This window comes from Macrobrachium nipponense, chromosome 33 (assembly GCF_015104395.2).
Source record: "Macrobrachium nipponense isolate FS-2020 chromosome 33, ASM1510439v2, whole genome shotgun sequence".
In the NCBI taxonomy this organism is placed as follows: Eukaryota; Metazoa; Arthropoda; class Malacostraca; order Decapoda; family Palaemonidae; genus Macrobrachium; species Macrobrachium nipponense.
The window spans coordinates 47,652,602-47,796,780 of record NC_087219.1 but is presented as its reverse complement, the minus strand read 5'-3'; the positions used below and the strand labels follow the sequence as shown (position 1 = coordinate 47,796,780).

Here is a 144,179-nt window from a genome sequence, read left to right as displayed (position 1 = left end):
CCAACACCTGGTTTTGCGGGAGGATTGGGGAGACAAAGCTCTCAGGTTGAGAGCAACAGCTGTTAATAAGGATGGAGGAAAGCTTTCATGTTGAGAGCCAACCCAGCTGTTTAAACGATTGGAGGAAAAGCTCTCAGGTTGAGAGCCAACAGCTGTGTAAAGTAGAATGGAGGAAAAGCTCTCAGGTTGAGAGCCAACACCGTTTTGAGGATGAGAGGACAAGTCTCAGGTTTGAGAGCCAACAGCTGTATAAGAGGATGGATGACAAGCTCTCAGGTTGAGAGCTCAACGCTGTTAAGGAGGATGGATGACAACTCTCAGGTTGAGAGGCCAACAGCTGTTAAAGAGGATGGGGAAAAGCTCTAGGTTGAGAGCAATCAACTGTGAAGAGGATTGAGGAAAAGCTCTCAGGTTTGAGAGCCAACCAGCTGTTTTGAGGAATGGAGGACAGCTCTCCGGTTGAGAGCCAACGCTGTTAAGAGGTGGAGGAAAAGGCTCTCAGGTTGAGAGCCACAGCTGTTTGGAGGATTGAGGACAAGCTCTCGGAGGTTGAGGCCAACAGCTGTAATAGGATGGAGACAGCTCTCAGGTTGAGACCAACACTTTTGTTGAGGATTGGAGGCAAGCCTCCTCGGTTGAGGAGCCTTACAACCTGTTTTGAGGATGGGGACAACCTCTCAGGTTGTTGAAGCCAACAACTGTTTGAGGATGGGAGGACAAAACCTCCAGGTTGAGAGCCAACAACTGTTTGGAGGATGGAGACAACCTCTCAGTTTTGAGGCCAACAACTGTTTGGAGGATGGAGGACAACCTATTTTCCGTTTATAGCAAAAGCTGGTTTCGGGATGGAGGAACAACCTCTTCCTGGTTGAGCAACCCACCTGTTTTGGAGGATGGAAGGGGCCAACTCTTCAGGATTGTTGGCAAAAGGCTGTTGGATGAGGATGGACAAGCTCTCCTGGTTGTGAGCAACCAGTTTGCGGATGGGGACAACCTCTCGGTTGAGGAAGCGGCAAACGGACCTGTTTGGAGGATGGAGGACCAACCTCTCAGGTTGAGAGCCAACAAACTGTTTGGAGGATGGAGGACAACCTCTCAGGATTGGAGAGCCAACAACTGTTTGGAGGATGGAGGACAACCTCTCAGGTTGCGGCCAAAGCGTTTCGAGATGGAGGACCAAGCTTCAAGGTTGAGAGCCAACAGTTGTTGGGGATGGAGGGCAACCTCTCAGGTTTTGGAGGAGCTGTTTTCGGGAATGGAACCAAGCTCTCGGTTGAGAGCCAACAGCTGTTAAGGAGGATGAGGACCAGCTCTCAGGTTGAAGGCCAACGGCTGTTAGAGGATGGAGGACAAGCTCTCAGGTTGAGACCCAACAACGGTTTGGAGGATGGAGGCAACCTCTCAGGTTGTGAGCCAATAGCTGTTTGGAGGATGGAGGACAAGCTCTCAGGTTGAGAGCCAACAGCTGTTAAGAGGATGGAGGACAAGCTCTCAGGTTGAGAGCCAACAACTGTTTGGAGGATGGAGGACAACCTCTCAGGTTGTGAGCCAAAAGCTGTTTCGAGGATGGAGGACAAGCTCTCAGGTTGAGAGCCAACAGCTGTTAAGAGGATGGAGGACAAGCTCTCAGGTTGAGAGCCAACAGCTGTTAAGAGGATGGAGGACAATCTCTCAGGTTGAGAGCCAACAACTGTTTGGAGGATGGAGGACAACCTCTCAGGTGGTGAGCCAACAGCTGTTTCGAGGAAGGAGGACAAGCTCTCAGGTTGAGAGCCAACAGCTGTTAAGAGGATGGAGGACAAGCTCTCAGGTTGAGAGCCAACACCTGTTGGGAGGATGGAGGAAAAGCTCTCAGGTTGAGAGCCAACAGCTGTTTCGAGGATGGAGGAAAAGCTCTCAGGTTGAGAGCCAACAGCTGTTAAGAGGATGGAGGAAAAGCTCTCAGGTTGAGAGCAAACAGCTGTTAAGAGGATGGAGGAAAAGCTCTCAGGTTGAGAGCCAACAGCTGTTAAGAGGATGGAGGAAAAGCTCTCAGGTTGAGAGCCAACAGCTGTTAAGAGGATGGAGGAAAAGCTCTCAGGTTGAGAGCCAACAGCTGTTAAGAGGATGGAGGACAAGCTCTCAGGTTGAGAGCCAACAGCTGTTTTGAGGATGGAGGACAAGCTCTCAGGTTGAGAGCCAACAGCTGTTAAGAGGATGGAGGAAAAGCTCTCAGGTTGAGAGCCAACACCTGTTGGGAGGATGGAGGACAAGCTCTCAGGTTGAGAGCCAACAGCTGTTAAGAGGATGGAGGAAAAGCTCTCAGGTTGAGAGCCAACAGCTGTTAAGACGATGGAGGAAAAGCTCTCAGGTTGAGAGCCAACAGCTGTTAAGAGGATGGAGGAAAAGCTCTCAGGTTGAGAGCCAACAGCTGTTTTGTTAGATGGAGGACAAGCTCTCAGGTGAGAGCCAACAGCTGTTAAGAGGATGGGAGGACAAGCTCTCAGGTTGAGAGCCAACAGCTGTTAAGAGGATGGAGGACAAGCTCTCAGGTTGAGAGCCAACGCTGTTAAGATAGGAATGGAGGAAAAGCTCTTAGGTTGAGAGCCAACAACTGTTAAGAGGATGGAGGAAAAGCTCTCAGGTTGAGAGCCAACAGCTGTTTTGAGGATGGAGGACAAGCTCTCAGGTTTTTTGAGAGCCAACAGCTGTTAATGAGGATGGAGGGAAAAGCTCTCACGGTTGAGAGCCAAACAGCTGTTTGGAGGATGGAGGACAAGCTCTCAGGTTGAGAGCCAACAGCTGGTTGAAGAGGATGGAGGAAAAGCTCTCAGGTGTTGGAGCCAACAGCTGTTTGGAGGATGGAGGACAAGCTCTCAGGTTGAGTGCCAAAAGCTGTTTTGAGGATGGAGGAAAAGCTCTCAGGTTGAGAGCCAACAGCTGTTTTGAGGATGGAGGAAAAGCTCTCAGGTTGAGAGCCAACAGCTGTTTGGAGGATGGAGGACAAGCTCTCAGGTTGTGAGCCAACAGCTGTTGGGAGGAATGAGGACAAACTCTCAGGTTGAGAGCCAACAGCTGTTTTGAGGATGGAGGAAAAGTTCTCAGGTTGAGAACCAACAGCTGTTTTGGGGATGAAGTACAAGCTCTCAGGTTTGAGGAGCAACAGCTGTTTGGAGGATGGAGGACAAGCTCTCAGGTTGAGAGCCAACAGCTGTTTTGAGGATGGAGGACAAGCTCTCAGGTTGAGAGCCAACAGCTGTTTTGAGGATGGAGGACAAGCTCTCAGGTTGAGAGCCAACAGCTGTTTGGAGGATGGAGGAAAAGCTCTCAGGTTGAGAGCCAACAGCTGTTTTGAACAATGGAGGACAAGCTCCTAGGTTGAGAGCCAACATCTGTTTTTGAGGATGGAGGACAAGCTCTCAAGGTTGAGAGCCAACAGCTGTTTTGTTTTGAGGATGGAGGAAAAGCTCTCAGGTTGAGAGCCAACAGTTGTTTTGGGGATGGAGGACAAGCTCTCAGGTTGAGAGCCAACAGCTGTTTGGAGGATGGAGGACAAGCTCTCAGGTTGAGAGCCAACATCTGTTTTGAGGATGGAGGACAAAGCTCTCAGGTTGAGAGCCAACAGCTGTTTTGAGGATGATGGAGGACAAGCTCTCAGGTTTAGAGCCAACAGCTGTTTTGGAGGATGGAGGACAAGCCCTCAGGTTGAGAGCCACATCTGTTTGAGGATGGAGGACAAGCTCTCAGGTTGAGAGCCAACCGCTGTTTGGAGGATGGAGGACAAGCTCTCATGTTTGAGAGCAACATCTGTTTGGAGGCAGGAGGGACAAGCTCTCAGGTTGAGAGCCAACAACTTTTTTGAGGATGGAGGACAAGCTCTCAGGTTGAGAGCCAACCATCTGTTTTGGAGGATGGAGACAAGCTCTCAGGTTGAGAGCCAAAACATCTGTTTTGAGGCGGATGGAGGAAAGGCTCTCAGGTTGAGAGCCAACAGCTGTTAAGAGGATGGAGGAAAAGCTCTCAGGTTGAGAGCCAACAGCTGTTTTGAGGATGGAGGACAAGCTCTCAGGTTGAGAGCCAACAGCTAATTAGGATGGAGGAGGGGAAAGCTCTCAGGTTGAGAGCTAACAGCTGTTTTGAGGATGGAGGACAAACTCTCAGGTTGAGAGCAACAGCAACAGCTGTTAAAAGGATGGAGGAAAAGCTCTCAGGTTGAGAGCCAACAGCTGTTAAGAGGATGGAGGACAAGCTCTCAGGTTGAGAGCCAACAGCTGTTAAGAGGATGGAGGAGTAAAAGCTCTCAGGTTGAGGAGCCACAGCTTGTTTTGTTTTGGATGGAGGACAAGCTCTCAGGTTGAGAGCCAACAGCTGTTAAGAGGTATGCGGAGGACAAGCTCTCAGGTTGAGAGCCAACAGCTGTTTGGAGGATGGAGGGACAAGCTCTCCAGGTGAGAGCCAACAGCTGTTTTGAGGATGGAGGAAAAGCTCTCAGGTTGAGAGCCAACAGCTGTTTTGAGGATGGAGGACAAGCTCTCAGGTTGAGAGCCAACAGCTGTTTGGAGGATGGAGGACAAGCTCTCAGGTTTGTGAGCCAACAGCTGTTGGGAGGAATGAGGACAAGCTCTCAGGCTGAGAGCCAACAGCTGTTTTGAGGATGGAGGACAAGCTCTCAGGTTGAGAGCCAACATCTGTTTTGAGGATGGAGGAAAGGCTCTCAGGTTGAGAGCCAACAGCTGTTAAGAGGATGGAGGAAAAGCTCTCAGGTTGAGAGCCAACAGCTGTTTTGAGGATGGAGGAAAAGCTCTCAGGTTGAGAGCCAACAGCTGTTAAGAGGATGGAGGACAAGCTCTCAGGTTGAGAGCTAACAGTTGTTTTGAGGATGGAGGACAAGCTCTCAGGTTGAGAGCCAACAGCTGTTAAAAGGATGGAGGAAAAGCTCTCAGGTTGAGAGCCAACAGCTGTTAAGAGGATGGAGGACAAGCTCTCAGGTTGTTGAGAGCCAACAGGCTGTTAAGAGGAGGATGGAGGAAAGCTCTCAGGTTGAGAGCCAACAGCTGTTTTGAGGATGGAGGAAAAGCTCTCAGGTTGAGAGCCAACAGCTGTTAAGAGGATGGAGGACAAGCTCTCAGGTTGAGAGCCAACAGCTGTTTGAGGATGGAGGACAACGCTCTCAGGTTGAGAGCCAACACGCTGTTAACGAGGATGGAGGAAAAAAGCTCTCAGGTTGAGAGCCAACACCTGTTGGGAGGATGGAGGACAAGCTCTCAGGTTGAGAGCCAACAGCTGTTAAGAGGATGGAGGAAAAGCTCTCAGGTTGAGAGCCAACAGCTGTTAAGACGATGGAGGAAAAGCTCTCAGGTTGAGAGCCAACAGCTGTTAAGAGGATGGAGGAAAAGCTCTCAGGTTGAGAGCCAACAGCTGTTTTGAGGATGGAGGACAAGCTCTCAGGTTGAGAGCCAACAGCTGTTAAGAGGATGGAGGACAAGCTCTCAGGTTGAGAGCCAACAGCTGTTAAGAGGATGGAGGACAAGCTCTCAGGTTGAGAGCCAACAGCTGTTAAGAGGATGGAGGAAAAGCTCTTAGGTTGAGAGCCAACAACTGTTAAGAGGATGGAGGAAAAGCTCTCAGGTTGAGAGCCAACAGCTGTTTTGAGGATGGAGGACAAGCTCTCAGGTTGAGAGCCAACAGCTGTTAAGAGGATGGAGGAAAAGCTCTCAGGTTGAGAGCCAACAGCTGTTTGGAGGATGGAGGACAAGCTCTCAGGTTGAGAGCCAACAGCTGTTAAGAGGATGGAGGAAAAGCTCTCAGGTTGAGAGCCAACAGCTGTTTGGAGGATGGAGGACAAGCTCTCAGGTTGAGTGCCAAAAGCTGTTTTGAGGATGGAGGAAAAGCTCTCAGGTTGAGAGCCAACAGCTGTTTTGAGGATGGAGGAAAAGCTCTCAGGTTGAGAGCCAACAGCTGTTTGGAGGATGGAGGACAAGCTCTCAGGTTGTGAGCCAACAGCTGTTGGGAGGAATGAGGACAAACTCTCAGGTTGAGAGCCAACAGCTGTTTTGAGGATGGAGGAAAAGTTCTCAGGTTGAGAACCAACAGCTGTTTTGGGGATGAAGTACAAGCTCTCAGGTTGAGAGCCAACAGCTGTTTGGAGGATGGAGGACAAGCTCTCAGGTTGAGAGCCAACAGCTGTTTTGAGGATGGAGGACAAGCTCTCAGGTTGAGAGCCAACAGCTGTTTTGAGGATGGAGGACAAGCTCTCAGGTTGAGAGCCAACAGCTGTTTGGAGGATGGAGGAAAAGCTCTCAGGTTGAGAGCCAACAGCTGTTTTGAAGATGGAGGACAAGCTCTCAGGTTGAGAGCCAACATCTGTTTTGAGGATGGAGGACAAGCTCTCAGGTTGAGAGCCAACAGCTGTTTTGAGGATGGAGGAAAAGCTCTCAGGTTGAGAGCCAACAGTTGTTTTGGGGATGGAGGACAAGCTCTCAGGTTGAGAGCCAACAGCTGTTTGGAGGATGGAGGACAAGCTCTCAGGTTGAGAGCCAACATCTGTTTTGAGGATGGAGGACAAGCTCTCAGGTTGAGAGCCAACAGCTGTTTTGAGGATGGAGGACAAGCTCTCAGGTTTAGAGCCAACAGCTGTTTGGAGGATGGAGGACAAGCCCTCAGGTTGAGAGCCAACATCTGTTTTGAGGATGGAGGACAAGCTCTCAGGTTGAGAGCCAACCGCTGTTTGGAGGATGGAGGACAAGCTCTCATGTTGAGAGCCAACATCTGTTTGGAGGCAGGAGGACAAGCTCTCAGGTTGAGAGCCAACAACTTTTTTGAGGATGGAGGACAAGCTCTCAGGTTGAGAGCCAACATCTGTTTTGAGGATGGAGGACAAGCTCTCAGGTTGAGAGCCAACATCTGTTTTGAGGATGGAGGAAAGGCTCTCAGGTTGAGAGCCAACAGCTGTTAAGAGGATGGAGGAAAAGCTCTCAGGTTGAGAGCCAACAGCTGTTTTGAGGATGGAGGACAAGCTCTCAGGTTGAGAGCCAACAGCTGTTAAGAGGATGGAGGACAAGCTCTCAGGTTGAGAGCTAACAGCTGTTTTGAGGATGGAGGACAAACTCTCAGGTTGAGAGCAACAGCAACAGCTGTTAAAAGGATGGAGGAAAAGCTCTCAGGTTGAGAGCCAACAGCTGTTAAAAGGATGGAGGACAAGCTCTCAGGTTGAGAGCCAACAGCTGTTAAGAGGATGGAGGAAAAGCTCTCAGGTTGAGAGTCAACAGCTGTTTTGAGGATGGAGGACAAGCTCTCAGGTTGAGAGCCAACAGCTGTTAAGAGGATGGAGGACAAGCTCTCAGGTTGAGAGCCAACAGCTGTTTGGAGGATGGAGGACAAGCTCTCAGGTTGAGAGCCAACAGCTGTTTTGAGGATGGAGGAAAAGCTCTCAGGTTGAGAGCCAACAGCTGTTTTGAGGATGGAGGACAAGCTCTCAGGTTGAGAGCCAACAGCTGTTTGGAGGATGGAGGACAAGCTCTCAGGTTGTGAGCCAACAGCTGTTGGGAGGAATGAGGACAAGCTCTCAGGCTGAGAGCCAACAGCTGTTTTGAGGATGGAGGACAAGCTCTCAGGTTGAGAGCCAACATCTGTTTTGAGGATGGAGGAAAGGCTCTCAGGTTGAGAGCCAACAGCTGTTAAGAGGATGGAGGAAAAGCTCTCAGGTTGAGAGCCAACAGCTGTTTTGAGGATGGAGGACAAGCTCTCAGGTTGAGAGCCAACAGCTGTTAAGAGGATGGAGGACAAGCTCTCAGGTTGAGAGCTAACAGTTGTTTTGAGGATGGAGGACAAGCTCTCAGGTTGAGAGCCAACAGCTGTTAAAAGGATGGAGGAAAAGCTCTCAGGTTGAGAGCCAACAGCTGTTAAGAGGATGGAGGACAAGCTCTCAGGTTGAGAGCCAACAGCTGTTAAGAGGATGGAGGAAAAGCTCTCAGGTTGAGAGCCAACAGCTGTTTTGAGGATGGAGGAAAAGCTCTCAGGTTGAGAGCCAACAGCTGTTAAGAGGATGGAGGAAAAGCTCTCAGGTTGAGAGCCAACAGCTGTTTGGAGGATGGAGGACAAGCTCTCAGGTTGAGAGCCAACAGCTGTTTTGAGGATGGAGGAAAAGCTCTCAGGTTGAGAGCCAACAGCTGTTTTGAGGATAGAGGAAAAGCTCTCAGGTTGAGAGCCAACAGCTGTTTGGAGGATGGAGGACAAGCTCTCAGGTTGTGAGCCAACAGCTGTTGGGAGGAATGAGGACAAGCTCTCAGGTTGAGAGCCAACAGCTGTTTTGAGGATGGAGGAAAAGCTCTCAGGTTGAGAGCCAACAGCTGTTTTGGGGATGGAGGACAAGCTCTCAGGTTGAGAGCCAACAGCTGTTTGGAGGACGGAGGACAAGCTCTCAGGTTGAGAGCCAACAGCTGTTTTGAGGATGGAGGACAAGCTCTCAGGTTGAGAGCCAACATCTGTTTTGAGGATGGAGGACAAGCTCTCAGGTTGAGAGCCAACAGCTGTTTGGAGGATGGAGGAAAAGCTCTCAGGTTGAGAGCCAACAACTGTTTTGAGGATGCAGGACAAGCTCTCAGGTTGAGAGCCAACATCTGTTTTGAGGATGGAGGACAAGCTCTCAGGTTGAGGGCCAACATCTGTTTGAGATGGAGGAAAAGCTCTCAGGTTGAGAGCCACAGCTGTTTTTGAGGATGGAGGACAAGCTCTCAGGTTGAGAGCCAACAGCTGTTTTGAGGATGGAGGACAAGCTCTCAGGTGAGAGCCAACCAGGCTGTTTTGAGGATGGAGGACAAGCTCTCAGGTTGAGAGCCAACAGCTGTTAAAAGGATGGAGGAAAAGCTCTCAGGTTGAGAGCCAACAGCTGTTAAGAGGATGGAGGAAAAGCTCTCAGGTTGAGAGCCAACAGCTGTTTTGAGGATGGAGGACAAGCTCTCAGGTTGAGAGCCAACAGCTGTTAAGAGGATGGAGGACAAGCTCTCAGGTTGAGAGCCAACAGCTGTTAAGAGGATGGAGGACAAGCTCTCAGGTTGAGAGCCAACAGCTGTTAAGAGGATGGAGGAAAAGCTCTTAGGTTGAGAGCCAACAACTGTTAAGAGGATGGAGGAAAAGCTCTCAGGTTGAGAGCCAACAGCTGTTTTGAGGATGGAGGACAAGCTCTCAGGTTGAGAGCTAACAGCTGTTTTGAGGATGGAGGAAAAGCTCTCAGGTTGAGAGCCAACAACTGTTTGGAGGATGGAGGACAAGCTCTCAGATTGTGAGCCAACAGCTGTTGGGAGGAAGGAGGACAAGCTCTCAGGTTGAGAGCCAACAGCTGTTTTGGGGATGGAGGACAAGCTCTCAGGTTGAGAGCCAACAGCTGTTTGGAGGATGGAGGACAAGCTCTCAGGTTGAGAGCCAACAGCTGTTTTGAGGATGGAGGACAAGCTCTCAGGTTGAGAGCCAACAACTGTTTTGAGGATGGAGGACAAGCTCTCAGGTTGAGAGCCAACAGCTGTTTGGAGGATGGAGGAAAAGCACTCAGGTTGAGAGCCAACAGCAGTTTTGAGGATGCAGGACAAGCTCTCAGGTTGAGAGCCAACATCTGTTTTGAGGATGGAGGACAAGCTCTCAGGTTGAGAGCCAACAGCTGTTTTGAGGATGGAGGAAAAGCTCTCAGGTTGAGAGCCAACAGCTGTTTTGGGGATGAAGGACAAGCTCTCAGGTTGAGAGCCAACAGCTGTTTGGAGGATGGAGGACAAGCTTTCAGGTTGAGAGCCAACATCTGTTTTGAGGATGGAGGACAAGCTCTCAGGTTGAGAGCCAACAGCTGTTTTGAGGATGGAGGACAAGCTCTCAGGTTGAGAGCCAACAGCTGTTTGGAGGATGGAGGACAAGCCCTCATGTTGAGAGCCAACATCGGTTTTGAGGATGGAGGACAAGCTCTCAGGTTGAGAGCCAACAGCTGTTTGGAGGATGGAGGACAAGCTCTCATGTTGAGAGCCAACATCTGTTTGGAGGCAGGAGGACAAGCTCTCAGGTTGAGAGCCAACAACTGTTTTGAGGATGGAGGACAAGCTCTCAGGTTGAGAGCCAACATCTGTTTTGAGGATGGAGGACAAGCTCTCAGGTTGAGAGCCAACATCCGTTTTGAGGATGGAGGACAAGCTCTCAGGTTGAGAGCCAACAGCTGTTTGGAGGATGGAGGACAAGCTCTCAGGTTGAGAGCCAACATCTGTTTTGAGGATGGAGGACAAGCTCTCAGGTTGAGAGCCAACAGCTGTTTGGAGGATAGAGGACAAGCTCTCAGGTTGAGAGCCAACATCTGTTTTGAGGATCGAGGACAAGCTTTCAGGTTGAGAGCCAACAACTGTTTTGAGGATAGAGGACAAGCTCTCAGGTTGAGAGCCAACAACTGTTTGGAGGATGGAGGACAAGCTCTCAGGTTGAGAGCCAACATCTGTTTTGAGGATGGAGGACAAGCTCTCAGGTTGAGAGCCAACAGCTGTTTGGAGGATGGAGGACAAGCTCTCAGGTTGAGAGCCAACATCTGTTTGGAGGATGGAGGACAAGCTCTCAGGTTGAGAGCCAACAGCTGTTTTGAGGATGGAGGACAAGCTCTCAGGTTGAGAGCCAACAGCTGTTTGGAGGATGGAGGACAAGCTCTCAGGTTGAGAGCCAACAGCTGTTTTGAGGATGGAGGACAAGCTCTCAGGTGTAGAGCCAACAGCTGTTTAGAGGAATGAGGACAAGCTCTCAGGTTGAGAGCCAACAGCTGTTTGGAGGATGGAGGAAAAGCTCTCAGGTTGAGAGCCAACAGCTGTTTTGAGGATGGAGGACAAGCTCTCAGGTGTAGAGCCAACAGCTGTTTAGAGGAATGAGGACAAGCTCTCAGGTTGAGAGCCAACAGCTGTTTGGAGGATGAAAAGCAAGCCCTCTGGTTGAGAGCCAACAGCTGTTTGGAGAATGGAGGACAAGCTCGCAGTTTGAAAGCCAAAAGCTATTTGGAGGATGAAGGAAAAGCTCTCAGCTTAAAGGTCAAAAGCTGTTTGCAGGATGGAGGAAAAGCTCTCAGTTTGAAAGCCAACCGCTGTTTGGAGGATGGAGGACAAGCTATCAGGTTAAAATCCAAAAGCTGTTTTGAGGATGGAAGACAAGCTCTCAGGTTGAAAGCCAACAGCTGTTTTGAAGATGGAAGACAGGCTATCAGGTAAAAAGCCAAAAGCTGTTTTGAGGGTGGTTGATGGTGGAAGACAAGCTCTGAGGTTGAGAGCCAACAGCTGTTTGGAGGATGGAAGACAAGCTATCAGGTTAAAAGCCAAAAGATGTTTTAAGGATGGAAGACAAGCTCTCAGGTTAAAATCCAAAAGCTGTTTTGAGGACTGAAGACAAGCTCTGAGGTTGAAAGCCAAAAGCTGTTTTGAGGATGGAAGACAAGCTATCAGGTTAAAATCCAAAAGCTGTTTTGAGGATTGAAGACAAGCTTTGAGGTTGAAAGCCAACAGCTGTTTTGAGGATGGAAGACAAGCTATCAGGTTAAAATCCAAAAGCTGTTTTGAGGATTGAAGACAAGCTCTGAGGTTGAAAGCCAACAGCTGTTTTAAGGATGGAAGACAAGCTTTCAGGTTAAAATCCAAAAGCTGTTTTGAGGACTGAAGACAAGCTCTGAGGTTGAAAGCCAACAGCTGTTTTGAGGATGGAAGACAAGCTTTCAGGTTAAAATCCAAAAGCTGTTTTGAGGACTGAAGACAAGCTCTGAGGTTGAAAGCCAACAGCTGTTTTGAGGATGGAAGACAAGCTATCAGGTTGAAAGCTAAAAGCTGTTTTGAGGATGGAGGACAAGCTCTGAGGTTGAAAGCCAACAGCTGTTTTGAGGATGGAGGACAAGCTATCAGGTTGAGTGCCAACAGCTTCTTCGAGGATGGAAGACAAGGTCTCAGGTTGAAAGCCGACAGCTGTTTTGAGGAAGGAAGAAAAGCTCTCGGGTTGAAAGCCAAAAGCTGTTTTGAGGATGAAAGGCAAGCCCTCTGGTTGAAAGCAAACAGCTGTTTGGAGTATGGAGGACAAGCTCTCAGGTTGAAAGCCAAAAGCTGTTTGGAGGATGGAGGAAAAACTCTCAGGTTGAGAGCCAACAGCTGTTTGGAGGATGGAAAACAAGCTCTCAGGTTCAAAGCCAACAGCTGTTTGGAGGATGAAAGGCAAGCTCTCAGGCTGAGAGCCAAAAGCTGTTTTGAGGATGGAGGAAAAGCTCTCAGGTTGAAAGCACACAGCTGTTTTGAGGATGGAGGCCAAGCTCTCGGGTTGAAAGCCAACAGCTGTTTGGAGGCTGGAGGACAAGCTCTCAGGTTGAGAGCCAACAACTGTTTGGAGGCTGGAGGACAAGCTCTCATGTTGAGAGTCTACAGTTGTTTGGATGCTGGAGGACAAGCTCTCAGGTTGAGAGCCAACAGCTGTTTGAAGGATGGAGGACAAGCTCTCAAGTTGAGAGCGAATGGAGTACAAGCGCACAGGTTGAGAGCCAACAACTATTCAGAGGGAAGAGGAAAAGCTCTTGGGTTGAGAACCAACAGTTATTTGGAGGATGGAGGACAAACTCTAGGGTTAAGAGTCAACACCTGTTCAGAGGCAAGAGGAAAAGCTCTCAGGTTGAGAGCCAATGGCTGTTTTGAGGCTAGAGGACAAACTCTCATGTTAAGAGTCTACAGTTGTTTGGATGCTGGAGGACAAGATCTTAGGTTGAGAGCAACAGCTGTTCAGAGGCTGGAGGACAAGCTCGTAGGCTGAGGGCCGGCAGATGTTCAGAGGCTGAAGGACAAGCTCTCAGGTTGAGAGCCAACAGCTGTTCAGAGGGAAGAACAGCTTTTCAGAGGCTGGAGGACAAGCTTTTAGTTTGAAAGCAAACAGCTGTTTGGAGGATGAATGGCAAGCTCTCAGGTGGAGAGCCAAAGGCTGTTCGGAGGCTGGAGGATAAGCTCTCAGGTTGAAAGCCAACACCTGTTTGGAGGCTGGGGGATAAGCTCTCATATTGAGAATCTACAGTTGTTTGGATGCTGGAGGACAAGCTCTCAGGTTGAGAGTCAACACCTGTTCGGAGGCAAAAGGATAAGCTGTCAGGTTGAGAGCCAACAGCTGTTCAGAGGCTGGAGGACAAACACCCAGGTTGAGAGCCAACTGGTGTTCAGAGGCTGAAAGACAAACTCTCAGCTTGAGAGTCAACACCTGTTCAGAGGCAAGAGGAAAAGCTCTCAGGTGGAGAGCCAACAGCTGTTCGGAAGCTGGAGGACAAGCTCTCAGGTTCAAAGCATGCTCCTGTTTGGAAGCTGGAGGACAAGCTCTCATGTTGAGAGCCAACAGCTGTTCGGAGAATGGAGGACAAGCTCTCAGGTTGAGAGCCACATCTGTTCAGAGGCCAGAGGACAACGTCTCAGGTTGAGAGCCAACAGCTGTTCAGCGGCTGGAGGACAAGCTCTCAAGTTTAAAGCCAAAAACTGTTCGGAGGATAGAGGACAAGCTCTCAGGTTGAAAGCCAACAGCTGTTGGGAAGATGGAAGACAAGCTATGTGGTTAAAAGCCAAAAGCTTTTTTGAGGATGGAAGACAAGCGCTTAGGTTGATAGCCAACAGCTGTGTGGAGGATGGAGGACAAGCTGTCAGCTTGAGAACCAACGGCTGTTTGGAGGATGGAGGACAAGCTATCAGGTTAAAAGCCAAAAGCTGTTTTGAGGATGGATGACAAGCTCTAAGGTTGAGAGCCAACACCTGTTCAGAGGCTGGAGGACAAGCTCTCAGGTTACAAGCCAAAACCTATTTTGAGGATGGAAGAAAAGCTCTCAGGTTGAAAGCCAACAGCTATTTTGAGGATGGAAGACAAGCTCTCAGGGTAAAAGCCAAAAGATGTTTTGAGGATGGAAGACAAGCTCTCAGGGTGAAAGCCAACAGCTCTTTGGTGGATATCAGGTATTAACGAAATTGTCATTAATTTTATTTTAGTCTCAGCCTTGTGATTTTCATAAATTGTTGATTTATTTAAGGTTAAGTTTGGTTTTGCTTGTGACAAGGCTGTGTTGCTAAAGACATTTTTGTGGCCTCCTCCCCGGCATTGGCATGTGTAACAAGTTTACTCCTAACTCCCTCTATTGTTTCTTTTTGGTGTTGGTGAGAGCTGCCATGGACTCTGGAATGTTGACTGGCAGTTTCATCTCCTGTTTTTACTGTGATTGTCCTTGGAGACAAAAGTTTTCTTCGGAGGATAAGATTCCTCCTCTAATTAGTACGGGCCTGACTTGCATGCCTCCCACACATTTAAGCTGCTTATTGGATCTGGATTACCTTTTGTGCTGTGGGCTCAGTTCCTGTGCCACCCACGGCGTTCTGAGCTATTGTAGCCTACCCTAGGCTAGTGTTTGTGCGAGGTGTGGACTTCCTGCGGGCTCAGGACGACGCAGAGGAATTATTCCCGGCCGAGTGGACGCAGGAAGGGCGCTCCTGCATCCTCCAGGACGTTTTCTTCGCCAGTGCGGCAGTTGTGGGGGCATTAAGGCCCGAGGAGGAACGTAGGGAGTCTATGAACAGGTAATATCCTTTTGGTATTTATTTCAGGGTGGCACTATTAGTAGTATACCCCTGTTGCTACCTGTGCTCCAGTTATTTTTGAAGTTGTCTCATATAGAGAACATTTTATTTGCCCCTATCCTAGGGTGTTAATGTTAAAGTTTAGTTTTATAATATTAGGTAGGAATTTAAGTGTTTTCTTTCTGTATGTCTACTCCTTCCTTCCTAACCTTATTTAGTTATAGGTATGTTATTTGGGCCCTTTATTTACTCCTTATGTGTTATTTTTCTACTGTCTTAGGGATGCAGTTTTAGAGGTTAGGTAATCCTACTGGATTTATTTTAAGGACTGCATATTTGTCCTGTAGTCACAAGGCTGACTGTTGTTTATTTTATTGCTTTGTGTAATAAATATTGTTAAGTTCTCTGTCGTCTCGTGTTTTCGTCTCCATTGACCTTTATTTTTTGGACACTGTATTACTGCCCTCTCTTTCCTGGTGCTTTAAGAACTTGCACCACGGCCCCACAAGGGTCGTAATAGAGGATGAAAGGCAAACCCTATGGTTGAAAGCCAACAGCTGTTTGGAATATGGAGGACAAGCTCTCAGGTTGAAAGCCAAAAGCTGTTTGGAGGATGGAGGAAAAGCTCTAAAGGTTGAAAGCCAACAGCTGTTTGGAGGATGGAGGACAAGCTCTCAGGTTGAGAGCCAACAGCTGTTTGGAGGATGGAAGACAAGCTCTCAGGTTGAAAGCCAACAGCTTTTTGGAGGTTGAAAGGCAAGCCCTCTGGTTGAAAGCCAACATCTGTTTGGAGGATGAAAGGCAAGCTATTAGGTTGAAAGCCAACATCTGTTTGGAGGATGGAGGAAAAGGTATCAGGTTGAGTGCCAACAGTTGTTTGGATGCTGGAGGAAAAGCTCTTATGTGGAGAGCCAACAGCTGTTTGGAGGTTGGAGGACAAGCTCTCATGTTGAGAGTCTACAGTTGTTTGGATGCTCGAGGAAAAACTCTCAGGTTGAGAGTCAACAGCTGTTTGGAGGATGGAGGAAAAGCTCTCAGGTTGCGAGCCAACTGGTGGTCAGAGGCTGGAGGACAAGCTCTCAGGTTGAGAGTTAACAGCTGTATGGAGGATGGAGGACAAGCTCCCAGGTTGAGAGCCAACAGCTGCTTGGAGGATGGAGGACAAGCTCCCAGGTTGGGAGCCAACAGCTGCTTGGAGGATGGAGGACAAACTCCCAGGTGGATAGACAACAGTTATTTGGAGGATGGAGACCAAGCTCTCAGGTGTAGAGCCAACAGCTGTTTTGAGGATGGAGGACAAGCTATCTGGTCGAGAGCCAACAGCTGCTTGGAGGATGGAGGACAAGCTCCCAGATGGATAGACAACAGTTATTTGGAGGATGGAGACCAAGCTCTCAGAAGTTGAAAGGCAAGCTCTCAGGTTGAAAGCTAACAGCTGTTTGGAGGATGGAGGAAAAGCTCTCAGGTTGAGAGTCAACACCTGTTCAGAGACTGGAGGAGAAGCTCTCAGGTTGAGAGTCAACACCTGTTCAGAGACTGGAGGAGAAGCTCTCAGGTTGAGAGTCACCAGCTGTTTGGAGGCAGGAGGACAAGCTCTCAGGTTGAAAGTCAACAGCTGTTCAGAGACTGGAGGAGAAGCTCTCAGGTTGAGAGTCACCAGCTGTTTGGAGGCAGGAGGACAAGCTCTCAGGTTGAGAGTCAACACCTGTTCATAGTCTAGAGGACAATCTCTCAGGTTGAGAGTCAACAGCTGTTTGGAGGCTGGAGGACAAGCTCTTGGGTTGAGAGTCCCCAGCTGTTTGGAGGCTGGAGTACAATCTCTCAGGTTGAGAGTCAACACCTGTTCAGAGGCTGGAGGACAAGCTCTTGGGATGAGAGTCACCAGCTGTTTGGAGGCTGGAGGACATGCTCTCAGGCTGAGATTCAACAGCTGTTCAGAGGCTTGGGGATAAGCTCTCAGGTTGAAAGCCAACACCTGTTCAGAGGCTGGAGGACATGCTCTCAGGTTGAGAGCCAACAGCTGTTTGGAGGCCACAGGACAAGATCTTAGGTTGAGAGCCAACAACTGTTTAGAGGCTGGAGAACAAGCTCTCAGGCAGCTATTCAGAGGCTAGAGGACAATCTCTCAGGTTGAGAGTGAATGGAGTACAAGCGCACAGGTTGAGAGGTAACAGCTGTTTGGATGATGGAGGGCAAGCTCTCAGGTTGAGAGCCAACAGCTGTTTGAGGCTGTAGGACAAGCTCTCAGGTTTAAAGCTAACAGCTGTTCGGAGGCTATAGGAAAAGCTCTCTGGTTGAGAGCAAATGGAGCACTAGCTTACAGGTTGAGAGCCAACATCTATTCGAAAGCTGGAGGACAAGCTCACGGGTTGAGAGACAACAGCTGTTCAGATGCTGGAGGACAAGCTTACGGGTTGAGAGACAACAGCTGTTCAGATGCTGGAGGACAAGCTCACAGGTTGAGAGACAACAGCTGTTCAGATGCTGGAGGACAAGCTCACGGGTTGAGAGACAACAGCTGTTTGGAGGCTGGAGGGCAAACTTTCAGGTTGAGAGCGAACAGAGTACAAATTTCTCAGGTTGTGAAATCTCTCTCTCTCTCTCTCTCTCTCTCTCTCTCTCTCTCTCTCTCTCTCTCTCTCTCTCCTAATGTGTGCATGTATGATTATGTGGTTAGTATTTCTTCTCAACCACTGCAAATATAACTGATTAGTCTTCATTTCTATGAGAGAGAATTTACGAGGGTAAAAGTGTTGCAAAAATGTAACAAAAGTTGTATTCCATTTTCGAAAACTTTTGCGAGAGAGAGAGAGAGAGAGAGAGAGAGAGAGAGAGAGAGAGAGAGAGAGAGAGAGAGAGAGAGAGAGAGAGAGAGAGAGAGAGGACCATCCTTAAAGAGCTGATTGATTTGCGACATTCACTGAAGTCACCAGATTAATATAACCTACGGATATTTTGGTTTATTTCCACTGCCTCTCTGATCACGAAATCTTCGACGTAATCTTATCTATGACGTAATTCTTGATCTAAGACATATGTTTTAATGAGCTTTCATCGTGTCTTGGCAAATGCAGTTTGGGTGTGTATATTCGCTACAAGAGTGGGATGACTCAGTCGTGTTTTGAAAACAGGAACACAAACAACGATAAACACAAATTAATAATAATAATAATAATAATAATAATAAAATAATAATAATAATAATAAAATAATAATAAAATAATAATAATAATAAAATAATAAAATAATAATAATAATAAATAATAATAATAAAATAATAATAATAATAATAAAATAATAATAATAATAATAATAATAATAATAATAATAATAATAAATAATAAAATAATAATAAAATAATAATAAAATAATAATAATAAATAATAAATAATAATAAAATAATAAAATAATAAAATAAAATAATAAAATAATAAAATAATAAAATAATAAAATAATAAAATAATAATAATAAAATAATAAAATAATAAAATAATAATAAAATAAAATAATATAAATAATAATAATAATAATAATAATAATAATAATAACAATAATAAAATAATAATAAAATAATAATAATAATAATAATAATAAAATAATAATAATAATAATAAATAATAATAAATAATAATAATAATAATAATAATAATAATAATAACTAATAATAATAATAATAATAATAATAATAATAATAATTAATAATTAATAATTAATAATTAATAATTAATAATAATAATTAATAATAATAATAATAATTAATAATTAATAATTAATAATTAATAATTAATAATAATAATTGTTAATAATTAATTAATTAATAATAATAATTAATAATTAATAATTAATAATTAATAATTAATAATTAATAATTAATTAATAATTAATAATAATAATAATAATAATTAATAATATAAATAATAATAATAATAATTAATAATAATAATAATAATAATAATAATAATAAATAATAATAAAATAATAAAATACTAATAATAATAATAATAATAATAATAATAATAATAATAATAATAATAATAATAATAATAATAATAATAATAATAATAATAATAATAATAATAATAATAATAATAATAATAATCAATAATAATAATAAATAATAATAATAAATAATAATAATAATAATAATAATAATAATAATAATAATAATAATAATAATTAATAATAATAATAATAATAATTAATAATAATAATAGACTATAAGAAAGCCTTCGACATGATACCACACACATGGCTAATAGAATGCCTGAAAATATATGGGGCTGAAGAAAACACCATCAGCTTCCTCAAAAATACAATGTGCAACTGGAATACAATACTTACAAGTTCTGGAATAAGACTTGCAGAGGTTAATATCAGGAGAGGGATCTTCCAGGGCGACTCACTGTCCCCACTACTCTTCGTAGTAGCCATGATTCCCATAACAAAAATACTGCAGAAGATGGATGCTGGGTACCAACTCAAGAAAAGAGGCAACAGAATTAACCAACTGATGTTCATGGACCACATCAAGCTGTATAGTAAGAGCATCCAGACTGTAAGGATTGTATATGGGGACATCAGGAAAATATGCCTTAGTCAACATACAAAAGGGCAAAGTAACAAGGACTGAAGGGATAAAGCTACCAGATGGGAACAACATCAAACACATAGATGAGACAGGATGCAAATACCTGGGAATAATGGAGGGAGGGATATAAATCACCAAGAGATGAAGGCCACGATCAGGAAAGAGTATATGCAGAGACTCAAGGCGATACTCAGGTCAAAACTCAACGCCAGAAATATGATAAAAGCAATAAACACATGGACAGTGCCAGTAATCAGATACAGAGCAGGAATAGTGGAATGAACGAAGGCAGAACTCCGCAGCATAGACCAGAAAACGAGGAAACATATAACATTACACAAAGCAATACACCCAAGAGCAAATACGGACAGACTATACATAACACGAAAGAAAGGAGGGAGGGGACTGCTAAGTATAGAGGACTGCGTCAACATCGACGAGTGGCTCAAGACTGCAAGGGAAGAAGGACTGATAAAAGTAGACGAAGACCCAGAAATATACAGAGACAGGAGAATGACAAGCAGAACAGAGGAATGGCACAACAAACCAATGCACGGACAATACATGAGACAGACTAAAGAACTAGCCAGCGATGACACATTGCAATGGCTACAGAAGGGAGAGCTCAAGAAGGAAACTGAAGGAATGATAAAAGCGGCACCAGATCAGGCCCTAAGAACCAGATATGTTCAAAGAACGATAGATGGAAATAACATCTCTCCCATTATGTAGGAACTGCAATACAAAAAATGAAACCATAAACCACATAGCAAGCGAATGTCCGGCACTTGCGCAGCACCACTACGAAAAGAGGCATGATTCAGTGGCAAAAGCCCTCCACTGGAGTCTGTGCAAGAAACACCAGCTACCTTGCAATAACAAGTGGTACGAAAACCAATCTGAAAGCGTGATAGAAAGCGACCAGGCAGAAATCCTCTGGGACTATGGTATCAGAACAGATATGGTGATACGTGCAAGTAGATCAGACGTGACGTTGATTGACAAATCAAGAAGAAAGTATCACTCATCGATGTCGCAATACCATATGGAACACCAGAGTTGAAGAGAAAGAAAGGGAAAAATGGATAAGTATCAAGACCTGAAAATAAAAATGAAACGATATGGGATATGCCAGTGGAAATTGTACCCATAATCATAGGAACACTAGGCACAATCCCAAGATCCCCGAAAAGGAATCTGGAAAAATTAGAGGCTGAAGTAGCTCCAGGACTCATGCAGAAGAGTGTGATCCTAGAAACGGCGCACATAATAAGAAAAGTGATGGACTCCTAAGGAGGCAGGATGCAACCCGGAACCCCACACTATAAATACCACCCAGTCGAATTGGAGGACTGTGATAAACAAAAATAAATAAATAAATAAATAAAAATAATAATAATAATAATATGGCTAATAGAATGCCTGAAAATATATGGGCTGAAGAAAACACCATCAGCTTCCTCAAAAATTCAATGCGCAACTGGAATACAATACTTGAAAGCTCTGGAATAAGACTAGCAGAGGTTAATATCAGGAGAGGGATCTTCCAGGGCGACTCACTGTCCCCACTACTCTTCGTAGTAGCCATGATTCCCATGACAAAAGTACTACAGAAGATGGATGCCGGGTACCAACTCAAGAAAAGAGGCAACAAAATCAACCATCTGATGTTCATGGATGACATCAAGCTGTATGGTAAGAGCATCAAGGAAATAGATACCCTAATCCAGACTGTAAGGATTGTATCTGGGGACATCAGGATGGAGTTTGGAATAGAAAAATGTGCCTTGGTCAACATACAAAAGGAAACTGAAGGAATGATAACAGCGACACAAGATCAGGCCCTAAGAACCAGATATATGGAAATAACATCTCTCCCATATGTAGGAAGTGCAAAAAGAGGCATGATTCAGTGGCAAAAGCCCTCCACTGGAGCCTGTGCAAGAAACACCAACTTCCTTGCAGTAACAAGTGGTGCGAGCACCAACCTGACGGCGTGATAGAAAACGATCAGGCAAAAATCATCTGGGACTATGGTATCAAAACAGATAAGGTGATACGTGCAAGTAGACCAGACGTGACGTTGATTGACAAAATCAAGAAGAAAGTATCACTCATTGGTGTCGCAATACCAAATGGGACACCAGAGTTGAAGAGAAAGAAAAGGAAAAAATGGATAAGTATCAAGACCTGAAAATAGAAATAAGAAGGATATTGGATATACCAGTGAAAATTGTACTGAACCAATACAAAAAGAGGCATGATTCAGTGGCAAAAGCCCTCCACTGGAGCCTGTGCAAGAAACACCAACTTCCTTGCAGTAACAAGTGGTGCGAGCACCAACCTGACGGCGTGATAGAAAACGATCAGGCAGAAATCATCTGGGACTATGGTATCAAAACAGATAGGGTGATACGTGCAAGTAGACCAGACGTGACGTTGATTGGCAAATCAAGAAGAAAGTATCACTCATTGATGTCGTAATACCATATGGAACACCAGAGTTGAAGAGAAAGAGAGGGAAAAAATGGATAAGTCTCAAGACCTAAAAATAAAAATAAGAAGGATATGGGATATGCCAGTGGAAATTGTACCCATAATCATAGGAACACTAGACGATCCCAAGATCCCCGAAAAGGAATCTGGAAAAATTAGAGGCTGAAGTAGCTCCAGGACTCATGCAGAAGAGCGTGATCCTAGAAACGGCGCACATAGTAAGAAAAGTGATGGACTCCTAAGGAGGCAGGATTCATTCCGGAACCCCACACTATAAATACCACCCAGTCGAATTGGAGGACTGTGATAAACGAAAAAAAAGCAAAATAATAATAATAATAACTATTATTATTATTATTATTATCATTACATACACACACACACACACACACACACACACACACACAGAGAGAGAGAGAGAGAGAGAGAGAGAGAGAGAGAGAGAGAGAGAGAGAGAGAGAGAGCCTGCTGGTAACTTCGCACGAAAAAAAAACTCCACAGTCGAGTTTTAGGATAATTAATTATACGATTTTAATTACTAATGAAAGGTGAGTGGTTTACTCCCACACCTAATACTACTAAGCTAGGAACCCTATTGAACAATAATTGCATACTAATTCATCATTAAACTCCCATACTAACTTCAAGTCCTCTTTTAGAGTGACGGGTAATGCACTTATGCAGGGCTGAAACGGAACTATCCAATTATACGCAAGATCACGGTCCAGATATACGCATGAAACGTGTTGCGCTACATGACCTCAAAAACCTATAGCCTTCTCTCTCCTCTCTCTCTCTCTCTCTCTCTCTCTCTCTCTCTCTCTCTCTCTTATTTAGCACAATCACGACGATCATTTTCATCAGCGCAATTATAGATATAAGCAATTGGGTGTTAAAATCAATTGACAGAGAGAGAGAGAGAGAGAACTTCTCACGCTAACCCAAATGGCATTTGGGCCGTAAATGTCAGTTTCACCTTTGAAGACGCAAATCAATTATGTAGTATCGTTAATGAAACGGAATTCTTGAGAGGCTTCTAATGAAATGGATAAAGACGCAATCCAAGAAGGTTATACAGGAGACTAAAAAGTATCAAGTGCTTGTGACGTAACCACAAGAAGGTATAGAAAATTTCGAAATTACATCAATTCCCGTTTTCTATAAGCATGCTTATCTAACCTATGGACTTGTTTTTGGATAAGACCAATTTCGACCCCATATGTCTCGAGACTTATTTGTGGGCATGAAGTCTTATTCCTAACTTCCTAAAGTTTATATTTGGCGGATGAAAGGCTTAATTTTTTTATATTTGGCACATGAAAGGCATAATTTAGACCTCGAAGACTATTTCAAACAGTGAAAGAGCCAGTTCAGACCCATTAAGACTGATTTTCAACTAAAAAATTTTAATTGATCATCCCTTCACTTACTTTAAGAGAGAGAGAGAGAGAGAGAGAGAGAGAGAGAGAGAGAGAGAAAGAGAATCTCATTAAAAGAGGGGAAACAACAATGAATAAGAATTTATCTGCATTCAGTGATCGTCCCTTGAATTACATTACGAGAGAGAGAGAGAGAGAGAGACTATTCGTGTAATCGCCCTTATTTCAATATTGCTGAACAAATAGTACATATAAATTTTTCACTTCTGCACCCGTATTTTATCACCCATCGTAGATGGGTAAGTTTGCTAGTATACGTAAAGATTATGATACCTAAAAGCGAGAGCCACTATCAAGCTTCAACCTTTCATTGAGATTAGGTTGATTTGAGAAGTTTGGGGACCACAGGATTTTCGGTAATGAGCGAGGAAAGGTTTTGATAAGTGGCAAGGCTAATACGAGAGACAGGTAGGTATGCAGAAAAAGGGGTAGAGAGAGAGAGAGAGAGAGAGAGAGAGAGTGTGTTACAAGGATTAGGATGTCTCAAAGACTTGTTAGTCCATCCGAGGAGACATCGTGTACTCATTTATCTATAGGGGCAGGCTTTACCGTTCGTTCACAGTGTCCTAATGATTTTGTCTAGCTTTCTTGTAAACTCTTCCACACTGTTGCTGTTTACAACTTTGGTGGCAGTTTATTCCATGTGTCACATATCTGGTTTGTAAAGAAGTTCCCACAATGGAATGTATTGTATTTCTAGAGACCTTACAGACCTTACGTCTTGTTCAGGTTGCCCCAGGTCCCTCAGTGTGAGGCACCTCTAATGTCTACCAGAGAGTTGCTAGTACATCTTCCGTTATATTTTGCATCTTCCAATCTTGGATGGTCTGGGATGCAGCTTAGATATTTGTTGAGCTTATTTTTAAACACATCTACGCTCACTCCTGATATATTCCTCAGAGGAGCTGGCAACGCATTGAATAGACGCTGCATTATCGATGCTGGTGCGTAGTGGATTAATGTCCTGTGTGCTTTCCTTATTTTTCCTGGTATAGTTTTGGGCACTATTAATCTACCTCTGCTTGCTCTTTCTGATATTTTTAGCTCCATGATGTTTTCGGCAATTCCTTCTATCTGTTTCCATGCCTGAATTATCATATAGCGTTCTCTTCTCCTTTCTAGACTATATAATTTTAAGGATTGTAGTCTTTCCCAGTAGTCAAGATCCTTAACTACTTCTATTCTAGCTGTAAAGGACTTTTGTACACTCTCTAATTGTGCAATATCCTTTTGATAGTGTGGGTACCATATCATATTGCAATATTCGAGTGGACTACGAACATATGTTTTATAAAGCATAATCATGTGTTCAGCTTTTCTTGTTTTGAAGTGCCGTACCAACATTCCCATTTTTGCTTTACATTTTGCCAATAGAATTGCTATTTGATCATTGCATAACATGTTCCTGTTCAACATCACACCAAGGTCTTTAACTGCTTCCTTATTTGTGATTGTCTCATTATTAGGTCCCCTATATGCATATAGGTTTCCTCCTCTGTCTCCATAATTTATTGATTCAAATTTATCAGAGTTAAATACCATCCTATTTACCTCTGCCCAATCATATACTTTGTTAAGGTCTCTTTGTAGCGCGTTCCTATCTTCATCACAAGTAATTTCTCTACTTATTCTTGTGTCATCAGCGAAACTACTCACTACCGAGTCCTTAACATTACTGTCTATGTCTGCAATCATAATAACAAACAGTAATGCAGCTAACACTGTACCTTGTGACACACCGGATATTACCTTAGCTTCATCCGATTTCTCATCGTTTGCAATAACTATCTGTTTTCTGTTGTGTAAAAATTCTTTTAACCATCTTCCTACTTTATCCACTATATTTTGTTTTCGAATTTATTTGCTAATATATTATGATCTACCTTATCAAAAGCTTTTGCAAAGCCTAGATAAACCACATCTGTTTCATTTCCGCTTTTCATATTTTTTTATATGTTCTCACGGTGGACTAACAGTTGGGTTTGTGTACTTTTTCTGGGTACGAAACCATGTTGTCCTATATTAAACAAATTATTTTTTATTAAATGTTTCATAATATTTTCTTCATTACCCTTTCATACACTTTCATAATATGTGATGTTAGACTCACAGGCCTATAATTACTTGCCTCTTGTCTTGATCCACTTTTGAAAGTAGGGGTAATATATGCTAATTTGTGCTCATCATAAATCTTGCCTGTATCTACACTTTGTCTTAATAATATTGCAATTGGCTCTACGATGGAATGAACTACTCTCTTTAACAAAATAGCAGGGACACCATCAGGCCCTGCTGCAGCTCCATTTTTAATTTCATTAATAGCCTGCACAATATCAGCTTCATTAATAACTATGTCTGCTAAATATTCACTACTTTCATCCCTTACTTCTATATCATTATCTTCATTATCAATTCTAGGGGTGAATTCTCTCTTATACCGTTCTGCCAATATGTTGCATATTTCCTTTTTTTCATTCGTTAATCTCCCTTCAATTCTTAGAGGGCCTATTTCTATTCTTCTTTTATTCATCTTTTTTGCATACGAGTACAATAGTTTGGGGTTTTGCTTGATATTTACTAAGGTTTTTTTTCCCAAGTCCTGTTTTTCATTTTCTTTTAATTGTATAATCTTTTGTTCTGCATTATCTATCTTACTTTTTAGTTCAATCACTTTCCATGCATTTTTTTCTTTTGCAAGACCTTTTTTTCCACTTTCTGATTTTCTGGAACAAGATCCTTCTGTCTCTTGGTATGCATGACTTTTCTTCTTTGGTAAATATTTATCCACTATTTTCTCAAATATTTTATAAAATATCTCCGTATTTACCTTTATATCATCACTTACGAAAATGCTATCCCAATCTTTGTTTAATTCTTCATTTATTTCTGACCATTTTATATTTTTACTGTAGAAGTTGTATTTTCCATATCCTTCCCATTTTTTCATTTCTTGCTTATCTCTGTTTTCACTTGCTTTGGAATGGACTGTTAATTCTGTGACATTATGGTCTGAAATACTCTTGTTATAAACTACGTATTATTTATTTAACATAATTCACCTCGTTCACAAATACTAGGTCTAAAGTATTTTCCTTTCTTGTTGGCAGGTGATTTATTTGTTGAATGTTGTATTCTAGCAGCATATCTAATAGCTTTTCGAATTGCCTCTTATCTTCTGCACTACTATTACTCTTTTTTTTTATATGTATAAATACAACCACAATCTCCTATTCATTCTTTCCAGTCTACGAAAGGAAAGTTAAAGTCTCCAGATAGGAGAATAGTCCAGTTCTTGTGATTTCTACATATATCATCCAATTTTTCTATTATTGTGTTAAACTCTTTAGTATTAGGGGGTCTATATATTACTATGTTCATTAATTTTTCAGATTCAAATTCTACCGCTATTAGTTCACATTCTGAGTTACTATATTTCTCATATATTTTTCCTTGTTTTTGTCTTTCCCATATATCGTGGTTCCCCCTTGATTCCTATTTTTTCTATCTGAATCTGCAATTTTCTCCGTATCTGCAATATCCTCTAGCATCGTACATACAGTATTTATCTCTTGAGCTGTATCTTGGGCTGTATCTTGGAGCTGATGCTTGGAAATTCTTTGCTGACACTCCATATCGAGGTGATGGCTTGCTTTTTTTCCTTCACCTCATATTCTTTGTTCCTCTCTTTATTTGTTTCTTTCTTATTTTGGATTTTATTATTTGATTGATTATTTAATTGATTTTGATTCATGGCTACAGGGTGCATATATTTACATTTTTTGTCGAACTTACATCCGTTTTTCTTCTTTTAGGTTTTTGCATATTTTTGGATGTAGATCTCTGCACTCATCCTCATAGCCATCTAGGTATGCACATTTACCATAGATTTCATACTTGTGACATACCTTGGGATGTTTGTAATAACATCTTTCTCTGAATCTGCAATTCCCTCTTTTCAAAAGGGTGCAGACTTTGTCTTTCTTGTCTATTTTTTCCTCTTTCCTATTAGTGTGCAGATCTGGGTAGAGCCCTTCGGGATTTTATTTTGTGTTGTCATGTCGTAATTTATTTCTTCGTATGTATGCTGCTTGATTGCCTCATATGTAGTATCGATGAGTATCTCTGCATCCATACTCTTGTCTTGTTCTTTGTTTTCCTTATTTTTTTCTGTCATTTCTTCTCTTCTGTTTTCCTCTTCTTCTTCTTCCTCTTCTTCTTCATCCTCAACTATTTGTACATTAAGTGTTGATTTAATAACATTGTCTATCCATGATAGATATGTTGAGCAAAATATTCTGGTATCCTTACTCATATCTTGCATTACTTCAGCACATTGAGGATGCGTTGGAATGTTGCATGCAGAACATTTTCTGATCAGGTTTTGTGGATTAACTATGCTATACCACACCTTACACAGTTTGCATGCTTTTGGCATTCTTTTTCATATTGCATCAATTAGGATATTCACAATGTTCACATTATTCATTTTCTTTGTCGGAATATGTTGATTGGTGTAAATTTTCTTTATGAGTCTCTTGACCACTTGGATTTTATTTGGAACTTCTTCAATTATTTTCAAGATGTTTTCTGTTGAATTGTTCCAGTTTGAAGGATCATATCCTTCTAATATGTCTATGAATGCTTTTGTATCTTTTTGATTAGGGCTGTTGTTGATCTCATAGATGAGAAATGCCAGCTCCCTTCCTGCTACCTCATCATATTGCGAATCTGCTAGACACGCTAAATTTCGCCATTTTTTTTCCACAGTTGGAACTTACTGCCATCTTGACCTGATTTACAGTATTTCACTTGATAAACTAACTTAGTAGATGCTTTATCCTACTATTTTCACACTAATCTTATCACCAACAGTTCACGAACACTTCTAGATATTTTTCTATTTCATTTTCCAGACGTATGTTAAACGTGTGATATCTGTCGATTAATCAGACTGCGCGGGAACGTCTCACCAAGAGAGAGAGAGAGAGAGAGTAGTACTCAGTTATGAACACAGTCACACACAGTTAGAGAGAGTGAGAGAGAGAGGATGGTATACACACACACATATATATATCACTTGGTCAAATATTTCATGCCTCAACTTCCGGTATAACTTGCCAATCTTCGGATGCCACTGCTAAGTTGACGATTTTGCAGCATCAGCAAGTACGAAATTCAAAGCACGATGAGACGATGACAGGTTCTAGTGAGGTGTTCATGGGGGATTTGAAGCTTGATGTACACCGCTGAACTCTACCAAACTCAGCAGAGACATGCTGGGCCTTATTGGATTCCTCCGTTAATAAGTGTGCCATACATTTGCTATACCTTGTACCTACTCGCAAAGAAAAACGTTGGAACCGAGAGGCTTTGTTCATAAGTGGTGAAAAATAACGAACGACTTTGGCGTAAATAAGAATATTGTAATATATCCTCAAAGTTTAAATAGCAATTGCAGTAATCAGAGGAGGTCGGTTCAAAGTAAACAGATAATTACGTTAAATAGTTGTTGCTCTGAAAGGATTTTAGCGATTTGAAAACAAAGCTTTAAACATTAAGAGTCAGATGGAGGATAAGATTAAATATGATACCGCAACAGAAATTGCGGAGTTTCTCGTCTATATGAGATAATGACATAAAGATGATGATGTTCGGCTATGTCCAGTGCATATTCCATGAGTATAATAAAGCCAGCAGAGCTGTAGTGGGCACCGAAATAGGTGGAAGACCTAGACTTACTCGGACTAGAACTAGGAGAATGGCAGTCACATATGAGTAGAGATTTTGTATAAAAAAAAAAAGCAGAACAATGACATATGTGGCGGCATTTCTTGGCTTTGGAGACGATGATGAAAATGGTAATTAGTTTCTACCCCTACTGCTATATAAATTTACGGCATCACTTTGAAAAACACGTGAAAATTGGCCCTTCAAAGAGCGAGCAGTTGGTAAATTAGTTCTTTGGTAATGTCAGATATATTTTGGCACTCAGGAAAGGTTAGTTTTGTGAAATATTCATTTGGTATTAAATACGAAATCAATATTGCAAGATACTGGCAACCACAAGGCTGAAAATGACAAATATCGTTAATCTAATAATTGACATCAGCAATAATTGGTCGTTTCTGATCTAGGCTGCCTGGTCATCGTATGGACTCACCAAGAAATAAAGTGACTATGTCGAAGTCTAAATCCTGATGTTTTAGGGTTCTTTAACGGTCAGGTATTTGCCAAATTGTTCTGAAAGGACTTTATTTAAACATGCATATTTGTAACAAATGCATATGAATAGGCATTAGAAAATGATGGGTTTATTAATTGGTGGGGGTTGTGCCGTGGGGTTCTGCAGTGAGTTAGATCACTTTAGCCCACTTATCTTTGCTATTTGGTGAATCCAGGAGTCCACACTAGACCACTTTTATCATTAAACACTTACCATCAAGAGCTCCAAATTAGACTTGTTATAAATACTTAAATAAAACTTTATTACACCTACTGTTGGTCACCCGAATGCAGGTTAATAAAAAATTATAAAAAAAAAAAAACACCAAGTCCACTGACTATAACAGTGGTGCTTAAATAAGTGACAGGAAAGTTGTCGAGTGACTATTAAGTAGAGACTGTAGTGTCAAACAAAACCCTATGCATTAGGCATGTGCATGTTTAGAAGAAGAAGAAACCAATCCAAAAATAACTGCACCGATTTAGGGCCCTTGACGAAGTACAAGCCAAATATAACTTCCTTACTACAAACGACAATTATCGTTTATATAACTCGAAATTGAACAGGGTAAATTGTAAACAGATGCCAGAAGGCTTGTGAGATAAGAATAGTGTGGACTCTCTCAAGGATGCAATGATAAATTTGGAAGCAAATAGAAATGTCACTAAGCAAAATGCATGGACACATAAGGAATAAAGAAGAATTGTTAGAGTGATGAAATGTGAGATTTTAAAGAACCTTAATGAGGACAGCAGATTATTAAAATAAATAATGTTACTAGGAATATAGTGAGACCATAAGAGCATCTTGTATAACGTCTGTTTTTCGAGGGGGGGTCGGGGGAAGGGTTGTTATGGATTTTTTTTTTATTCCTTTCTGTGTACCTCTTTATTTCAGTACTGTCTAGGTTAGAGAGGTTCATGATATTGCATTTTCACTTGGACATCAAACTCCGTAAAATCTTCGCAGTTCACACTTCTCAAAAGTGGCAGCGATAAAGTATTTTGGCAACAGGGAGGCGTTTTATCTGTTTATTTCTGTAGTCGAAATACCTTTGATTGTATCAATAGGACTAATGGCTAATACTAGTCATTCTAATGCAACAAAGATGTAAATTGTAATAATTCCTATTATAAGGTACGATTATAAGTGATCCACGTAAATTACAATATTATTCAAAGGGACAAAACCTCTTAAACAGAAACTGCTATTCTGTCAAGTGTTTTTCATTTCTGTCCAGTTGTGTGGCGTTGCAGTTTTCTTGAAAGTTATTATATCGTTGAAGTGTAGGTGAGTTTGAACCTCTGAATTATTTAGATTTTTTATTTAGAACATAAGTGGTATGTTATTTCTCCATATCTTGACAATTTGACGTCAAGTGACAAGGCTGTAATTGTCTAGGCTAGTAGTCCAGCAGAAGCCGAGCTAAGGATTAGCATAGGCCACGTCTAATTTGCATTCGTTGTAGGCCTGAGCTACAATAAGAAAATTACCTATCGGATGCAGAGTAGGGTGACGGGGTAGACGTTGGTAATTTGTCCCCCTAGCGAAAACGTCCAAAGAATAAAAGTTAATCTGCGGGCTCTAAAACATTTGAAAATTAACTTAATTGCGTAATTTCCGTCAATTTGCAGATTGAGAATTGTTTCCATGAAAATTTGACAAGAACAGTGTCAGGCAACATTGCTCTCCTGTTAGGTAGCTAACTCGTGTTGACCCAACCGCCGCGAATTCAGGTTGAAGATACCTAGGTACTAGGCTACTTCATTTAAACCTTGTCAATCATGTTCCCAGTTGACCTACCTTGGTCACGCCTGGGCTACTGATTTTTTTTTAATTAAACCAGCCGGAACAAATCAGAAGGGTATGCTTCATAATGTAGGTACCAACACACTTATCCAGATGCAGCCGTTCTTTCCCATCCCATCTTCCAAAGTGGAAGCACATGATGTGAAAGTTTGTAACAGTATGTTAGCCTACAACACATTTTGAATGTGGTTTTAAATGTGACATCATAGAAACTCTGTGTTGTTCAGAACTGGTATATAAAAGATGGTTCATGTAAAATTTGCTGTGGCTTGACATGATCAAATATTTTCACCTAGCTACTCTAGAGTAATCAAACGCTGCATCCCAAATGCATTTTATGGTCCTAACTGAGCACAGTATGACCCAGGTCTAGTAGTTCTATGATCAAACCCAAAAACACTAATTTGGCCAAAAACAATTGGGAATATTGATAAGCAGTTTATTTGTTGTTTCTTAGTGATTATTTCCAGGGTGCCCTGTACCCAATGGCCGAGGTTATTTCCAGGGCGCCCTGTACTGAATATGAGAAATCTGAATTGCGTACAGGGCCCCCTGTACCGTATTCGAGAAATGCTTCTTGCATTCAGGGCGCCCTGTACGGTATCCCTGTACGGTATCCTAGAAATGTTTCTGGCATTCAGGGCGCCCTGTACGGTATCCCTGTATGATATCCTAGAAATGCTTCTGGCATTCAGGGTGCCTTATACTGACGAAGGAAAATGAACTTGCGTCCAGGGTGCCCTCGCTTGACACACTGGAAGCTTTTTTTTTTAATATATATTTGTTGTACATGTGTTTTTTATTAATAATGCCATACTCTACATGGGATCAATGAACATATTCAAATTTATAACTGATATTCATAGGGTACAATCTGATTTTGCTTTCAGGGCATTTTTGTTCCTGTAGATAGTGTTGCATTCAGTTGGCTCTTAGTGCCCTAGCTGTCAGCAATGCAGGAATTACACACACATACATAATGTATGTATATATGTATGTATGTCTGTATATGTATATAATATTACATATATTTGTATATATTATATATATATATATCTATATATATATATATATATTATATCTTTATATATAAATATATATATATATATATATATATATATATATATATATATATGTATGATGTCTGTCACAGGCTATTTTCATCAAAACTCAATGATGCAACTTTTTTTTTAAGGAATCTTTTGTACGACATCACAATGGCATTCATGCTGAATATTTTCATCAAAACTCAATAATTCACCTTTTTGGATGAATTGCTATTAACATCTTTAAATATATATCAGAATAAAATGGTTAGAAACTTCTTGCAAATGTACAAAATACAGGTACCATGTGCTCCAGAAGGTGTCAACATTTAGTAACAGTGTTTTCTGCCAGTTGAACAGTATGTTAACAATTAAACTTTTGATGAGAATATGCAATTCTGAAACAATGTACAAGGTGACAGAGGTGACAAAATGAGGTGGTTATGATCATATATCAATCAATCAAATAGGCATCATATATATATATATAATATATATATACATATATACATACATACATACATACATACATACAGCCAGTCCTCGGGTTACGGCGGTCTCGGCTTACGACGTTACGAGGTTACAACGCTTCTCAATTATATTCCTCAGAAATTATTTCCAGGGTTACGACGCATGTTCCAGGGTTACGACGCATGCTCCAGAGTTACGACGCCTACAAACGCTGATGTGGCAGATGAAATATGACACCAAAAATGCAAAATAATCAATATTTAAAGTTTTTTTGATGAAAAATGTAATAAGAATGTAGTTTCATACATTCAACTTCCCTGTCAGATATATACTTAGCTATAGACTCCGTCGTCCCCGACAGAAATTCAAATTTCGCGGCACACACTACAGGTAGGTCAGGTGATCCCGCCGCCTGCCGCTGGGTGGCAGGAATAGGAACTATTACCGTTTTAAGCCAGATTTTTCTCTGTCGCGGTACTAGTAACATCGTTGCTAGTTCCTCCTGACTTGAATTTCGAATTTCATTACGCCGTTGATCTTTTGGACTGCTATTTGGTGACGTATTGGATCTTTGGTTTGGCATACGCTATTGTGGACTGTTTTTTGGATTTGGCTTTGGAATTTCTCATAATGTCTGACGTGTCGATTTCGTTCAGTGTGTGTGTGAATGAGAATTGTTTTGTGAGACTGCCGAAAGCTTCGGTGGATCCTCACATCACTTGTAAAAATTGTAGAGGGAATGTATGCTCTCAATTGAATACATGTGATGAGTGCAAGAATTTGAATGAGGAGGAATGGAAGTTGCTTAATTCCTACCTAAGAAAGTTGGAGAGAGATAGGGCTAGAAAAGCCTCTTCCAAGAGTGTAAGTAGGTCGGTCTCTAACGAGCCAGTTAGCGGACTATTGCCTATTGATAACCCTATTGTTTCCTCCCATACAGCTATACCTTTCCGATTATCGGACTTGGCAAGCTCAACATCTGAAATTGCGAGTCTGAAAGCTTCGCTTAAACACATGGAACAAAAAATTAAAGAACTGGAAGGTAAGTGCAGTGAAAGTGTTCCCAGTGAAGTGGAGGGTGCGTCTGATCGGCTCTGTCTCGCTCCCAGGCCTAGACCTCTTTCAAGCTCCCAAGACCAGTGGAGAAGAAATGTCGAAAGCCGCAGGGAGGTTTCAGAGAATCCCCACCGGTCAGGCGTCCCCTCGGCAGATCCTGTAGTTACGTCCCGGGCTGCCAAGGATAGTCGTTGGAAAGACGTCCTGAAACAGTGTTTTTCTTCGTCTGATTCCTCATCTAAAAAAGGATGGAGTTCAGATAGATTGTCGAGACCTTCGAAGAGAACTTGGAAGTCTCCTTCATTCGACTCAAGCCCTGAAGAATTTCCGGAAGAATATCCTCCGGAAAAGAGGAAGAAGAATGTATATTCAGAAGCTTCTTCTCCTGCATCGGAGGTTGGAAAGAGAGACGTAGCTACAAAGATATTAGAGGATATGCAGAAACAGATATCTTCCCTAGTAGGAGTTCTTAAATCTGATCAGCCTAGAAGGAAGGATAAATTTCTCCCTATCAAAAGATCCCGTCCTTTAGAACTATCTGAGAGCTCGGACGAGACGCCTGCCAGAAGCCTGGCGCCAGCCAGACGTCAGGCTACTGTCAAGCGCAAAACGCCGTCAAGGCGACAAGATGTGTATAGGGAACTTCCTACTAGAAAGAAAGCACATGAGATGTCCGTTTCGAGGAGTAAAATTGGAACTCCCGAAATCGGACGGACTCCTGAAAGGAAGCGCAAAGAGCCTGAAGCGCCTGAAGCGCCTGAAGGGAGGCGCAAAGTAACTGAAGATCCTGGAACTCTTTTGGCGAGGCGAAAAGAGTCTGGAGCGCCTGAAATGAGGCGTAAAGCTCTTCAAGTAAAAGAAACGAGGCGCAAAGCGCCTGAAAAGCCTGAGGTGGCTAAAAGGAAATATTTAACTCCTGGAGAGCCTAGAGCACCTGATATGAAACATAGAGCGCCTGGAGAGCCTAGAACGCCTCAAAGGAAAAGCAAAGAGCCTAGGGAGCCTGAGGCGCCTGAAAGAAGAAGCAAAGCGCCTAAGGAGCCTGAGGCGCCTGAAACGAGGTGCAAAGCGCCTGAAGAGCCTGAAGCGTCCATATGGAGGCGCAAGGCGCCTGCAAAGCCTGAAGCGGCTGAAACAAGACGTAAAGCGTCTAGAGCGCCTGAAAGCAGGCGCAAGGATTTGTACAATCCAGAATACAATTTGGATGAGTTATCGGAGTTTGAAGCGGACTTGGAGGCTCCTCTTTGGGATTTTTCTCAAGATCAATTTTCCCCTGACAGGGCCTCTAGGTGTCGCACAGGTGATCGTAGCCCCTGTCGGGAAGGAATTGATCATGAAAAAAGGGAACGACATTTAAGGACTTCTCCTGGTAAGGACGAAAGTTGTCGCACAGGCGACCGTCGTCCTTGTCAGGAGGGCCTTAGGGTAAAAGAACAACATCGGCCTTCTCCTGGCAGGGACTCAAGATGTCGCACAAGCGACCGTAGCCCTTGTCAGGTTGCAGGCCGTATTGCTGCAAGCCCTGTGCATTCCCGAGAGAGGAGTCCTCGGTCGCACACTCTTCTCCGAATAAAAACTCAACCGGCCAATTAGAGGATGTTTCGGACTCTGAAGAAACAAGGGGCAGGTCTTTCTGATTATAAGATACTAGCAGCCCTCTTGTTAAAAGAATTTGGAGTGTCTCTGAGTCCTGCTGCCCCTCCTTCTCCTCGGTCTTTATTTTCGAGTACGAAGGCTGCGAAGTCTTCCTCTTTCTTGAAGATGCAACCGACCATTTCAATGAAGAGGGCTTTGCAGTCGGTCAGGAATTGGCTTAAAACCAAGGAGGAGGCGGGGAAGACTGTGTTTACCTGTCCTCCTTCCAGGCTATCAGGGAAGAGAGGGATTTGGTATAGCACAGGAGAATCTATGGGACTTTCTCTTCCCTCATCTGCTGAAGCGGACTTCTCGACCTTGGTGGATTCGGCAAGGAGGCATGCACTTCCATCGGCCAAAACAAGCTGGACAATGTCTGAAATGGACCATCTCCTCAAGGGAATATTCCATGTCTTGGAAGTTTTTAACTTCCTAGATTGGTCCCTTGGGGCTTTGGCCAACAAGACTCAAGACCCTCAGTTTTTGGAACCAGAAGTCTTGCATAGTGTTTTGGCATGCATGGACAAGGCAGTGCAGACGGTCTCGAGCTGAAGTGGCATCCTTGTTCGGGACAGGAGTGTTAAAGAAGAGGGCTGTCTTTGGTTCTTTTCTTACCAAAGCAGTCTCTCCAGTACAGAGGGCTTCTCTTTTATACGCCCCTCTGTCTAAACAGCTGTTTCCTTCTCAATTGGTAAAGGACATTTCCCATACGCTTACTGAGAAGGCAACACAGGATTTGCTGGTACATTCTGCTAAGAAGCCTAGGCCAGCTGCTTCTGTCTCGAAGAGGGAGCCAACACCTGCCCAACAGCCCTTTCGAGGTAGAGCTTTTAGCCGAGCCTCAAGGAAGAGAGGAGGAGAGAAAAGAGGAAGATCTTCCATTAGAGTTCCAAAGAAGAACGCAAAATGAGATTCCAGTCCTCCAATCACCAGTAGGGGCCAGACTTCTGGGATTCTCGGAAGCATGGGCTTCAATGAAAGCAGATTCTTGGTCCCTGCAAGTGCTGAGGAAAGGATACCTCATCCCCTTCAAGAACAGACCTCCATTGACGATGACTCCGAGGGAGCTGTCAGCGAGATACAAAGACCCTGTAAAGAGAGAGATCCTTCTTGGACTGATGCAGCAAATGTTGGAGAAGGAGGCCATCGAGGTAGTACAGGATCCGCACTCCCGAGGTTTTTACAATCGCCTATTTTTGGTGCCGAAAGCCTCGGGGGGGTGGAGGCCTGTCCTGGAGTGAGTGCATTGAATCGCTTCGTGGAGAAGACAAAGTTCTCCATGGAGACATCCAACTCGGTTCTCTCTGCTCTCCGTCCAGGAGATTGGATGGTCTCCCTCGACCTGCAAGATGCATACTTTCACGTCCCCCTGCATCATTCGTCGAAGAAATATCTTCGATTCATGGTGCAGGGAAGTATTTATCAGTTGTTCCGACACGGCATACAAACCTTCGGTCCTTTTACAATAGGAAGGTACTAGCGGCAGCTGGATAGGTCGTAAGCTTTCGAACAAGGGGTTCGGTAGTTAACTGCTTGTCCGACAGGCGCGCTCGCGGCGCGACTGGGAGGTAAACAAACCACTTTTGCTTTCGGCCTGCTGGCGTGTGGACGTGTATCCATCGCTCTGCTGCCCGCCTTCATCGTCGTTGCTTTCGCATGGTTGTGTTTTTCTTTTCTATTTATCTAGTGAAACTGAATTGTAAGTACAATCATTTCATATTTATTTCCATTGAATTCAATTGTGAATTAAAGGATCTTGGTTTCACCACGCCCTCCGATTACCCGAGGTGCCGGACTGAAAGGGCGTAAGTGCGGGAATTCATTTTCCCAGAAATGATCCTCGTATTGTGTATGCTCGGTGCCGAGGGCGGGAGAGCGCTCGCTCCGAGCGTATATTTTGGTTGGAAATGTGTAGATGAAAATCGTAAGTAAGTGCTCTTTTCATTTATATTTTTTTTGACCTGTATGCTCGTTGCCGAGCGAATGCGCTCGGCACGAAAACTTATTCTGTATGGAAGTGGAATCGCAAGTACAGTATTCTTTTTCATTTTCATATATATTATTTTGATTGTAGCAATACTCATTTTGGATCAGTTTCCGAGCTTACCCGGAAATTGATCCTTTCCCCTTTTTATTTGAATGAAGTGAAATCGCAAGTGCAGTTCTTTTTCATTTTCATATTTTATTGAGATTGCATTGTTTACTTGGATCAATGTTTCCGCTATTTCCTGGGAATTGATCCTTCCCCTTTTTATTTGTATGAAGTGAAATTGCAAGCGCAGTATTCTTTTTCATTTTCATATATATTTTGATTGCATCAATTCATTATGGATCAAGGTTTCCATTCATAATCGGGAATGGATCCTTTTACCCTTGCGCTCGGTACCGAGGGCGCAAATGCGCTCGATCCGAGCCCTTATTCATTGTGAAGTGAATCGTAATGCAAGATTCTTTTTCATTTTATTCCTTTTATTATTGATTGCATCAATTTTTATTTGGTTCAAGTTCCGCTCAGTCAGGGAATTGATCCTTATGCCCTTGCATTCGGGCCGAGGGCACGATTGCTCTCGGGCTCTTATTATTATTGTTGGGTACATGGGTGCTGTGCGGGGGTGGGTAACGAGACCCCCCCCCGCTCAGCTCCGTCGAGCGCGGGGGAGGGCGCTTGGTGCCCGATGTACAATTGTATTCGGGGTCTTCCACTTGTTCGGAGAGGGCTCACCCCCCCGCGCGAGGGGACTTCCCCCCCACTAATCGCTACTACTGTTATTTCCGCAGGTGCTACTGCCACGAGGGTGGACCTTGGTGAGGTATGGGCGTCCTTCCATTTGCATGGCGTGCTAGTGTCCAGGGGCTGCGGTTCTATGTCTGGGCCTACTGCGGTCACCCATGGAGTGGTGACCACGCTCCAGGTGACGACGTCCCTCCTCACCTGGTGTATTCGCCTCACGTGGTAACAGTCTTGCCTACAGCCGCTGTGAAGTGCCGTTCGCCGTACCGAGAGGGGGGCGTGCCGCCGCCGCTCGTGGTTGCCGCGCTGCCGCGACCACACTTCCGCTGCCCTAGAGCTCGCCCCTGGACCTGCCGCCGGTACCAGGATGTTGCTGGCTGCTGCTCCACTTCCTGTGTTTCCGGTGCTGCCTGCCGTACCTGCCGATTCTGGGCTGACTGTCCATGCAGTTGCTGCGCTGGCTGTCCCTGCCGTTGCTGCGCTGGCTGTCCCTGCCGTTGCTGCGCTGGCTCGTCCCTACCAGATGCTGTGCTGGCTGTGCCTGCTGTTCCTGAGATGCCCATACCTGCTGACGTCGTCCCTGTTCGTGGTGGTACTACCCCAGACTTTGGTCTGTCTGTACAGGTGCGTCCGGGCCCTGTGGCTTCGGCTACAGCAGGCCACCCCGGCTCCGCCCTGGATAGCAGATCTTACGTCTGTCCTGAGGAAGCTGACGAAGAAGAGAGGAAGGTGTCGTCGTCGTCGTCTTCATCTTCTTCATCGTCGTCGGCTGCCGCCTCTTCCCCTTCGACTTCTAAGGCTTCACAGCCGAGGAAGAAGAAGGTTGCCTCCTCCCTCCTAAGAAGTCTCCCTCGGGAGCTTCTCGGGACCCGTCTCACCTCGGGTGGGACGGAGGGTTTCCTTCCGCTGGTCCTCCTGCTCCTTCGGGAGCGGGGCCCGTCTCTTCTTCCACAAGGAAGAAGACTACGGGGACCAGAGGGGTACCGGCTAACACCGGTACTTCCTCGCCTGGTGTCAGTGGTTCTGCCACTGCATCAGGGTCCGTCTCGGCCTCCTCGTTCGCGGGAGGTACCGAGTGTACGGTCGCCTACCAGCGACCGTGCAGCCAGGAACCAGACCTCTGAGTCCGCTCAGCGTCAGGTTCACGGCACGGGGCGGAAGACTGGTGACCAGCCGCTCACGCGACTCTCACCCAGACCAGCTCTCGCTCTCGCGGCGACCAGCTGGCTACCCGGGGTCGACGGTGACGGATCCGACCGGCCACGGGCTGAGGCTGGGAAGAGGTCCCCCCGTTCGCCGGTGCCAGCCACGGCTGGAACCAGCGACGTGACGTGCCGTGAGGACAAGCACCGGTCTCACTGTGACAGTGGAGCCTGCAGGTCGCCTGACCGTCGCTCTCACAGAGAGCGATCGGGTACGGCAACCAGCAACAGCTCTTCTGACACAGCCGTTCTCCACAGCGAGACGGTTCGACCAGGCCTGCAGCTCGATCGCCACCGCGGGTTGACGATCGCCTGCAGCCCTCCAAGCCTGCTGGTTCTGCCAGCGAGCGAGGAGGGAGCGTCAGGTCTGCCTCTCCCGTACCTTCAACCTCCTCGGGTTACACCGGGAGGAGCGAGGTATTGAGGACTGTGATCGTGAGGGGTGCGCCCCTCATGATCCCACCACGACGCCCTACGTGCCAGGCACGGTTTCTTGGACCGGCCAGGACGTATGCGCAAGTGGATGGAGAAGACCGAGAGGGCTGTCGCTGTTCCCCTTCTTAGGAGGAAGGTTCTCGGAATATGCTCTTGTTCGAAGGGCTTAACGGTCCCACTCTGCAAGATGCTGTGACTTCCGAGATCCAGAGGAACTTTGCCGAGGTGATGGCGCTGATTCGTCAGCACAACGACCTCGGGGAAGGATCGCCGCTCCCACCAGCAGAGCCACGTCTCGCTCGAGTCGTTTTGGGCCCGCCGAGAGGGAACCCAAATCGACGGTGGGTCTGCCGCGATCGGAGCTTGCCGACTGTGTTGAACCAGGTAGTCTCTCGTCTCCGGACTAGAAGGCTCTCTCAGTTCTGGCCGGTCGAACAAGCTACTTCACCTCCTCTACTGCGACAGAGGCGTTTCTACGTGTCTTCGGACACCGTATGGCTGCTCCTTTTCTTCTCCAACTGCTAGTTCCGCTGGGAAGGCGAGCCAGTATCCAATTCCTCCCCCATTCCCTCTCTCCTTACGGCTACGAGGGAAAGGGGAGGGATCCTACAGAGATTTCTCTGTAAGATCCCACGTTAGGGGTGCGCTACCTACCGGGGACCTTCGGGTCCTACCTGACGTAAGCCCCGTCGTTGAGGAGGGATCCTGCCCCTTTCTCGATTTCTACGGGAATCGGGAGGATCACCAGCCGATATCGTTTGACGAATTCGGTGGGGGGTTTCGCAGAGTGCTTAGAATTCTACGGAATTTCTAGCGCACTCAGAGTGTTCGAGTTTTTTACGATCTCCAAACACTTAGGCGAGACCACGGTCCAAAGTGAGCGAGAATCCCCGATAATTGTTACACGATAATCGGGAACCTCGCTTATGCTCGAATTCCTGTAATTTCTAGCTTTATTTGGAAGAAGACTGCTGCTGAAAGAAGAGTACCTCACAGTAGGCGATTAACCTTGGAATAGAGAAGAACGGACGGGAACTTCCAGTTTGGCTTGAACTATCGTCTTCGGTATTCTGTTCACCATTGAAGCTTTCCTTTGGGAAAGACTTCTCCTTCACTCTCTTGACTAGAGAACGAAGGCGGTCGATCTCCAATCCTTATTCTCATTCCTCGAGATGAAAAGAATTTAGGATGGAGGTCGTGGTATCGAGAACCTTACAAATTAATCTTACGTATATTACCCTCGCGACATGATTCTTTTAACAGTTGAATTGTCCGGGGGTAGGCGCATACCGTAGTTAACTCTACGGTTTGTGACCGAGACGAATTGTATCTTAATTGAACTGCAACTCGGGGTTGCCTGCAACCTCCCAGCAGTTATCAGTTTCGATTTTAGATACTTGGTATTGTCATGACAACACCAAATCAGCTTTTGTATTTACCGAAATCCGTTTCGGTTAAATATAATTGCTCGAGCGTATTCTTTATGCTCGATGGTTCTAGCCGAACGCATTCCTTCGTGGAATATTGGATTACTGGCAACTCAGGATGACGAGTCACCGAGAGCTACTGCGTATTGAACTGCCTGATAGCGGCTCAGTATCAGCTAGGTCTCGGAGATGCACGGTCTGTTACGTCTCTCTCTCCCCTGGTTTGATTGACTACCGAACCGTATCTCTGCCCAACAATCATGGACTTAGGTCTCTGATTAACGGGGATTCTCGCAATAATGAAGGACCATCTACTGCTGTGACGCTCGATTTCATCGCCTTCGACATTGCGAGAATTTTCAACAGAGATATCTCTTGGACTCTTTCATCTTTTCTGTTTACCGCACGGTAAACAGAAGTCTGTACTAGTTCACCCGCTGCATCGCACCGCGATAATGCGAATGATTTTTGCAGACATCTGAGTTTGTCTTCAAAATATCTCGTATTCGTAGGTGTGCAATTATTCATTGCTCGCCCCGAATTAACAGATATGTCAGAAGACATCGCCTACTCTCCGACCTGACAGCTCTACTTCCAAATGTTCAGCCCATGAGAAGCAGTTCTTCAGGCAGTATTTCCCTGTCTTCATTACTGAAAAGCGCTCCGCTTTTATTGCAACTACGATCCTCACCGGACAGCAATGAATAGCGGTTAGCGTTCTCAGTCTTTGTAGCACAGGTTCAGAATCTGAGAATCCTTCTCTCGGTTCAGCTGTGAAGACGTAGGTTGCATTTTCTGTACACCTTCGTCTTCAACGACACAGTGTTGTTTCTCCTTAGCCGAGAATCAACTATACTATGAGATATCTTGCCATCAGGGACCTCGGTCTCTAGAAGGCAATTGACTTTCGCCTGTTGGGCACATGCCTTAAGAGAGTCATCACCTTGCCTTCTGGCATCGGTGACGAACAAATTATTTGTTTAGTCTCTTGGCATAACCCTTTTAAGGCGAAGGTCACGTGACTTGCTCGGGTGCTTGGACAACTTGCCTCCTACCGAACGCAGTCAGTCGGCAGCTGTCAGAGCGCCCAAGTCTGTTACGAACTTCGCTGTGGACTTAGTTCGGTTGTTCCATAACAGTCTTTTCTTCGTCCTAACGGCTTGTCACAGTACCCATACCATCGACACCCACCATTGAGTGTCGGTGTCCTATCCACTACCGAGAAGAACAACTTCGCTGCAGACGGATAGACCAGTATGGGTACAGGACATCACCGAAGTCGAGAAGAGGGATAGGTCATACGACCATTCCCTTCTTTTCCTCTGAGGTAATTGCATGACTTTTCCTGCGAAGTCAAGCATCCAGGGGATGGGGATTCGTGACGCTCGATTCGTACCGAATTCGTAGCGAAGACTCTGAACCCTTCGGTTCCTGACGATCGGTTAGAGTCCTTCACAATCCCCTCCCTAATGGACTTCACCGCCTTCGATGCGAAGGAGATGCTGCTTTGTCCTGTGAAAGCGCGACCGCGCTTTCTGAAGAAACTCGACATCCCAGGCTGAGTGTTGAAGACTCTTCGTCAGCACCAAGATGACCTAGAAGTACACTCCCTCGAGTTACACAAGAACTTCTCCGTGGCGCAGGTACTGAGGCAGGGGTCCTGGTACAACCAGACCACTGGCACCTCCTTCTACCTTTTGGATATTGCCCACAGGTCCTTGGATCGTTTCCTTGGGACCCGTGGTGGCTGCTCAACACGTTGTGTAGCTAACCCGCCCCAGACCCTAGCAGGCTTAACAGCATCGAGTCCTGGTGTGACTAAGAATAGATAAGTGAATGAGAGAGTGACTGGCTTCTCTTCCTATCTTTTTCTCCCCCTCTACCTGTGGGTAGAGGGATACGGTCATCACCTTGCTGGATAAGGACGAGATGCCGTGAGACTACTCGACAGAGCCCCATCCTATCCCTTTCACTAGGGATGGGAGCGAATATCCACCACTTCCCCTCTACAAGGGGGGGGAAGTGGATGCCAACAAGAGACAAACCATAACTTTATGTTGCCTCTTGCAAATAGGAACTTGTTCTTGTTTGCTGGTACGAAGAGATACGCTTGCCTCTCTCTTAGTACTTGGTCCAGAGGTCTGACCATTGATCCTGCGGTGCACACCCCGATCAGTCGGACAGAGGCTTGGATCCCTCCCTCCGCTCTTACGACCAGGGAGGCCATTCCAAGGTTGGGCGAACACCAGTCTGTTCACAAAAGACTCAGATTCCTCCCACCAAGAAGTGAGTCTTCCTATTGTAAAAGGACCGAAGGTTTGTATGCCGTGTCGGAACAAATGACAATTTGTCCAAAATTGCATTTTTCCTAACTATACAAACCTGAGGTCCTTTTACACATAGTCCCACCTCATGCCACCCCTCACTCTGCAGTTTTTGCTTGGGCCAAAAGCAAAAGTGATTTGTTTACCTCCCAGTCGCGCGCGCGCGCCTGTCGGACAAGCAGTTAACTACCGAACCCCTTGTTCGAAAGCTTACGACCTATCCAGCTGCCGCTAGTACCTTCCTATTGTAAAAGGACCTCAGGTTTGTATAGTTAGGAAAAATGCAATTTTGGACAAATTGTCATTTCAGAGCTTTGTGTTTCGGCCTCTCGACGGCTCCTCAGGTGTTTACAGTGTTGATGAGAAACGTAGCAAGATGGCTACATCTGAGGGGGGGTGAGGATATCTCTTTACCTAGACGATTGGCTTATAAGAGCGCAGACAAGACAAAAGTGCTTGGAGGACTTGGAGATAGCTCTTCAATGACCAGATCTCTCGGATTGCTCGTAACCTCGAGAAGTCTCACACAATCCCCAGTCAGACTATCGTCTCTCTGGGGAGTCGATGGATTCTCGGGTTTCGAGCGTATCCATCCCAGGAAAGAATCTCGAAAGGGTTGGAGAAAATCTTGGTCTTCCTAGAGAAAGAACGAAGCTCAGCGAGGGAATGGCTCAGTCTTCTGGGCACTCTTTCCTCGCTGGAGCAGTTCATCTCTCTAGGGAGACTGAATTTGAGACCCTTGCAGTTCCATCTCAGAAGGAGTTGGAACAGAAGAAAAGGAGATCTTTTGGATACCTTTCCTATAGGAGAGAGTATCAAAAACCACATACGATGGTGGTTAGGACCACTGAGAAGAAACGAAGGAGTGTCCTTGGCCCTTCAGAACCCTCACCTAGTGTTATTCTCAGACGCTTCGGACACAGGGTGGGGAGCAACACTAGGGACGAAGGAAGTGTGAGGCAGTTGGACAGAAGAACAGAAGGCCTGGCACATAAATGCAAAGGAACTCTTAGCAGTGCACTTAGCACTGCAGTTTTTCGAGAACGAAGTCAGAGGCATGGTGGTCCAAGTCAACTCGGACAACCACGGCTCTGGCTTATATAAGAAAACAAGGGGGGACACACTCTTTCTCCCTTTACCAACTAGCAAGGGATCTGTTGATATGGACAGAAGAAAGAGGGATTAGACTGCCTGACGAGGTTCGTTCAAGGAGGGAAGAATATAAGAGCAGACAGACTGAGCAGGAAAAACCAGGTCCTTCCAACAGAGTGGACCCTTCATTCACAAGTCTGCCAGCAACTATGGTCTCTTTGGGGAAGCCGCAAGTGGACCTGTTTTGCAACATTCCTATCCAGGAGGATGGAGAACTTTTGCTCGCTGGGGGACGATCCCAGAGCCCTATCCATAGATGCCATGCTCATGGATTGGGAGGGCATAGACGCGTATGTGTTTCCCCCATTCAAGATGCTGGGGGAAGTAATGAGAAAGTTCGTGTCCTCGGAGGGAATGAGGATGACATTGATCGCTCCTTATTGGCCTGCAAGAGAATGGTTCACAGAGGTACAGGAATGGATAGTGGACTTCCCCAGATCTCTTCCCGAAAGGACAGATCTGCTCAGACAACCCCACTTCGAGGAGGTATCACAAAAATATCACGCTCTCGCTCTGACTGCCTTTCGACTATCGAAAGATTGGTCAGAGCGAGAGGCTTTTTCTCGCGAAGCGGCAAAAGCAATTGCTGGAGCAAGAAGGTCCTCAACCATGCGGATATACCAATCGAAGTGGGAAGTTTTCCGTAGATGGTGTAAGGCGAAGAAGCTGTCCTCCTCCGATACCTCTGTGACCGAAATTGCTGATTTTCTTTGTTTTTACGAGAAGAATCTCATCTGGCAGTGTCAACCATTAAAGGTTATAAGAGCATGTTATCAGCTGTGTTCAGGAATAGGGGCCTGAACATAGAGAATAACAAAGATCTGCATGATTTGATTAGATCATTGAAACTAAAAAATTAAGAACTTCTCTCGCCCCTAGTTGGAATCTGGATGTGGTTCTCAAATACCTTATGTCGGAGAGATTTGAACCTCCCGATAAAGCTACTTTTCGGGACTTGACTAGAAAATGCATTTTCTTAATAGCTCTCGCCACTGCGAAAAGAGTGAGTGAGCTGCAAGCGCTTGACTCTAGAGTGGGTTTTAAGAAGGATTCGGCTGTATTGTCCTTTAAACCTTTATTTCTAGCAAAAAATGAAAACCCCTCGAGACCTTGGCCTAGGACTTTTGAAGTAAAAGGCCTTTCTCAATTAGTTGGGAATGAAATGGAAAGAACTTTATGTCCTGTGAGAACTTTGAAATTTTACCTGCAGAAGAGGAAGCAGTTGCAGGGTTGCAATCAGAGTTTATGGTGTGCAGTTAAAGACCCTAGAAGAGCTATGTCAAAGAATGCCTTAGCATTTTTTGTTAGGAACATCATAACGGAAGCCCACATGAGCTGCGATAGTGAGGCATATAAGACCTTAAGGGTAAAAGCACACGAAGTACGTGCAGTCGCTACATCATTGTCGTTCAACAAGAACATGTCAATGAAGAACATCTTAGCGGCCACGTATTGGAGATGTAACTCAGTGTTCGCCTCACATTACTTGAAAGATGTGAGAGTGACATATGAGAAATGCATCTCTCTAGGACCTTATGTATCAGCGGATACAGTGCTGGGGAAAGGAGAGAAGACTGATCCTTAATATTAATTTTTGTCCTTATATTTTATATATTGTGATTTTAAAATTATTGGTGTTGAGTTTTTAGGTTGTTTGAAAGGTGTTTGGGGATAACGCCTTTCAATCATATTTACTAATCCACGGTTAGGATCGGGTGATCGGGATCAGTATTTTACTCCTTTATATGCCAAGAGGCATAGGTATATTGTCATGTAAGTGAATAAGAATCCAGTGACAATTGCCATTAGGTTCTGTTGAGTAAGTGGATAAGACCCCATTGACAGTCTTTTTCAAGAGTTCTCAGCCATAGGGCACACCCTCGCTGAAGCTTTTGAGGCGAAGCAGACTTCTCAGCACAAGCTAAGAAATCTTCCGCCTAAACAGGTAGGAACTAGGGTATTATTAATTAACTTGTATTACCTACAACATATGTTGTTTACCTATTAGGTCAGTAATTAGCTGTCTCTTGCCCTCCGCCAAAGGTGCCAATCAGCTAAGTATATATCTGACAGGGAAGTTGAATGTATGAAAATGATATTGTTATTGTACAATAAAGATTAATAAACATTACCTTAATATAATTTATCTAGCCCTAAATCCCCAAAAACCGCACCAAAATTTACCACATTGGCAACCCTGTTACCTCCTATTCTGTCCGCCAGTTGGCAACACTGTCGTTGACAGATACGAAAACCTTCCCTCAAATCAGTTGTTAACGAGCGCCCGTGTTGTTTACATCACGGCCGCTCTTTATAAATTTCCTTAAACATTTTTGTGCCTTTAAAGCTTTCATTATTTGTTAAATGAAACTTTATATGAATTACCACTCACGCATTACATCACGAAATAGTGAATTAACTTTGATTTCTGTTGTGGTTCTTATCTTAAATTACGAACTTTTGCGCGACCTGGAACTACTGACCTGTCCAATTCTACAATGGATTACCAAGAAATTACGATGCTTCCTTCTGCCAGCAACATCAGGAACTGCCCGGTTTGTGGGACAAGGATGAGTAGCAGGGAGTATGAACCCCGACATTTGTAGTTCTTGTCGTGGACAGGTTTGTGACTTGACTTCTCGTTGTGACGTATGTAAGCCCTGGTCTGACGAGGATATGACTGCTTATATGAAACGCCAAACAATCTTGCAGCGTAAAAGATCGGTTAAGGAGAAAAAGAAATCGATTGCTAAAACTGTATCTAACGAATTCTTTGACTTGGGCGCTCATGATTCTGGCTCTTCGGTTTCGGTATCGTACGACTCCGATTCCGAATTAATTGATGCTTTGCCCCCTGTACAACCGGTAATTAGTGAAGTTAGTTCTGATGTAGATTCGAAGATTTTGGCAATGGAAACTACCTGGAAACAGAATTTTAAGAAATTACAGCTTAGTCTAGATAGAGATATTTTGCTAAGTTTAAAACAATCTGTCAGAGAATTTTCAAGAAGCCTTTACTAGAATGTCTAACACACTTTTAGATTCATTTTCAGCTCCTCGTCAGGTACCTGTCGACAGCACCATGGGTAACGGTGCGACAGATACCCGGCTTGTGAACCCCGTCGTGGCGAAGGCCTAGGGGGGATCCGGTCCGGGCAGGTGCCTAACGAATCTTTACCCAACGTGTCCCCTGTTAGTCCCGTAACAGTGCCAAAGGGCGCTTATTTAGGAGAAGGGGGGAGGGATATTAGTGTCAGACCTAAGATAGCTAGTCGTCAGGATTTTACTTCAGAGGAAGTTTCTAAGTTAGGATCTGACGATGATGATGATGATGACGCGGATTCGTGTGATATTGATGTTTCTCGAATGGATGTCATGATGTAGAATTCAAGAAACTTTTTGATTTAATTTTGAGTTTTCTTCCTCAGGCGAGGCCTAAAGAGCAGAAGCAGCCTCCGCCTCGTTGTATTACAGAAGGGATTTTTCTTGACGGTCCTTCCCGGTCACGGGAATTTTTACGTTTTCCCTTTGCCCAGAGGTTCGCGAGAGTGAGGACGGACGTTGCCGCTAAACTTTCGAAGGTGATCGGGGAAGGGAAGAGGAAGCTCTCTTCTCTTCTACGACACCGGAGAGGAGTTTACCAGGTGGCGGATGATTCTTCATTCTCTCGACCCCCCAAGCCAAATCCTGATTTTGTCCGACTTTCAAGTCAACCCTTGCCTTCTAAGGCTTCGGTCTCTGTCTCAATTGAAGATTTTATTGCTATGGAGGCTGTTATGAGCTCCTTACAAGAAGCTCAATCCTTCAATATGTGGGTCCTCGGAGGGCTTTTAATGTATATCAAGGACTCCGGGTTTGTTCCTCCTGATGCTCCTCTTTTTGAGAAATTCTGCTCATCCATTTCAATCGCTTCTGTACATCAGAACGAGCTTGCTGCTTCAATGCAGGCCTTTCTTGTTTCTCTAAGGCGTAACCTGTATTTGTCGCAGTTACCCTCCTCTGTATCGGAGATTCAGAGAACCGCCCGTCTGTTGTCCTCTTCTCCTTTTGGCGATTTCCTTTTCGATATTTCTGTGCTTTCTGAGGTTTTGAAGGAACATCAAGGTGATGCCTCTTCCCAAGCTCACTGGGCTTATCAAGAGCTTTTTCCTCTGGTCTTCCTCCCATTCCTTCAAGGAGTAAGCTTAAGTTTAGGACCAGATCTGTACCTTCTGCTCCAGCCCAACAACCTCCTTCTGGCTCTTTTTTCCAGAGTACATCTCAGGTTGCTGGTGCCTCTTCTTCATCCTCTGGTGCTCACCCTTTGAAACGCAGGAGAAGTTCTTGGCGTGGCTCCAAGGGCAGAGAAAGAGCTCAACCTCCAGGAGGACCTTCTTCTTCTTCTTCTTCTTCTTCCTTGTCTCTGCGTAAGAATTTTCGGAAGTAGGAGTCATCACCTCGCCTGGAGACCGCAGTAGGAGCTTGTCTCTCCGCCATTGGTCAGCTTGGCAGGGGAGAGCGGTGGATGCTTGGGTGGTGGAGGTCCTGAAGGAAGGTTACGAGATCCCTTTTGTTTCCAGACCTCCACTTTCCAATCGTCCTCTCGAGTTCAGCAGTTATTCCCCTCACTCAATCAGGGGTCAAGCCTTGGAGAAGGAGCTTTCGGCCCTCTTGGAGAAGGATGCTATAGAGCGAGCTCCTCCTTCTCCCGGGTTTTACTCTCGGATGTTTGTAGTTCTAAAGGCCTCGGGTGCCTGGCGCCCCATCATAGATCTTTCGGTTTTGAACAAGTTCATTCTAAAGTCCAAGTTCAGGATGGAGACGGTCCAGACTGTTCTTTCATCCGTCAGGAGGGGGGACTGGATGATTTCCATCGATCTGCAGGATGCTTATCTGCAAATCCCCATCCATCCAAGAAGCAGACCTTACCTTCGGTTTTTTCACGGACTCGGGAGTTTTCCAGTTCAAGACCCTTTGTTTCGGCCTCACCACTGCTCCACAGGTCTTTTCTCGGGTGATGGCTCCTGTTTCAGCTATTCTGCATCAGTTAAATGTAAGGATGCTTCGGTATCTGGACGATTGGCTAGTCCAGGCCGAATCTCTAGAGAAATGTCTCCGGTCGAGGGAGATAGTTCTGTCTCTTTGTGTCGAGTTGGGCATTCGTGTCAACTTCGACAAGTCCAATCTAATCCCTTGCCAGATCATGACTTATCTGGGGATTGTTTTGAATTCCCAGATTTTGAGGGCTTCTCCCGCTCAGAAACGGATAGACAAGCTTCTGAGTCTGATCGAAGAATTTTTGTCCTCCGTAATGCAGCCAGTTTCTCTTTGGAGGTCTCTCCTGGGCCATTTGTCATCCCTCATCCAACTGGTTCCCGGAGGTCGTCTCAGAATGAGGTCCCTTCAGTCGACACTTCGCCAGTCATGGGATTTCGTGTCCGAGGACACGATAGTCGCCTCTTCTCCACAATGTCGGAAGGATCTCCGTTGGTGGATGCAAGTTCACGCCTCAAGTCAGGGACATCTCTTCTTTCGGTTCCTCCGGACCTAATGTTTTGGTCAGACGCCTCGGATCAAGGTTGGGGCGCACACCTGGGCTCCGAAGCCGCTTCGGGCCTTTGGTTAGAGGAGGAGAGGAGCATGTCAATAAATTGGAGGGAACTGAGGGCAGTGTACCTAGGCCTTCTTTCATTTCAGGAACAACTGTTGGAGTCGGTTGTCGCGATCTTTGTCGACAACACCACAGCAGTCTCGTACTTGAGAAACCAAGGCGGCACACAGTCGGATCTTCTCACTCAAGAAGCCCGATCAATCCTGTGTTGGGCAGAAGACAGGGGGATTACGTTGGTCCCTCAGTTTATCCTGGGCCATCACAACGTCTTAGCAGACGCCTTGTCGAGACCGAACGAAGTTCAAGGGTCGGAGTGGACACTTTGCCAGGAAGTCTTCGACAGCCTCAGGAAGAAATGGCCTGTCACAGTCGATCTGTTTGCCACCCCACTGAATTTTCGGTGCCAGATATTCTTCGCCCCTTACCAGACTCCTCAGAGTGCCGGGACAGACTCTCTTTTGCAGGACTGGGAGGGACTTCAAGCCTATGCTTTTCCTCCGTTCTCTCTGGTGAGGTCAGTCCTCAACAAAGTGAGGGCAACCAAGCGTCTGGATCTCACCTTGATCGCCCCCTTCTGGCCACAGAAGGAGTGGTTTCCCGACCTTCTGGAAGCACTGGTGGAACCCCCCATTCGCCTGCCAGAGAGACCAGATCTTCTCAAACAACCCCATTTTCATCGGTTCCATCAGAGGCTCCACATGCTTCATCTTCATGCCTGGAGACTGTCAGGAGGTTCTCCAAGCACGAAGGGTTCTCCTCCAGAGTGGCGCGACAGTTGGCTCTTGCCAGGCGGCAATCAACCAGAGTAAATTATCAGGCTAAATGGTCGGTTTACAGACGTTGGTGTAAGTCTCAAGGACATTCAATTTCTAGACCTTCCTTACCGAAAGTAGCGGAGTTTTTAGTTCATTACATCATGACAGGGCCCTGTCACCTTCGTGCATTAAGGGTTATAGGTCTATGCTTTCCTATGTTTTTAAGGCAAGGCTTCCTGAGATCTCTTCATCTTATGTCATTAGAGATTTACTTCGATCTTTTTCCCTATCTCGACCCAGGCCGCAGTGTTCGCCTCCGACATGGGACGTTAACAAAGTCCTTCAAGCCTTAAGGTTCCCTCCGTTTGAGCCTCTGAATTCTGCCAAATTTAGGGACCTCTCTTCTAAGACACTCTTCCTTGTCTCACTGGCTACAGCCAAGAGGGTGGGTGAACTGCAAGCACACTCTTTCTGGTTGCCAGATCTGGACAAGACATGATTTTGTCATACCTTCCTGAATTTGTCGCAAAGACTGAATCGTCTGATAATCCCATTCCCAGTCTTTCGTACTGAAGTCGCTGGTCGACTTTGTTGGTAATTTAAATGAGGAATTAGTTCTTTGCCCTGTTAGGGCGCTCTCATGTTATTTACGCCGCACGAAGGACATTCAGGGTCGTCCCCGTCATCTGTTTGTTTCACCCCGAAATGTCAAGAGACCTATTTCAAAGGATGGTGTATCCTTTTTTCTCAGAGATCTGATCGTTAAAACTGGTGGTTCGGCTGCTGGGGAAGACCAGACGCCGAGAGCACACAGTATTAGAGCAGTTGCTACATCAGTAGCTTTTATGAAGAATGTCTCAGTCGCCAAGGTGCTTGAGGCGGCGACTTGGCGTTCTAATTCTGTTTTTGCCTCTTTTTACTTGAGGGATATTTCTCTAGTTCTAGGCGACCTTCGTTCTTTGGGCCCGTTGGTGATGGCAGGACAGGTCGTCAGACAGGAGAATTAGGTAGTCTTCCTGTTTTACGTTTGGTTGCTACCTGTATATTATTCATTAATTTTTTTGTTGTATATATTTTTTGTTTTTGTATTATAACCCATGGCAGTTTTTGACGTAGTTATAATGGGAATTAGGCAGTTTGTATTTAGGTGTTTTTGATGACAAGGACTGACTGCTTGGCAACTCATGCTGCTTCCATTTTCAGTGTGAAATGGTTCCAGCCACTGGTTGTCGGCACTGGCGACTACGCTTCTCCCAGAGTCGATGCTGACCTAGGACTAGCCACTGGTTCGCTTGTCCTGACGACTCCTGCTTCTTCCACTGTCCTGGACAGGGAATTAGTCGATGGATCGTCTGCTGTCATCTGGTGACTCGCTCACCATCTACTTTTTGTCTCACCTGTCTTCTCAGAGTCAGACACTCGTGGAGATCAGGCGACATTTAGTAGCCCTGAGTTTCTTGTTGACGAAGTCGGTTGCGTTGATACACCCCCGATGATCGTGTAACATGAGACCAGGTTGGACTGTCAGGCATTCGTCCTTCGGGACTGAATCGCCTTTTTGCTCCGCGCTCCTTTCTCTTGGCACCAGAAAGCTAGAGTTAGGAGTTGCTCATGAGCCGATTCGTTGCTGGCGACTTCGGGTTGCGTTGATACACCCCCAAGGTTTGCTTAGCTTTGAATCGCCCAGACAGTCCAGACACTCATCCTTTAGGGAAAGAATAGTGCTTGATAGTCTTCAGGGTGCAGCCTTGCTGTCCGCAATTCGTCTGACTGGTCACCTGGTCGGTCACCTGACTTTAGTACAGACGGACTGACTATGCACTTACTCCTTGTCCTGTGCTACCGCAGTTGGTGGCATTATGGTAGGAGACTTTGAGTTGTTAGTATCTTTGACCTTGGGTTGAGTTTTGACTGCCTATGATATATATTTCTTTGTTTGTTTTCTCCTATTCTGTCCAAAGGGGAAATTGTATTCAGATTCCCTCCTCCTTTTCAATGTGGTTAATCGGGCTAGATAAATTATATTAAGGTAATGTTTATTAATATGGAATTTTTATTCTAAAATTAATATTAATAATACTTACCTGTATAATTTATCTAGTCCCACCCATCCTACCCCACGATCTGCCTATCACAACTGATTTGAGGGAAGGTTTTCGTATCTGTCAACGACAGTGTTGCCAACTGGCGGACAGAATAGGAGGTAACAGGGTTGCCAATGTGGTAAATTTTGGTGCGGTTTTTGGGGATTTAGGGCTAGATAAATTATACAGGTATGTATTATTAATATTAATTTTAGAATAAAAATTCCATTTTCATACATACTTACCTGGCAGATATATACGATCGTATGGCCCACCCAACCTCCCCTCAGGAGACAGGTGGAAGAGAAAAATCTGGCTTAAAACGGTAATAGTTCCTATTCCTGCCACCCAGCGGCAGGCGGCGGGATCACCTGACCTACCTGTAGTGTGTGCCGCGAAATTTGAATTTCTGTCGGGGACGACGGAGTCTATAGCTAAGTATATATCTGCCAGGTAAGTATGTATGAAACTTTATTGTACAATAACAGTATCATTTTACATAGTTTTGAATGCACCCAAAGCATTAAAAGTAAGATTTTCTTAGGATTTTTTACGATGTTCCGGCTTACGATGCGTCTCAAGAACGGAACCCCTGTCGTAACCCGGGGACTGCCTGTATATATATAATTCCAGCATCGGCTAGGGCACCAAGAGCCATTTAAATGCAACTATCTACAGGGCAAAAGGTGCCACCCTAAAGACAAGTATCATCGGTACAGGGCAAAAGGTGCCCTGAATTCAAGATCTTTTTCTAGCATCGCCACACTGCCAAAAGCGCCAAATTGATTTCCAGATCAATACAGGGCAAAAAAACGCCCTTAGTGCAAGACTGATTTCTGCCTTCCAACTTTAGTAGAGGGGAAAAGGCGCCTTGAACGCAAAACTGTTCAACATTGGTATAAGCCTCCATAAGCCTATACTAGACAAAATGCCCTGAAAGCAAAAACAGACTGTCCCCTGTGAATATCAGTTCTAAATTTGAATTTGATCACTGATCCTGGTGTAGAGTGTACGACATTATTACAGTAGCGCTGTGGCGGGATCACAAGCTAAAAAAAATAAGCTGGCTAAATCCCCCCCCACATAAACCTAATCACTCCAGCTGCCCAACTCACCCCAGTCACACTTTCCTCTTTACACTACAGCATACACGCAGGACAATTGACCTATACCTACAAAAAGCAAAAAAAAAATAACACAAAACACATGTACTTACCAACCACTCCAGATACTCCGGGCTATCCTGTGCTGTGCGCTGGTCGATGTCGCTGAGACACAAAACAACCACAAGCCAAAACCAAGAACCACAACCCACAACACAACAACACCAACAACCAAGGACCACAACTCAACACAACACCCAAGCACCACAACCCCACAACTCAACAACACAACAACAACAACAAGGAACACAACCACAACTCAACAACACAACAAACCAATAAGGAACACAACAACAACCAAGGAATCCAACCACAACAAAAGACCACTGCACACCCAATCACTAACACAAAAACAACACAAAAAAAGGCAACACACACCCACTACAACACCAAGAAATCACAACAACAACAACCCTCAACTAGCTACAACAATCACATACAACCCTCAGGAACTCACACATAACCCAACAAAAACCTCATAGCACAACAAATCTAACAATAGCTACAGGTACAACAACTCTTAAGCAACAATATCAAACCAAACAAAACAAACAACAAATCAATAAGACAACTCAACTGACTTTCAATGCCTTAACTGAAATGCTGCCAACTCTACTGTCTATCACCAGCTCTCACCAAAGACTAACTCAAAAAACTAACCAAAACACAGAACTCCAACAACTAACAGGACCAGCAGACGACCTAGAACTCGCCAACAGCCAATACAGTCGTTAACCATCCAACCACCAATTACACTCTCTCTCTCTCTCTCTCTCTCTCTCTCTCTCTCTCTCTCTCTCTCTCTCTCTCTCTCACGTTGTCAAATGGAACTCCATAACTCTTCCATAGTGCCTCAGGTTACGAAATTAATCCGTTCCGAAGCGGCCTTCATAACCTGATTTTTTTGTATTTAACTACTTTTTACATGTAAATTACCTAATTCGTCCCAAGCCCTACAAAAACACCACAGTAAATTTTATCATAAAGCTAAATTGACCAATAAACAATGAAATACAACAGTTTGGACCATTCAATAACTAACCTAACCATGACTGTACCTGTAAATAAAGTGAATTAGTGTACAGGGTACAAGAAATACTGTACGCATATGTACATACATATGTAGTAAAATGTGGAACCTTACCTTTCGAGTGAGGCGACGTCCGAAAGTGGCTACAGAGGAGGAGGACAAATGGCAGAAAACATGAACACTTAACTTTACGAAACAATAAAAAATTACAGAAAACATTAGCACTAAACTTTACGAAACACATTAACAAATGGCAGAAAACATTAACACTTCTTGATTATCTCCATCTTTGTCTTCATAGAAAGCATCCACTTCTTTCTGTGAACTTCAGCATCGTTTTTGGGACCCATGGCTAATAACGAAAGTAATTAAGTTCACACACAATACGATAAAGTAACTTGCAGCACAACGAAAGCAAAATCACTAGCACGAATTTAGTTTAACAAACGAAATCTGTGTGAACGAACAAATTCCACGAGTTTACGATAACGCTGCCGCAAAAAATGGTTACGGAACGCCTTTACATAGAGGCATGAACGGTACAGGGGGCCCTGTACGCAATTCAGATTTCTCATACTCACTACAGGGCGCCCTGGAAATAACCTCGGCCTTTAAGTACAGGGCACCCTGTATGTAATTCGGATTTTTAATATTCGGTACAGGGTGCCCTGGAAATAACCTCGGCCTTGTTGTTTTAGATAAGTGAGTGAGACAAAACTGAAGGATTTGAACCTACTGCCACAAAGGGGTAGCCTAGGCTAGTGTTGCTTGGAGATGTCCAGGGAGAGCCAAGCTCCCAATTAACCCCCGTTTGTAGTGGGGTAGTGCCATCAGTGCACCTCATTTGGTGCAACGTAGGCACTACATAAGGTTCTCTGCAGCATCTCTATGGCACCTAGCTGCAACTACTTTCATTCCTTTTATGGTACCTCCATTCATAGTCTTTCTTCCATCTTACTGTCCACCCTCTCCTAACAATTGTTTCATAGTGCAACTGTGAGGTTTTCCTCCTGTAACACCTTTCAAACCTTTTACCATCAATTACCATTTCAGCGCTGAATGGCCTTAGTTGCCCCAGTGCTTGGCATAATGCCAAAATCCAAATGAAAAAATATAAAAAAGCTCCGTACTAGGTCTGGGCATGGTGTCCAAAGTCAGGCCATGCAGGTAAGGTTTGGTTAGGTCAGGACATGTCATTCTAAAAAAGGTTAGGTTTGGCCTGTTATGATGGTCAGATTTCTCACACCTAGCCTGTCACCCTGCTCTGCATCTGCTCCTAAAGTTATATAACAATTATGGGGGGACCCAGCAGGATCCATGATTCTGAGTGTAGCTAAAAAGCTATTGAAATGCACAAACAAGAAGGAATGATCTAAAATGTACAAACTATAATCTTAGTGTTACCATCTTTATTCTAACCTGGTCTTTACCTGGCTGGGGCACCCTTCATTAACCTGACTGAGGGTGCTGGGTACTTATCTGGCAGGGGAAACTTTAACCCCCCCTTCTCCCCATCCTAACCTGACCTAGAACAGTATAACTTATAAAAGTGGAATATGTAAATTCATCAAGCTACCCTTGCATGCCTGGTCTTAACTGGAAGTGGAGGAGCCTCTGACATTGACTGGACACATTTGTTCCACTATTACAGTCTCAGCCCTGATACTACTTCGATTCAGTTATAGGAGGCATTTAGGCCTAGCAAAGAAGGAGAGCCATTTATTCTTGGAAGGAACCATGTCACTTCCAGATGAATAAAGAGTTGTTTCGTGGTTGACATTGCTTATGAAATTAATGAAGACACTACCCTTATTATTGCCAAATTTTACACAAACAGCCATTGTTGAACTGGATATATTGGAGCCTGAAAACATTTGGGAACTTAACCATGTGTTTTAAACTTATTTGATAAAAATTACTTCACTATTACATGGTGGTAATAAGTACAAAATAATTACATAAGCATGTTTGTGCCTAGCACATGTGCCACTACAAGCAACTAACACCCCAAACAATGTCCAGAAAATATTGAAATAGTTTCAAAAGAACAACAGTGGATGGAAAATTCAGTATGCAAGTACGTACGTATTTATGTTTTTATCAGTACATACATCACTTACTGTTCGCTTGCCCCTCAATTCCTGTTGGAAAAAATTGCTAAAATGACTATCATTCAACCATGTCTTAGTACTGAATTTTTGTGTTGGCAAGATATAATGTTTTTGTAGTGTTATCCAAAGATGTCAGAAGCCTAGGTATAGGGATGCATCATAACCATACCTTCCCTAGCTGAACCTAGGATGCTGGGTCCTACCTGCTACGGTGCTTCAACCCCCTGGACCCCTCCCAACTTGACCTAGAGCAAAGGAGTAAGTTACCTTTCCTAACTTTAGATGCTGGCTGCTCCTTACCTGGCAGATGACTGGACCTATCATGGTAACCTGACATAAAAGGACATGAAATTGAAGTACAGTGGGGACCCCCATATTCACGCTCTCCCGATTTGCGGACTCATGGATTCGTGGATTTCTCTCTGGATCATATCTACCCATTATTCACGGGAAATTCGCCTATTTGCAGTATTTTTCTATGAGAAATATCCACAAATTCCTGTTTTTTCATCATATTCATCATAGAATGCACTTTTTGTGATAAAACTATTAAAAAACTAGGCATAAAAATTTTTAGTGAGTTTTTCTTGAATTTTACCTACCAAAATAGGCTGTTTTCAGTGTTTTTATAGGGGTTCCAACTATTCGCGGAATCTAAACGTTCGCGGGGGCGGGGGGGGTCTGGTACGCATCTCCAGTGAATATGGGGGACCGCTGTACAGAAATTTATTCCAAACCAACTATACACACTGGGTACTAATTGAAATGGGACATCTCTTGTCTCCCCCTTATGGCACATATTATATTCCTAAAGTCTAGGAGGTGTATAACTAGAAGGCACACATTTTCTCTTTTCCTAATTTTGGAGTGTGACTCTCAGTTAACCAAAATTTGTTTTGTTCATGAAACTTACCTGTCAGATATATATATAGCTGTATTCTCTGAAGTCCGACAGAATTTCTAAAAACTTACGACACACGTAGTGGGAGTAGGGTGGTTAGTACCCATTCCCGCCGCTGGGAGGCGGGTATCAGGAACCATTCCCATTTTCTATCAGATTTCTTCTGTCGCCGGTGTTGTAAACAACTGTTTACAGCACCTCCGCCTCAGGATTTTGGAAAACTTTTCATTGGCTTGAGTATCCTCTTGACTTTTTGGTTTTTTGTTATTGGATCGATAGCTTGGCATACGAGACTTTGGATTGTTTTGATTTTGGCTTGGTTTTTTCCTTAAATATGTCTGGATCTAGTTCGGCTAGCGCCAGGGTGTGTGTGTGAAAGATGAATGCAAGGTGAGGCTACCAAAGGCCTTGGTTGATCCTCACACACTGTGTAAAGGTTGTAGGGGACAAGTTTGTAGGTATGATTTTCGCTGCAATGAGTGCGAAAGTTTGAGTGATGTGCAATGGAAGACGTATGAATCCTATGTTAATAAATTAGAGCGTGACAGGATCAGGAGGTCTTCCTCCAGGAGTAAATCGGGTAACCCCTTCTAACCCTCCTTTAGATTTTGTGTCTCCTAACCCCGTAGTGTTGCCTTCGGGCCCTCAAGTGGTGTCTGCGGAGGGTAATGCCCTTTCGCTTATTTTGGATTCATTGAAAATGCTTGAATCTAAAGTTCTTGCCCTTGAAAACAGGTATAGTGCTAAGTGCAGTGATAGTGCCCCTAGTGAAGTGGAGGGGGCGTCAGATCGGCCCTATAGCGCCTCTAGGCTGGGACCTCTGCCGGACTCCCAGGACTCAGGGAGAGGGCATGTCGAAGGCCGAAGGAGGGTTACGGGGATCCCCCACCGATCTGACGTCCCTTCAGCAGTTCCTGTGGACGCATCCCAGGCTGCTAAGGAGCGTGCTCGAACACGCATCCTGAAAGATTGTTTCTCGTCTTCCGACGCGTCCTCCCCGCGCAAGGGGTGGGAATCTCGTCCGGATTCGCGGCCTTTGAAAAGGACTTTTCAAGATCAAGACGCTTCACGTCATGCTCTGTCTGATTGGCATTCTTCTCCGGAAAGCGTAGCCTTTCCGCCCCAGAAGAAGTCTAGGACGTCATCTGATGATGACGCCTTCGAGCGCCCCAGTCGCTCTAGAGCCAAGGCTGTTCCTGGGAGAAGGAAGAAGGCGTCCCCTCGCCCCTCACCTTCTCACAGGCACAGCTCTTCTCCTCGTAAGGAGACTTCTCAGACTGAGATAATCCTTGCTATGCAACGGCAACTGGACGCTTTACTTAAGCAGAAGGAGACGGTTCCTCGTCGCAAGAAGGACGACAGACTTCCGATCAAGAGAACAAGACAGTCTTCTCCGTCTGCTCCTCTTTCATCCCCGTCTCCTGGTATTTCGCCCTCTAGACTTCGTTCTTCTCCCCAGTGTTCGTCTAGAGGTGGCGGTAGACGTCATGAAAGAGAGAGGTTTCATCACGCTTCCCTCTCTTCTCGACGAGAGGACGCTCGGCATTCCAACCTCGACGTTTCTGCTGGCGACGATGTAGTTCCTGTCGGACGAACTTCAGTACGTTCTGCTCCTCTTTGACATGCTCGTGTCGACGCTCAACGGGACGCTCATCAGGTGACAGGCCCTGTTTCTTCGCGGGACGTTCGTAGGGATGCTTCGCGGGACGTTAGGAGAGACGCTCCGCTCGACGCTTCTTTTGACGCTTCGCTGGACGCTCGGTTGGACGCTGATTTGGACGCTTCGTTGGACACTTGGAGGGACGCTAGGTTGGACGCTCCGATGGACGCTAGTAAACATAGTCGTAAGAGCACTTTGGACGCGAATGTGGAAGTTCGCTATCACTCGGACGCTGTTCCTGAGTCTTTTGCTGACGCTTCACGTCTTCCTACAACTTCACGTTCTCCTCAAGTTTTGATTTCTGACCCTGTGACTGTTAAGGATTCTGTTAAGGGTCCGCTGCCCTCTTCTTCTCGACGTCGTTCTGACATGAGACTTGGAGCGAAAGGACTTTTGCCTCTTCCTTCGGGGTTTCACTCGGGTAAGGAAGAAGGGGAACTAAGCTGTTCTTCTGAGGATGTTGACGAAGAACAACCTTCGACGTCGGCTTCTTCAGACTACCAAGTATTGGCTCGGCTGCTCCGTGATTCGTTTGGGGATACCTTCCTTCCTTCTGCCCCTCCTTCTCCTCCATCGCAGTTTTCGTCGTCGAAAGCAAGCAAGACGCCAGGGTTTGTGAAAATGAAGACGTCGTTGTCTACCAAGAGAGCTTTCCGTAAGGTTAAAACCTGGATGGAGTCTAGGAAAGCAAAGGGAAGGACCACTTTTGCCCTGCCTCCGTCTAGACTTAGCGGTAAGGCAGGGATGTGGTATGAAACCGGCGAAGAGTTAGGATTGAAGGTTCCTACTTCAGCGCAAGGAGATTTCGCCAGCGTTGTGGATGCCTCAAGGAGATCTCTTTTAGCTTCAGCAAAAGTGTCGTGGACGACTTCGGAACTTGACCATCTGTTGAAGGGCCTTTTTAGGTCCTTGGTAGTTTTCAACTTCTTAGACTGGTGTCTCGGAGTGTTAGACAACCAGTCTCGTAAGCCAGATTCGATCAGCTTGGGGGAGCTGTCCAGTGTATTGTCATGCATGGACAAGGCCGTCAGGGATGGCTCAGAGGAGTTAGCCTCTCATTTTTCAGCAGGCTTGTTGAAGAAAAGATCGCTCTATTGCAATTTTGCGGCTAAGTCTGTCTCTCCCTCACAGAGGACAGAACTTTTGTATGCGCCTTTTTCGAGTCATCTCTTCCCCCAGGCTATGGTGAAGGATCTGGCAGTAAGTCTTCAGGAAAAAGCCACTCAAGACCTTTTGGCTCAGTCATCGAGACGTCCTGCTGGCCCTTCCACGTCTTCAGGAGTCCAATCGAATAGAAAGCAGAAGCCCTTTCGTCGAGGGACTTCCGCTAGATCTTCACCCCGAGGAAGGAGTCTTCCTAGAGGTAGAGCCCCGGCTAAGTCTAGGGGCAAGAAGTGAGAGATCCTTCCTTCAGTCACCGGTAGGAGCCAGGCTGCAGTTGTTTGGAGAGGCCTGGAGAGAAAGAGAGGCGGACACCTGGTCTCTCAACATCATAGAGAAGGGGTACAAGATCCCTTTTGTAAAGCCGCCCCCGCTGACTTCCACTCCCAGGGACTTGTCCCCGTCGTATCCTCGAGAAAAGCGGAAGATACTCTTCGACCTGCTCGAGCAGATGCTCGAGAAGCGAGCAGTGGAACAGGTCTTAGACCTGGCAACGCCAGGATTTTACAACAGATTGTTTCTTGTACCGAAACAATCGGGAGGGTGGCGGCCGGTCTTGGACGTAAGTCGTCTAAACCTCTTTATAGAGAAGCAGAGGTTCAAGATGGAGACACCTCAGTCAGTTCTGGGGGCCTTAAGACCTGGAGATTGGATGGTATCACTCGACCTTCAGGACGCCTACTTTCACGTCCCGTTACATCCCCAATCTATGAAGTACCTTCGGTTCGTCCTGAAAGGAAAGGTCTTTCAGTTCAGGGCTCTTTGTTTCGGACTGAGTACGGCCCCATTTGTCTTCACCATCTTAATGAAGAATGTGGCGAGGTGGCTCCATCTTTCCAACATCAGGATCTTGCTCTATCTGGACGACTGGCTCATACGAGCCTCTTCGCAGACCCGGTGCCTGAAGGACCTGCAAACGACTCTGTCTTTAGCTGCGTCCCTGGGACTTCTGGTGAACTTCGAAAAGTCACATCTGACCCCAACACAGTCCATCGTGTATCTGGGGATTCAGATGGATTCAGTGGCTTTTCGGGCTTTTCCGTCCCAGGAACGTCAGCAACAAGGCATAGAAAAAGTGTCAGCCTTTCTAGGGAAGGATTCATGCTCAGTGAGGGAATGGATGAGTCTGCTGGGGACCATTTCCTCTCTGGAGAAGTTTGTTTCCCTGGGGAGGCTACACCTCCGACCTCTTCAGTTCTTCCTGTCGGACAGCTGGACAGACAAGGACAACTTCGACATGATGTTAACCATCTCAGAAGAGGTAAAGAGCCATCTAAGATGGTGGCTCGATCCGTGGAAGCTGTCAGAGGGCATATCCCTCAAGCTTCGGAACCCCGACCTAGTGTTGTTCTCCGACGCGTCATCCACGGGGTGGGGAGCAACACTAGGGGGGGAGGAAGTGTCAGGCACCTGGAGAGGGGAACAGGTAGCCTGGCATTTCAACTTCAAAGAGCTGGCAGCTGTTCAGTTAGCGCTCCAGTTCTTTCAGGACAAAGTCTCCCGTCGAGTAGTCCAAGTCAACTCGGACAACACCACAGCCCTGGCATACTTGAAGAAACAAGGAGGAACACACTCTCGCTCTCTGTTCGCTCTAGCGAAAGAGATTCTGCTTTGGGCGAAGGCGAGAGAGATCACGATCTTGACAAGGTTCATTGCCGGAGTCGAGAACGTCCGTGCGGATCTCCTCAGTCGACAAGGACAGTTGCTGCCGACAGAATGGACCCTCAATCAGGACGTATGCCAGGAGCTGTGGGGTCTTTGGGGATGTCCTTTGGTGGACATTTTTGCAACCTCAAGAACGGCGAGACTTCCTCTTTACTGCTCCCCGGTTCTCGATCCGGGGGCAGTAGCAGTAGACGCCCTTTTATGGGATTGGACGGGCCTAGATCTCTACGCATTTCCCCCCTTCAAGATTCTGGGGGAAGTGATGAGAAAGTTCGCAGCTTCGGAGGGGACGAGGTTGACGTTAATCACCCCCTTTTGGCCCGCAGCGAACTGGTTCACAGAGGTGATGTCCTACCTGGTGGATTTTCCGAGATCTCTTCCGTTAAGGAGAGATCTACTCAAACAGCCCCACTTCGAGAGGTACCACAAAAACCTCTCCGCTCTGAGTCTGACTGCGTTCAGACTATCCAGAAGTTGGCCAGAGCGATCGGTTTTTTGAAACCTGTGGCTAAAGGTATCGCCACCGCGAGGAGACCTTCATCAATCGCGGTTTACCAATCGAAGTGGGCAGCTTTTAGAAGCTGGTGTAGAAAGAAAGGAGTTTCCTCTACCACGACCTCTGTGAGCCAGATCGCCGACTTCCTACTTTATCTTAGACGAGATCTGAAGCTTGCAGTGTCAACCATTAAAGGCTACAGAAGTGTCTTATCTGTGGTTTTTCGCCATAGAGGTCTTGACCTCGCTAATAACAAGGATCTCCATAATCTATTGAGATCTTTCGAGACCACCAAGGTGCCGCTACCAAAGTTACCTTCGTGGAACCTAGACGTGGTCCTCAAGTTTTTAATGTCAAGTCGCTTTGAACCTCTTTACTCTACATCTTTGCGAGATTTGACGAAGAAAACTGTATTCCTAACTGCTCTGGCGACGGCGAAGAGAGTTAGCGAGATACAGGCTATTAGTAAACACGTCGGCTTCAAAGGGCATAATGCGGTCTGCTCTTTGGGTATGTCTTTTCTGGCTAAGAACGAAAACCTTTCCAATCCTTGGCCTAAAACGTTCGAGATCAAGGGTATGGCAGAGATCATTGGTCAAGAGCCAGAAAGAGTCCTGTGTCCTGTTAGGGCTCTTAGAGAATATCTTCGTAGAACAAAGGATTGTAGAGGTTCTGCGGAGAACTTATGGTGTTCGGTCAAGAGACCAAATATGCCCATGTCCAAGAATGCACTGGCATTCTTTTTAAGAAACACCATAAAGGAGGCGCACTCTTCTTGCAAAGATAGTGACTTTAGGATGTTAAAAGTTAACGCTCACGAAGTAAGGGCTATTTCGACCTCGATAGCCTTTCAGAAGAATATGGCCCTCAAAGACATTTTAAGTGCCACTTTTTGGAGGAGTAACTCAGTGTTCGCCTCGCACTACCTACGGGAGGTGAGAACGACATATGAAAATTGTTACTCTCTTGGACCATACGTCGCCGCAGACACTATTTTGGGGGCAGGAGGTAGCACTCATCCTTTCCCATAGAAAAGGGTAGGTGAGTTTTAATAATTGTAATGTTTATGGTTGTAGGGTCGGCCGCCGAATGCGGTCGTCCCTTCTTTTAGCCTTTGGTTTATGGGAGTATTTTGTTAGGCTAACTTAGGTGGTGGTTTTGCCTCGTTGCCCTCAGAAGTATGGTCATGGTCTAGTCACATTGTGGTCTCGTCCCCGTTGACAGATCATCTAGAGCGCACCAGCTACACAGGTTACTACCTTGTTGGTAACTCTAGTGAAGCAGATGCAGGCTTGGGTGACAGTAATCACGAAGTCAGCTATGCTAACAGGTAAGGAACCAAGATGTCAATCATCTACATTTATATGTTTCCTAAAATCCTTTTCTGTCTCTCCCACCGCCAAAGGTGGGATTCAGCTATATATATATCTGACAGGTAAGTTTCATGAACAAAATGATATTGTTAAGATACAATAAAGTTTGTTCATACTTACCTGGCAGATACATATATAGCTGTATTCTCTGAAGTCCGACAGAATTTCTAAAAACTTACGACACACGTAGTGGGAGTAGGGTGGTTAGTACCCATTCCTGCCGCTGGGAGGCGGGTATCAGGAACCATTCCCATTTTCTATCAGATTTCTATCTCCACTGTCTCCTGAGGGGAGGTGGGTGGGTACTTAAAATATATATATCTGCCAGGTTATCTGCCAGGTAAGTATGAACAAACTTTATTGTATCTTAACAATATCATTTTGTGAGAGAGAGATTTGTTTGTGGAGGGGGTTACTTCCAGAGTGACAAAGAATCTTTTTATGTACTATGTGCTTTTTTGCATATTAAAGATAGCACTTCCTTATTACTTCTTAATTACATGATAACCATGGTTCAAATAAATATATTGTGTAAGTGAAAATGAGAGGAGTCAGAAAACTTATGGGAACTTCACCATGAGAATTTTAATTGGCTCGTGTAACTATTACTTAAGAGAAAAACGAGCAAGATTGAATAATTGCTCATGTATAAAACAAATGTTGCTGCTATTGACTAATGCTTCCCAAACAATGCCCAAGAAGTTATGAAATACTTAGAATATAATGCAAGCCTTCATGTTTTTATCAGTTAGTATTTAATGTATTTGTAGTAATGTTGCACATTACACCAGTGATTCCTTTCACTGGGATGGATAGCCTAGGCTAGTCTACATCTTGATTTAACTTTGCTAGGGTGCAGTATCTAACAATAATAATGCTCTTCAAAGAGCTTTCCCATCTGAATTGCTCATTTGCCATTCATTTGTAGTCTAGTCTATTCTAGGGTGCTGCGTCTTACCTAACCCATCCTGGTCTTTAGAAACTAAGGCTCAGATTGTGATATGTATATCATTAGGTGACTTGCATCTATGTAGTCATAAGCATGTCCTTTGCATTGTTCATCCTTTTATGTTTATGGGCAGATGCCATGCTAAAATGCAGAATTGAAAATATAAAACCTAAACTTTTATAAGAAAGATCTTTTAAATGACAGCTATATTTGCCCTAAGCTACAACAGTCCTAAAAATGCCAAACACCTCTGGTACAGCATGCTTACCTTATAACTTGAGAGTAATGGTACCAGTATACTAGATTTAATCTGTAACAGTTTTTTTTCATTCATCATACCCTAAATTTAATGTATGTACATGTTTAAAGTCTAAAGGTATGTAGGTAAATCACCTATGCCAATGTAGTTTTGAGCTGATAAGGGCATTCTTGTATCATAACTATCATATGCATACTAATAGACTAACTTATTGATCATGTATGACTAGTACAGTATAGTGATGGATTGGAGTTGATTTAAGGCTAGTTTTATTTTATTTACACATTGTTCTTCTTTGACTAAGAAGTGTGATTTGAAACTGGTAAAAAATTTTCCTGGCCAACTGAAAGAAATTTATGACATACCAGTACTTTTCACAATGGTATATCTATCTTCACCTACGGTAATTATAAATATATTGAAGTGATTTCTATGGAAATTGTGGTTTTATAGTGTGAAATGTATTTCAGTTTTATAAAGTAAGATCTTAAAACTCTCTTCTTCGTTTCAGGGATGTTAAACTGACTGCATGACACTGGAACTGCAATGATCACCATGTCAGCACCAGTGATTATGAATTTTGATGACTCCCTAGAGATGTTCAGCAGTAAAAAATCAGACGCCACCACCAATTCTCAAGGCTTCTCTTCAAGGAGAATTATCATGACTGCAAAGAACTATGACAAAGAAAAAGGTTTGGGTAGCAGTAATCAGACAGCAGTTCAAGAGACTATGCAACCAGTGTTCTTCAGTGGTAAATCATATACTAAAACAACCACTTTAAAAGTTGGAAAAATTTCTGCAAATTATGCTGGAACTGGTAAAACTGATACTTTGCCACAAATTGTGTCAACTTCTGAGAATCAGTCATTTCGGATCCAAAAACTGAATGTCTTGTCTCTGAATACCAAACGTAGTGAAGGCTTTGAAAAAAATGAAAACTCAGATAAAAGAAGTTTTGGTAACCCAAGTGAAACTGGTCATACAGAAGTGCATGAATTTGTCCGATCAATTGAAGCTCAGTTTGGTAGTGCATGTGGAAAAGGTTCCTCTGGCAAAAGATTAAAAGCCACAGATTCATGTGGAAATAAATCTCCCACTCCCTCGTGCAGTAATGAGGATAGTAACACAGTATGGTTTTCTTGTGACAAATGTCATTTAGAATTCAATTCCCGAAAGAGTCTTGCTAATCATGCCAAGACTCATCCAAAAGTAATGGTAGAGAAAAATACCTGTGTCTACTGTGGAGAGAAAACAGAGGACCCTAAAAGTCTCAGCAATCACTTTTTGAAAGAACACTTATATGATGTATCAAACTTTTCCTGTGAGTCGTGTCAGGTGGAGTGCATAAGTGCTGACTTATTTGATAAACACCAGTATTCTTGCCATCGTAAAGAAGGGACAAACAGTCTCATATGCCCCATCTGTGATAAAGTCTACTATGACAGTGACATTTTTGTATACCACAAAACCCAGCAAAAGCAGTGCCATATTTGCTGTCTAACATTTTGCATGACATCACACCAGTTTAAAGTTCATAAGGAGAAACATACTTTATATAAATATAAATGTGAGCATTGCAGTGCCTCCTTTGTTACCAAAGCATCTTTGACAAAACATTTAGATAGTGAAAATTCCTGTGCCCAAAAATATAAAAGTAACAGTCTCGAGTCTGTCTCTTATAATAGAAACTGTACTGATAGTGTGAGTGAAACAGCCTGTGATAGCATTGTGGATCCAGATTCAAGTCAGTCAGAGACTAATACCTGCAATCCAGGAAGCAATTCACATGGCCCTGAAACTGAGAAGTGTTTACTCTGCTCAGCTGAGTTTGTCCACTTGAAGAACTTATGGAGACATGTAGCAGTGGTCCATGCAACAGAGATACAGGTACTTTATTAATTTGCATGAATAAATTTCTTTATTGCAATCTTTGTAGTTTATAGTTGCAGTGACATATATTTTATTAATTTCTCATGATTAATGTACGTATCATTTCTTTGCTCTTATTAGACTAGATTTTGTAACTTATTATTATTATTATTATTATGGAACCAAATAAAAATTACTTTCAGTTTTCTTCTGAAGATAGAAAAACACAAAATTACGGAGTACTATGTATAACTTGTTTACTTGTAAGTATTTACATATTTACATAGTATTTTACTCAGCACTTGAGTACTTTCAGGCCCTATCTGTGGCTCTTTCTCAAGAGATCTTTTGAGAAAGTACTTGAGTGTTGAGTAAAATACTATGTAAATATGTAAATACTTAAAAGTAAACAAGTTATACAGTGGGCCCCCCGTATTTGCGTTTTCCGGATTCCCAGACTCATGCATTCACGAATTTCTCTCAGGAACATATTCCCCCATTATTCGCTGGAAATTCCCCTATTTGCGGTATTTTTCTATGAGAAATATTCACAAATTCCTGTTATATTGTATCAATTTCTTCATAAAATGCACTTTTTGTGATAAAAATACTAAAAAATCCGGTATAAACATTTTTGGTGGCTTTTTCTTGAGTTTTAACTAACAAAATAGGCCATTTTAAGAGTTTTTATAGGGGTTCCAACTATTTGCATTTTCTAACTATTTTTTTTTTTTGGGGGGGGGGGCCTGTTAAGCATCTTCTGCAAATATGGGGGGACCACTATACTCAGTCATTTTGTGGGTTTCTTTTTCCATTATGATTACACGTATTATTTAAATGCCCTTTCTCTTTGGAGGGGATGGCTCCAGTTTGTACCATTCTGGTTTTTCAACAAGTATTTTTGGTGAGTCTGCTGCTCCCCAAAACCCTGCAACAGTGATGTTCAAGGGATTAGATTCTGATGGCATTGTCATTTTGGAGGTCACCCATCCAAAGATTGCCAATTTGGAGGTCACCCATCCAAAGATTGCCATTTTGGAGGTCACCCATCCAAAGATTGCCAATTTGGAGGTCACCCATCCAAAGATTGCCATTTTGGAGGTCACCCATCCAAAGATTGCCATTTTGGAGGTCACCCATCCAAAGATTGCCATTTTGGAGGTCACCCATCCAAAGATTGCCATTTTGGAGGTCACCCATCCAAAGACCATTTTGGAGGTCACCCATCCAAAGATTGCCATTTTGGAGGTCACCCATCCAAAGATTGCCATTTTGGAGGTCACCCATCCAAAGATTGCCATTTTGGAGGTCACCCATCCAAAGACTGGTCTGCCTGAACCATAACCTCACTGATTGGGCAGCTAGCAGAATTCTATAGTAAACATGTTAATGTTATTCATATTATTACAAAGTCAGGTAACTGGATCACAAAGCCTTCTCTACACCCACATATAGCTGGCCTAAAAAATTTATTCTTGAATGATATTTTAAAATATGAGTGAGATAATATAGAGAAGTTGGAGAGCTACATGGGAAGAGGTGTAAGAGAAAGGAAAAGAATGAAATGGTGAATAAGGGAAGTTACACTTCAGATGGTACCTCACACAGTAGTGAGCACATATTGAGAATAAGCACCCTTTGGTTGAGTCATCCCTAACCACAAACATCCTTTAAAACATCACTAGTGGTCAGATGGCCAGTTTTGAGGCCACAGAATATTGGTAATCTATAAATGAGTATAATTACCTCCTATTTGGTGGGAAGGTAAAACTCGAAAGCTCTGTGACAGTGGGAGGAAGTTGTAGACGCTGACAACCATCAAAAGTAAAGGCAGTCCCCAGTTATTAGGGGGGGTTCCGTTCCCGAGGGGGTGCAGATAAACAAAAACCACCATTAAGTGAAACTCGGCGATTTATAGCGCCACAATGGCGCTTATGGCACCAATAACCAGGTATTGGCACCATAAGCACCATTATGGCGCTAATAACCAGTTATTGGTGCCATAAGCACCATTATGGCACCTCTGTTAAGGTATATTGTGGCACGGATAACCAGAACTCGACCTGTAAAAGTGGATCGCTGATAACCAAGTCCGCCGATAACCAGGGAATGCCTGTATATGACTTTTAGGCTTTTAGCTGAAACTAGAAGAAGAGTACTTCTTTGTAAATGTGTCTCTCTGTAGTATACAGGCAGTCCCCGGGTTACGACGGGGGTTCCGTTCTTGAGACGCATTGTAAGCCGAAAATGGTCGTAGGCTGGAACATCGTGAAAAATCCTAAGAAAACCTTACTTTTAATGCTTTGGGTCCATTGAAAACTATGTAAACTACGTTGTTATTGCATTTTTCATCAAAAAGCTTCAAATATTGATTATTTTGCATTTTTGGTGTCATATTTGTTGTGCCAGATCATCGTTGTAGGAGTCGTAACCCTGGAACATGTGTCGTAACCCTGAAAATAATTTCTGATGAATATAATTGAATAGCGCCTTAACCTCGGAACGTCGTAAGCCGAACCCGTCGTAACCAGGGGACTGCCTTACTGATATTGCTTGACTCTGTGAGAACTGTGGAGGCTTCAGAGAGGAGAAAACTCTATTTTTTTAATGTATGTACTAAAAATTATGTAACCACAGCAGTAAAGGAAGCCTATGTTGATGTGAGAGAGAGAGGGATTTGAATATTTGCTATGTAGTGGAAAACTGTTTTGATGCTAGGTAGGTATTGATGAAGCACCAAATTGAGTCTTCATAGAATAGTGATTTCTCTGAAAAGCTATGGTAGGAAATGGTTGCTTATGTTTTTCTTTTATGTAACTTGATGGAAAAATTTTATAATTCTAAAATTAAAGTACTTAAGAGGTTACATGCAAAACATTTTGTCATTTTTCATGGGATCAAGAAAAATTCCAGTGTAATAAGTTGATACTAGTATCATGCTACGTCAGTAGAAAAAATATGCTTTAGTTAACAATCTTAAAAGTAGTAAATATGCTTCCTAATAAGGAATGTCAGATGTACCACCTGCCTATAACCTTAGTGGCAATCTATGTGGAGACAAGGGCTATTAGTGTAGCACCCCTGTAGATCTTTTAATATAAAATTTGTTTTGATATGTATATGGGCTGCACTTTTCAGATAAGAAAAAATTTTATGGTAAAAACGGTCTAACTCAAAAGATAACTTGAATTAGTTTTTTATCATGCTGGATGTAGATGTGTGTTTCATTACAAAATGTTCCATACAAATATTTTAAGCCCTTCATATCATATTTACTTTCCTGAATTTCTTGGCCCATGTCTGGTAACAGTGGCTTTGTTCTTCATTGATCTAGCCATGTCAGGTGGATTTAACAAGTTTAATGTCATGAGATGGTCCATTTATCTCAGAAATAAAATTCTCAGCCAACAACAAGGACCCAGAAAATCAATAGGACCTTCTTGTGTTATGTACACAGAATTTATGATATTTCCCCAAGACAGTGTGAACTATGGAAATACATACAGTCAAACCTCGGTGTTTGTATGACTTTTTGTACGTTTCGGTTTTCGTAGCCTTTTTTTCTACAAAATTTTGTCTCGGTTATTGTATGTTTCCTCGGTTTTCATATACAGGCAGTCCCCCGGGTTACGACGGTGTCGGCTTACGACGTTCCGAGGTTACGACGCTTGTCAATAGACGTTATTTCCAGGGTTACGATGCCTACAACGCTCATCTGGGAGATAAAATATGACACCAAAAATGCAAAATAATCAATATTTGAAGGTTTTTTTGATGAAAAATGCCATAAGAATGCAGTTTGTTTACATAAGTTTTCAATGCACCCAAAGGATTCAATTCAAAGTAAGGTTTTTGTTTCTTTATGGATTTTTGACGATGTTCCAGCTTACGACGATTTTCGGCTTACAACGCGTCTCAAGAACGGAACCCCCGTCGTAACCCGGGGACCGCCTGTACTCAAAAACGCTCCATCTGGGGCCCATCGCATGACCGGCCCCCATATCAAGCACCCAAACAAAGCATCCCATCTTCTCTCGTGACCCAGTCTGGCTTTATTTCTCGCTGAACAAGCATCACTGCACTCATAGTCTGCATCACTCCGCTCATAATTGGTATCACCGCATGTGTATGTTGTGTTTTGTGCTAATTTTGCTGTAAAAACTCATTGCAAAGTAGCCATCATGGGGCCAAAGAAAGTTGCAAGTGCCAGCCCTTCGGTAAAAAAGACCAGGAATACAATTGAATTCAAGAAAGAACTTGTAGCGAAGTATAAAAGTGGTGCACGTGTAGCTGATCTCGCTAGGATGTACGGCAAGTCAGTGTCGACGATCAGCTCTATCCTAGCAAAGAAACATGAAATCAAGGCAGCTGATGTTGCAAAAGAGGTCACGTCATTATCGAAACAGAGCCCGCAATTAGTGGAAGATGTTGAGGACTGTTGTTGGTGTCGATCAATGAAAAAAAGAGGGGATAGTGTGTCTGAAAGATCATTTGTGAGAAAGCTAGGATGTTGCATGCTGATTTAAATAAGAAGAGGTCAATAACTAGTGCTGCTCATAGTGATTTTAAGGCCAGCAGAGGCTGGTTTTAAAAAATTCAGAAAGCGTACGGGCATCCATAGTGTTGTACAGCGTGGGGAGGCTGCGAGCTCAGAGAAACATGCCACCAAAGGATTTGTTGGTGAATTCATAGAGTATCTTGAGGCTGAAGGATTCCTCCCACAACAGGTCTTCAATTGTGATGAGACAGGCATGTTTTGAAAAAAATTTCTAAAACAGACTTACATCACACAGGAGGAAAGTTCATTGCCAGGCCACATTGTGAGCCTGTGAGGAATAGGCTAACACTCTTGGTCTGTGGGAACGCCAGTGGGGATTTCAAAGTGAAACCCCTACTTGTGTATCACTCTGAAACTCCCCAAGTGTTCAAGAAAACCATAAAGAATAAATTACCTGTGATGTGGGAAGCCAATAAAAAGGCATGGGTCATGAGGCAAATTTTTGTGGGGTGGGTAAATGAAGCGTTTGGCCCGAGTGTGAAAAAATACCTGCAAGAGAATCAGTTGCCCCTCAAGTGCTTCCTGGTAATGGACAATGCTCTTGCACATCCTCCTGGCTTGGAAGACTGGCTGTTAGACAAATTTAAATTCATCACTATGAAGTTCTTTCCCCCTAATACCACTCCTCTCATCCAGCCCAAGGATCAGCAAATCATCTCAAACTTCAAAAAACTGTACACGAATGCATTGTTTGTTCATGCCACTTACCTGACAGATATATATATATAGCTGTATTTTCTGACGTCCGACAGAAATTTCAAAACTCGCGGCACACGCAGTGGGCGGCCAGGTGGTAGTACCCATTCCCGCCGCTGGGAGGCGGATATCAGGAACCATTCCCATTTTCTATTCATATTTTTTTCTGTCGCCGGTCGGTAAACAACTGTTTACAGACCTCTGCTCAGGATTTTTTGGAATTTGACTCGCTTTTAAGTATCTGATTGGTTTTTTGGTATTGAATTGGATTGTTGAATTGGCATGCGCGATAGTGGACCGTTTTTTGATTTTGGATTGACTTTTCTATATAAGATATGTCTGGATCAAGTACTGTGAGTTTCAGAGTGTGTGTGAGGGCTGATTGTAAGGTGAGGCTACCGAAAGCATCGGTAGACCCCCACACAGTATGTATGAGTTGTAGGGGGCATAATTGTTTGATTGATAATCGGTGCAATGAATGTGAGAGATTGACCGATGATGATTGGAGAGTATATGAGTCCTATCGCCTTAATTTGGAGCGCGATAGGATCAGGAGGTCTTCCTCCAGGAGTGGTTCTACCAAAAGTAAGGCTAACATCTCTCCTACATTAACACCTGTAAAGTTTGCAACCCCTAAACCTGTGTTGCCTTCGGGCTCTGATTCTGTGTCGGGAGAAGCGAATGCTCTCTCTCTGATTTTGGAGTCTCTTCGCACTCTGGAGACCAAAGTGAAAGCCTTAGAGACTGGCTCGGTGCAAGTGTGTGATCGTGCTCCTAGTGTTGTGGAGGGGGCGTCAGATCGGCCCCATAATGCCTCTAGGCCTAGACCTCTATCAGACTCCCAAGACTCAGGGAGTAGGTATGTCGAAAGCCGCAAGAGGGTTACGGGGGCTTCCCACCGATCTGGCGTCCCTTCGGCAGACCTTGTAGCAAAGTCCCAGGCTGCCAAGGAGCGCGCACGAGCGCGCGTCCTGAAAGAGTGCTTTTCGTCCTCCGAAGCGTCCTCCCCGCGCAAGGGGTGGAGCGCTCGGAGAGACTCTCGTCCTCTGAAAAGGACGTTTCGTGCGGAGGACGCTTCACGTCCTCTTTCGCCACTTTCGTCGGAGGATGCGTATGACGCTTTTCCGCCTCAGAAAAGGGGTAAGATCTCCTCCGATGAGGACGCTGGGTTACGTGCACAGGCGCGTATACCTGAGAAGCAGGTAGCTGTACCTGTGAGAAGGAAGGAGGCGTCCCCTCGCCCCTCGTCTTCTCGCAGGATCAGTCCTGCTTCCTCTGTTCGTTCTTCCCCTACGAAGAACATTCTTTTGTCCCTTCAGGACCAGCTATCCTCGCTTATGGCTCAGAGGACTCGCCCAGCAGCAGTCGAGCCTAAGCGGAGGAAGGACCTTAGACTGCCTGTCAAGAGGACGAAGCAGTCTCCTTCTCCCTCACCTACTTCGTCTCGTTCGCCGATCGCTTCTCCTTATGCGATTCGCCGATCTCGTTCGTCCTCTAGAAGGACGTTACGTCAGGACGCTTTTGAGGAGGACGCTCTGCACGACGTTCGACAGGACGCTCGTCAGGACGCTCGTCAGGACGCTAGGCGGGACGCTTGGCAGGACGTTCGGCAGGACGTTCGGCAGGACGTTCGGCAGGACGCTCGTCAGGACGCTTGTCAGGACGCTCGTCAGGACGCTTGGCAGGACGCTAGGCAGGACGTTCGTCAGGACGCTCGCCAGGACGCTAGACAGGACGCTCGGCAGGACGCTCGCCAGGACGCTCGGCAGGACGCTTGGCAGGAAGCTCGCCAGGACGTTCAGGGCTCTTTTCAAGACGTTTTTGGGGATTCCGACCAAGAAGTCGTACCCCCAGACGCTAGTTTACGCGCACAGGCACGTATTCCAGCGAAAAGGTCTTCCCTTTCGTTTGAGAAACGTAAGGACGCTTCTCTGGCAAGTGAGACTGCCGCGGATGGCGCTAAGGACGCTCGTCCTCGTCAGGACGCTCTACCTTCATCGAGTAGTAAGCGTCATAGAGAAGACAGCCGAAATAAGGCTGCCTCTAGCAAGGATAGGGGTCCTTTGATCAAGCCAAGACCCGACATTAGGACGCCCTCTCCGGACAGACGGTCTCCTCTTCCGTTTAGAGAAGAAGGAGAGCTAAGTAGTTCGGCTGAATCGGTTGAAGAGGAACCTTCTGCGGCCCCTTCAATCTCGGACTATAAAGTCCTCGTGCGACTCTTGCGTTCTTCTTTTGAAGACAAGTTTCAGCCCGCAGCTCCCAAGTCTCCTCCTTCGCAGTTTTCTTCATCTAAAACTGGAAAAACCCCGGAGTTTGTAGAGATGAAAACTTCTCTCTCCACGAAACGTGCCTTTAAGAAACTCCAAGATTGGATGATACGAAGGAGAGATCAAGGCAAGACGACCTTCGCCTTGCCGCCAGCTAGACTTAGCGAAAAGGGGGCATTTGGTATAGAACCAAAGATGAAGTAGGAGTTCGTATCCCTTCTTCGGCTCAAGGAGATTTCTCCAGCCTAGTGGATTTGCAGAGGAGGTCGCTTTTACCCTCTGCTAAAGTAACCTGGACCTCTACGGAGACTGACCATCATTTGAAGGGTCTGCTCAGGACGCTGGAAGTGTTCAACTTCCTTGACTGGTGTTTGGGAGTTCTGGATCTGCAAGCGAGAAGCCCAGAATCTCTCAGTCTGGGGGAGCTGTCCAGCGTGTTAGCATGTATGGACAAAGCCGTCAGGGATGGTTCTGAGGAGATCGTATCTCATTTTGGAACGGCTTTATTAAAAAAGAGAGCTTTGCTGTGCAATGTGGCAAACTTCACAGCTCGTTCGGTAACTCCAGCTCAGAAAGCGGATTTGCTGTTTTCGCCTCTTTCGAACCATCTCTTCCCCCAGACTTTAGTAAAGGACCTGACGAACAGTTTGCAAGAGAAGGCAACTCAGGACCTTTTGGCCCAGTCTACAAGACGGTCAGCCGTACCTTCAACCTCTTCAGCTGCGGTTCGACCGCCGAAGAAAGTTAAGCCCTTTCGTGGGGCTCCCCCCTCGAGAGCAGCTCCTCGAGGGAGAGGGTTTTCACGAGGAAGAGCTTCCTTTAAGCCAAAGCCTTCCAAGTGAGAAGCATGTCCTTCAGACACCAGTCGGAGCCAGACTGAAGTTTTTTGCGGGGAGCGTGGAGAGAGAGAGACACGGACTCTTGGTCCCTCAAGATCGTGGAGCAGGGGTACAAGATCCCTTTTAGATCTTCCTCCTCTTTCTACGACTCCCAGAGACCTTTCTCCATCCTATCAGGGAGAAAAGAAGAAAGTATTATTCGATCTCCTTCAGCAGATGATCGACAAAAGAGCGGTGGAACAAGTCGCGGACCTGGGGTCCCCAGGTTTTTACAACAGGATCTTCCTAGTACCGAAGCAGTCGTCAGTTGGCGTCCAGTTCTAGATGTAAGCAGGCTCAATCTTTTCGTGGAAAAGACCAAATTCACGATGGAGACGCCTCATTCTGTTCTGGGAGCCTTGAGACCGGTCCGGGCGACTGGATGGTGTCCTTAGACTTGCAGGACGCGTACTTTCACATCCCGATCCACCCTCTTTCAAGAAAGTATCTAAGGTTTGTCTTAGACAAAAAAGTGTGGCAGTTCAGAGCTATGTGTTTCGGACTGACCACGGCTCCAATGGTGTTCACTGTAGTAATGAAGAACGTAGCGAGGTGGCTACACTCTTCGGGAATAAGAGTTTCCCTGTACCTCGACGACTGGCTGATCAGAGTGTCGTCGAGAGAGAAGTGTCTGAAGGACTTGCAGTTCACTTTAGCCCTAGCGAAGTCCCTGGGACTTCTGGTCAACCTCGAAAAGTCGCATCTGACCCCAACACAGTCCATCGTGTATCTGGGGATTCAGATGGATTCAGTGGCTTTTCGAGCGTTTCCGTCCCAGGAACGTCAGCGGCTAGGCTTAGAAAAGATCTCAGCCTTTCTAAGGAAAGAGACTTGCTCAGCGAGGGAATGGATGAGTCTGCTGGGGACCATTTCCTCGCTAGAAAGGTTTGTTTCCTTGGGAAGACTGCACATCAGGCCTCTCCAATTTTTCCTTGCGGACGAGTGGAAGGCCAAGGACGACCTCAATGCCATGTTGAGAATATCGCTTCCGATCAAGAACCATCTAAGATGGTGGTTGGACCCTCAGAAGCTTCAGGAGGGCGTGTCCCTAAGTCTTCTGAGCCCCGACCTAGTGTTGTTCTCAGACGCTTCCATCACGGGATGGGGAGCAACACTAGGAGGGAAGGAAGTGTCAGGCTCCTGGAGAGGGGAACAGGTAGCCTGGCATATAAATGTCAAAGAACTGGCAGCAGTATTTCTGTCCCTGCAGTTCTTCGAAAGGAGTTTGGAGAACAAGATTGTTCAGATAAACTCGGACAATACCACAGCACTCGCTTATTTAAAAAATCAGGGAGGAACACACTCCAGAACGTTGTTTTCCCTAGCGAGAGAGATTCTGCTGTGGGCAAAGAGAAAAAATGTGACTATCCTGACGAGATTCATTGCAGGAGTGCAAAACGTCAGGGCAGATCTTCTCAGTCGTCGGGAACAAGTCCTACCGACGGAATGGACCTTGAACGAAGACGTTTGTCGAGACCTTTGGACGTTGTGGGGACGTCCACTGGTCGACTTATTCGCGACGTCAAGGACCAAGAGACTTCCTCTTTACTGCTCCCCGGTCCTGGATCCAGAAGCAATCGCGGTAGACGCTTTGCTTTGGAATTGGACGGGTCTAGACTTGTACGCCTTCCCACCATTCAAGATTTTGGGGGAAGTCATGAGGAAGTTTGCGGCCTCAGAAGGACGAGGGTTAACCCTGATCGCTCCGATGTGGCCAGCGAGAGAATGGTTCACAGAGGTCATGTCTTTCCTTGTAGACTTTCCAAGGACATTGCCCTGGAGGAAAGATCTACTCAAACAGCCTCACTTCGAAAGGTTTCACCAAAACCTCTCCGCTCTGGGTCTGACTGCGTTCAGACTATCGAAAAGTTGGCCAGAGCGAGAGGTTTTTCGAAAGCAGCTGCGAGAGCAATCGCACATGCGAGACGTGCTTCCACAAGAGCTGTTTACCAATCGAAGTGGGCTTCCTTCAGGGCATGGTGTAAAAAGGAGGGAGTTTCCTCTTCCTCGACCTCTGTGAACCAAATAGCTGATTTTCTGCTCTTCCTCAGGAATGTGCAGAAATTAGCGGTCCCTACCATCAAGGGATATAAAAGCATGTTGTCAGCGGTTTTTAGGCACAGAGGCCTTGACCTGTCTGACAACAAGGACATTCATGACCTTTTAAAGTCTTTCGAGACCTCGAAGGTTCCTCAAATGAGACCTCCATCATGGAACCTTGACGTAGTCCTTAAATTCCTTATGTCAAGCCCTTTCGAACCGCTTCAGGCAGCGTCTCTTCGAAACCTGACAAGGAAGGCTCTTTTCCTAACTTCTCTTGCGACGGCTAAGAGAGTTAGTGAAATTCAAGCGTTTAGCAAGTTAATGGGATTCAAAGGGGACAATGCTGTCTGCGCGTTGAACCCAACTTTCTTGGCGAAGAATGAAAATCCTTCGAACCCTTGGCCGAAGACTTTCGAGATCAAGGGTATGTCAAGTCTGGTGGGCCAAGAACCAGAGAGAGTCCTGTGCCCGGTCAGGGCTCTCAAGTTCTACGTGCATAGAACGAAAGAGGTAAGAGGTCCCTCAGGTAATCTCTGGTGCTCTGTGAAGAGACCAGAGTTACCTTTATCGAAGAATGCTGTTGCTTTCTTTCTAAGGGACATCATTCGGGAGGCTCATTCATCTTTCCAGAAGACTGATTTGAGCCTCTTCCGAGTAAAAGCGCACGAAGTTCGAGCCGTCGCTACCTCTCTTGCCTTCCAAAAGAACATGTCAATCAAGGACATCCTTGATTGCACCTTTTGGAGGAGTAACTCCGTCTTCGCCTCACATTACCTAAGGGATGTGAGAACGATTTATGACGATTGTAATGCACTGGGGCCATACGTTTCTGCGGACACAGTATTGGGGTCCGGAAGTAGCTCTTTCCCTATCCCTTAGTTAGGATTAGGTTAGTTTGTTGTGTTTTTAGGTTGTGGTGAGTCTTATGTGAAGATCTCCCATCCTTTAGTTAGTTTTAAGGGGTTTTTTGTGAATAGTTGGTCAGGTGGTGGTCAGTTGCTTCGTTGCCCTCATTTGTATGGCCTCGATGGTCTTGTCACGTTGAGGTCTCGCACCCGTTGACAGATCATCCAGAGCGCACCAGCACTACAGGTCTCCACCTGGCTGGCAACTCTGTTTTAAGCAAAAGCAGCCTTACGTGACAGTAATCACATAGTCTACTTTGCAAACAGGTGAGGAACCAAGATGTATATCATCTACTTAATTTAAGTTTCCTAAAAAATCCTATTCTGTTCTCTTCCCACCATCCGAAGGTGGGATTCAGCTATATATCTGTCAGGCTAAGTGGCATGAACAAAATGTTATTGTTATTATACAATTAAGTTTGTTCATACTTACCTGGCAGATATATATAATTAAAGTGCCCGCCCTCCTCCCCTCAGGAGACAGAGGCATTAATAAAAATATGAATAGAAAATGGGAATGGTTCCTGATATCCGCCTCCCAGCGGCGGGAATGGGTACTACCACCTGGCCGCCCACTGCGTGTGCCGCGAGTTTTGAAATTTCTGTCGGACGTCAGAAAATACAGCTATATATATATCTGCCAGGTAAGTATGAACAAACTTAATTGTATAATAACAATAACATTTTCAAAGGTGCTTTGAAGTGACCTCAGACACTGAATTGACCCTAAGAGAGTTCTGGAAGGATCACATCAATATCTTTAATTGCATAAGTCTTATAGATAAGGCTTGGCAGGGATTGACTTCCAGGACAATAAACTCTGCTTGGAGAAAGTTGTGGCCAGAGTGTTACCTCCTGTGTGTTACCTCGAGAAGTGATTTCGAAGGATAAGAGGCTGACCCCGGTGACCCTACGCCTGTTGTGGAGTCTATTGTGTCTCTGGGGAAGTCCATGGGCTTGGATGTGAGTGGCAAGGATGTGGAAGAGTTAGTGGATGCCCACAGGGAAGAGCTAACCACTGAGGAGCAGCAAGACTTTTCAGCAGGAACAGCAACAGATGGCAGATGAGGAATCTGAGGAGGAGTAGGAAGAGATAGGGGATATACTGTGCCTACTTCAGTGATTTAAGTAATGTTTGCCAAGTGGAGTGATAAAAAAACTTTGTTGAGACATCATCGTAACAAAGAGGTTTGTGCCACTTTAGGCAGATATTGAAGATGTCAGAAACAAATGTCTCTGGAGAGTTTCATTATTCGGCAGGGGTCCAGTGACTCTCAGGCTGGTCTTTTGCCAGTGAAAAATGAAGTGGGGAAGTAACCTCAGACAGTGCCACTAAAAAATGTAGAGAAGTAACAGCAGATAGGTTCATGATACATGAAGTCTTCTGGAGAGGGATTCCCCTTCCAAACAGTAACCTCTCCTCCCTCCCCCCTCCAAACAGTAACCTCACCTTCCTCTCCCCTCCTCTCTGTCTTCCATACGTTAATAAGAGTCTTCCATAAAGGTAAGAGTGATGTTAAATGTTCATTATTTATTTCACTGTTCATGTATATTTATTTCTCATTGTTTTCTGTATGTAAAACCGTGTTTATTCCCTATAAAATTTATTTTCTGTTAATATTTTTGGGGTCTGGAATGCACTACGTAATATTTACATTATTCCTTATGGGAATTATTGCTTCAGTTTTTGCATGTTTGGGATATCATTGAAAGTTCCAGAATGGACTGTGTATGGAAACCAAGGTTCCACTGTACTGCAGGATCTTTGGAGTTATCCTTTACACTTGAGGTATAAGACAGTTATTGGAAGTACTATTATAGTTAGATTAATTATTTGGTCTTTGTAGTGTGTTGTAGTCAGTAATTAGTTTGCATTTGAAAAGAAAACCATATCCACCTTAGTTGCAGCGCTGTGTAATTGTTCATTTCTGTAGAGTCCAGATATCTACACCAGGACTCCATTACCTTTCACATCTTAAGGTAGGGCCTATCCTGTCAGAAGGATGTGACTCCCCTTCAAGTACGTTAATGTGTTCTAGTCCATGTGGCATCTTCTGAGGGTGAGAGAAATGTTTCTCCATCTTCCCAGCATGGATATGACTCCCCTTCAAGTACGTGAACGTACTCCAGTCTGTGTGGCGTTCTCTGAGAGTGAGAGAGGTGTTTCGCCATCTTCTCAGCACGGACGTGACTCTCTTTCAAGTACGCGAATGTGTTCTAGTCCATGTGGCATCTTCTGAGGGTGAGAGAGGTGTTTCTTCAGCTTCCCAGCAAGGACGTGACTCCCTTTAAAGTACGTGAACGTGCTTCAGTCTGTGTTGCATCCTCTGAGAGTGAGAGAGGTGTTTCTCCATCTTCTCAGCACGGACGTGACTCTCTTTCAAGTACGCAAATGTGTTCTAGTCCATGTGGCATCTTCTGAGGGTGAGAGAGATGTTTCTCCATCTTCCAGCATGGACGTGACTCCCCTTCAAGTACGTGAACGTGCTCCAGTCTGTGTGGCATCCTCTGAGAGTGAGAGAGGTGTTTCTCCATCTCAGCACGGACGTGACTCCCCTTCAAGTACACGAATGTGTTCCAGTCCGCGTTGATCTTCACTTGCATCAGAGCTCTCAGGCTGGTTCTTCATCTCCTCAGCCTGTCCAAGTTTGTCACATGATGAAAGGTGAACACTGCCGTGTATGTAAAGGCCCCCTAAAAACGTTGATGTCCATTGAACTTCTAGGCTGAATAAAAATGAAACAAAGTACAGGCTTCGATAAGAAAACCAGCTCAGGGGAAGGAGAGCAAAACAAAAGACAACTCTCCAAGGCTGTTGAAGAAAGACTGGTGTATCACGAAGTACCAAGCCTGGTCAGTGATCAACATCCACCACGTATATGCATGAGTTGCCACATGCCACACATTCCTTGCTTTACAATCTTTTGATTACTTTTAACTGGCTTCTAGCTGGCACTAGAAGATTATCCTATTATTAAGGCCGAGGGTTTGTTAGCTATGAAAAATACAAATTCATTAAAAATTTGTAATTTTTGCATGGTTCTCAACGGAGCTGAGGTGTTGTAAGTAGTTTGTTATTGATACTGAGTGGTATATACCTTATAGAAATATTTAAAACTAATACTATTTTTCTTTTGTAATAATATGTGCATTATTGTTTTCTTTGTAACAGGGTGTTGATCTTCAACATCTCCCATCCGTGAAAAGTCATTATTGCACTATATGTGACAAAAAGTTTACAAGAAACTCGAGTTTGGTGTCGCACATGGCATCCCACATCGATAAAACCTTCAAGTGAGTATTTTTAAATTCAGAGTATTGTACCATGCTATTTAAAATGAATTGTAATGAAAAAAATTCTTAGCTAGCAAAGAAAGTCTTTTTGTTGCTATGACACAATGCATTCTCAAGTTTCTTCTGTGGTCTTATGGTTGTACGTAATGACATTGATAAAGAACTTAGCAAGTAATTACATAGCTAAAAGTTTCTAGTATTGGCAACTAAAAATGTTGAAATTCGCAGTAGTAATTTTTTACGTTTTTAAGTGAAGGTAAATGGCCCTGCCCAGTTTCAGGAGAGAAACAACTAAGCAGAGAAACTGCTGGCTTTCAGCAACAGTCGTGAGTAGCAGGGATTTTCAAACTTCTTTCTTCATTGATCTTGTTGGATTATATTACAATTTGGTGAAGTATATTCTGTAGCCTTGGGCAATTAGAAATACTGTATTGGATTTTCCACTTATGTTCACCTGATAGTGATGTTTCACCTGATAGTGATGATTCATGATAAAGACTTGGCTTTTCAACTTGTTAGTTTGCAGTATGTCTGACAAGTTTGATGAGTATTTGCTACTGCTGCACAGGCTGCAATACTAGACTAAGTTCAGGGAAGTATGATTTGATTCTCACACTAAGTATACATTGTAGGGGAAAAGTATGTTCTGCTAGTTTGTCTTGTGATGAGTGTTAGGATTTGGGAATTAAAAATTGGAAAGCATTAAATTCTCATTTAGATAAACTAGAGAAGAACTGAAAGAGAAAAGCGACTGCTAAGGACAAAAGTTTTGCTAGTCAGGAATCAGCTAAATCTCCTGTTGAATTGCCAATGGTTTCTCCCAATGTTTTTTTGCTTATTAAAGTCCTGCCTCTCTTCCACCTAACCCTGGACCAGGCTCCTGCACTCCTGAACCCAATGCCATTGCCTTCTTGAAAAGAAGTTCTAAATGTTGGTGAACACAGCAGCTCAGATTGGGGCTTCTGGGAAAGCTTTTATGCAAGATACAAGTGTTATGAGTGATCGTGAAGCGAGAGTGCAGGAGCTGGCTACTCAGCCCGCTGATTCTCTTAGGTAAAGGTTCCTAGTATACAGGCAGTCCCCGGTTATCGGCAGGGTGCTGATGAGCGAAGACCACCATTAACCGAAACTTGGCTACTTGTGGCGCTTATGGAACTAATAACCGGTTAATGGCTGCCTCTGTTAGGTATGTTATGGCACCATAACTATTATTTTTTTATAACCGGAACTTGGCGCATTATGGCAATATAAATCGCCTATTTTATGGTGTTAGACAAACCCCATAAAACCGGAGTGCCATTAACTGAGTCCACCGATAACATCGGAAGGCCAAGGGAAGTTTGTGGGGTCTGCCCCAGGGTAGTTTGCCCCTCAGCTGCTTGTGCCCTATTGGCGCCGGATAGCCATTGGAAAGGCGTATTCCAAGAAGCACACTTTCGGCTAGTTCAGAGGATTCAAGTCGGGAGCAGAGGCACCAATTCTGCAACAGTGGGAAGTCAAGACTGTTGAAAATGTCAGCAGAAGTGTCATGCAACCCCCAGGTGCCTTGTTAAAAAGTGAAAGAAACTGTTCCCTCGTGCAGCTTTTGAGATAGCCCAGAGTGTTTTTCGAATGAACATTCAGACGAACGTCAAGTGCTGTAACACCAGTAGAATCAGGAAATGAGATTGCCTTGGATCTACTTTTAGTGTCTGAGTGCCAGCTGGCACCACACTGCTCTACACCAGATAAACTCCCATTTGCGCCTAAGTAGTCTTATACTCCTGAACGCCCATTTGTGCCCAAACTGTCATTTGCTTCTGAGCTCACACTTGTGGCTGCTTGCACCTGAGCACCCACTTGCGCCTGAGCGTCCACTTGTGCCCGGATGTTCTTTGGTGCCAGAGTTCCCTCATGCATCGAAACACACAGTTATGCTTAAGCTCAAGCAATCTCGTACAGCAAAACAGTGTAAGGCTTCAGAACTTTCTTCAGCTTATGGACATACATGCACATTTGGATGAGCGCTTGGAGTCACTTAAACGCTCATCTGCGCCTTCGCATGGAACTTCTCATGATGTAAGTCAGTCATTGAGAACAGAGTTTGTGGCACCAGTGCTTTTACAACAACCTTTAAGGTTGTCGGGTTCTTCTCTCGCTCCGATTAAGCAGTGTCTAGATGATATTTTAGGTTGCTTGAAGAAACCAATGACAGCTACTAAGGACTTAGCAAGGTCTCCTGTGTCTTTGGTCAAGGAAGAAGGGGACAAGGAATTGGAAGAAGACACCCCTCTTACAACTTACACATCTTTATTGTGGTTTTTGCTCCAGAGCTACCCTTATTACTTCCCTCCTGCAGTGCCTTTATCTCCAGCGTTGACATTCCAGTTGAGTAGTCTGCCTTCAGAGATTGCCAATTTATCTCAGATGATACTTTAGATTTCAGCTGGGAACGCTCTCAGAGAAGTGGAGAGCTGGCTGTTGGAGAAAAGGGAGTTAGGAAAATTCGTATAATTTCAGTTACCCACCATCTCAACTTTTGAAAAAAAAGATATTCTTACTACGTGACAGGAGAGGTTCCTTCTTTGGGTGTGGCTGCCTCCTCTCAAGGAGACTTCTCCAGTCTCATAGGCTCAGGCCGTAGGTCAGCTTTTTCTGCTGCCAAGACCATGCTCTTGTCAGCTGAGCTGGATCACATGCTTAAGAATCTTTTTAGTCTTGGAAATTATGAGTTTTCGTGACTGGAAAACAGGCTTTCTTGCACGCAGAATCCAAGAATAACCTGATTGAACAACTTCTCCTCGGATCTCCTTAACGTATGTAGTACTTTTGTGTGCAGACAAAGGAGAGGAGTTAGAGATGGCTCTAGAGAACTTGCCTCGCTCTAAGCTATGGGAGTTTTGTAGGAGAGGGAGTCATGGTGTTCATATACCACAAAAGGAGTAACAGCAGTTCAGAGATCTGCCTTTCATTTTTTGCCCATCTTGAGAGAGGGTCTTTTTTCACAGGCAGTACTAGATGGGATTTCCGGTGAAATACAGAAAGTCTACTCATAATTTACTACTGAAGTCCTACCGAGGACTCTCATGTATCAGCTTTTAAATCATTGTCTTCTTCACAGTCCTATCCCTTTCGAGGAAGGGGACAAAGACCTTCCTCTACAACTAAAGCCAACTTAAGTTCTCATCGAGGACCATCAAGAAACTTTACAAAGCCCCCCTCCAAAAAGTGAACACAGTGTCCTCCATACCGAGGTAGGTGCCAGGCTCCTTCAGTACTGGGAGAAGTGGAGCCAGAGAGGAGCAGAGCAATTGGTAGTGGAAGTGTTAAAACACAGTTATGAAATTCCATTTATGGAAACGCCTCCCTTAGACAAGAGGCCGATCGCCTTAATTGCTCACTCCGAGAATTCAGAGATTTGCAGCTCTTGAGGACGAAGTGTCCTCACTTCTCAAGAAAGGAGTGATAGAAGTAATCCCAGATCAAGATTGGAGGGGTTCTACAATTGCTTCTTTATAGTACCAAAATCATCAATGGATGGAGACCAGGTTTAGATGTAAGCTCCCTGAATGTGTTCATCCAAAAGACGAAATTCAAAATGGAAGCAACTCGTTCAATCCTAGCATCCATCCATCAAGAGGGTTGGATGGTATCAAGAGACCTTCAGGACGCTTACTTCCACAAACCAATAGTAAACCCAAATTCCCGAAAGTTCGTAAGATTTGTGTTTCAGGATCAAGTATTTCAGTTTCAGGCACTATGCTTTGGGCTGTTAACTGCCCCTCAAGTATTCACATGCATCCTGTAGCAAGTTGGTTCCACTTGATGGGGATCAACATAGCATTCTACCTGGACGACTGGTTTCTTCACGCAAAGTCGAAGCAACAATGTACGGAGGACCTTCAGAGAACACTTCTCTTTGCACAGGAATTAGGATTGGTAGTAAATTACCAGAAGTCACAGATGACTCCTGGTCAGGAGATAGTTTATTTAGGAATTGCTCTCAGCTCTCATTATTATCAGGCTTTTCCCTCCCTGAAAAGAGTGGAGTCATGTCTACAGACAGTAAATGAGTATCTGAACCTTCAGTATTGCACGGCCAACGGCTGGATGAGCCTTCTGGGGACATTAACCTCAATAGAACGGTTTGTTTCCTTAAGGAAACTGTATCTAAGAGTTCTTCAGTTCAACGTGATAGATAAATGGGACAGAAAAAGACATCCTGACTCGTTCAAGTTTCTGATCACCCCGGAGTTTAGAGCAATACATTGGGTCTGATGGCATTTTCCTCAGCAGTGTCTGGGAGGACAGTTGCAGTCCACTCGGACAACACAACAGCTGTAGCTGACATAAGCAAGCAAGGAGGAAAATGCTTTTCCTCCCTCAGCGAGGTAGCAACAGACCTCCTCGTATGGTCGAAACAAAATTGGACATCGTTGGTCACCGAGTTTGTACAAGGAAAAATGAACCTATTAGTTGACCAGCTGAGCTGTTGGAACCAAGTCATTCACACAGAATGGACTTTAGATCCACTGGTCTGTCTAGACCTGTGGAAAGTATGGGGGACACCGATGTTGGACCTATTTGCGACGTCGAAAAACTTCCGACTGCCACTATTTTGCTCCCCAGTTCTGGATCTGCTAGTATGGGCAACAGATGCCATGCTACTCGATTGGTCCGACAAGTTCCTCTCTGCATTTCCCCCATTTGCAGTGATCAGGCAAGTATTGTAGTATACCATTTTGGCCGTTAGGGGAATGGTTCCCAGAACTATTGAGCCTGCTGGTAGATTTTCCAAGGTTTCTACCTCAAAAGAAAAAGCTTTTCAAACTGCCTCATTTCAACTACTTTCGTCAAAAGTTGTCCTCTCTGGTTCTAAAAGGGTACAAACTATCGAAAGACTCCTCAGAGCAAATGGGTTTTCGAGAGTGCAGATGTAAATCATCAACTAACATATACCAAAGCAAGTGGATGATATTCCAAAATTAGTGCAAAAACAATAGAGTTCTTCTAAAACATTTATAGCAGATTCATATTGTGGATTTCATTTTATTTCTGAGGGAAATAAAAGGTTACAGAGCAATGCTTGGTTTGGTGTTCAGGCATAGAGGAATTTATTTATCTGAAAATCATGATATTTTGGATTTAATTAGATCCTTTGACACGAAGAAAAGGAACACAGAACTTGTCTCGTGGAATCTAGACATAGTACTGATGTGGCTCACTAGCTCTCAGTTTGAACCCCTAGATATAGCTTCTTTTTGCAGTTTAACAAAGAAGACTATCTTCTTAGTGGCTCTAGCAACAGCCAAGAGAGTCAGCAAAAGACAGGCCATGGACAGAGAATAGGTTTTGTGGCAGACAATGCATTATATTTATTCACGTTAGGATTTCTTGTTAAAAACGTGAACGCCACTAAACCATGGCTTGATCTTTTAGAATTAAGAGTCTGACCGGAATTCTGGGATTGGAGAATGAAGAAAGAGTGCTCTTTCCTGTAAGAGCATGTAGGTTTTACATATCTTAATAGAACAGAAGGAATTAAGAGGTCCGTCTAGTAATCTCTGGACTTCAGTCAAGGAACCATCATGTCCACTTGCAAAAAATGTGTTGTCCTTCTTCCTCAGGGATGCAGTTAAGGAAGCACATGCTGAAGTAGGAGAGGGAGATTGCCGATTATTGAAAGTAAGGGCTCATGAAGTCAGATCAGTAGTGACCTCATTAGCTTTCAAATACAATCTATCTGACATCCATTTTAGAAGTGACATACGTACCAGAAATAGAAGTCAGCTACTTATTATCTTCGGGACATGGAGATGATGTATAAAGATTGCAGTACCTCAGGACCTTAATCATTGGCCAGCATGGTATTGGGAGAGGGAGTGTAGGAAGTGTATCATCCTTCATTACATTTCTCCTTGAATTTTATGTTGTGTTCTTGGGAAGTCTCGGGGTATAGTGTACTTTGGTACCTACCAGTTTGTTCATGCCACTTACCTGACAGATATATATATATAGCTGTATTTTCTGACGTCCGACAGAAATTTCAAAACTCGCGGCACACGCAGTGGGCGGCCAGGTGGTAGTACCCATTCCCGCCGCTGGGAGGCGGATATCAGGAACCATTCCCATTTTCTATTCATATTTTTTTCTGTCGCCGGTCGGTAAACAACTGTTTACAGACCTCTGCTCAGGATTTTTTGGAATTTGACTCGCTTTTAAGTATCTGATTGGTTTTTTGGTATTGAATTGGATTGTTGAATTGGCATGCGCGATAGTGGACCGTTTTTTGATTTTGGATTGACTTTTCTATATAAGATATGTCTGGATCAAGTACTGTGAGTTTCAGAGTGTGTGTGAGGGCTGATTGTAAGGTGAGGCTACCGAAAGCATCGGTAGACCCCCACACAGTATGTATGAGTTGTAGGGGGCATAATTGTTTGATTGATAATCGGGGTGCAATGAATGTGAGAGATTGACCGATGATGATTGGAGAGTATATGAGTCCTATCGCCTTAAATTGGAGCGCGATAGGATCAGGAGGTCTTCCTCCAGGAGTGGTTCTACCAAAAGTAAGGCTAACATCTCTCCTACATTAACACCTGTACAGTTTGCAACCCCTAAACCTGTGTTGCCTTCGGGCTCTGATTCTGTGTCGGGAGAAGCGAATGCTCTCTCTCTGATTTTGGAGTCTCTTCGCACTCTGGAGACCAAAGTGAAAGCCTTAGAAACTGGCTCGGTGCAAGTGTGTGATCGTGCCCCTAGTGTTGTGGAGGGGGCGTCAGATCGGCCCCATAATGCCTCTAGGCCTAGACCTCTATCAGACTCCCAAGACTCAGGGAGTAGGTATGTCGAAAGCCGCAAGAGGGTTACGGGGGCTTCCCACCGATCTGGCGTCCCTTCGGCAGACCTTGTAGCAAAGTCCCAGGCTGCCAAGGAGCGCGCACGAGCGCGCGTCCTGAAAGAGTGCTTTTCGTCCTCCGAAGTGTCCTCCCCGCGCAAGGGGTGGAGCGCTCGGAGAGACTCTCGTCCTCTGAAAAGGACGTTTCGTGCGGAGGACGCTTCACGTCCTCTTTGCAGCCACTTTCGTCGGAGGATGCGTATGACGCTTTTCCGCCTCAGAAAAGGGGTAAGATCTCCTCCGATGAGGACGCTGGGTTACGTGCACGGCGCGTATACCTGAGAAGCAGGTAGTGTACCTGTGAGAAGGAAGGAGGCGTCCCCTCGCCCCTCGTCTTCTCGCAGGATCAGTCCTGCTTCCTCTGTTCGTTCTTCCCCTACGAAGAACATTCTTTTGTCCCTTCAGGACCAGCTATCCTCGCTTATGGCTCAGAGGACTCGCCCAGCAGCAGTCGAGCCTAAGCGGAGGAAGGACCTTAGACTGCCTGTCAAGAGGACGAAGCAGTCTCCTTCTCCCTCACCTACTTCGTCTCGTTCGCCGATCGCTTCTCCTTCAGCGATTCGCCGATCTCGTTCGTCCTCTAGAAGGACGTTACGTCAGGACGTTTTTGAGGAGGACGCTCTGCACGACGTTCGACAGGACGCTCGTCAGGACGCTAGGCAGGACGCTAGGCGGGACGCTTGGCGGACGTTCGCAGGACGTTTCGGCAGGACGCTCGTCAGGACCGCTTGTCAGACGCTCGTCAGGACGCTAGGCAGGACGTTCGTCAGGACGCTCGCCAGGACGTAGACGACAGACGCAGGACGGCACGCTCGCAGGACGCTCGGCAGGACGCTTGGCAGGAAGCTCGCCAGGACGTTCAGGGCTCTTTTCAAGACGTTTTTGGGGATTCCGACCAAGAAGTCGTACCCCCAGACGCTAGTTTACGCGCACAGGCACGTATTCCAGCGAAAAGGTCTTCCCTTTCGTTTGAGAAACGTAAGGACGCTTCTCTGGCAAGTGAGACTGCCGCGGATGGCGCTAAGGACGCTTGTCCTCGTCAGGACGCTCTACCTTCATCGAGTAGTAAGCGTCATAGAGAAGACAGCCGAAATAAGGCTGCCTCTAGCAAGGATAGGGGTCCTTTGATCAAGCCAAGACCCGACATTAGGACGCCCTCTCCGGACAGACGGTCTCCTCTTCCGTTTAGAGAAGAAGGAGAGCTAAGTAGTTCGGCTGAATCGGTTGAAGAGGAACCTTCTGCGGCCCCTTCAATCTCGGACTATAAAGTCCTCGTGCGACAAAAGAGCGGTGGAACAAGTCGCGGACCTGGGGTCCCCAGGTTTTTACAACAGGATCTTCCTAGTACCGAAGCAGTCGTCGGGTTGGCGTCCAGTTCTAGATGTAAGCAGGCTCAATCTTTTCGTGGAAAAGACCAAATTCACGATGGAGACGCCTCATTCTGTTCTGGGCGCCTTGAGACCGGGCGACTGGATGGTGTCCTTAGACTTGCAGGACGCGTACTTTCACATCCCGATCCACCCTCTTTCAAGAAAGTATCTAAGGTTTGTCTTAGACAAAAAAGTGTGGCAGTTCAGAGCTATGTGTTTCGGACTGACCACGGCTCCAATGGTGTTCACAGTAGTAATGAAGAACGTAGCGAGGTGGCTACACTCTGCGGGAATAAGAGTTTCCCTGTACCTCGACGACTGGCTGATCAGAGTGTCGTCGAGAGAGAAGTGTCTGAAGGACTTGCAGTTCACTTTAGCCCTAGCGAAGTCCCTGGGACTTCTGGTCAACCTCGAAAAGTCGCATCTGACCCCAACACAGTCCATCGTGTATCTGGGGATTCAGATGGATTCAGTGGCTTTTCGAGCGTTTCCGTCCCAGGAACGTCAGCGGCTAGGCTTAGAAAAGATCTCAGCCTTTCTAAGGAAAGAGACTTGCTCGGTGAGGGAATGGATGAGTCTGCTGGGGACCATTTCCTCGCTAGAAAGGTTTGTTTCCTTGGGAAGACTGCACATCAGGCCTCTCCAATTTTTCCTTGCGGACGAGTGGAAGGCCAAGGACGATCTCAATGCCATATTGAGAATATCGCTTCCGATCAAGAACCATCTAAGATGGTGGTTGGACCCTCAGAAGCTTCAGGAGGGCGTGTCCCTAAGTCTTCTGAGCCCCGACCTAGTGTTGTTCTCAGACGCTTCCATCACGGGATGGGGAGCAACACTAGGAGGGAAGGAAGTGTCAGGCTCCTGGAGAGGGGAACAGGTAGCCTGGCATATAAATGTCAAAGAAACTGGCAGCAGTATTTCTGTCCCTGCAGTTCTTCGAAAGGAGTTTGGAGAACAAGATTGTTCAGATAAACTCGGACAATACCACAGCACTCGCTTATTTAAAAAATCAGGGAGGAACACACTCCAGAACGTTGTTTTCCCTAGCGAGAGAGATTCTGCTGTGGGCAAAGAGAAGAAATGTGACTATCCTGACGAGATTCATTGGCAGGGCGTTGCAAAACGTCAGGGCAGATCTTCTCAGTTGTCGGGAACAAGTCCTACCGACGGAATGGACCTTGAACGAAGACGTTTGTCGAGACCTTTGGACGTTGTGGGGACGTCCACTGGTCGACTTATTCGCGACGTCAAGGACCAAGAGACTTCCTCTTTACTGCTCCCCGGTCCTGGATCCAGAAGCAATCGCGGTAGACGCTTTGCTTTGGAATTGGACGGGTCTAGACTTGTACGCCTTCCCACCATTCAAGATTTTGGGGGAAGTCATGAGGAAGTTTGCGGCCTCAGAAGGGACGAGGTTAACCCTGATCGCTCCGATGTGGCCAGCAAGAGAATGGTTCACAGAGGTCATGTCTTTCCTTGTAGACTTTCCAAGGACATTGCCCTGGAGGAAAGATCTACTCAAACAGCCCCACTTCGAAAGGTTTCACCAAAACCTCTCCGCTCTGGGTCTGACTGCGTTCAGACTATCGAAAAGTTGGCCAGAGCGAGAGGTTTTTCGAAAGCAGCTGCGAGAGCAATCGCACATGCGAGACGTGCTTCCACAAGAGCTGTTTACCAATCGAAGTGGGCTTCCTTCAGGGCATGGTGTAAAAAGGAGGGAGTTTCCTCTTCCTCGACCTCTGTGAACCAAATAGCTGATTTTCTGCTCTTCCTCAGGAATGTGCAGAAATTAGCGGTCCCTACCATCAAGGGATATAAAAGCATGTTGTCAGCGGTTTTTAGGCACAGAGGCCTTGACCTGTCTGACAACAAGGACATTCATGACCTTTTTAAAGTCTTTCGAGACCTCGAAGGTTCCTCAAATGAGACCTCCATCATGGAACCTTGACGTAGTCCTTAAATTCCTTATGTCAAGCCCTTTCGAACCGCTTCAGGCAGCGTCTCTTCGAAACCTGACAAGGAAGGCTCTTTTCCTAACTTCTCTTGCGACGGCTAAGAGAGTTAGTGAAATTCAAGCGTTTAGCAAGTTAATGGGATTCAAAGGGGACAATGCTGTCTGCTCGTTGAACCCAACTTTCTTGGCGAAGAATGAAAATCCTTCGAACCCTTGGCCGAAGACTTTCGAGATCAAGGGTATGTCAAGTCTGGTGGGCCAAGAACCAGACCTTACCTTACAGACCTTACACTTCGTTCGGGTTGCCCCAGGTCCCTCAGTGTGAGGCGCCTCTAATGTCTACCAGAGAGTTGCTAGTACATCTTCTGGTATATTTTGCATCTTCCAATCTTGGATGGTCTGGGATGCAGTTTAGATATTTGTCGAGCTTATTCTTAAACACATCTACGCTCACTCCTGATATATTCCTCAGATGAGCTGGCAACGCATTGAATAGACGCTGCATTATCGATGCTGGTGCGTAGTGGATTAATGTTCTGTGTGCTTTCCTTATTTTTCCTGGTATAGTTTTGGGCACTATTAATCTACCTCTGCTTGCTCTTTCTGATATTTTTAGTTCCATGATATTTTCTGTTATTCCTTCTATCTGTTTCCATGCCTGAATTATCATGTAGCGTTCTCTTCTCCTTTCTAGACTATATAATTTTAAGGATTGTAGTCTTTCCCAGTAGTCTAGGTCCTTAACTTCTTCTATTCTAGCTGTAAAGGACCTTTGTACACTCTCTATTTGTGCAATATCCTTTTGATAGTGTGGGTACCATATCATATTGCAATATTCAAGTGGACTACGAACATATGTTTTATAAAGCATAATCATGTGTTCAGCTTTTCTTGTTTTGAAGTGCCATAACAACATTCCCATTTTTGCTTTACATGAGAGTCCTGTGCCCGGTCAGGGCTCTCAAGTTCTACGTGCATAGAACGAAAGAGGTAAGAGGTCCCTCAGGTAATCTCTGGTGCTCTGTGAAGAGACCAGAGTTACCTTTATCGAAGAATGCTGTTGCTTTCTTTCTAAGGGACATCATTCGGGAGGCTCATTCATCTTTCCAGAAGACTGATTTGAGCCTCTTCCGAGTAAAAGCGCACGAAGTTCGAGCCGTCGCTACCTCTCTTGCCTTCCAAAAGAACATGTCAATCAAGGACATCCTTGATTGCACCTTTTGGTTTTGGAGGAGTAACTCCGTCTTCGCCTCACATTACCTAAGGGATGTGAGAACGATTTATGACGATTGTAATGCATGGGGCCATACGTTTCTGCGGACACAGTATTGGGGTCCGGAAGTAGCTCTTTCCCTATCCCTTAGTTAGGATTAGGTTAGTTTGTTGTGTTTTTAGTTGTGTGGTGAGTCTTATGTGAAGATCTCCCATCCTTTAGTTAGTTTTAAGGGGTTTTTTGTGAATAGTTTGGTCAGGTGGTGGTCAGTTGCTTCGTTGCCCTCATTTGTATGGCCTCGATGGTCTTGTCACGTTGAGGTCTCGCACCCGTTGACAGATCATCCAGAGCGCACCAGCACTACAGGTCTCCACCTGGCTGGCAACTCTGTTTTAAGCAAAAGCAGCCTTACGTGACAGTAATCACATAGTCTACTTTGCAAACAGGTGAGGAACCAAGATGTATATCATCTACTTAATTTAAGTTTCCTAAAAAATCCTATTCTGTCTCTTCCCACCATCCGAAGGTGGGATTCAGCTATATATATATCTGTCAGGTAAGTGGCATGAACAAAATGTTATTGTTATTATACAATTAAGTTTGTTCATACTTACCTGGCAGATATATATAATTAAAGTGCCCGCCCTCCTCCCCTCAGGAGACAGAGGCATTAATAAAAATATGAATAGAAAATGGGAATGGTTCCTGATATCCGCCTCCAGCGGCGGGAATGGGTACTACCACCTGGCCGCCCACTGCGTGTGCCGCGAGTTTTGAAATTCTGTCGGACGTCAGAAAATACGCTATATATTATCTGCCAGTAATATGAACAAACTTAATTGTATAATAACAATAACATTTTTTTATGGTTAGGGTGGTGGTAATTTTGATATCTGTGTGTGGGTGAAGGTCATGTTTTGTCCGGTAGTTATATTGTTGGTACTGAACCTGGGCAGGGGCAACTATTTTGTAGTCCTTTTTAGCAGCGTTCAGAAGTATCCTTTGCTATGAGGAAGTTTCCTTTGCTAGGAGGCTCCCACTTATGTAATAGGCGACTTGTGGCTTTACTGCCTCATCTGCACTGGTTAAGATGAGAGCGATACCAGAGTCAGTATCATCATGCAGCTGTTCTCTTAACAGATAAGGAATCAATAAGCACTCTGGGAGTGTTAGCAGAAATTTCTTTCTAATTTCATTTTTTTATTAACTTTGTTTGGCAGTAGAATAGCCCATGTATCCTACCTCCTGTCAATGTGGGAATTTGCGATGTAATTACTTGGTAAGTTAAATGTACAAAAAGGATATTTTTACAATAAAATTAAATTTTCTATATACGTACTACAGTGTTCTCTCCGTATTAACAGGTGGATGGGTACTCGACCCCCCTGCAAATAGTTGAAACCTTTATAGAAATGCTTAAAACTGCCAATTTCGTTTATTAAGAAAAACACACTAAAAAGTTTAAAACTGGTTTTTTAAGAATTTTTAACTCAAAAAGTGCATTTTATGATGAAATTGGTAAAAAATGCAGGAATTTGTGGATATTTCTCATAGAAAAATACAGTAGACCCTTGACTCACGAACACAATCCGTTCCTAGACCTTGGTCGTGTTCCAAATTGTTCGTGACTCGGAGCTAATTTCCCCATAAGGTTTAATGGGAATAATATTAATTGGTTCTCGACCCCTACGAACCAATATATATTATGTATATTTTGCCTTATTTTACACAGATAATGTAAAAGTCAGTGTAAAAAACCTTAATATATCTAATAATATAATTTAAAATGGTAAACTAACACTATAAAAACGTTTGTAAAGTGAACACTTACTATGACTGGCGAGACTTCTGGCTTGACGGACAAGAGAAGAGGAGGGTGGTGGGTGGGGAGGAGGTTATTGTGCGGAAGGAGACCCTCCCCCATCCAGGTCGGGGAGATCTCGTTCCGGAGATTCAACTCTTCTAGGTTTTTTGGTGAACGTTTAATCACAAACTTATCCAATGTCTGTTGCCTTTTCCTTCCTTGCATAACTTTTCTGAAATGGCTCATTAAATTTTCATTGAGCATATTCACGATCCTGTTCGTAACAATTTTGTCCGGATGATACAATTCAAGGAAGCACTGGACATCATTCCACTTTTCCAATGCGGCTTTTATCACATCACTGCTGACATCTGTAACTTCCTCCCCAGCCTCCTCTTCGTCAGTTGATTGCTCCCGAGCAAGTTGCTCCTGCTGCTCTTTGTGGAGTTGAACAAGTTCTTCCGCAGTCAAATCTTCTGAATGTTCAGCGACCAATTCTTCAACATCTTCGTCGTTGACTTGTAGACCCATACTGTTGCCCATGGACACAATTTCTTGCACAATCTCTGCATCGAAGCCCTCAAAGTCACGGACAGTTACGCACTGGGGCCAAAGTTTCCGCCACGCAGAATTTAATGTGCGGTACGTAACTTCAGTCCATGCGTTATCAATGAGGGTTATGCAGTGAAAAACATTAAAGTGCTTCTTCCAAAATTCTTTTAAGGTTAATTTTGTCTCTTCAGTTACACGGAAGCATCTTATAATTTCTTAAAATTGCTAATGACTTGTTGGTCCATGGGCTGGAGAACAGAGGTCGTGTTGGGTGGAAGGAACTTGAACTGAATGAAGTCATGTTCACTGCAGTCAGCCAAGTACGAAGGGTGTGCCGGGGCATTATCCATGATCAGAAGGCACCGCAGGGGTAGCTTGTTCTCTGTTAGGTACTGACTCACGGTCGGCGCAAACACTTCATCAATCCACTCCATAAACAAGTTCCGTGTCACCCATGCTTTTGTATTGGCCCTCCACATTACAGGCAGTCTGGCCTTATTTACGTTGTGCTGCTTAAAAGGCACGCGGGTTATTTGAATGGTAGACAAGTAGCGGCTTTAGTTTCAAGTCGCCACTTGCGTTTGAGCATAACAAAAGCGTAAGCCTATCCTTCATTGGCTTGTGGCCTGGGAGCGCCTTCTCTTCTTGGGTGATAAATGTCCTGTTGGGCATCTTCTTCCAGAAGAGGCCCGTTTCATCACAATTGAAAATCTGTTGAGCGACGTATCCTTCGGCCTCCACGAACTCGGCAAACTCAGTCACGAATGCCTCAGCAGCAGCCTTGTCTGCGCTAGCAGCCTCACCATGCCTAATTACAGAGTGAATTCCAGTTCTTTTCTTGAAGTTATCAAAACCACCCTTTACTAGCCTTAAAATCATCTGGCGTGGCACTAGTAGAAGGAGTTTCCTTCAGCAAACTCTGATACACTTGCCGAGCTTTCTCGCAGATGATCGGCTCGTTTACACTATCACCTGCCATCTGTTTCTCATGTACCCACTTCAAAATTATTTTTTCTGCCTCTTCGAGGGTTTGCGATCTCATCTTGGTTAGTACTGTCACTCCCTTCGCAACATTTGCTTCTTTAATGGCATCCTTGTTTTTCAAAATTGTCGAAATTGTCGACTTGGCCATCTTGTACTCACTTGCGATATCGGTCACGCGAACACCACGTTCAAACTTTTCTATAATTTCTTTCTTTATTTCAATGGTTATCTTCCTCTGCACCCTCTTCTCACCATCACTCTTCACTTTCTTACTTTCACCACCACTCTTCACTTTCTTAGGGCCCATTATGAAGAAAATCACAAGTTTTAGCGCAAAAAATGCTAAGCGAATTGACGAACGTCTTGTACACAATGAGATGAGACAAAGAGCGATGCGTGGGTGACGCCGTGCGTGGGCGGCTGGAGGATGGCTGTTCCCATGGCAACTCAAACGCTCTCACGTGTGCTGGGCGATTTCGCGCATTTTTCAAATGTTTGTGTCTAAAAATTAGTTTGTGAAACAAAGGGAATTGTTATTTTCCAGAAATTTCCAGCATTTTTCAAATGTTCATGTCTCAAAATTAGTTCATGACCCAAACAGAATTTTTATTTTCCGCATTTTTTTTTGTTCGTATCTCAAAGTTAGTTCGTAGGTCAAGGGTGAAATTTTACCTATAATTTTGGTCGGGGATCGAGTTTTACGTGGGTCAATGCGTTCGTGAGTCAAGGGTCTACTGTACCGCGATTAGGTGAATTTCCCGTGAATAATGGAGGTTATATGTTCTAGAGAGAAATCCGTGAATCCGTAGTCCACAAATAAGGGGGCGTTGACTGTGCATACTTACCAAGTAATTACAGAATGAGAGCCTGCCCACCTCCCCACACATGGACATATACATAAACAAATTGGTTTTCTCTGCTCAGTTGTTCCTCTCTTTCCTGAAAGTAGGTAGGGCCATTTACCTAAACTAAACAACAAAAGAATCTTTACCACGAATTCAAAATTTTTAGTTGCTGATACTAGAAGCTTTTAGCTATGTAATTATAGTTGGTGAATACATATATATAAAATCTAATTTTATTATGCTAAAGGAGACGTATTTCACGGAGCGACACGGCCGAGCCCAGAAATACCATTTTGCAAAGCAATCCTATAGCAGTACTTATTAGTTTTGAGGGCTGGAGTCTTTCCTGTCATTTCTCTTTGTCTATCTGTCCATCAGTATGTTGTTTGTAGTCCATGTGTCTGTCTCACTCTGTCTGTCATATTTACTTGCCATTGCAATACCTCCTGCATAGTTGAAGGATCTCAGTCAAATTTGTTACAAAAGTGTTTGTTACAAAAGTAGCCCACTTGTACAATTGTGCATGAATTTCCATCAGTGTGCATGTCACATTTGTTTTGCCATCACTATTCCTCCTCCATGATTATGTATAGGGATTTCAGTGAAAAGTTAATATGTAAAAAAATATAGAATTATGTGTAATATAGAAAAAGATATTAAATTTTGCATTAAAGTGCACGAAGATTGGTCATCTGTCTTGTCTGTTAAGCATGCATTTGCATGTCAATGTCTTTCATTTTTAAATTGTCATAGTAACTCTTACACCTTTGAAGGGATGGCAATCAAACTTGGCATGTGAGGACAGTATTAAAATGTGAAATTATGTTTCCAAATTCTGTAGGTTTTTACATAAAATTTAACCTTGGCAAAGAGACAGAAATGTAAACTGCAGCCTTGCTGCTCACCCCTACCTTACTTGTAATTGTAACTGAATGGTCTGTGCACTTTTGCTGTCGTGAAACAAGTTGCCTGTACATAATTTTTTTAGTTGTCACACAATGCAGCCCATCTTTTTAAAGAGTGCCCATACGTCAAAAATAATTGGTCAAGATTGGTTTGCAGCTGGTAGACATTTCTTGAATCTTTGCCAGATAGTTTTTTTGTCATACAGGCACTTGAGTAATGCCAGTCGCTAGTTTTGATAGCTTTTTCTTATTTATTAATGAGTAATTGTAACTACTACTTAAAAAATGGCTTGCTAGTCCTACTAAGAAATCAGTGGTTGTATATATACAGTATTTAATAGTATCAACGCCCATTCCGATGTTACGAGGAAGAGCTCTGCTTTCAAAATTTTATGCACATGCGTATATAGATTTGTTCACTTGTTAAATGTATTAATTACTTGTTTCAGTAGGTAAGTTGCCACTTAGTAGCCTTTATATATAGTTGACTGCAGTGATTTGGGCATGTGAGGAGTGGGGAAGAGGAGCAGGTAGTTAGAAAAGTAGTAGATATGGCAGGAATTGGGATAAGACCAGTAGGAAGGCCCATGACCAAATAGGAATTCAGGTAGGTGCACAGGGCAAAGTGAAAACCAGGCATAAAAATTTTAATGATAAGTGACTGAAAATTTATGACAGGTGGTCACAGCCATGAATTGCTAGTTCAGGCCTTCTGAATAATTTTCTAATCATGTAGTGCATAAAGTTTAAAGAAACTTTATGAATGCATTCATGCATTATGAAGTCATATCAAGATCAGTGTCCAACATTAATCACTAGGAAATAATAAACAGAAGCTTGCCACTTTATTTTTAGTGATGGTAATCACAATAACTAGGGTGCTTTTATTTTAATTACATAAAATGTTTCGTTTGCTCTTTATGACTTTACACTTGTGAAGATATAAGTAAAAATTTCAACAATTTTATATTTCTAAATTTTCATTTCTATTCTTTTTGAAACAGTGAAAAAGATGGGAAGCCACAATGCAGTGTATGTCACAAGACATTTCAAGCTAAGAGATATCTCATAGATCATATGAGGTGAGTCATTTTTAAAGCATTATTGTATATTTATCTGTGTACCAGGTAGTACAAACCATTTCTACTTTGTCATCCCACTTATTCATTTTCAAGGTTCAGTCATGTGATGATTATAGCCTCTTGCTCAGTATAATTTTATTCCCATTTTCTCTAATTAATCCTGAAGTGCTTGTTTTCTTCCTTTTCCTTTACGCATTCATATTACTTCAGGATTCTCTTTTGTCCTCATTTGTTGCTGCTTATTTGTCTTATGGTGTTGTGCTGAGAACTTGTCTGGAACTTGCTGTAAAAGTTTTGACAGAAATAACTCTGTGATACTTCTTTTTTTGCATTAATTTTTTTTAATGATTTTTTTTCATCCAACTCCATTTTTGGCCACTCCAGTTACTAATGGGGAGATGGTTCCAAGGTAATGGTGCCTAATCTTCAACCTAAACTCTTGAGTTTAGTTTTATTTGATGACATCATTGTGGTTGATGTATTCAGGATGGCGCAACTGTTTGGTGGGGCAATTTTGTGAGTAGGACCCCTCTCACAAAGTCCAATGTAGATTCTGGGCGGCCGTCTGTGGCGGGGATTGTAACGAGCCGTCATAGTTGCTTGTAGACTTGTAACGGCCTCTAGTCTCCTATTGCTGCCCCTACTTCTGAGTTCCCTAGCTCTTAGGGCACACGGGCAACATGCTGAAGGATGACCTTAGTTGGCCCTTCAGCTTTTTGTAGGTGACGGTGTCTGTTGGTCAGCAAGCCATTCTGCAATCTTTTGAAAACATTGTCATGCAAGAACTCAAGGATGAGGAGGAGATCTTCATAGACCTGAAGATGGTCTCCTCTCTGAAGAACCAGGCCTTTGTGTGTGTTGTGGATTGTAATGGGCAGTAGGCGAATGCTTGCTGCTGTGATGATGTCGTCGGATGGGCTGGTGCTGGCGGTGCCTGTCATCTTCGGAATCATCAGTATACGTACAAGGAAGTGAGTAAGAGGCAGAATCAAGGTATTCTATTTATTGACACAAAATCCCTGACAGGTCAAGAACTCTTGCAAGCAGAAAAGTAGCATTTGACATTAGGGAAAAAAAATGGTGAACAATTGAATATACAAATTAGGAAGAGATTTCAAATACATGTTGTAGGAAAGCTTGCAGCATCTGACATGTGTTAGTAATTACTACAGTTTTAATGATGACATACAGTAGCTTCTGAAAAATGAGTAAAAGATCACTTGAATCATGAATGCTGAATATGTGTTTTCTTGGGAGTGCTTGGTGTGTCATGTAGATTTCTGTTTTGAAGCAAGGATGCCCTGAGGGTTCTGGCAACTGGTCGGGACCTCACAAGAACTTTTACACCAGAGGTTTGAAATAGATGGGATGCTGTTTGCAGTAACAAAGAATTAAATGACCAGTAGTCAAGGCTATGCCATTGCACACTTTACCATCCCTTCTGTATCCTATCAGTAGTAACAAAGAGGACATTGTTATCAACTGTCCTTTAAGGGTAATTTGACATCACCTGCTTGGAGATATTTCTGGGCTATGCATCAATACAGGACAACAAAGGAAGTAAGTTACAAAGAATATGATTTTTTTCATGGGGTGAGGTAGACCAACTTAAGAGCCTGCTTTGGGTAGCCAACAGAGAAGACTGCAAATCCATGAAATAAATCTAGTGCCAGCTGGTAACTGGTTAAAAGCAATCAAGATTGTAAATGCAAGGAATCTGTGGCATCTGGCATCCTATGTGTAGCTGAGGTGGAAGCACGTCGAGAGAGTGCACTTGAATCCAGTGGCGCATCAATCTTTCTTCCAACCCAGGATGAAAAGTAAGACTGGCGGCTAGAGGTGGGCAGTCAACGTTAAGACCTCAGGTTTGTTAGATATGAAAAATACAAATTGATTAAAAATTTGTCATTTGTTCATACATGGAACGAACCTTCGGTCTTAACAATAAGATAGACTCATACTTGGAGGGAGGTATGAGAATCCTGAACCGAATGAGCATTCAGCACACCCGATCAGTCTTTTTGGAAATGAGATTGCTAAAGAAGAAGAACTAAGCCTTTGAAATGTTAACTATTTGGATATCTAACACTCAAATACAATGAAACATGACCAGATTCATTGCATTTATGGAAGTCCACAAGAAATGGGTTTGCCACCACTCCTCACTCCCCTTGCTAGAGAGAGGAGTTTAGCTACTGAGAAGCATATGTGCATGTTGTATAGAACATGAAAAGTACTGTAACAGTATGGCTGCAACGCTCATCTGCGTCAAGCCAGTGCCTATCGTTAAGACCTCAGGTTTGTTAACTATGAAAAATATAAATTGATTAAAACTTTGCCATGTTTCTTTACCTTTGTTGTTTTTAAACATAATAGTATGGCTCTCTCTCTCTCTCTCTCTCTCTCTCTCTCTCTCTCTCTCTCTCTCTCTCTCTCTCTCTCTCTCTCTCTCAACAAAGAATAAAGACACTAGAGGAGTAAAAGAGAATCCTCACAGTGGAAACCCCTCGCATGTTGTCAAAGCCATGGTACCTGGTAACTTTTAGACAAAATACAATAAGTTTAGAGATATTTGAAACTCCAAATGAGGGCAAATATATGATTGATAGCTTTGGATTGAAAAAAAGTACATACTGTGTTATATAAACTCAATTTTATTTAATTTGTTTTTGCAGGTTGCACAGTGACAACCAGACTTATGTATGTCAGTGCTGTAATCGTAAGTTTTTGCGAAAAAGCCATCTCAAACTTCACATGGAGATCCACAACAGCGTCAAAAAATTTTATGCCTGTCCATACTGTGAAAAAAGTTACATGAAAAAGAAAGGTATGTAATTTTTGTAAAATATATAGGCAGTCCCTGGTTAACGGGTGGGGGGGTTTCCATTCCCGGGTGAGCAACGATAACTGAAAATCATTGTTAAACGAAACATCACTGTAATTTATGGAAAATATTTAAAAAGTCAGTCATGATTACTCTTAATGCTCTGTTTCAGTATTTTTCTTCAATGTTTATGACAAGTTAGGTGCTACACACTACTTCTCAAACTTTTGTTTTGATTGATTTTGAATTGTATATGTATCTATGTTATGTTATAGCCTGTCAGTATTTTGCCTATTAAAACAATGTGTCAGTGTGTATGAATCGTAGCTCGGGTTAATATTTTGATTTGTAACAATGTCTAACATGACAAGTGCCTAAAAACTTTACTGAAATTTGATAAAATTCTGAGTTTTTCATATACAACTAAGGATAGAATATTTATGAGTACATATATTAATGTTATTGTTAGAGATTTTACTGAACAATTTGTTGCTTGTTTATAGTATGGTGCATATGTTTTTATCTGTTTCACATACTACTGTCCAAAGAATTTTATATTAACATATATTTTAAGTTTCACAGTTGATACACATATTAATCAGTGCAGAATTGTGTCAGGTTTTCTTTATCTAATACTATTGCTAACTACTTTGAATAAAGTGTTAAATGTAAAGAGCCATTATTACAATGGAAGCAAAAGTGATTTTGGTCAGTGTAAGAAATCCCATACATGTATACATTTCCAAAGTTGCAAAAGTTATATGTATATTTTAAGCTTTAATTATAGTTGTAAGCTTAAAAAATTAATGCCTGACACTAATCTTATTAAAAAAAAAAAAAAAACAGAAATGCATTACATACTACACTTAGCTTGGCAAAATTTGAGCTGTTGGAGGCATTTATAGATTTTTTTAATATAGGTGTTGGCAGAAAAGTGCAAGGCCAACAGCTCAATACAGAATAGGAATTTATTATTATTAACCTTACCACAAGTTTTGCTGAATTGTAAGATGCTGCTGAACTGTATTCACTAGTTAGCTAAATACAGAAATTATTTCATTTCACTTTTATAATCTTCACTGTGCTGTTTTTATTTAAGAAACTAAATTCAATGTAAAAAGTTAGCTGGTTGCTAATTAGTTTTACATATATCATAATTAGGACATCTTTTACTTGCAGACCAGATCCAACATATTCGTCAGAAGCATAACACTCCCCCTTCTCCTAGCACAGGAAAAGATTCCCTGTAAGTGTCATGTGTTGTAATTTTTTCTGTTTTTATCTTTTGATGCTACAGAAATACATTTGGCATTAATATATCATTTCTTGCTTCTTTGAAGGGATAGCAATGTATAATCTATTGTAATGAAAATACTGGGCAAATAATATAGCTGTGTGAGAGTTGATGGTTCTTTAATAAATAACAGTAGCTTTCAAACCTTGTGCTAAGTTCATCCTCAGAAAAGAACATAGAGGTACAGAAGTTAAATTGGTGCTTATACTTCACACATTTCTTATTACTGTCATACTGTAGCTAGTGTTCTCATCTTAATCTTAAATTTTGCTAGTTTTTAGTGCCTTTCAACTTATACACCTAACCACAGCCAGGTATGTTTACTTTCATTTACATTTTCTATATTTGGGTAAAGTGGTTTGTTTTATACAAAGAGTATTGTACTGGCTGGAAAATGGATGGAGGTGGCAAGCGCAACCAGATGGAAGGTCCTTATGATTGTGAAGCAAGTAAACAGATGAAGACATTGCAACTATGAACAAAGCAGAGAGTGCACAAAACAGAAGAGAATGGACAGATATCACTAGACATTTAACCATGTACTAAAGGAAAAATCTGATGTACAAACGTGATGATTTATACATACTATGGATTACGTATTTTATTTCAAAGCTCTATTACTTGAAATGTTTCTGATTTCAGTGTTGTTGAAGGATTTCCGTGCCCAACGTGCAACAAGCATTTTGTTACAGCCTTGAAGCTGAGGATGCACGAAATATCTCATACTGGTCAGTTTCAATTTATTATATTTTGTTTTATGTAGAAAATCTTGAGAATGTAAAACAGCATATGATTTTGAGAATGCTCATGCAGTAACAAAGATCCTTGCTGTAGATTACCTTCCACTTGTCCATTATTATTGTAGTCATTTAATTTTTGCAGACAGTCAAATCACATAGCAGCTAGAGCCATTCATTTAGCACAACTGTCCTATTCATATACCCTAATGTGTCAGTCATGCTATTTAGAAGATCTGTTGCAAACATATGATTTTACAATAATTCAGAAGTAACTGCATATTGAAAGCAAAAATTTCACAGTTCTGCATTTGACTGATATGTTCAAATTATAACATAAAATGTTAAGAACCTTTACTATAATGCAAACTGTAAAATGAAATAGATGCACTAAACATTTAAGGGAAAATATTTTGTATAATACAGTGTTAAGTATACCTTATATCAAAGATTCATTGATAATATACATGTATGTGTTGCCAAAAGTGGCAGTTCATTTACATCACTCATTGTTTTAGAGAACCTTTCATGATATTCATTAGTATACATTTGTTATTATAGACAACCCAAGATGATGAGCTGCTTTCTGATGCCAGTATATTTTCAGTCACATATCCCAAATGGAGTTCATTTCTTGGTAGGAATTTTCTATTGCAGCTATGTGAAAGTTGTAATTTAACAATTTAACATGACTACAGTGCAAGTGTTAGTCTAATGGACCAAGTCAGTTACATTGCATGCCAGCTGTATATTAGTATACGCATTGTAATATTCATGATTTCTTTGTTTCAGTGTCAAAGCCTCCATACACATGTTTAGAGTGTTCCCGAACTTTTCCATCACTTAACACACTGAAACGGCATTATTTGGTACACTGGGATGTGAGGCCATTTACTTGCTCTGTTTGTAGTCGAGCATTTAGGTAAGGACTATGGTGAAAGTTATTACGGTATCATTATTATTATTACTATTATAATTATTATTATTATTTTTCTTTGCTTGGTTAAAATCAAGGGCTTTTAGGATGAATTTGGCAAAATTTTTTTGGAAGAAGCTAATGCTGTAGAGTACTGAAGTGCCAATAGAGAATAAATTTCCCATTTCTAAAGCAACACTTTTTGCCCATTGACATCTGATATTTTTAGAATTATGTATATTTTCATTGTATTCCATTGAAAGTGAGGTTTGTTATAGTGCAGTGTTGTGGTAATGAATTTTTAATTTAGCTCTGGCAAGGGCTTGACTTCTAAGAACTGCAATTTTGAAATTCTTTACTCCGCTGTTATTACTTCATTTTGAAAGCTAAATTTTATTCTTAATACACTATTAAAGTATTTATTTGTTTATTACAAACCCACTAATCATACATAGCCTTATTTCATGCAAGGACTCACCAGCAGCACTAGTTTATCAACTCCAGACAAACATATATACCCCTTCGCACATTCCCAGACTGTGCTTCGTGTTCACTTGAGGATGTAATCTTCAGTTCAGCTCTATTGTGTCAGCTGTATTCTGAGCTGCCTCCCCAGGATTAGCATCTCTGCGCCTCAGTGGCGTGGTTGGTTTGGTGTTTGCTTCTCACCTCGGTGGTCGCGGGTTCGATTCTCGGCCATTCCATTGAGGAGTGAGAGATGTGTATTTCTGGTGATAGAAGTTCACTCTCGACGTGGTTCGGAAGTCACGTAAAGCCGTTGGTCCCGTTGCTGAATAACCACTGGTTCCATGCAACGTAAAAACACCATACAAACAAACAAACAAACATCTCTTTGCCTGTTGTGTAATGTCATCCATTTGCCTTTTGCATATTCCTTATTCTGATGGTGTTTTTGGTGCCTGTGAACTACTCAAGGTTTTTTGCATTGTGGCCAAAAGGCATAACTTGCTGGCCAAAGTGTTTTATTGTCAGTATTTTCTTTCATTCCTTTGCATCTTGGAGTTGCTTGAATTTTTTTCCCCAATATCAGTTTTCAGTACTACAGCAATTGTATTTTTTTTATATATTATGCTGATATTTTTCTTGTTGGCAACTGTATATTTTCTATATCTTATGCAGATATTTTTTTGTCAGTTACACAGTAATGGAGTACCCTCTGTTATTTGTGCTTTGCTCTCAGCATTTATCAAGCTAGTTCCTTTTTTTACATTTTATTGTTGCTTACAGTGTAAGATAATAATGTTTCTTTAATGTTTGTTTGGCTTATGTAATTTGTGTTAATTTCCATTATTTATTTGCCATTTTTTGGAAAATTTTTGTGGTGATTTTTGTTGTCATTATGTGTTAAGATGTAAGGCACATGATTGTTGATCCTATATGCCCTTTTCAGATAAGGACAAACCTTAAAGTGCCTTCGTGTTGAGCAGTGTTTCTCATCCTTTCATAAAAATATCACGGCATACTTGGCAAAGTTAAAAAGGGTATACAGTGGACCCCCCCGTATTCGTGTTCTTGACATTCTTGGACTCATGTATTCGTGGATTTTTCTTTGGAACTATCTACCCATTATTCACAGGAAATTTGCATATTTGTGTTATTGTTCTATGAGAAATATCCACAAATTCCTGGTTTTTTCTTATAAATTTCATCATAAAATGCAATTTTTAAATATCTAACTTCCCTGGTAGTTACATATATAAAGCTTTAACCCGCTGATTCGTCGCGCACACAGCAGAAATTCAAAATTCGTGGCTATCGCCAATAGACGGTCAGGTGATCATACCTGTGCTCCCTCTATCCAGGTACCTGGAACCATTCCCATTTGTCCTCAGAAATTCCCTGCCGTCGCTCGGTGCAGCACGTTTGGAAATTCGCTCTTCTTTGTTTGGATTTGCCACAATTGGTGAAGTACCCATTTTCTTGGTTTTTTCGTTGATGGCTTTCGCTGATTTCGGACTATTCTTTGCTTTTCTTTGTGCATGGATAGACTTTGTTGATTTCCGACTTGGATTTTTTTCACTGATTTTGGTTTTCTCAAGATGGCTGACTCTGTTGTGAGAATGTGTGTGATGGGGTGCAAGACCCGGCTTCCTAAAGCCGCTCTTGATCCCCACTCAATTTGTAAGCATTGCAGAGGACACGTTTGTACTTTTGAAGATAGATGCAATGAATGTGAGAGTCTGTCGGAGAGAGAATGGAGAGAGTGTGATAGGTATGTGAGACGTCTAGAAAAAGACAGAATTAGGAGAGCTAGATCTTCTAGTGTTCTTTCTTCTAGATCTTCTAATAATCTGCCCCCTTCTAATGTATCTAAATCTAATATTCCTAATCCTGATCCTAAGGTAGTAGTACCAGATCCTCCTACGGAGTCGGAGGTAAGTGAACCAACCATGAAGGATATTATGGCTGCTATTTCTGCCTTAGGGGTACAAGTGAAATCCCTTACTTCGGATAAGGAAGTGATGTGGGGTGCAGTGCGGGGTTTGCAACGCAAATTCGGTGATAGTGATAGTGTAGTGGAGGGTGCGTCCGTTTGTGTGTGTCATGCTCCTAGCCCTAGACCTCTTCCATGCTCCCCAACCCCTGGGAGAAGGAACGTCGACAGGCTAAGGGAGGTGAGAGACGTTGAACAACGAACGGGCGTCCCCTCGAGTGATCCTGTTGACGCATCCCAGGATGCTCTCCCTCGCCACAGGAAAGGTGAGATGAGGAAGTGTTCGTCTTCGTCTGATGACGCAAGACCTCGACGCGGTTGGCGTCAACCCCTAGAGTCAAGACCCCTCAAGAGACGCAAGTCCCCCATAGCGTTACAACAACCGTCGTGCAGTAATTGGAGCTCGCCGGAGAAGTTCTTGTCGGAGGAGGACGACGCATCCGCTGCAAAACAGAGACGCATGACGCACAGCTCTTCGGAAGAAGGAGACGTTTGCTTTACATCGGTGCATGCTTCTCCCCCTCCCCCGGACTGGGAGGTGTCACAAGGAGCGTCTCCACCTCGTCGACAGAAGATAGCTATTAGTGTCTCCGAAGTGGTAGACGTGCGGGCAGTGCCACCTTCAGTTATTCCCCAGCAGCAAGAGGCACCGCAAGCAGCGTTCTTGTCGGGACTTCAACAGTCCATTTCGTCCCTGTATGACGCCTTCAAGTCACAAGGATTAAAAGAAGAGACGCACAAGAGAGAACTGAAGGACATTAACAGACCAGTCAAGAGGATACGATTGGAATCGGCTCAGAGAGACGCTTACTGTCAGTGTGACGCGGACTCGCTGCAAGTTGCAGCGATGTTAGACTCCCTCGCAGCAAGCTGGACGCGTAACGGAAGGCGTCAAGGAGCGTGACACTCCGTCGCAGGCTGCTGGACGCAGTCAGGACGCATACAGACAGGACGACAGATGTGATTCTCCTGCTCGTTCGACTTCAGACAATGTCAATCCGCTGGAAGAGATCTCAGACGACGAGACGCAAGAAAATCTGCACGAAGCGGATCTCAAAAGGTTACTTGCGGTCTTGGCAGACTTGTATCCGTCAGACTTCCAGCAAGCAGTTCCTCGAACTCCACCCTCGCAATTTTTGAAGGGTAGACCTCAGAAGTCTTTCTCCTTCAGGAAGACGGTTTTGGCCAGATTGGCCAAGAAAGCTTTTTCTACGTTGAACAAATGGATTGTCAAGAAGAAGGAACAGGGTAGGACTACCTTTTCCTTCCCTCCTATGAGATTGGCCTCTCGATCGAGCGTGTGGTACGAGACTGGGGAAGCTCTCGGCTTGGGAGTTCCTGCCTCCTCCCAAGGGGACTTCTCCAGGCTTGTAGACGCATCGCATAGGACTGCCATGTCCAAGTCTAAAGTTATGTGGTCCGGTTCAGAAATAGACCACTTGCTGAAAGGCATTTCCAGAACCATTGAAGTCTTCAGCTTAATGGATTGGACTCTTGGAGCTCTCGCTGATGTGTCGGACGGCAAGAACGAGACACAAATCCATCTGATTGCCTGTCTCGATAAAGCGGTAAGGGACGGCACTGTCGAGCTAACGGCCCTTTTTGCAGCTGGCATTCTTAAGAAGAGGGCTATGTTTTGTTCCTTCCTTTCGTCGGGAGTGACTCTGGCACAGAAATCAGAGCTTTTATATGCTCCGTTAACGAAACAGCTATTCCCTTCAGAGCTGGTAAAGGACTTTTCGGCTGCTCTTGCGCAACAAGCGACGCAAGACTTGATCACCAGGACTGCTAGGAAGGTCCTTCCGGCTAACTTTTTAGCCAGAAAGGAGTAGGAGACTCCTCCCACGCGTCAGCCCTTTCGTGGGAAGGCTTTTGTGAGAGGAACCCAGAGGACTGCTGCAGGAGGAAAACCTAGGAAAACCCCTAAGCTGCAACCTAAACCCAGGAAATGATTTTGTCAGCCTCCAGACACGAGTGGGAGCCAGGCTTTCCCACTACTGGCGAGAGTGGAAACTAAGGGGAGCGGACGAATGGACAATCGAGGTTTTGAAGGAAGGATACAAGATCCCCTTCCTAAGGAAGCCCCCTCTTTCGTCAGAGCCGTTAGAGTTGACAGCCACTTATTCAGGAAACAAAGCAACAGCTCTGCAGGAACAAGTCGATCAGATGCTGTCAAAAGCGGCGATAGAAATAGTAGAGAACACCTCTTCGGAGGGATTTTACAACAGGCTATTTCTGGTACCAAAGAACTCGGGGGGTTGGAGACCCGTGCTGGACGTAAGTCCTCTGAACAAATTCGTAAGCAAAGTCAAGTTTGCTATGGAAACAGCAGCGTCAGTCCTAGCAGGCACCAGACAGGGAGACTGGATGGTGTCGATAGACCTGCAGGACGCTTATTTCCACGTCCCAATCCACCCAGATTACAGGAAATACCTGAGATTTGTTCATCGGTCAAAAACGTATCAGTTCAGAGCACTTTGTTTTGGACTAAACAAGGCTCCTTACATTTTCACTCGAGTAGTGTCGAACGTATCCCGTTGGTTACATCTGGAAGGGTTACGGATTTTGATGTACCTGGACGACTGGATTATCAGAGCCAAGTCGCAAGTAAAGTGTCTGGAGGACCTACAAGTAACTATATGTTAACACAACAGTTGAGGCTGTTAGTAAACCTAGACAAATCACAACTGACTCCTTCACAAGACATCATCTACCTGGGGATGAGGATTCAGTCAGTGGTTTTTCGGGCTTTTCCAGCTCCGAATCGCATTCTAGAGTGTTTAAGAAAGGTGAAGCTCTTCCTAGGGAGATGGACCTGCTCGGCGAGGGAATGGATGAGTCTGCTGGAGACCCTTTCCTCGATCGAGCAATTCGTCTCCCTGGGAAGACTGCATCTTCGTCCACTTCAGTATCATCTAGCAAGTTACTGGACGAGAGACCAAGACCTCGAGACATGGATTCCGATTCCTCGGGGAATCAAGGATCATTTGAGTTGGTGGGACGATCCCAAAAAACTTCAAGAGGGCCTCGAACTTCAACAGAAGAACCCCGACCTAGTGTTGTATTCAGACGCATCGGACGTGGGATTGGGTGCAACACTGGGGAAGGACGAGATCTCGGGTCTATGGCAAGATCATAAAAAAGAATGGCATATCAATGTGAAGGAGCTGGCGGCCATTCATCTAGCCCTTTTGCACTTCCAGGAGGAAGTCAAGAACAAAGTAGTTCAGGTCAACGCGGACAACACCACGGCGTTGGCCTACATAAAGAAACAGGGGGGCACTTGTTCGGACTCCCTTTACGAGACAGCAAAGGATCTCTTATTGTGGGCGAAAGAGAGGAACATTACGCTACTAACTCGCTTCATAGAAGGAGAGAAGAACGTCAGGGCGGATCTCCTCAGCAGAGAAAGACAGGTTCTCACGACGGAGTGGACCCTGCATCACGAGGTATGCAGCAGGCTTTGGGAACTGTGGGGAGAACCGACTTCTCCTCTTTGCGACGCAGAAGACAAAGAGGCTACCTGTTTATTGCTCGCCAATTCCAGACCAGGAAGCAGTGGCAGTGGACGCTTTTCTCATGGATTGGGAAAGACTAAACGCGTACCCCTTCCCCCCATTCAAGATCCTAGACAGAGTCCTGAAAAAGTTCAGGGAATCGATCAACGCCCGGATGATACTGATAGCTCCGTTTTGGCCCACGAGACCCTGGATCACGGAGGTGATGGAATGGCTGGTAGACACCCCCAGATCGTTGCCCTGTTGGAGCGATCTACTCAAACAGCCACACTTAGAGAGATACCATCAAAATCTCCTCGCTCTCAATCTAACTGCCTTTTTACTATAAAAAAACTGGTAAGAGCAAAGGGCTTTTGATTTTTTTTCGTAGGGAGGCGTGAGAGAGCAATCGCAAAGCCAAGAGCGAGGAGGACGTCCACGTCAAATTGTATCAATCTAAGTGGGATGTCTTTAGAGAATGGTGCATGATTAGAAATATTTCCTCTTCCAATACCTCTATAATTCAAATAGCAGACTTTTTGTTATTTCTAAGAAACCAACAGAAACTAGCGGTTTCTACCATCAAAGGATACCGCAGTATGCTGACATCAGTTTTCCGTCATAGGAACATTGACGTATCAGGAAACAAGGATCTCTCGGACCTCATAAGGTCTTTCGAGACGGCTAAAAGGAAGGACAATCCAACCCCCTCTTGGAATTTGGATGTTGTCCTGTCTTTTTTAACTTCGAGTAGGTTCGAACCCCTCGACAAGGCTTCATGGAAGGACCTCACCAAGAAGACTCTATTCCTGGTTGCGTTGGCAACAGCCAAGAGAATAGGAGAACTGCAAGCCTTTAGCAAGAATGTATGCTTCAGTGGGGAGAATGCAGTCTGCTCGCTACAACTAGGTTTTCTCGCCAAAAATGAGAATCCTTCTCATCCATGGCCTAGATCCTTTACCATCCCAGGGTTGTCTCATTTAGTTGGACAGGAAAAGGAGAGAGGACTTTGTCCAGTGAGAGCTCTTAAGTTTTATATACAGAAAACCAAACACTTAAGAGGACAGACGGATAATCTCTGGTGTTCGGTAAAGAAGCCTTCACTGCCTTTGTCGAAGAACACACTGGCGTTCTTTATCAAAGACTTGATAAGGGAAGCTCACCAGAACTGTGAGGAGAAAAGCTTTCCAATCCTCAAAGTCAAGGCGCACGAAGTAAGAGCTGTGGCGACTTCGATGGCGTATCGACACAACAAGTCGATGTAGGCTATTTTAGAAGCGACTTTTTGGAGAAGCAAGTCGATCTTCGCAGATTGCTACCTCAAAGAGGCACAGACCCAATATGAAGATTGTTGCTCCCTGGGTCCGTACGTTGCCTCCGGCGCCGTAGTTGGAGAAGGTGCTACTGCCTCTAACCCATAACCTTTTTTTTATACCCTTGCTTTTCTTGAACTTGGTATCATAGGTTGTCTGTGAAGGTTGTCGTAACCTTCCACAGTCTGGGATGCAAGTCTTAGTTAGGTTTTTATGGTGTGTGTTTTTAGTGTGTTAGTTGGTCAGGTGGTCAGCTCATTGTCCATGGCTTTGCCGGGATAGCAAGGGTGGTGGTCTAGTCATGTTAAGGTGTAGGACCGTGTGACAGCCCCACAGAGACTTTCTACAGCCCCCTGGGTGGATCGCTGGGTCTCTCAAGGAATGCAGGCTAATGAGGCAGGAAAACTTTGAAGCCAGCTTCCTTATCAGGTAAGAACCAGATTATTATTTTCAGCTAAATTGTAGCGATTAATAATTTTACGAATTCCCAACGGTGTTTAGGTTCTCTAACCCACCACCAAAGGTGTCAATCAGCTATATATATGTAACTACCAGGGAAGTTAGATATTTAAAAATGGTATTTTCATTTTAAAATAAGTTTTTAAATATACAGTAGTACCTCGAGATACAAAAGGCTCAACTTACGAAAAATCCAAGTTACGAAAGCAAAGACGAAAAATTTTACTGCTCTACATACGAAAAGTTTTCAAGATACGAAAGGTTTCTGAAAGTCCGAGATTCGCCCCATAACAATTTTGAAACTCGCGCCGCACGCCGCCATCTTAGTTATCGTAGACTCTCCACCATCCTCCTGCTCTCCCATTGGTTCCTGATGCTAGCCAAAGCCTAGATCCTTCTCTCTGATTGGACAGCATCCCTCCCATCATGCATCTTCTATACATACGTACTACGTGGTGGCGTGCTTTCAGCTCGGCCACTTTGCACCCGAAACAAAAAAACTTTACCGTACGCATTCGGCATTCGTTGCTCCAACGATTTCGTTTAGTAACGTAAATTCGTATGATTTCGTTGCAGTAAACATATTATCGTGTTGTGCGAAGACTGTATTATTACGTATTTGTGTAACTTTACGTAAATTAACGTAGTCATGGGTCCCAAGAAAGTTGAAATTCACGGAAAGAAGAGCATGCTGTCTCTGGAGACAAAGATGGAGATCATAAAGAAGTACGAAGCTGGTATGCGATTGAGTGTGATCGCAAAGGAATACGGGCGTAATCCGTCGACAATAGGCACCATCCTTAAACAGAAGGATGCCATCAAAGCAACTACACCATCGAAGGGCATCACTATTTTGTCCAGCAAGAGGAGCCATGTGCACAACGAGATGGAACGGCTGCTCCTTGTCTGGATAAAAGACAAAGAAATCGCTGGCGATACAGTAACGGAGACGGCAATCGCTCACAAGGCCAGTGCTATTTTCGGCGATTTGATTGCGCAGGTGGAAGACGACGGAGGGGAAGGGACTTCAACGCAAACCCCAGAGTTCAAGGCTTCGCATGGCTGGTTCGAGAAATTCCGTAAACGGACTGGCATGCTGTCTCTGGAGACAAAGATGGAGATCATAAAGAAGTACGAAGCTGGTATGCGATTGAGTGTGATCGCAAAGGAATACGGGCGTAATCCGTCGACAATAGGCACCATCCTTAAACAGAAGGATGCCATCAAAGCAACTACACCATCGAAGGGCATCACTATTTTGTCCAGCAAGAGGAGCCATGTGCACGACGAGATGGAACGGCTGCTCCTTGTCTGGATAAAAGACAAAGAAATCGCTGGCGATACAGTAACGGAGAACGGCAATCGCTCACAAGGCCAGTGCTATTTTCGGCGATTTGATTGCGCAGGGTGTGGAAGACGACGGAGGGGAAGGGACTTCAACGCAAACCCAGAGTTCAAGGCTTCGCATGGCTGGTTCGAGAAATTCCGTAAACGGACTGGCATCCATTCGGTGGTGTGTCATGGGGAGGCTGCCAGCTCGGACACGAAAGCGGCCGAAGCATTTAAGAAGACTTTCGACGAGATGATGATCAAGGAAGGCTACAGCTCTCAGCAGGTTTTCAACTGTGATGAGACTGGCCTTTTTTGGAAAAAAATGCCTCGTCGGACGTACATCACGGAGGAAGAGAAGAAGCTACCCGGGCATAAGCCTATGAAAGACAGGCTTACGCTCGCACTTTGTTCGAACGCCAGTGGGGATTGCAAGGTGAAGCCCTACTGGTGTATCACTCCGAGACTCCTCGAGCCTTCAAGGCCCACAAAGTGTTGAAGGAGAAGCTTCCAGTGATGTGGAGGGCTAATGCAAAAGCCTGGGTAACAAGGCTTTTGTTCACCGAGTGGGTAAATCTGTGTTTCGGCCCGACTGTGAAACGTTTTTTGCAAGAGAAGCGCCTCCCCCTGAAATGTCTGCTGGTGTTGGACAATGCCCCTCCCCACCCTCCTGGCCTCGAGGAAGATATCCTAGCGGAGTATTCCTTCGTTAAGATTCTTTTTCTTCCGCCCAACACTACCCCTCTCCTCCAGCCCATGGACCAACAAGTGATAGCGAACTTTAAGAAGCTGTACACGAAACATCTTTTCAAAAGATGTTTCGACATCACCGATACCACAAACCTCACCTTGTGTGAATTTTGGAAGGAGCATTTTGACATCGTCATATGCATCCGACTCATCGACCAAGCATGGCAGGAGGTTTCGAGGTGAACCTTGAATTCCTCGTGGAGGAAACTCTGGCCTGATGCCGTATCCGACCGAGACTTCGAGGGATTCGACGTGGACGAAGCTGGTGCTGCTGAGTCCGAAACAGTTGACGATCCCGAAACTGTTTCGCAACCAGATCTTGACGAGATCGTTGCACTCGGCAAGTCCATGGGGCTGGTCGTCGACGAGGACGACATCAACGACCTTCTCGAGGAGCACCAAGAGGAGCTTACGACGGATGACCGGAAGGAGTTAGAGGCCATGCAACATAAAGGTCGTTCAAGAGGAGTTCTCCAGCAGCGGCGATTAAGAGGAGGAGCCTATGACAACGGCAGAAATTAAGGAGGTCTTAGCCGCTTTTCATAAAGTGCAATCGTTCATAGAAAAAAGACACCCCGAAAAGGCTCACACAGGTCGTATGCTTGCGCAGTTCGATGACGTTTGCCTGAGTCGTTTCAGGAACATTGAAAAAAGCAGGCAGAAGCAATCTTCCTTGGATAGTTATTTTTCTGGGCTCAGCTCGTGTCGGCCTATGAAAGTATCCTTAATATCATTCTTTCTAGGTAAAATTAGCCTAAAATTACCAGAGAAAAACAAAATTAAGAAAATGTCAGTAAAACTGACTCGCTCACTCTTAAAAAGAAGTGTCGGTATGATATAGGGGCGAGTGTGGAACACTACCACGAGACAAACACCAATTAGAACTTCCCTATCAGAATCCCCCCAAGAGAGAAGCTGATACCAACGGGCGATGCAGCCTCTACTACTACTACTAGAGGACGCCACGGACAGCAGCGCCCCTAGCGGTCATCCTTATTTTTTAGCGCCAGTGACAAGTCGCCATTTTCTTGTGCTTGTGCTTTTCTTGCGATTTATCCGCACCTTCATCATGGAACGCTCTGCAATTGCCACGGCTAAGTTAAGTAACTCATAAGTAACATTTTACCGTATTTTTGTCTTCCGGGTACCAGTATTTTCCTTTTTATAGGTCATATACGGTTCCCCGGTTGTCTCGTGGCGGCCATGCCGCCTCGTAAGAATTCCCGGTCCTCCCATACTGGACTTCTTATGCTTATGGGCTTACTTTATCACATTCATTGTTTACATCGAGTTTTAGCTAGTTCAGCCCTCCTACCATTCTCTTAGCTTGGTATTTAGGGCTATTATTGTTACTTTTCGGCCCATGCATCCCGGCTCTTGCTCTACAATCGGCTATCGCTGGCTCCGAGTAGGCCCCCTGTTTCTCGGAACAGTCTGCCTCCTCCTGGGCTTCTTTCTCTTTTACTAAAAGTGTCTCTTCCACCTTTCGATGTATTTTTATTATTTAGGGTTTGGTAGGCTAGCCTAGGTGCTTGTTCCACATATTGGTACAGCTTGGTTCACGTGGCCCTCCACGGTTGTGTTGCTCGCGGCCTAGGCCACTTGCGGTCACGTGTCCTATAGCACTTACCCTGCCCCTTCCCTCCCTCTCTGATGTAGGGAGGGGCTGGGGGACCCCTTGGTTGTTATAACAACCTCATCGCCTTCTCTCACACTCTCGGAGGTGACCGGGGGTCCCCCCAGCAGGGGGTATAGGGCGACCACTATGAGGTACCGGGTCTCCATGCGGGTAGTTGGTGAGGCGGGGAGGAGTAGGCCATCCCTCCCCCCTTTTCCCCCCTCTCGATCCCGCCGTGTTTCGCCGGGACCTTCCTCCCCCCCTCCCCCCCTCCCAATTGCTCAGCCCACCTCCCATCCAGATACGTAAGGAGCCTTCCGTCGCAGCCGGGGCCCCTTTGGTTATAGGATATTGGCTCCGCTAGCGGGCAGGGCTGGGCGTATGAGTGGTCGGTTGCGTTGCTACTATATCCTTATATCTTCTCCCCCGCTACCGGAAGGGAGCTTTACCCTACCTTACCGCACTCTTCTAGTAGACGGGCGAGAGAAGTTGTTTTAATTTTGTTATTTTAAGGATATATACCCTAATTATAAGATATTTTACAATGAATTGTGTGTTATTATATATTTTTATTTTTATCAACCATCCCCAGCCATTGTCCGTCGTGGTTTCCATTACCACCACTCCTAGTTGGTTGATTCTTGTGCCTCCGCCATTGGCGGAGCCATAGCCTATCTTCCAACCTGGTTACCACACGTATTTTAGCGGGGCTCTGGTTTTATCTAACTTTATCGCTCCGGCACCAGCGGAGCATATGTTAGGCTGTAAGTGTTTACTCTGTACTCATGTACTTTTTCACTTACAGGCTACCAACTGCCAGGTCCCAGCCTGTAATGCGACGCTCTACGACCCTGTGGACATGACGGTGCATGTCTCACGCCCCGTGTGCCACGTCGTACAATGAGACGATCGTCTGGCACCCCGAGCCTTGCGCTATATGCTACGACCTGGTCGGTCAGCTGGAGATGGGGGTATGTCCATTATAGGCTTACTTTATGATTTTACTAACAAATTCTAGTCGTAAGTTTGTTAACCCTGTCCACAATTGGTAGCTAATCTCACCTTTCTTTCAGGCTAGCGGTGTGAGGGAAGTCGCCCTCGCCACCCTGAAAGCGTGGTGGGCGGCTTTGGAAAAACGCCGCCAAGGGCCAGCCCTACATTTTAGATAGGAAGCTGGCCATCCAGATCTTCCCCGCGGGCAAGTCGACGGGCTACGTCGATCCCTTGTCCGCCGCCCCATTGATAGCCTCCATCCAGCAAGACCTCCAGCAATCGTTTGGGGTCGTAGCCTCCCAGGAGTCGTTCGGACGTCGCTGCCCTGGACCTGAACCTTGAGCCAATGCGGTAGTTTACGAGGATTTGTTGGTTGAGGTAGGTTTGTCGGGCGCCCAATGGTCTTTCCTTGGGCGCTCCTGGATCTTTGGCTCCTGGTCCCCTTCTTCTTCCGCCTCTTTCCAAGGCTTTGCGGGATCCGAGATCCCTAGCCGCCCTCCCGCTCTCTCTGTACCTCCTAAGGAGAAGGGAAAGAGAGAACCGAAGACCTTGTCTAAGTCGACTTCTAGGAAGTCGTCTTCGTCTTCTTCGGCCAGGAAGTCGTCGACTTCATATGCCGATGCGGTGAAGGCTAAGCCGAGCTCTTCCCAGTCGAAGAGCTCCAGAAGCAAGGCTTCGGAAGGAGAAGGCTCGCGCTACCACCGAGTCACTGCCTTCTCCCGCCTCCGCTGCCTCCTCTCCGGCTATGCCGGGTCAGGGGTGGCAAGCACCAGCACCTGCGTTCCCTCTTCTGTCTCACCAGGGGTGATGGAACAGGTAGGGGTGCTGGTAGGTTCCCAAATTTCAGCATTGGGAACACGTTTTGAGCAGATGTTCGCGCAATTATCGAACAGTCTGTCTCAAACTGGACAGTCTATCCAGGACCTCTCTAATAGAATGGAGAGAAGAATGGGGACCGATGGCTGGGCTAAACTCAGGCTCCTCCCCCAGTCTCCCCTGCATCTAGCACGGGGATTCTCCAACTTCCGCCTTACGACTCCCTTGCCAGCTTTCTCTATGGAGAATCCATGGAGAGTAGCGGCCTACGCTCCTTTTAAGGACGGGATGATTTCGATCCCGGAGTTTGGTACTCGAAGGATTGAGGACTTCGAGTTCTACCCTCCGGGTCTGACGCAGCCTTTCATCGGGTGTATGCTAGGCTGACGCCAACGCTCTCGAGAGAGGACAAGATCTCGAAGGAGTCAGTTCTCTACAGTAGAGATCAGCCCAGCGAGAATGGGTTCACTGCCTTGAGACTGGGAGTTTTGTACTAACACTAAACTCCAGGCCTACAAGAGTCCCTTCACTATTTTCGCGACGGAAGAGGAGGTCTCTCTTCCGTTCGCCACGAAATTGGTGGAGAAGGCTCTTCAGGCAGTCCTCAAGGATGAGCCCATTCCACAGTTGAGGGAGTCGGAGTCTACTTCTCCACTCTTCCCCGCCTTCGGAGAGTTGTGGGAAAACCTGCCAGCTACATTCACGCTGGGTAAACTCAAGCCGGACTGCGCATGGACCCAGTTCGGTGAGAAATTACCTAGGCTGCCGGTTCCCATTCCCTAATCCAGGCAGAGTTCGATGCGCGAACTAGTTTGGCAGGTCCCTCAACTCTCTCATCGTTACGGAAATGGCTGCTCTTTCCTACGCTACGGAACCGCTGTTCAAGATTCTGGCGAAATCTCAGTTCAGACGGTTCTGTCAGACGCTTTTGACTTCTTCCAAGCCAGGGATGGGGAAACTGCCGGAAGCATGTCCTTCAAGAGTGCACAATCAGGCATGAGCCTAATAGACTCTTGGCTGCGAGCATGTGGGGAGCGGATCTCTTCCCAGAGTCCGCAGTGAACGAGGTCCACCACGAAGCTGCTAGACTCAACCAGAGCCTTAGAGCTAGGTGGGGTCCTCTAAGAGGAAACAGGAATCCGTTCCCACTGCTGGCAAGAAACCAAAGAATGCTGGTACGTAGGTTTCCAGCCTTATAAAAAACTTTCATCAACATTCAGCGCATTTGTGCAGGCAGTCCCAGTTACCCAACAGGGACAACCTTCCACATCTAAACAGACCCAACCTTTCCTCCTGGTGCCCCAGCAATCTCAACCATCTACTTCCTACGCTATCTCGCCGGCCTGTAAAACCCTGCTTATGAGGCTCAAGGCTACTCTCAACCGAGGGGTAGAGCGAGAGGTTACTTTCGTCAGCGTGGCGCAGGAAGGGGCACGAGGAGTAGGCAGTTCAGAGGAGGGCGTGGTGGCCAACCCGCCCATCAGCATGAGGCTCCCCAGGTAGGAGGGAGGCTGTTCCTCTTCCGCCACAGGTGGGGGTTTCAGCAATTGGGCACAGAGCATAGTGTCCAAAGGATTAGGCTGGAGTTGGATCAAAGATCCCCCCTCCAATCAAATCATTTCATCAGGTACCGTCAAAGGAATTGATAGATTACGCGGAAGAACTCCTTCAGAAAGGAGCTATTGCGAGAGTCAAACATCTAAAATTTCAAGGGCGCTTATTCAGCGTGCAAAGAAAGGCTCAACAAAAGAAGGGTAATCTTAGACCTTGTCAAAGCTAAACTCTTTCATTCGCTGCGACAAGTTCAAGATGCTTACCCTCTCGCAAGTTAAGGACCCTACTTCCGCGTGGAGCCGTCACATGCTCCATCGATCTTACAGACGCATACTATCATATCCCTATAGCCAGGCACTTCCGCCATTCTATGGATTCAGGCTAGGAAATCAGACATTCTCATTCAAAGTGATGCCCTTCGGTCTGAATGTAGCCCCCAGGGTATTCACAAAGATAGCAGAAGTGGTTGTACAACAATTGAGAGATCAGGGAATCATGGTAGCGGCATACCTCGACGATTGGTTGATCTGGGCACCAACAGTCGAGGAATGTCTCGAAGCTACCAAAAAGGTAGATTCACTTTCTGGAACATCTGGGGTTCCAGATAAACAAAACGAAATCCAGACTTACTCCGGAAATCTCATTTTCAGTGGCTAGGAATCCAAGGGATTTGTCTTCCCACAATCTATCAATTCAGTGGCCAAACCTAAACGGAAGGAAATAGCAAAAATCTGTCAGGCAATTCCTCAAATGCAAACAGACATCAAGAAGAAACCAGGAGAGAATCCTAGGGTCTCTTCAGTTTGCTTCGGTAACAGATATCCTTCTGAAAGCAAGGCTGAAAGATATAAATCGAATTTGGCGGTCAAGAGCAAACTCCAAATATCGAGACAAGTTGTCAGTAATTCCACGATCCTCCGCAACCAACTACGGCCTTGGTCAAAAGTAAAGAACTTAGCCAAGAAGGTACCCCTTCAAATATCCCCCCTCCCAGTGTTAACCATTCACACGGATGCTTCCCTGTCCGGGTGTGGGGGGGATACTCTCAGTTCAAACAGGTTCAGGGGACTTGGTCAGTTCAATTTTGCCAGCTCCACATAAACGTTTGGAAGCAATGGCAGTATTTCTTACTCTGAAGAGACTGCTTCCCCCGAAGAAGTCTCATCTAAGGCTAGTTTTGGACAGTGCAGTGGTAGTTCATTGCATCAACAGAGGAGGGTCCAAATCCAAGCATGTGAACCATGTCATGATAGCCATCTTTGCATTAGCAAACAAACACAAATGGCTTCTGTCTGCCACTCACCTGGCAGGAGTAGAAAATGTGATAGCAGACGCCCTGTCCCCGGTCAGTTCCTCTGGAATCAGAGTGGCCTCTGGACGTCCGGGTCATTCCAGTGGGTAAGCCGGAGAGTCCCAGGTCTCCAAGTGGATCTCTTCGCCTCACAAGCGAACCACAAGCTCCCTTGCTATGTGGCCCCCAACCTGGACCCTCTGGCTTATGCCACGGACGCCCTGTCGTTAGATTGGAATCAGTGGAGGAGTTTTATATTTTTCCTCCAGTGAATCTTCTCTTGAAAGTCCTAGACAAACTAAGGTCTTTCAAAGGGATAGTAGCTCTGATTGCACCGGATTGGCCAAGAGCAACTGGTATCCTCTTCTTTTGGAATTGGGTCTCCGACCTCAACGGATCCCCAATCCCAAACTGTCACAATCAGTACAAATGAGGACTGTGTTCGCTTCCTCAAGAACTCTCCAGACCCTAACTTTATGGACTTCATGAGTTTGCGGCTAATAAAGATGCTGACATTGATCCACAGAACATTCTCTTCCTATAATCAGATAAGAGAGAGTCACCATTAGACAATATGACTCAGCTGTTAAAAAATTAGCATCTTTCTTGAGAGAATCGACACCACAACCATGACAGTTAATTTGGCTATATCCTTTTTCAGATCCTTGTTTGAAAAAGGTTTAGCAGCTAGCACGATTACCACTCACAAATCGGCTTTGAAAGAAAATCTTTCAAGTAGGTTTTCGATAGATTTGACTGAATCTTATTTCACATCTATCCCTAAAGCTGTGCTAGACTTAGACCATTCTCAGAGGCCTACTACAGTTTCATGGTTTCTTAAATGCTGTCCTCAAACTAGCTTTCAGATACTGACAACTCATCTTGTACGTTCATTATGCTCCTGAGAAGACATTATTCTTAATTCCACCTAGCCTCAGGAGCTAGAATTTCAGAACTGTCGGCTCTATCCAGGGATGCGGGTCATGTGGAATTCCTCCCATCAGGAGAAGTTCTACTTGCTCCGGATCGTAGCTTTTTAGCCAAAAATGAAGATCCTCTTGCAAGGTGGGCTCCTTGGAAGGTTATCCCACTTCCACAGGATCCTTCTCTCTGCCCAGTATCAACTCTTAGAGCCTTTCTTTCTCGTACTTCTTCTAGATCCTCAGGTGCTCTCTTTATGAGAGAAAAAGGTGGTACTTTATCAGTTAAAGGCATTAGACAGCAAATCCTTTACTTCATTAAACAAGCCAACCCTGAGTCATTCCCAAAAGCACATGATAATCAGGGGAGTAGCCACCTTCAATTATTATTTTCCACATATGAACTTTGAGGATCTTAGAAGTATACTGGATGGGAAATCCCCGACAGTCTTTAAACGGCATTATTTAAAGTCCTTGGAATCTTTAAAGTTTTCAGCAGTAGCAGCGGGAAACATAGTTTCCCCTGATACTGTTAGTAGTTGTAGTATTGATCCAGGTCTCCTTTCTACCTACTTCAACAACATGCCTCAACCTATCGTCAGGCTACTCAACATCATAGCCTTAGCCGTTGTATCATATAGTGGATTGTCCCTTATTTTTTTGCTAGGGACAACCACTTTTGTACTGATATGTACTTCAGTGTACCTACCCTTATTTTTATGCTAGGGTAGGACACAATATGTTTGTATATTCACCATTTTGTGTTTGTGATGAACTTCAGTCACAATGTGTTTGTATATATTTGGAAATAATTGTATTAATGATGGATTTCAGTGTACCTACCCTTATTTTTATGCTAGGGTAGGACACATGTATGTATATATTTTGTAATTATGTATTCTAATTAAGTAAATCCCAAATTTGCCTTATTTTACATGCATCTCTGTAATTTTATTTATTTACCATTTAAGTACTTTAAGTTTACTAAACATTCTATTATTTTACTGTTATAATAAGTTAGTTTAAGTGCTTAATTTGTATGCTGTATTTGATTTACTTATATTATATCCATCATTTTAAACTGTTTTTCATTCCTGTTTCCTTTTCCATCTTGGCTGTTTTCTCTGGTACTCTTTCATAGGCCGACACGAGTCTGAGACCCAGGAAAAGGGTGTTTTGACGAAGGCGAAAAATCTATTTCTGGGTGATTGGCTCGTGTCGCCCTATGAAACCCCCCCTTTTTTTTATGGTTTGTTTTGTTTTCCCCCCCTTGCAGGACAAGATGTATTTACTGTTTTAATTAAGGATGACCGCTAGGCGCTGCTGTCCGTGGCGTCCCTCTAGTAGTAGTAGTAGAGGCTGCATCGCCCGTTGGTATCAGCTCTCTCTTGGGGGGATTCTGATAGGGAAGTTCTAATTGGTGTTTGTCTCGTGGTAGTGTTCCACATCGCCCCTATATCATACGGACACTTCTTTTTAAGAGTGAGCGAGTCAGTTTTACTGGACATTTTCTTAATTTTGTTTTCTCTGGTAATTTTAGGCTAATTTTACCTAGAAAGAATGATATTAAGGATACTTTCATAGGGCGACACGAGCCAATCACCCAGAAATAGATTTTTCCTTCGTCAAAATCCCTTTTTAAAGAGGCCTTCAGCATTAGCAGGAGTAAGCAAAAAGGTAGAACCAGGTGATAAAAAACAGAAAGTTGAAAGCAAAAAGGAAGAACCAAGTGATGAAAAACAGAACATTGAAAGTGGTGATGAAGTTGAAATTCTGTAAAAAAAAAAAAAAAAAAAAAAAAAAAAAAAAAAAAAAAAAAAAAAAAAAAAAAAAAAAAAAAAAGCCTACGTAAAAGTAAAAAAAAAAGTTAAAATAAAAAAAAATAAATAAAAAATTTACGTAATTTTTAGATTTTTGTAAGTTAAGTGTTAGTTTTGTTAATGTTTTTCGTAAATTTTATTTTTATAGTTTTCCTTAAATTTTTTATGTGTTTTCGTAAAGTTAAGTGTACGTACGTACGTACGTTATCTGCCGTTTGTCCTCCTCCTCCTCCTCTGCCGCCACTTTCGGAGATAGCCTCACTCGAAAGGTAAGCTTCGACATTTTACGTTACAGTAATAATATTTCTTGTACACTAATTATACACTTTATTTACAGGTTTGGATTTTTATTCTTAATTTAGGTATTGAATGGTCCAAATTGTTGTAGTATTTCATTGTTTATAGGTCAATTTAGCTTTATTATGAAATTTAATGGGGTGTTTTTGGAGGGCTTGTAACGGATTAGCCATTTTACATGTAAAATGTGTTCCAAGATACGAAAAACTCATTATACGAAGGCCGCCTCGGAACGGATTAATTTCGTATCTCGAGGTACTACTGTACTTACCTGGTAGTTACATACATATAGTAGTAGTATATATAAAGGTCCCTCCCTCCTCCCCTCTGAGAACAGGGGCATGGAATTTCTGAGGACAAATGGGAATGATTCCAGGTACCTGGATAGAGGGAGCACAGGTATGATCACCTGATCATCTATCAGCGATAGCCGCGAATTTTGAATTTCTGCCGTGCGCACGATGAATCGGCGGGTTAAAGCTATATATATGTAACTACCAGGTAAGTATATTTAAAAACTTATTTTAAAATGAAAATTCCATTTTTTTATTCTGTCATTGTACAGCTTATTAGTGTGAAACCTGTGCCTGGTCTTTTTTACGACTTGTTCAATATTTGGTTGAATCGAGCTATAAGTAGACCCTCATTTCTTCTTCAGCTGAGCGTAGTCTTTCTCGCTTCTTAGTTTTGATGTTATTTAGGGTTGAGAAACCAAGTTCACATAGATAAGAAGTAGAGTTAAGTTAAGTATATCTTAGTTTTACCAGACCACTGAGCTGATTAACAGCTCTCCTAGGGCCGGCCCGAAGGATTGGATATTTTTACGTGGCTAGGAACCAGTTGGTCACCTAGCAACGGGACCTACAGCTTATTGTGGGATCCGAACCACATTACATCGAGAAATGAATTTCTATCACCAGAAATAAATTCCTCTGATTCCGCTTTGGCCGAGCAGGATTTGAACTTTGGACCACCGGATTGGCAGCCAAGCACGAAAACCCTTCGTCCAGGGAGGAACTTAAGAAGTAGAGAATTGTAACAGAAGTGATATAGCTTTTTTAGCTAATATGGGATATTCCTCTTGTATAGACATCCAGAATGCATCAATGGGTACTGAAGGTCACTGGAAATGATGGCCAGTTCTTCGTCTTCTTCATCTCACAACCAGAGTCCAACATTAGAATGAACATGTATGAAGGGATTTCGAATCCTAACATACTTTCCTGTGCTTAGTGATGGAAAATAGGGGATAATTTTTTTTTTTTTTCTTTCTTTTTTTGATGCAAGTGGTAGTACGCATTGAAGGAAACATGTCAAAATGACTTGAACTTGCTGTCTTTCAAATAATTTCCTTTTTTAGGGCAACCAACGTATCTGCTGAAGTGAGAATATTTTCGTTTCTACCTTGTAAGTCACTGTATTGGTGAGTGACTAGATACGTACTTCTTTTATGTACTCCAGTTTAGACATTCGAAATTAGCAATGAAGATATTCACATATTTTTTCCTGCTCTTTTGGGTAAAAAAATATGATGTTTTTGAAACGAGAACTTCTCTCCGTTAAAAGCCATGAGTACCAATGAGATCTGGGATTTCATTTTCTGCCGACACAAGACTTCCAAGTTAGATTTATTTCTTTAAAGCAGCCTATCTATTATCATATCAAAAGTAGAAAGTAACACTGTTCATTCACATGAAACTTAAATCTATACCCATTTTTCATATTTTCTGGTGTGCTGTGACGCTTAAAGTAATCTCGTGGCACACCAATGTGCTGTGGCACAGCGGTTGAGAATCACCAATGTAGAGGACCAGTAACACCCAAATACTAAGCATTTGCAAGTGACGTGCTTCCAAGACCTCATTGGAGGTCTTCTTGGCTCATCCTCTTTTGAGTCATGCTGTTGCTACTATGTACAGTGAAGAATTGTGCTTCTTTAGAGGAGGTTAGAATTTTGAAGAGGGGTACTTGGCCAGTTTGGGTGGAAGTAATTCTGTCCCATATTATCTACTGAGAATCTGTTATATTACAGCAAACTCCTTTTATCTGGTGTTTAAACTAATGGAGCTACCAGACAACCAGCACTCTTTCCTTCTAATGCTAAGATGTCAAGATTATCTAGAAAGAGAAAGATAAAGAAGGGGTAAATACTTTTTCTTAAAGGAATGCTAAATATACTATTTGCTTTTTGCCTTTCCTTGGACAGCTTTTTTACTTTTTCAAGTGGACAAGCAGATCTACTATAGGCCCTAATTGCCAGTCATCCAGTATTGCTATCCTTTTTATGTATGTTTGTGTGTGTGTGTGTATTAACCTCTTGTGAACAGGTAACATACATATACGTTATGTTCACATATAGCATTGTGCTGAAGTCTGGGTAGCATACATATATTTTCAAGATTTGGCGCCATACCATTTGAACAAATTTTGTTGGAAAAAATTTTCATAGTTCCATTTATCACTGGTATTGGCAACTCTTCAGATTGCTGTATAAGAGACAGAGAGAGCTGAGAGAGATTTAGTCTTGCTTGAGGTGATAAACGGGAATGTTGTCACGACCTCTCATCCAAGGATGTGTTGTATAAATGTTTTACAATAAATATATATACTCAATTTGTTCCTGATTTTAGTTCTTATCTGTTATAATATTGTCTGAGCTGTAATTATAATTGAAAAAATAAAATAAAAATAAATATTAGAAAGGACACTAATAACTTTGTAAAATTTGCATATTTTTACGACTGTCTTAGGGAAAAGAGGCCCGAAAGGAGTGGGAAATATTCACTTTCAACTTCCCATGAAAAGTACAAAAGTTTATTTAGTTTTTTTTATACCATGAGATACGTATCTTCCCCTTTCCATTGATGAGTTATTTCTTGTCTGTCAGGAATCCACCCCCACCCCCCCCAAACATCCTTCTATCTCCTCCACCTCAGGTGGAGAAATCTGACAGTGGCAAGTGAATTTATGAGAGCTAAAATATGCTATAGAAAATTAAAACAAAATACACAGAATTGTAGGTTAAACAAGAAATTATTTTAAAGTTTGTGCATTAATAAGATTTCAAGTAAGTTTAAGTAACTGAAGTTATGTAAATGATTGCATTTTTGCTGTGTAAAGTCAGTGTTTAAACCTAACCTGTATTTGTACACATGCATTGTGTTAAGGTAAACTATGCCCTTACTCTCTCTCTCTCTCTCTCTCTCTCTCTCTCTCTCTCTCTCTCTCTCTCTCTCTCAGTTACAGTATTTTTTATTAATTTTTATATAATGCAGTAATGTATACTTTATATACTGCAATGCAGTGTTACTTAAATATATTCATTCTGTTTTGTGTGGATGTTTATATGTATTCATATGTATCACATTGAGGTAAACTGTGCATTTGCTTGCCTTTCTGTTTCTCACTCTGGCTTGTGATATAGACCATGTTTAATATTGGAAGAGTGAAGACAATCAACATTGTCAGAGGTTATGGAATAATTTTATACTATTGGTAACACATATGCATTCAGTAAATGCCAAGTACAGTAGTTTTTTTACATTTTTTTATTTTAGACATTTTTGTTTTTACCCTTTTAACAAAACTGTCTCCTTTATTTCTAACAGGCACAGCCAGAGTTTAAAGCGCCACATGACGACACATACTGGTGAAAAGCCCTACACATGCAAGCTCTGTGGAAAGTCATTCTCTCTCAAAGGGACGTTGAATTGTCATATGCTCATACATTCCAACCACAGGGGATTCACGTGTTACAAGTGTAGTAAGTGTTTGTTAATTACACTTGTGAGTTCTGCATATTTTCATTTTTATTGAGTAGCAATGAAATAGAAGTGGTTCATAACTTTTCTACGTCAATTTTTTATCATAACCATTTGCAATAGTTTTAAAGAAGATTTAAGTAGATGATATTTCATTAGGGAAAAGAACTTTATAACCTAAAATAACTGCTGATGTTAGGCTTTGTGATCCTAGAATGAGTTACCTCTGACTTAATACCAGCCAAACATACTGAAGAAAGTCTTTCTCTAATGTAAAGCAAAAATATCTTAGACTCTTGAATGTACTATGGCTATAGGTAGTTGATACATAGTTGGTCCTGACCAGGGTCTTTTCTTGTTATGTTTGAACTATGGGTCATTTTTCAAATTGGATATGATGCAATTCTAGTTCCTTGTACTGTATTAACAATATATACTACCAGGTAAAAGCTGGTTAGACTCACATCTCTTTACTGCACAGTTCCAAGTAGGATAAAGAGCATAAGGAAACAGAGGATACAAATGAGATGCATTTTGGAAAGCTGTAAGTGGAAAATTATCAAGTAATGCTAAGATGGCACATTGGGAATCTTTAATCATGTAGAACATGCTGTCCCTGAATCAATGTTTTTTTTTGGCTAATAATTGCCTGACATACTGTATTTGTAAGACTTGTCTTTCTAAGCAGTTGCTTAATTGTAAGTGAAAACACTTACTACATTGAGTATAAGTTTTATGTTACTATGTTAAATAGTTTCAAAAATGGTTGTATAAGTTTTCAGTTATCTTAGTAGTTTATACGTACTGTTTCCTATCAAGTCAGTTGTTTGAAAAATAAATATCCCAAAAAGTTTTGCAAATAGCTAATATCAGTGGAATTATACAGTTTCTTGTAGTTCCTGCACCTTAAGATTTCTTATTTTTCAGATGGTGTTTTTGTTAGCAAGCGAAAGCTGAAGCTTCATACATGCTGCTCTCAATCACAAGAGGAAAACCAAGAGGATAGTAGTTTAACAGAGAGCCAGAACAATTCATCTTATACTGACCTCCATAATAGCAGTGTCCTTAGTGACGGAAATGCAGATAGTTCAGTCTCTCATATGATAAACAGCACAATAGTGAATAATATTGGACATATGACACATTTACTAGCTGGACAAGGATTAAACAGTATCAGTTCAATGCCAGCTCACTTGATGCCAGATAATGTGAGACATAACATTGTTTCAGTTGCAAGCGAACTGGTCTCCACCAGTAAATTAAACAGTGGTAATGTTGCACCATTATCAGAAAGCAAGAATGGCAGTAATACATCTAAAATATCTGGCAGTCAGTCTAGTACAGGACTAACAGTTAATAAAGGAAGTGGGAATGTAGCTGTTTATCAAGATGGTATTCACTTAGACAGAGTTCCAAATCAGACTTCTAATGTTAACAGTTATCACCAAACTGATGTGTTATCTCAGGCATTTGCAGTCATGGGTGATAATCTCGTGCAGGATTGTGTGAGTCTTGGCAACTGTTCAGTTCTGGAATCAAAGCCAGGACTGAGCATTGGGCCAGACACTACAGTATACACATTCGTTCGTGTTGAAGGACAAGATCCCACACAAACATTGATTAGCATTCCTACTGTGTCTGATTCAGGGGCCGAAGAAAATGTTACACTTCAGATCAATTTGTCTGATGATTGCCCAGAAGTTTTTATCATTGAAAGCTAGAGGGGTTCTGAGGTCCTGAAAAATAAATGTGTAAATTTCTTCTATTTCCATCCTTCGATCAGCGGATTTGATCTTTTTTTTTCATCACTGTTTGTAAGAGGTATGTGCACTGGTGAATGGCAAATTAAGCTCTATAAATCTGCTGGTGGGCAAAACCTAACTCATCAGTGGACAGTTGAGTGGTGAGTAATTTAAGCAGTCAGGTATTTCTCTGTAGTGGCCTCAAGGTTGTCACTCAGATTTGCTTAGATTGGTACTACTATTTACTGACCTTATTTAGCTTATTTAGTTTGCTAATGCAGTTTGTGGTGTAATGGAAAAGTGCAGGTGCTTGCATTCAGAATTTAATGACTATAGTAATCATACTAAATTTTGGATGGGACATATATTGGTAAATTCATTCAGGGCTTAACAGGAAAATGTATTTTATGCTACAAAAACATTATCATATAAATAAAGTAAATGCATTAGCAACATATTATCAAAAATAGGGGAAAATCTATGGAAAACTTGAAATATGTTGAGGAAATAGATATGGACAGTTATCCATTGAATCTTGCCATGAGTAAGAAATCCGCAAGGTTAAAGTCACAACAATATACATTTGTTACTATTTTTGATAGCTGAGACCAGTTATTTGTGACAAGTAGGTCATCTCATGTGCCATATTTAGATACATTGTACCGTATTGTTCCATTGTAACAAGTTTTAAAACGAAAGGTTTTGCTGTTGCTTCTGTATCAAGGCCTTCTATAGTCTTTGACATGTTTCCCTGTGTGGAAGAATGGTAACACTTTTTCTCATCCTTATTTGTTTTCCACTTGCCATTTGTCTTGAATTTAATTTAAATCTCACAAGTACAGAGAATATGCAGAAAGGAGTAATTTTCAGTTCAAAGAAAAAAATTTGCTAATACAAGCTGCTCCTTGTTGTTTGAAACCTGGCTCTGTAGTCACATGTTACACTTAAGGAATGTAATGTATACTAATTTAATAGTGAACAATATTTTTGGATATGTGGCAGGTGCCCCCAATACAGATAAGCTGTGATCCTCTCAAGCACAGTAGCATACATTACTTAACACAAAATAGATAGAGACTTGACTTATAACAGACATCCTGTACAAAATACATTCTGTACATTGTTTTTATCCATTTCATTTTTTTCTAATTTAATATTTTTCATCATATTTTGATACAATAGTTACTAGAAATACATTTGCTATGGTTTCTTGAAAGTATTTTATTTTATTTTTGTTACCCGTAGTATGTTCGCATTAAGAACATTAATTATCATTTAAAGAGAATTTCTGTTAAAAGGGTTTTTTCTTTCATAATCAAATCAGTTTGCTACAGGTCAATCCTTACAATATCACATTAAAATCTTTCCAGTACAACAGATTTCCACAGTGTCAGTCTCCATTAATGTAGATTTTTACATTTATTCCTATGGAAGTACAAACAATTGCATTATATAGGGGTATTCCTCTATTAGATTAGTTTTCACTGTACATTGGGGGTTTCACAGGATAGATGACTATACCTTAGAACTTTGTTTCCAGGATGAGTTATCTGTGGGGTTTGGTTTCCTGCATGAATTATCTGTGGCCTGTGGTACATCAACTGATACTAGTGTTACTGATTGTATGCCATGGTCCAATGAAGGGTGCAAGGTAACTCTCTAGTTTGATGTGTACACCTCTTCTTGCTTTGTGTTTACATGGTCTCTAGGTCATGCACATGCAAACAGCAGGTGCTTGGTCTGTGTCATTGCCTCTTTGCCAGTACTGGCAAACAAGAAGTTTGTGTCTACAAAGACAACTTTTCATCATGGCTGTGTTCAGGTGAAGTGGACAGTTGTACAATTCAGGCAAGAACTCATGAGTTATGGGCATAAAATTGTCCTTGACATTTCAGAGTAAATTTGCAGTAACAGGCAATTAGTACAGGTGTCAGAAGCATTAGACGACCTTTACCTCATTCTGAAGAAGCATCAGACAACCTTTACCCCATTCTGAAGTTATCACTAACAAGTCTCTGGATGCCTTTTCCTTAGGATCTGTGTGCGTAAGCACCCAAGCTCCGTTTCGGAGACATTATTTCATCCGAGTACCAAAAGCCTGTTGTAAGTCTGGAGTTGTGAATGTGGAGTGACTGGGCTTCCCTTCCATCCTTGACCCTCTTTTGAGAGCTTCCTCTAGGCCATCGTACAGGCTGGAGTCAGATATGATGCAAGTAGTTACACATCATGGTTCTCTGAAAATCTTTCCTTACATGAGTAACTTTCCATAATGCAGGGTACTCAGGTTCAGTGTTGTAGTACTCTGGTCCACCATTCCAACAGACTGTTAGGAGATTAAAGGAGTTATGACATTCCCGGTTTGCAAGGAAACCAAGAGCATTGTAATTCATTGGTGGTTTTCAACTCCAGTAAGTTGTGGGAATTAACCTCCCAGCCTAAGGTGTACATCTCCTAAAAATATACAAAAGGTATACAAGACAGAACCTTAAAACCCACCACAGTTCTTGTAGCCAAAGGAAAAGTAATTAGTGGTGGAATATTGATATGAATAGAGTGATGGGAGTTGGGAAAAGATTTCATCCTGAAATCTTTACAACTACGATCTTTCTACTGTACACAAGAACTGATCCTTTTTACTATTTTAATAACAACTGCTGGGACCATTAGAACATTTCCACAATCAGTCATTGTTACAAAACTAGTAAGTATTACATCTCGTCTACAACTGTAGTTGTGAATGAGGGGGAAATATTTGCAGTTAAATATTTTTTTTTTATTTCTTTAGTATTGGTATTGTCCCTTTTTAATTTTTTTTACCTATAGCTCTGATAAATTAAGATTGCTTTTGCTTGTTAAATAATTTAACCATTGGACATGGCTTGATTGCAGTTTACCATTCATGTTACTTGTTGTAGTCCATCTTGGGTTAGACTGGTGTTCTATAAGAGGAATTGTTATGGGATATATTACAGCATTGCAAATTCTGATAAATTTTGTAACAATTTAAAGATTAGCATAGTAAACTAGATAGTAATGAGATTGAACTGTTAACTACTAAGTTTTTGCAAAGGAGTTAAGACAAGAGGCAAATGAGATTCATCTAAAAGTTTAAAAAGAAGGAACTGCAAAGTAAAGCCCTGAAGCAAGCACTTGACACTCTCACTTATAGCACAAACAGCAGTCTGGGGTAAATAAAGCTAGAAGCAGTCAGTGTACCGGTGATGGTATGCACTAAGTGGATAGATGCAAGCTGTTGGAAAGGTTAGTTTACACCTGTCATTACCTACCATTTTATTTTTTAGTTTGTATTTATTGTGTACAGTTTAAGATGTAGAAATTGATTAGTTAGTCCTTTTTGTAGATCATTTATTGTTACAATGATGGATTAGATGATAATTTCAGCTTTCATATTTGGGTAGGAATGGTAGGATCATAAGTATGGCTTTGTAGTATATAGTACTTACTATACATTGAATTTGTATGTTTGTATATAGTTAAAGAGTATACATATCTAAGTATTTGTTTGGTACTGGATTCTAAATGTATAATATAGTACCCTGGTAATGCAGGTTGTAATGTATTTGTATCCTTGATAGAGTTTTGAGATGCAATGGTTAATCTGATGTATACCAGTATATTGAACATAATCTGTATAATTAGACCTATTCATCTCCATAATTTGGATGAAGTGTAATATATATATATATTATATATACCATATATGATGTTAAAGCTGAATCTTTCTGTATTCCTTCTTGTAACTCAGAAGGGCTATTGAACGTAATTCAGTGACTTTTCATTATTAACAGTGTTGAATCATCAGGAATAGGGCTGAATGCTGGAGGGGATTGCAGCAAGGCCTACAAATATTTCATCATGTTACCTACTTGAAGGCATTACAGTGTTCCCCCAGTATTGACGGGGATAGGGAACAGACCTCCTGCAAATAACTTGAACCTGTGAATAGTTGAAACTCCTATAAAAACACTTAAAACTTCCTGTTTTGTTAGGTAAAACTCAAGAAAAACCCACTAAAAATTTTTATACCTGTTTTTTTTAAGAGTTTTATCACAAAAAGTTCATTTTATGATGATATTGAGAAAACCAAACGAATTCGTGGATATTTCTCATAGAAAAATACTGCAAATAGGCAAATTTTCCACGAATAAATCTTCCAGAGAGAAATTCACAAATAGGGGGGTTCACTGCACCCCATTTTATTGGTTAGAAATCTGTTCGGAAGCTTCATAGGATTCAATATTTTTTGTTAATAAGAATAGGCATCAGATTGCACAGCAGAAGAGTGCATATGTTAGAAAATTAAAAATTTAATAACCCAGAGCACTGTAAGTTGAGATTCACAAAAACTAGGTTGTGCTGTGGTATTAATTTTAAGAAAATGTTGTCAAGAATATAAACCAAAGGACTTGCAGCATATGACCTTAAAGAACATTATTAATGCTGATAGAGGAGAACTCTCTGGGGAATAAAGTAAGAAAATATGACATTTACCAAAGACCATTATGCTAATCAGTTATGACACACAAAAGAACAGTAAAAGGAGTAAAGGAAATCTAAAATGTACATGGGCCTGAACTTAGCACTTGATTTTGGATTAAAGCTTAAAGCTTTTTCCAAGTGCTTAAGACGTATGCCATATGCCCTCTTTATATCCATTCTTTATCACATAAAGACTAGGAGGGGGACTGATAGAATAAAAATAGGAACAATGATGATGCTCTAATGAATAAAGGAAGTTCTTTCAATTGCTTACATTTCCTTTCTCCATCACAATACCCACTTTTAATAGTACTTGAAAATGGGGTATGGACTTAAGAATGAATGAATGAAGCAAATACTGTCATGCCAAATATGCTATATTGTAACACATTTATTTAAAGTAAATTATTGGTAATATATTGGTTATAAAACAACTAAATGACTAGTAATAACAGGAGACAGGTTAAACCTAATTAAAGTTTAAATGCAGTCAATTTTGTTCAATTTTGTTGAGATTTAACTGTTAGGATTTCATCTTCATTAGAGCACTGAGTAATCCTGATGGGTTCCAGCATTTCCTCAAGACCTAAATTTCATGATCTATCAATAAATTTATGATTCAAATAGTATCTGTTTGTAGAAGTTGGTCTTGAATATATTTTTTTTTTTTTTTTTTTTTTAATTTTTTATTTTTTTTTTTTTTTTTTCAATTTTTTTCTGGCCCTCAAACTTTGTCTGTGTAGTTCTGCTTCTAGTTTTTGCCCTTTACTTCTTTCTATGTTTTTTTACAGCATGTCTTTGTCAGATATATTTACATGAAATAAGTAAATTGCATTTTTTCAGTAGAGTGTCCTCAAGTTATGGCATTATTAACTTACGGTACTTTTTCAAATATACACTTATTAAGAATAGGTATCTAGTTACAGTGCCGTCAGTGCTTACAACAAGAATAGGTATCTTGTTACGGTGCTTACCTATTAATATAAGCACCGACTTACAGCACTCCGCTGGAAGTGACGTAAGTTAGGGACTGCCTGTGTGTTTGATGTCATAGCATTTTGCTTCTGCATTCTTGTTGCCACCCATTGTTCCTTTTCAGGTTTGTGATGAATGAGAAAGGAACTGTAAATAATAATCACATGTATCTGTAAGTTGTAGTCTGTCATTACCAGTGGATTTACTTTATAAACACTTGTACACCTTTAACCTCTTACAATTCCTGGTCTTAAATCCAGGTCTATGTTTTTGAGATTTTTTATTGCTTTTATCATTTTGTGTCACTCAATCGATTCAGTGTTCTTTAGCTAGTGTAATACTTTCTTACCTAATATTTCTGCTCTACCTCATTATCCATATTAGGTTACAGCACTTATTTATTTTTTGTGTGTGACCAAGGACAGTGTGCTTAGGCAATAGTATTTTAGACACTATAAAGACATCATCTCTTGTGATTATGATAAATGAACCTCATTTAACAAAATTTCATATATGATTTTACAGTCAAGCATTATTGTAGTAGTAGTCTAATATTTAATAATATGGAGGAGTTATGGAGTTCCATTCGACACGTCTGTGAGAGAGAGAGAGAGAGAGAGAGAGAGAGAGAGAGAGGTGGGGGGGCAGGTAATTGGTGGTTGGATGGTTAACGGCTGAATTGGCTGTTGGTGGGTTCTGGGTTGTCTGCTGGTGCTGTGTCAGTCTGGTGAGAGCTAGTGACAGTCAGTAGTGTCTGGAGCCGTATATTGAAGGCGCTGGAAGTCAGTTGAGTTTTGTGTTATTGATTTGTTGTTAGTTTGGTGTTGTTTGCTTTGGAGTGATTGTGCCTGTATTGTTGGATTTGTTGTGCTTTTGAGTTCCTGAGGGTTGTATGTGATTGTTGTGGTTGAGGGTTGTTGTTGTTGCTGGGGGGCTGTTGTGATTCCTTGAGGTTGTTAGTGGGTGTGTGTTGCCTTTTTGTGTTGTTGGTGATTGTTTGTGCAGTGGTCTTGGGTTGTGGTTGTGTTCCTTTTTTGTTATGTTGTATAGTTGTGGGGTTGTGGTTCTTGGTTTTTGTCTTGTTGTTGTTAGTGTTCCAGTGACCTCAACCAGCAGACAGCACAGAATAGCCTGGAGTATCTGAAGTTGGGTAAGTACATGTGTTTTGAGAGTTTTTTGTTTTGTGTGTTTGTGTTTTTGTTTCTGTGTGTAGGTAGGTCAATTGTCCTGCATATATTGTATATGAAGAATTATGCAAAATTCATTGTAAGTGAGAATTACAGTTCTGCGCTGTGTTGAAAATTCATCCTTGACAAAAAGAAGGGAAATTTTGTATGAATATGTCACCAAGTTAGCTTTAGCATAATCCTGAAAATTAACTCTCTTTATAAAGCCTACACATAATACGTATACATGTACTTATCTTCATATGATCATGATATGCATTCATTTTCAAAGAAAAACTTGGTAGTTTGATTAAAAGTTCACTCATAGAAGAAATATAACAGCAGAAAAACACAAAGGAGAGCTAAAGACAGGTAGCAATATTAAACTAGACATACAAACAGTCATTTATGTCTGTCTTAAACATTTCCTTTCTTTTCTTTAAGAATGAATTTTTAACACAGTACAATACTGTAGTTCCTAGTTAACAATGAATATCGCATGCATGCAAATGCTATAAAGTATATTTCTTTACATAAATGCTCTCATATATAAAAAAAAAAATTAATGTATGTATTTATAAATTTAAACAAAGGATCTGAAAAAGTAATGTAAAACTGGTTGACATCCTTGTTCATACGATTCCTGACCAACCTAATAGTCATTTCAGTGTTCTGTGAAAAATTTGTGAAATAAGGTATACTATAGTTGGTTCACTTAAGGTAGATTCTTGGGTGAGCCTTACGCCTATGAGACGTTTGTTTGGCGGCTGCTGATTGGCTGGGAGCTGCCTACCTCCCGGTACCAGCTAATCAGTGGTCGCCAAACAAACATCTCATAAGCATAGGGCACATCCGAGAATCCACCTTAGTGAACCAGCTATAGTTCACCGTACAAAATTCCAGTGATTAAATATTAGACCTAGTACATATTACAATAATTCATGACTTCAAAATCATGCGTGAAATTTTGAAATATTTCTTGAATGTTACTCTGCTAATCACCATGTATGCTACTGCCAGACATGCATCTTATATAGTACCTATGTACTGTACAGTATTTTGCATATGTATAGGATTTTTAAAAAATGAGGAATGTGAAACAAAATATTTATTGCAAGTTATGAAATTCAGATTCTTTACATAACAAACACATGCTAATTCTGGAATCAAAGATGCTACATTTACAAAGTTGGACAGGCAAGTATTGGTCACATTCAAGATCAGGTACATCAAGTTCACTTGATTACATATTAAATAGGAAATATTGTTTTTCCAAGACCGACATTTCCAGTAAGTTGGGGTGCCCGTATTCCATGATTTTAAATTGCATTCAAGTCAGCACTTTTCTTATACAGTAGATTTATTGAATAGCAATACTATTTAAACAAAAAACAATATTTCAGAAACTTTGGTTGGTTTATTGCAAACTCTTGTTAACAATCAATGTGCCTAGGGGATACCATCTCCTATGAGCCAGTTTGCAAGTTATCATACACAAGCTTGCTAGAAAATCTACCTTTCTGCAGGAAATGTGAGATACATCATTGTGCAGTCATCTTCATCAGATTCATCCTCAGCTGGCCTGTCTTTTGCTCCTGACATACAGCCAGTGGTCAGGGCTGTATCACTGCCAACTTTGCCAATCTGGATATTGGATGAGATGAACACAAACTCTTCCTTGCAGCACATCTCCAAGAACAAGGGCTTTCAAGCCAAGTCAAATTGTTCATCAGGCATGTTCATAGATGTGTGCAGAGGAGACAGGCTAGATTAGTGACATCAAGAGATCCAGGCCTCACAACTTATGCTGCCGTCAAGAGGAATATTTTTCAAAAATTTTGTAGATGCAGTTTTGTGGAGCCTGCCTTTGAAACATGACAAATTTTTAGTCAATTGTATTTTCCATAGCTAACAAACCTTCAGTTTTAACAATAGGATAATCTAGTACCAGCTGGAAAAGTTAAAAAAAAAAAAAATTGCAAAGCAAGGAACCTGTGGCATCTGGCAACTCATGCGTATACAAGGTTATTCATACCCCAATCCTCCTGAAGAGGTTTCCATATCTAAGTTGATTTCTGCATTTTAGTATAAAAAGTGCAACTATTACTTAACTCTTAAGCTGGCCATACAATTGGCATCAGGTTTACCATGTTGGGACTAGCACACTCCAGTCTGCTTGGGTATTGCCCACCCTCGTAGAGGACTTGCGCTGTTTATATGTCGAGGAAATAATGTGACCGAGTCCAAGTACTCCTACCAAGATCGTGCAAGTTTAAACTTTTTGCAGCCAGTCCTTCCCCCATGTGTCAGTTATTTAAACATGCTGAAAGGACAAAGGGACAGGCCAGTCTCAACAGGACTGGCATCAGTAGGGGCCCCCTACATGTTAAAGACCAACCAGTTTGTGCCAGTAGCCATGAAATCAGTGCCAATCCCATACGCATATGGGCAGCTTTAGGGCTTGACACTATTCATAGTGCCCCAAGCCATCGCTTTGGAGAGATGTCCTATCCTATTTTGTTGCCAAGTACTCTGCTAAATCTATTGGACCTTGACACAAGCTTTGCTGCTTAAGTCCTCAGACTCCCAAACCGATTTTTAAATAGTTTTGAATAAAGACCAATTGCCAGTCCGCCCTTTCAGCTGTCATGATAACTTTACATGAACAAATGGAGGAATAGGTTTGATGGGCTCTATGATAAAATTAGCTTTGTGTTATACACATTCTGACATTTATATCCAAATACCAAAATTTTAGTCCCATGTTTAATTGAAACATGTCAACTTTTTAAAAATTTACCTCATGGAGACAGGCAATACATCAAATTCATCAAACTTAACTAGCTTTGGTGCTTATGCAATAATCTGGCTAAACAGCCTGAACTTAATTTTTTCCTCCACTGGGCACTACTACTGTGTTACCCTATGAAAGCTCAACAATGTTGCCAGATATGTTAAGTTACTGTATCAACACAAATGAATACAGTAATTTGTAGTATTTCTTTTTTCTTCTTAAAATTGCAAAATGGAAATGACAACCTACACAGGTTTAAAAATCCCATTTTCAACCGCTAGAGGTAGATGTTTGTGGTAAATAATAAAGGACAAAAAACAAAGACGGTAAATTTATATTTAAAAAATCAAAACTTGGTGTATAACTATAAAGTCAAATTTTAACAATCACCACACAAAGGCACAAGCTGCTCAAAAGTAACAAGTTTTCCACTTTGGATATTACTAAGGAACCTTATAAATTATAGTGCATGGTGTGTTAATGCAACAAAGTTTAAGTACTTCCTGCAGTAAAAAAATCTTAAAACCACACACACAAGCATTCCATGTTTCACTCAGGACCAAAGCCAAAATTATTTGGAATGCATCTGAAGGAATGGGAAGTACAATAATTATGAGAATTGTAAATAGTACCAAAATTTTGTTCTTGTACCTTCCACAGTAAGCTGAAACATTGAAACTTCTAAAATTTATTGCTAAAAGAATGAAAGAAATGCCTGCCTGGCATATGAAAAACAAAAACAAGTAGGGAGGTATGATGGCTAAAGCTGATGATCCCAGAACAACTTTGAAGCTACAAAGCAGTAAGTACTCTACTGATGCTTTTCCAGGTATTCTCGAATCTTGGCCTCATTAGCTCCAGAGAAGTGATCAATCTGGAATAAAGTTAAGTTTTAATTATATACACCAGACCAGAAAGTAATCACTGCAATCTTTATCAAAATGGTGGGAACCAACCTGTACAAGATTAGACTTTAAAATTGCTGGCAGAAATCTAACATTTACAGGGCAAATTCAGTTTTATTTCCACTTTAGCAACCACCACAAGTCACACACATATATATACTTTATTATGTTAACCAAAATGAACTCGAGCTACATGCATATAAGGGATAAAGAAAAACTGGGCAAATTAAAAGTACTAATAAATTTTTCCTCATATGACCATTATGAACAAAAGACACGGTGGAGGAGAAGACAACCAATAACAAGAACTGCTGTAACATATCACCAAATCAATACACAAAATTAAAATTTCAACTATTCACACACCAGACATACAGAGGCAGGCAAGCCATATAATAAAAATAAAGTACATTATATCAGCTGGTTGAGTCAACAAAGCATATTCAATAGAGATAACACTGACAAGGCTTTCAAGTAGCTAAACCATACCAAAGTGGAGTAGTACTGTAACTCAAACCAAAGAAAGATAACAAATACCACACGAATTGTGAAATATGTCATCTTTTATCAATTGAATTGAGAGGGCAGCTTCATAAATGAACTGAAAACTCAAACCCCCATAAACTAAGGAAGTTTGGCAGCTGGGGGTGAAATGGTCAGTGCAAAGAACCTTTTGTCCTATTTATAGAATGACATGCAATGTATAAAATGGTATCCCTCAAGGATTAAAACTTGAAAATGAATTAATAAAGGGAAAAATAGAAGATGAAAAGACATTTTAAATGAATGTGTCCAACATCTGACAAATATACCTTTATCACATGAGAGCATGTAGAATCTGAAGATGGCAAAATTATATTAACATGCAATTTAAAGTGAATTTTGCTTTGGCCCAAAGTGAGTGTTTAATCAATTCTAATTTGATGTCAACAGATACAGTATATTGTAATGGCTTAGTTTGTTTGTTTGTATGATGTTTTTATGTTGCATGTAACCAGCGGTTTTTCAGCAACGGGACCAATGGCTTTACGTGACTTTTGAACCACGCCAAGAGTGAATGTCTATCACCAGAAATAAGTCTCTAACCTAGAGTGCCCGAGAACTGGACTTGAGGCCACCGAGGTGGCAGGCCAAGACCACACTGATCACGTCATTGAGGCACTGTAATGACTTAGTGTATGCAGCAATAACTCAGAAAAAGGACAGGATAAAAAATAGATGTTAAAAAAAAAAAAAAAAAAAAGTGGGTGGAGGGTCATAGTTATAAGAAAAAAAAAAGCCAGCTGACAGAATTCCATGGCTTGAAATGTTGGAGGAAAATAACAGCTATGAGAGAGCAAGCTAGAGATTCCAGCACACCATGACTACTGTGTGACTTCAGACAGGTAGCACTCTCCTACTAGATACAAAACAGAACTCCGAGATGACAGCCTTACAAAATTAAGAAAAGGGGAAAGAGACCATTACATGTCATAAAAGATACCTGGAGGAAATATGAAGTGTTGGTTGCTTGATTAGATTGGCATTTTTTCAGTTAAATGAAGAAAAGAAAATTAATGTAAACAAAGATTTCAAAGGATGACAATGCCATTGCTGAAAAGGACAAAGCTTGCATATTTTACTCAATAAAATTACAATGCAGTTATGGCTTATACTTTCTTACCCCCCCTTGACTTTCAGTTACAAAAAAAATTCTTTCTTACTGAAAAGTTTGATGTCACTTGTTTTATATAGTTTAGTATACTGCCAAATACCCAAGATAAGACACTCCCCGTTTAGCTCACTTCATAAACTACACATGGTCAAGGCATTATAGTTTTAAGCTTAATTAGTCAGTAGTTGTACTTTGTCCCTTTTTTCCTTTAATACTAATTAGTTTGAAAAGACCATAGCCACCTTTCCTTGCTTGCAATGCCAATCAAAAGGATTGGTTCTTATTGAGGGGGTAAATAATGGCACAAGGTAAAGTTGAACAGAAATGTAGCAAAACACCATGGGGAATAGATGAAAATTAATGTAGAAGGCAGGAAGCAACATAGCCGTGACCGAAGAGAAAATGTACAACTCTTGACCAAGGACAGATGCCAATAGTCCCTTACGTACACAATTATTTTAAACTTTACCGGTTTCCAGCTGCCGCTGAGTATTTATCCTAATGTTAAGACAGGTGGTTTGTTTCGTATATGAACAAATATGAGTATCATAAACACTATGTACCACAAACACACACACACACACAGTACACTTAAATGTAACCCCTAGAGGCCCTTTCCTTTAATATAAAGCACAGTAGTCAACAGTTCATTTCTTGAATACTTGTGGGGGAGAAAAACCATGTCAAAACTGATGTGACATACATCAAATGGATTTGGCAAAGAAAGAAAAAAATTTCAAAGTAAATTACGAAAAATGACAAAGTTGGGACTACATCAAATTATGAACAGCAACTCTTAACAAACAAAACAATTAAGCCAAAAAGTGTCAGCCTAGAAAACACCGCTGGACCCAGTTTCCAAAACAATAAAAAAAACCTAAAAGAAATTAAAAAACAAATGGATGAGACCAGTACTTTTAGCTACAGCTTAATTCCCGGAAAACTTACATAGCCTTATGAAAACAAACCAACTGTATAATAGACTACCAGTTGTCTTCTTACCTTCTCCTTGTTTTTGATGAAGACAAAGGTGGGCATGCATGTGATCTGGTAGGTAACAGCAACTTCCTCTACCTCATCAACGTCCACCTTCAAGAACACCACGTTTGTCATCTCTTGGCTCATGGCCTAAAAAGAGAAAAACGTATAAATAAAAACTACTCCAGAAATACAAGAGGGTAAGGTCAACCAAAGTTAAATACCCTCGGGCCAAGGTCAACTGCAAGTTAAAAACGAGGGCTAAGGTCAACCATATGTAAAATATGTACAAGGAATAAGGTCCACCATAAGTAAAAAAAAAAAAAAAAAAAAAAAAAAAAAAAAGGCTAAGGTCAACTGTAAGTTAAATGGTACAAGGGGCTAAGGTCAACCATAAGTTAAATATCAAGGGTTAAGGTCAATCATAAGTTAAATATCAGGGGCTAAGGTCAACCATAAGATAAATATGAGGGCTAAGGCCAACCATAAGTTAAATATGAGGAATAAGGTCAACCATAAGCTAAAAATGAGGGGCTAAGGTGAGGAAAAAGGCCAACCATAAGCTAAAAATGAGGGGCTAAGGTCAACCATAAGTTAACAATGGATAAGGACAACTAAGTTAAATATGAGGGCTAAGATCAACTGTAAGTTAAATGGTACAATGGGATATGGTCAACCATACATTAAATACAAGTGGCTAAGGTCAATCACAAGTTAAATACAAGTGGCTAAGGTCCACCATAATTAAATACAAGGGAGTAAGGTCAACCAATTAAATACAAGGGAGTAAGGTCAACCAATTAAATACAAGGGGGTAAGGTCAACCATTTAAATACAAGGGGATAAGGTCCACCATAAGTTAAATACATGTGGCTAAGGTCAATCATAAGTTAAATACATGTGGCTAAGGTCAATCATAAGTTAAATACATGT

The 144,179-nt window shown here is 43.1% G+C and overlaps 3 protein-coding genes across 3 annotated transcripts in view; 1 reads left to right on the top strand and 2 right to left on the bottom strand.

Annotated features, from left to right (window-relative positions):
* Window positions 1-407: 407 nt before the first annotated feature.
* Window positions 408-3,771, bottom strand: LOC135202850 (uncharacterized). Its single transcript, XM_064232309.1, has 7 exons — window positions 3,651-3,771; window positions 3,370-3,513; window positions 2,828-3,099; window positions 2,165-2,501; window positions 1,331-2,050; window positions 859-1,116; window positions 408-562 (listed from the first exon to the last, which is right to left on the bottom strand). Exons 1-7 carry the CDS (start codon window positions 3,769-3,771, stop codon window positions 408-410), a joined length of 2,007 nt encoding a protein of 668 aa, XP_064088379.1.
* Window positions 3,772-30,299: 26,528 nt separating this feature from the next.
* LOC135203156 (zinc finger protein 43-like) lies at window positions 30,300-130,294 on the top strand. Its single transcript, XM_064232833.1, has 10 exons — window positions 30,300-30,588; window positions 66,295-67,673; window positions 82,178-82,299; window positions 99,811-99,888; window positions 102,564-102,715; window positions 103,892-103,958; window positions 104,649-104,734; window positions 105,536-105,665; window positions 128,380-128,534; window positions 129,460-130,294. Exons 2-10 carry the CDS (start codon window positions 66,330-66,332, stop codon window positions 130,251-130,253), a joined length of 2,928 nt encoding a protein of 975 aa, XP_064088903.1. The 5' UTR covers window positions 30,300-30,588; window positions 66,295-66,329; the 3' UTR covers window positions 130,254-130,294.
* A 10,087-nt stretch (window positions 130,295-140,381) lies between these two features.
* LOC135203155 (thioredoxin-2-like) overlaps window positions 140,382-144,179 on the bottom strand; it is an 8,750-nt gene continuing 4,952 nt past the window's right edge. Inside the window, exons 3-4 of the mRNA XM_064232832.1 lie at window positions 143,271-143,396; window positions 140,382-140,583 (exon numbers count right to left, since the gene is read on the bottom strand). Of these exons, the coding sequence (XP_064088902.1) occupies window positions 140,521-140,583; window positions 143,271-143,396 (189 nt within the window). The 3' untranslated portion in view covers window positions 140,382-140,520. The remainder of the gene's footprint in view (window positions 140,584-143,270; window positions 143,397-144,179) is intronic.

Excerpts from the sequence above, each read along its gene's own strand:
- LOC135203156 (XM_064232833.1), top strand. The coding sequence starts at position 66,330 with ATGATCACCATGTCAGCACCAGTGATTATGAATTTTGATGACTCCCTA. Across the intron at positions 99,889-102,563 it reads TATCTCATAGATCATATGAG|GTTGCACAGTGACAACCAGA; the intron begins GTGAGTCATTTT and ends TTGTTTTTGCAG. Across the intron at positions 105,666-128,379 it reads GTTTGTAGTCGAGCATTTAG|GCACAGCCAGAGTTTAAAGC; the intron begins GTAAGGACTATG and ends TATTTCTAACAG.
- LOC135202850 (XM_064232309.1), bottom strand. The coding sequence starts at position 3,771 with ATGAGAGCTTGTCCTCCATCCTCCAAACAGCGGTTGGCTCTCAACCTG. Across the intron at positions 3,514-3,650 it reads CTCCATCCTCCAAAACAGCT|CTGTTGGCTCTCAACCTGAG; the intron begins GTTGGCTCTAAA and ends TCCTCCAAACAG. Across the intron at positions 563-858 it reads GGTTGCTCAACCAGGAAGAG|CTGTTGGCCTCAACCTCCGA; the intron begins GTTGTTCCTCCA and ends ATCCTATTACAG.